The sequence below is a fragment of the Budorcas taxicolor genome, chromosome 22 (genome assembly GCF_023091745.1).
Source record: "Budorcas taxicolor isolate Tak-1 chromosome 22, Takin1.1, whole genome shotgun sequence".
NCBI classification, from domain to species: domain Eukaryota; kingdom Metazoa; phylum Chordata; class Mammalia; order Artiodactyla; family Bovidae; genus Budorcas; species Budorcas taxicolor.
Window position 1 is genome coordinate 51,036,552 of NC_068931.1, and position 122,038 is coordinate 51,158,589.

Genomic DNA, 122,038 nt, shown 5'->3' on the forward strand with positions numbered 1-122,038 from the left:
ATAAGAAAGAGGGAAGCCCAGCATGACTCCAGGGCTTTTGGTCTGAGCAACTTCAAGGATGGACGTGTCATCAACAGAGATAGGGAAGTGGCTGGGCTGAAGAGATCTGAGGGAGAAGACGTGTAGCAGGCTGCTGGTATCATCATCTGGAGTTCAGATGAGGAGTTGGAGATAAAGGGATAAATTTGGGAGTTGTCATCCTATATGATGATATCATATATCTTACAGGGTACTGCAAGTCAGGAGACCTGATTAGATCACCAGTGAAATGTGAGTAGATAAAGAAAACAGAAGAAATCCAAGGAATGGGCCCTGGGCCATTACGAGGTCTGGGAGAAGAGACAGAATCAACAAAAAAGAGAGAAGTCAGGGAATGAAGGATCTGATGAAGTGAAGAGGAGGAAAAGCAAGAGGGGGCAGTTTGGTTTTTTTTTTTAAAGAGTGAATCAAGTGGTTAGCTGTGTCAGCTGTTACAGACAGGTCAATTTAAGATGATAATTGAGAATAGGTCATTGGACTTAGGCAATGTGAAGTTCACTGTTGACCTCAATAAGAACAGTTTGGATAAAGTGATAAGGATAAAAGCATGAATGGAGGGAGTTTAAGAGAGTGTGGGAGACCCTCTCGGCTCAAGACATAAAATACACACATATGTAATCTCATGTGTGTTGATCTGATTCTATTACATATGTGTACAGTTGTAACATACACATTATATTTGGCATGCTTTTGATTTTTATATTAATTGTACTATATGGTATATGTTCTGTTGCCCTAGAGTAGGAGAAGAACAAGCGACAGCACAGGAAACTCTTAGGAGTTTTGTTGTATAGGAAGCAGAAAAATGGGAAGGTTATTGCTAGTGGAAGTGAATCAAATAGAAGATTTTATAGGACTGGAGAAATAAGAGCTGTTTATAAGCTTATGGGAATCAGCCAGTAGAGACGGAAACACTGATAAAAGAGGAGGGGGGACAACTGGTGGAGTCATGGTAATAATCTTGATTAAACAAGACAATATTGAGGTCTCCTGCCTTTAGACAGGGGACTAGCTTTAGTTCAGAGCATGGAAAATTCACCTATGTAATGGAAGGGAGGGTGGAGAAGAGGTTACAGAGGCTACCATGTGGTTTATGGGTAGATGAGATAGCGAGATTCTATGGAAGTTTTTGTCTCATGGGTTCTACATTCTCAGTGGAATAGGAAGCAAGGTCGTGAATCAGTGAGGATGGGAGAGAAGAGGGTACAGGTTGGAGGACAGAGGAGGTCTGACATCTAGAAGAACGGAGGAGGGAAGGAGGATTCCTGGGCAGCAAGCACCAAGGGCCCACGTGCAGTTCATGGTGATGAAATCAAAGTGAAGCCAGTTAGTGACTGTGTTCTTCTTCAGTCACACTCAGATGCACAGGGCCGACATGAAACAGATGGAAAGCGGGCTTGAATCAGGGCTATGGTTTTGCCCAGTAAGCACGATGAGGCGGGAGGAGGGGAGAGGGTTGAGTGCGTGTGCAAGAGAGTGACTGTGGGATGACTGGCCAGGAATTTAAGTTGGGTAAGGATGGGACTGGCTCAACTGGTAAAGAATCTGCCTGCAATGCGGGAGACCTGGGTTCGATCTCTGGGTTGGGAAGACCCCCTGGAGAAGGGAACGGCTACCCACTCCACTATTCTGGCCTGGAGAATTTCATGGACTGTATAGTCCATGGGGTCACAAAGAGTTGGTCATGACTGAGCGATTCACTTTTAAGGCTGGGAGAGAGTGGTAAGTGGGTTGCAGAACTGTTGGAGTTAGAGTACTACAGGGAAATATGGAAACAGGAGGCAGTGTTCAGAGTGAGGTGTTTGAAATTGTGATGATGAAGAAAGTTGCCAAGTTTGACGAGGCTCCCATGATTATGCCAAGGGAATGAGAGGCGCAGTGAGGGTAGGATAGATCCTCGGAGGAGAGGTCAAGGAACTGAGAGGTTAGGGAAGGCGGATGATCATCGGAGTATACATGCTATAGGATAACTGCCGGATATTAGGACTGAAATGGTGTTGGAGGGCCTGATGACAGCAAATGATGAGAAAATGAGGGGGAATGTGAGCAAGGATGAGGGACACTGGATGACAAGATTTAAAGCTGCAGGTGAATCAGGAGGAGAGAGGATGGGCTAGAAACACTGCACAGGTGCAAGCTGGACACTCACCTCACCTCCAAGCCCAGTCTAGGCGGCTCCCGGTTGAAAAAACAGGACCTACTACTCAGAGGGGAAGGGGAAACAGTGCCCCAGGGAAGTCAGGTTTCCCTTAAACCAGGACCTGAAAGGAATTCGAAGAAATTCTGGGGAGGTTGAGCTTATAGGAACCGTCCCTTGCATGAGTAAACAGAGACTCTAATGTGGCCCCGCAGGATCTGGCCTCCAGGAATACATGCCCCGTGTGGTCTCTTTCCCTTGGATGGGGGTGGGACTGATTTGCTTCCAATAGAGTACGGCAAAGGTGACAAGATGCATGTGTATAGATAACTACTAGAGATAGGAATGGAAGAAGTTAAGATTTAGCAATGTTACTCAATTCTCTAAGTTTTTCCAAGTATACTGCCCAAGAATCACATGGTGATCTGTTATCAAGACACGTAAAGTTTCCTTCAATTTTGTTGATAGCAAAGAACTGGAAGCCACCTGACTTGTACAACTTATAACCCACTTGTTCTGAGTCACTTTTCAGCAGGACACCAATTTCTGAACGTTCCTCTGAATTGTCCTAGAGGTTTTTTACATCTTGCATCTATGCGTCTGAGTAATGGGTGAGTTTTTACTTGGGTTTATATGGTGGGAGTTGAACAGTTTTGAAAGGGGATGCTGTGTCTGCAGGTGCTTTCTTAAGCTGAGCAATTAAAAAAAAAAAAAAAACAACTCTGGTCGCATGCAGGATCTTAGCTCCCTCACCAGGAATTGAACCTGTGTCCTAGAGGCTTAACCACTGGATGGCCAGGGAAGTCCCAAGCTGAGCAGTTTTAGATCATAGAACACATGCTGGTGAGGCATCTGGAAATGGACACCTTAAAGCTGGTCTTGGAAAATCTTCATAAAGCCCAGGGAACACCAGTTTGCACATGACAGTTTTAGAGGCTGTTGGGCAGAAAAGGAAAGAACACAGGATGGGGTTAGGACCCAGGGAGTAAAACCTAGTTGGGGGAGAAGACAGATTCTGAGCGACAAGACTTAAGAAGTGACTTTAGAACCTTCCCATAGTAATCTTGGTGGGACCCCCAACAGAAATATTTCCTGGTTGGTGAGAAAAAAAATATGTATATAGTATGTGTTTTCTGAAACTTTAAAAACATTGAGGAAATGCATTCATCTTGTAAATTTTTCAAATAACACAAAGTGAAAGAAAGTGAAAGTGAAGTCGCTCAGTCGTGTCTGACTCTTTGTGACCCCATGGACTGTAGCCCACCAAGCTCCTCCGTCCCAAGAATAGTGAAGTAGGTTACCATTGCCTTTTCCAGGGGATCTTCCCGACCCAGGGATCGAACCCAGGTCTCCCGCATTGCGGGCAGATGCTTTAACATCTGAGCCACAGGGAAGCCCAAATGACACAAATATAAGGTCAAAAGTGGAGTTTGCACCTTTCCTTTACCCAGCAGGTAACCTACTTAACAGGTGTGCTGTAGGACCCCGAAAGTCCCTTCCAACTCCGAGGTTCCGCCTAAACCTCTTCCAACAGGAACCATTCAGGAACTACAATACCTGTTCAGGCTCTCAAATCTGTGGTTCCATAGCTGTCCTGCTCAACCTAAGAAGGCATCTCGTGAGCTTAAACACCTCTGGATCCAGGGACCCAGGAATGGCGGAGAGGGAAGGTACGGTCACCCCAGTTTCTTTCCCAAATAACCCGCTACGGCTACGTTCTCCCCAAAGCAAGCTGTTAAAAAGTCTCTTTTTTTTTTTTTTGCGGCCACGCAGGTCCTCAAAAAACAAAAACAACAACAACAACAAAAAAAGAGGCCCGCCTGATCGTTGTTTATAAACTTACTAGACACCCACTAACACGCCGAGCTCTCTGGCGCTGTTTGGGTACTTTGTGGCAAAGGGACGCCCACGGAGCAGCCGCTCCCCGGATCTTTGGGGGCAGCGCACTCCGCCCGGGCCCGGGACCAGGCCGGGATTCGGAGCTCCCCGCCGCCGGCGCTGGCCCGCGGGCGCCTGCGCAGAGCGACCCTCCCGTCCCTCCGGCGGGGGCAGCGAGAGAAAGGAAAGCAGCGCGGGGAGGGGGGCAGGGTGGGGAGAAGAGGGCCAAACCCTGAAATTACCCGGATGTGGTCTCCGCGCGCGCATGCTCAGTGTCCTCCCGACAAGTTGGCAGCAACAACACGGCCCTGGTCGTCGTCGCCGCCGCCGCCGCTGCGGTAACGGAGCGGCTCGAGTGGCGGAGCCGGCGTTCGCAGCCGCCCGCTGTCCGCCGGAGGCCCCCTTCCCGCCCTCTCCTCGGCTCCGCGGCCGCCCAAGGGGGCAGGAGCGGGTGAGGGGAGCCGGGCGCCCCGCGAGAGGGGCAACCCCCCTGCCCCGGCCCTGCCGCGGGGCGGCCCGGGAGCTCGGAGGCGGCCCGGCCCGCGCGGGCAGCGGCGCGGCCCCGAGGAGCGGGCGGCCTGGCCCGGACGCCTCGGGGCGGGGGGCGAGGAGCGCGCCGACGCCCGCCGGGCGGAGGGACGAGCCGCGGCGGGAGAGCGGAAGCCCCTCGCCGTCGCCCGGGCCCAGGTAACGCGCCATGTCCCCCTCCCCTTCTCCCGTGCCCGGCCCGCGCGCCCCCGCCCGCGGCTTCCCCGCCCCGGGGCGGGCTCCGGGCGGCGGCGGGGAGCGCGCGCGGGAAGCCGGCGGGCCCGGCCCGGAGAACCGGCGCGGCCGCCTGACGGGCCGGGCCGGGCCGCGGCGCCTCGCGTCTCTCGGGCTCCGGAGTCGGTCCTGCGGCCCCGGGCTGCCCGCGGGGTCCGCGGCGGAACCGAGTGGAGCCCGCGCTGGGCGTGCTGCCGCGGCCGTCGCCACTCTTTGTTGTTCTGAGGTAGCTCCCCCGTCCCTCACGGCGGAGCGTGTCGGCCCCGGCGGGAGCGGGCTGCCTTCGGTCTGAATGAAAGTTGTGAATGGTCTCTCTTCATTTCTTTTCTCGAGCAGTTTTTTTTTTTTCCTCTTTGTCCCTTATTTTCTCTTCCTGGTTGTGTCACTCCAGTTCGTGTTTCTGGCTTTGGTTTGTTGACTTTACTTTTTTGAGTACCGTGGGTGACGGCGGTGTGCAGGAAACATCATTAACACCTAACTGACCAGGCCGCCTCCAGCCCCCCGCCCCGCACTCGTAATGAAAAATAAGAGTCAACTTATTTTATTGCTCCGACTGCAAGTACTGAGCGTGAAATCGGTGTCGGCTGTGCAGGGCGGTGGCTCCATCTCAAGCCCCAAACTGCTCTTGTAATTTCTCAAGCTGAATTTGAGATTTTCGAAGAAGTGGGTGTGTTTCGTTAACTTGAAAGATTTTTTTTTGGGGGGGGGAGTGCAATATAGAGAGGTTAAAAAAAAAACTCTACTGAAAATTAATGATTATTAATATTTCCCCCTTGAAAACCGTAGTAAAATTTTTGAAAATAAGTATATTTGCCTGTTTCCAAATAGTTTATTTTGAATTTAGTTTCTTGATGCCTTTAGTTTTGGGGCTGTAGTTTAAGGTGAAACTGCTAGTTTATTTAGAAATTGTAAATATAATGGGGAGTCATTTAAATTAGTCTGAATTGACTTTCTAAAAGCACATTGTCTTCGCTGATTTTAACAACCTTTGACTTTTGCAAGACTTAGCATCCTTTCAGTCTCAGGGTGTTTAAAAAGTAGGTTCAGTACTTTTTCTGGCAGTAACTATTTAGTCCTAATAGAAAATACAGAAATAAATACGTTTACGAACTTTACTAGGTTTAGTCCATTGCATTTCAGTAAATTTTTATTGCCGTTTTCATACGTTGTCTTTGCTATGTTGTACTTAGACCAAATTTATTTCAGCTTGGGGAGTGCTAGTGTGCAGCTTTTCTTTTTCTGCCAAAGGATTTATTTTCTCTTTTGGAAGGTTCAGATATGAGTAGTATTTGACATTTCAAGTTGTAAATGATTGATATCATTACCATCTTAAAGTATGATTTTTTAAATTAATGTTTCTTCCTTAATGTTACGATTTTACTTTCTTAAATGGGTTTGTTACAGTACAAATATAATACAGGTAGGCCAGGAGTTTAAAATTTGAAGTCTGTTTAGGTCTAAGGGTGGTGATGAATTATGTAGGTTTAAGTTGTTGGAGTTAAAACTAAAACTCTTTCTAGAGAAAATTGATACAAGATTTTTTGAGTCTGTTAATAGAAGTGGCTTTTTCTTTGCTTTCCAGGTTTTGGGGGGAACTTGCTTTAAAGAGGTATTGCATCTTAATTTTTTAATTAAGTGCCTATGTAGAAACTTCTTTGTTTAGTTAAGTTCCTCAGTTGTATATCTTAAGCTTAGAAAAAACTGCAAGTCGGTTTCAGATTTAATGAAAACCTGTGCTGAGAAAGTCACTGTGAAGTTTTTTGAAATAAGTTTTATATGCATCATTGACTGTTTTCGATGGCTTTGCTGTTCGAAGCAATTCTGCTTATACTGGGAAGCAGCAAGTCTTATAAAAACTGTGCTTCACTTTCTTAAGCTACATTTTAGTTGAACTGTTTCACCATTTGTGTGTGAATTTATTTTTCTGCATTCCCCTTCGGATCCTCCCCTCCACCCCGGACCCCCGCCCAAGTGTTGAACTAATTTATGCTGTCCAGTCACACTCCAGCTCTCTGGCTTGGAAGTCTTTTTTTTTTTTTTTCCTGATTGAGCTGGTGTTATAGTAACATCATTAGACACTATTCTAATTGAGCTGTGAATTGCTGAAGCCTCTACTAGGGCAATTAACCCTATAGGATCTGCCTCATTATATGTAAAATGCATATTTAGTCTCATCTAAAATTTTGTCCATTTTGGTGAGAACATACATTTTTCTTATGTGTAAACTTAGTTCTATTGTGTCCCCCTCTAGCTTATGCTTCTTTTTTTTTTTTTCCCAGTTTTTTTCATTCAGTGAACATGTTAGTCATTTCAGTGCTCTTTGTACATGTTTGGATTTCCTTTATTTTTGTACCCTACAAGATTATGTAGTTAGGCAGAAATTTTTGTTTTGTTTTAGTGATGATTAAAAGTGACTATTATGTGTAAAACTAATCTGATGGAAATGGTTTCAATTGATTTCATAGTTTTCTACACCAAAATTAAAGGAGTTAGATAAACCTAACCCAGAATTTAATACCATTTTGTTAAATTATTAAATTTTGAATTTTTTGCTCCACAGTTGATGAAGATTTAATTATTTTAAAAAGAGAAATTTAAAAAAATCAAAAAAGAGAAATTCAAGCGGTTGACAAATATGTCTGGATATTATTCATTTGAGCAACTTTCAGTACTGTTAGCATAGATAATATGCCAAAACATATGCTTAGTAATGAGTCATATTTAGAATTTTTGGATTTTTTTCCCCCTCATCCTAAAATGTGTAATTTTGGTGATAGGAAATGTGGCTAAATTCCAGCTTCTCAGGAACAAAGTATTTTAGGTTGTGTCACCTTGACACTATTACGTGGTGTACTTGGCATCCAGGAAAATTTGTTTTAACCATGAGAGTGGATAAAAACTAGGGTAGCACTTACCTATGTAGAACTGAGATGGTAGATCATTAGAATCTTGTAACTTAAGTTTTGATTATTTACTACTGCAAATTATGTAGGTCAGATAGCTACTACATACTGTAGAGTCTGTTTTTACATCTTAATTTAAAAGTGATAATTCTAAATACCTTTAAATTTAAAGTCTATACTTCATTATTTACATTTTAAATGAGAATTGTTTGCATTTTGGAAAACTTGTTACTGTGTGGGGGTCATCTTTTTGTTGTTGTTGTTGTTGTTTTTTACTCTCAAGGTTTAAGGCAGTGATTCTCAACCTTGGTTGTGTTTTGAAATCTCTTGGGGAGTTGCGCAAAATACTGATGGCTGGATCGCACTTCCAGAAATTGTGACTCAGTTGGCTTGGGGTGCAGCCAGATCAGAGTTCCAAAATGGTTGAGCTATAGGGTCCTCTGACTTCTTTTTTGAATTTTTTAACTGTTTCACTGTGTCACCTTTATATTCTTTAATACAGTGATATACACAATCACATGGTTCCTTGAAGGTATTGCCATATTTCTTTCGCTTCCAAGTCTGTCCCTCTGTCTCCTGTTTGAACCTTTCTTCATTTCACAGTTCATTTGAGTTGTCTGGTATCAAGTTTTAGGAAGCTGTATTTCCCCTGCTGAGAAGTTGGTTTATCATTTCTATCCTAAATAGGAAGTTGATATTTTAACATATTCTAAAATGCTTACTTGGGCTCCTTTTAAAGACTAATGACTTGGGTTAGGTGCTGAACTTTGCATCTAAACTCCCAGTGGGAATTTGGTCTTCATAGGGGGTTGATCTGTTTGGAAACCATCGCATTTTGTTGGCAACAATTAACTGGTCACTTCATTGGTTCCTGAGAATCGAGTTGCATTGAGTTAGATTTTACTGTCAGAGGTTAACTTACACACTATGAGACGTTTGTTCAACAAGCCCAACTTGTTCTTCTTTTAAAAATGAATTATTTAGTTTTGGCTGCGCTGGGTCTTTGTTGCAGGGCCCAGGCCTTCTCTGGTTGCAGTGCAAGGGCTTCTCGTGGCCGGGGCTCCTCTTGTGGCTGAGCTCAGGCTCTAGGCGTGGGCTTCGGTAGCAGTGGTGCCCATGTGGGATCTTCCTGCATCATGGGTCAAACCAGTGTTCCCTGCATTGCAAGGTGGATTCTTACTTAACCACTGGGCCATCAGGGAAGCCCCATTAGCAGTTCTTTAGAGATCATCCAGGAGAGCATGGTCAGTTTTCCATTTACATTACCTGAAGTAGTTCACAAGTGCTGGTTTACCAGTAGTTGCATCTGGACAAGCTATTTAAAAAAATAAAACAGAATATTCTTTGTCCCCTCTGTACGTCCCATCCCCCAAACACACCGATTCAGGATGAGAATGGAGTGGAGGAGGCATGGGAATCTGTACTGTTTAAAAAAATAATAATAAAAAGAACCTCTTGATTTTAAAGCATTTGGATATGTTAGTATGCTTATCTTTATTGCTTCATTTGTTTTGATGCAGTATAAGCTTTATTTTGCAGTCCTTGATGCACTGGAGTAATTTACTTAAAATTCGTCAAACCCCAATCTGTGTGTTTAGAATGCAAATCTTCTTAAAAAAAAAAAAAAAGGACTTTTAAAGGATGTTTTAAAAGGATGTTTAAAAAAAAAAAGGACTTCTACTGAATATTTGTCTTTGGTATGAGTAAGGTATAATATTTTTTAATCTTAATGTAGATGAATGTGTGTAATTCAGATCTTTTACATTTTTCAAAATGTATTTCTGAATGTAAGACTGGGTTAAGGTTATTTATCTGTGGTTTTCACTAGTGAATTCTGGAGCATTTGATATCAGTAGGTGGCCAGTCATTGTAATAATTGAATCATCTGCTGAGAGGACAACTGAAAGTAGTGCTTAATGTGATGAGATACAGAGGAATTACTGTTTAAAGTAACACTCCGTGCATCTGTGTCATACAGGTCTACCAAAACTAGTTGAAGGGAGAATTTTATGTGTACAGATGTTGAAATCAAGCAGCTGGCTAATAATAAAAACGGCACAATTTCTATGTAATTAGTCTTTTTAATAGTTTCATATATCTGTGACATTGCAGTTTGTTCCACTGTCTTTCTGGTAATTTGTAAAGTGAAGCATGTAGACTGGTACAGACTACATCAGTGCTTTGTGAAATTGATAGCACCTCAGACTCTTGGTGCTTTTAAAGTTAGGGCTCCACTCAGTATAGATTTAGTGGGGCTGGTGTGACCTGCGGGGGAATTCTGGTATAGCCCCTCTTTGAAAGAATAAGCTTGATGACTTGATAGTCTTCAATTATGAGGTTTTATGAAATGTATTTTTCAGTTTCCAGTTATTAAAATCCACCCTACTTTACAGTCTTTTAAAACAGTGTTTTCCAAAGTGTGATTGACAGACTCCTGGGGATCCCCATGTCCCTTCTAGGGGTTCATGAAGCCAGAATCATTCTTATAATAAAACAGACATTATGGGCACTGTTGCTGTGTTGGCATTTGCACTGAGGATGAGGAAGCAGTGGTGGGTAAACTGCTGGCACCTTAGTTTGAATCAAGGCAGTGGTACCAAACACATGTTAAGCATTTGAAAAAAAATGTGAATTTCACTGAAAAATTTCCTTGGTAAAGCAGTAAAATGTTTTAATCTTTAAAATCTCTACCCTGGAGTGCATGTCTTTTTAGTATGATTAAATAAATGTGTGGAGACTTCCCTGGTGGTCCAGTGGTTAAAAATTTGCCTTGAAGTGCAGGGGACATGGGTTCGATTCCCTGGACAGGAAACTAAGATCCAGCGTGCTGCGTGCTGTGCACAGAGCAAGTAAAACCCTCCTGCTGTGGCTGCTGAGCCCATGCGCCACGAGTCTGTTCACCTGCATGCCGCAACTAAGACCCAACACAGCCAAATAAGTGTTAAATAAGCTAATAAATAAATTGGGCTTCCCTGGTGGGTCAGTGATAAAGAATCCGCCTTCCAATGCAGGAGACCATAGAGTTCGATCCCTGGGTGGGAAAGATCCCCAGGAGAAGGAAATGGCAACCCACTCCAGTATTCTTACTGGAGAAATCCCACGGACACAGGAGCCTGGTGGGGCTACAGTCCATGGGGTCGCAAACAGTCAGACATAACTTAGCCACTAAATACCAACTATAAATAAATAAATATTTTAAAAATTGAGGTGTGCATAAAGTTTTTCTGCACATCTATGTACAAAGTTCATCTCTAGGAAAACCACTTGCCGCGTTTTAAATGGAACACCACTTTTATTTTTACTTAAAAGAATAATAAACTGTCATTACTTAGACTTGGATATTTGGCAGGCGTTTTCCTTGAAAGTGAGTGAAATGAACCTGCCATTCAAGGATAATAACTGGTTGCTACCAGTGATAAGAATCTAGTCTTTCAAGTGAAAATTAGATTTCTGGAAAACGTGTACCTGTCACCGTGGGCTTGCCAGCGTCCCCGTACTTAAAGATTTTTCTGATGGTGGTGATATTTAGGAATGTGATTTTAGAAAAATACATTCTATAAGAAATGTGTCAACCCTGGGAAGGTCTGTATAACTCATTGAACCAGTGTTTTTCTAGATGACCAATGCATGATGTTACAAATCATGTGTGCATAGGAGAGCCAATCAAAGTGTAATATGGACCAGTGGATTTTTGTGTAACAGAGCCAAGAAGTTCCATTGATAACAGTTTCAGATTCCACATTGCAACTAACTTTTAGGAATTGCCATTTGTTGCATTTTGCGTTGAATAAAAGATGAACAGCCATCATTATCTAAAAGGGCTATTAAAATATTCCTGTCTTTTCCAATTACTTATCTGTGTGAGGTGTTTTTTCTTCATAAACATTAAACATCACAGTGGATTGAATGCAGTAGCACTTATGAGAATCCAGCTGTCTTCTCTTAAGCTAGACATTAAAGAAATTTGCAAAAACAAAAATGATGTCATTCTGAATATTGACTTTTTTGTTTTAGAAAATACTTTTCATAAAATTTATATTAATATGTAATGGGTTTATTAAGTTAATTGGATAGAGTAAACATTTTTAATTTGTGATATGGTAAATATTAATAGATATAACTCACGTAAACAAAGGTTGTTTGGAATTCTCAATAATTAAGTATATAAGTAAGTGGACTGGAGACCAGTGTGGCAACTGCTATTTTAAAGTAACTCGTTATCTGTGTTACTGACAAAATTATTGTTTATTATTGTTGATATATGTGGTTTGTATTATATTACTCTTATCTCTGAGAATGTTATTAACTCAGCTTTAAAGAAAATTGAAGCATAGAGTTGATTTACAATATCGTGTTAGTTTCAAGTGTACAACGCAGTGATTCAGATACATATATGTTTTTTCAGGTCTTTTTCCCTTATAAATTATCATAAAATATTGAGTATAGTTTTCTGTGCTATACAGTAGGTCCTCAATTAAGTCAGTTTTTGTTCACTTAATTTGGGAAATACGTTGCAGTCAAGTGAAAAGGGAATTCATTGATTTGGTCTGGAATCAGAGCTGGGCTCAGAGTGCTGGATCTGGAGTCACAAGGAGCCAGCATCACGAGGATTCTGTCTTCTGGCTGTGCTTCCCTTTTTGTTAGTCTAAGTCTCAGGCAGGGTCCCAGGTGGTGCTAGTGGTAAGGAGTCCACCAGCCAGTGCAGGAGACATAAGAAACGTGGGTTTGATCCCTGGATTGAGAAGATCCCCTGGAGTAGGAAATGGAAACCCGCTCCAGTATTCTTGCCTGGAGAATCCCAAGGACAGAGGAGCCTGGTGGGTTACATTCTGTGTGGTTTCAAAGATTCAGACATGACTGCAGTGACGTAGCAGGCAGGCGGGCTCCAGACTGACTACTCCCAGTTTCAAGTTCAGGTCCAGCAAAGAAAGGCCTTTTTTTCTTTTTTCTGTCTGTGGTTCCAACACAAGTCCTAGGGCTGTCGTTAGCCTGACTTGGGTCCTCTCCCATTTTTGAAACAGCTGATATGCCATGGAGATGACTCTGGTTAGGCAGAAGTGGCATTATCCCACCTGCCCAGGTAGATTCTCCTTGGGAAATCAGAGTACTGTTAGAGAAGGGAAAATACATGCTGGCAGACAAAAAACATGTCAACTAGAGGAGTTTGTTGATTCTTCTTTTAGCGACCTTTAATATATTCAGTCAGAAAAATTAATTTTACAATAAGATTATTTATTAAATTATTTAGAAAATCGGTACACCAGTATGACATTTAAATCTAAGCCCAGAGAGTGAACAGCAAACATTTTAAAATTTGTCCCTTGTAGTTCATCTTAAAAGTTATCACAAAAAATGTTCTTTTTGTTTCTTTGTATTATTCTTATCTTAAATCTTTATAATTGAAAAATGTTAGTCACTCAGTTGTGTCCAACTCTTTGTGACCCACGGACTGTAGCCTGCCAGGTTCCTCTGTCCATGGGATTTTTCCAGGCAAGAATACTGGAATGGGTTCCCATGCCCTTTTCCAGGGGATCTTCCCAATGCAAGGATTGAACCTGGGTCTCCTGCATTGCAGGCAGATTCTTTACCTTCTGAGCCAGTTAGTACTGTGCATATAATTCCTTGTACTCTTGGAGGTTTTCCTCCTGCTGCCCTCATTTTGATGAGGCTCAGTCTAGGCTGTAACTTGTGCTTCAGGTAGCTTGTGTCTTCAGGTAATTGAATTAAGCTTGCCCCACCCCTGGTGCATGCCTGCTTAGAATTCTTTCTAATGATACTTCACCAGGCTAGGCTGTTTTTTTTTTTTTTCCCTTGTTAAACTTAAGCAGTTTCTCAAATATTCCCATACTTGATCCTTGACTAAGATATGTATAACTTCTGGAAAATATGCCTCTGTGTTTGTTTTACAAATGTAATCATCCAAAAGTAAACAGACATCTGAGAAATTTAAAAATGGCAGCATTCATTAATTACAGTTCATGAATCTCCATGAGAGCCTCTCCAGGCAGCACTCAGCCTGTTCAATTTTACTGAGTATTTTAATTATTGTGGCTTTATACTTCATGGAGTTGCTTTTAGGTCTATGGTCAACTTCAGGTGGCACCTTATGTTTAACAGCAAGGCTAGGGACAAAACACAAAATAGGTGGGTGTAAGAACAGACCTCTCCCATTTGCTGACTTCCTGCTTCCCATTAATTACCCCATTGCAGTGGGATTGTTGTTCTGTTACCGTCACTTTATCTAGTATCTCTGTGTTAGAGACTGTCACGTAGGCTTAACATCTTTAATGGGGTGTTAATACAGCATATTTAAAGCTGATTTTGTTACTTAACCACTTTTAAATCTTTTATTCTTTCTTCATCTTTCAGTAAACCTATCTAGGAAATGGGCCATCTTTTGACTGTTTCTTCTTTTCACTCCTTGTATGTAGTTGACTAAAAAAATTCTCTGCCTAAAAGTGTCCTGCCTAGAAGTGTCCTGTTCTGCCTAGAAGTTTCCTTCTGGTTTCCATTGCCCATGCCTCTAGTCTGGGCACACTCATCACTGTCTCCTAACTGGTGTTCTTTTCCTCTTTGCAGAGCTCTCTTCTTGCTGTCACAAGGTTTTCTTTCTAATGCAGATCCAGTGCTGTTTCTCCTCCCCCTACGCTTCTACCATAAACCTGCTCAAGGGGAAACATCTACACTCCTGTCCCTCTGCTTTTTCCTATGATTTTCCTTCAGCCTGGGAAATTCTTATTCACATGTGGTAGTACTATTCCGTCAATATTCTCATGGCTCTTCTGGTGCCTGGTAATATTGTACTTCTCTCTATCTCCCTCCCCAACCTTGAAATTAGCCTTGGTCCTGGGCTTGTCAGCTTCGGCACTATTGACATTTTGGGCTTGGTAAATTTCTGATATGGGGCACTGTACTGTGCATTGCACGATGTTTAGCAGTAGCCCCGGTCTTGACCCAGTAGATACCCAGTAGTATTCTGCCTTCCACCACCGCCACTGCCCCACCTCCCCCATTCCAGTTGTAGCAATCAAAAATGTCTCTAGACATTTCCAAATGTTCCTGGAAGGACAGAGTTGCTCTGGTTGAGAAGCACTGGCATGGCCATATGACTGGCTATCAAGTGTGAGCAGAAGTGATAGTCAGCCTTTAAAAGCCAGAGTATGAGTTATCCTGTCTTTCCTCCTGCTTTTTTAACTTACATGAAGAGTACATCATGAGAAACGCTGGGCTGGATGAAGTGCAAGCTGGAATCAAGATTGCTAGGAGAAATATCAATAACCTCAGGTATGCAGGTGACACCACCCTTATGGCAGAAAGTGAAGAAGAACTAAAGAACCTCTTGATAAAAGTGAAAGAGGTGAGTGAAAAAGTTGGCTTAAAGCTCAACATTCAGAAAACTAAGATTATGGTATCTGGTTCCATCATTTCATGGAAAATAGATGGGGAAACAGTGACTTTATGTTTTGGGGCTCCAAAAATCACTGCAGATGGTGACTGCAGCCTTGAAATTAAAAGATGCTTACTCCTTGGAAGAAAAGTTATAAACAACCTAGACAACATATTAAAAAGCAGAGACATTACTTTGCCAACAAAGGTCCATTTAGTCAAGGCTATGGTTTTTCCAGTAGTCATGTATAGATGTGAGAGTTGGACTATAAAGAAAGCTGAGCGCTGAAGAATTGATGCTTTTGAACTGTGGTGTTGAAGACTCTTGAGAGTCCCTTGGACTGCAAGGAGATCCAACCAGTCCATCCTAAAGGAAATCAGCCCTGAATATTCATTGGAAGGACTGATGCTGAAGCTGAAACTCCAATACTCTGGGCACCTGATGTGAAGAACCGACTCACTGGAAAAGACCCTGATGCTGGGAAAGATTGGAGGCGGGAGGAAAGGGGGACGACAGAGAATGAGATGGTTGGATGGCATCACCGACTCAATGGACATGAGTTTGGGTGAACTCCGGGAGTTGATGATGGACAGGGAGGCCTGGCATGCTGCAGTCCATGGGGTCGCAAAGAGTTAGACATGACTGAGCGACTGAACTGAACTGAGCTGACCTTTCCCCCTGTCATTTAAGAGCATATGTAGAAATGGAGCTTTCTTAGCCTAATCCGTGAGAGATGACAAGGAGCAGTGATGAACATTGCTATTCTGGACATATATTTGTGATTGACATTTAGTTTATGCAGAAAACAAAGCTTTGTTTTAAGCTGCTGATTTGAGGAAGTTGGTTGTCAGTGTGACATATACTGGTCTTGCCTGACTGATACATCATGCTAAGACTTAGCTAACTTGTGGATTTTCCATGCTTTCCTATTTCCAGATCACTTTAATTTCTACCTCTTTTAGGCATCTGTTACTTAGTATAATGATATGTTTGGATTCTCTGTCAGTCGTTCTCAGTGGAGTAAATAACTGAAACTCCCAACACTTCGGCCACCTGATGCAAAAACCTGACTCATTTTAAAAGACCCTGATGTTGAGAAAGATTGAGGGCAGGAGAAGGGGGTGACAGAAGATGACATGGTTGAATGGACATGAATTTGAGCAAACTCCAGGAGATGATGAAGGACAGGGAAGCCTGGCGTGCTGCCGTCCTTGGGGTCACAAAGAGTTGGACATGACTAAAGGACTGAACAACAGCAGCTGTTCTTTAAGAGATGTTGTGGAAGTTAGTGGGAGGAACTTTGGTGCATGGGGAATGAGCCTGACATCCTGCATGGGGGAGACTGTGAAGAATCTTTTGCTTTCCACAGTGCTTTCAAATGCCCGGAATATTCATGTAGAAGGAAAACAGTTAGTCTAGACCTTAGCTCCATCTAAATATATATATTCAGTTTTGGGGAATTAAGTTTCTTTGTTTGTTTTTGTTTACTGTTTATTGGAGTATAGTTGATTTACAGTGTCATGTTTCTGCTATAGAGCAAAGTGAATCAGTTATACATATATACACTCTCTTTTAGATTCTTTTCCCATATAGATCATTACAAAGTATTGAATAGAGTTCCCTGTGCTGAACAGTAAGTACTTATTATATATTTTATATAAAATAGTGTATACATGTCAGTCCTGTTAATTCAGTTTCTTAACTGAAGTTGTTTGGAACTTTATCAGCAGTTAACATTTTGGAAAATCCATGTCACCGACTACAATGCCATTGTGTCAGAACAACACACCTGTCTTGGAAGGTCTAAATTCATAGCTGTCATATTTAGGGTGATGTACCATATGTGTCCTAGCATCTAACCTCTTGATTATACTTTCTAATTTTGTTGATATGCTTGAGCATTTTTATTGAAATACATACTGCATTATATATTAATCTTTTCCCCCGTTTAGATTAGGGCATTGTTTATTTTAAAAATTGTAAGTAGGTTAGAACTTTGTTTCAGGATAGCTAATGAGGTGATATAAATTGTTACAGAAATGGGATGTTCTCAGTAGAGCACCGTTTTCTGACTACCTGTTACTTGTTTTTGTATCTCTAAGTGCTTTGTTCAGAGGGGATACAGTGTTTGTTGAATTGGCCAATTTATGGTCCCCAGGTTGCTTTGACGTATACACTGTTGCATTTGATTACCATAGCCAGTCTGTAAATTTGTCAAGGCAGATACTGTTTCCATTTTATAGACTAGAGAATTGAGAGAGATGTTAGTTTATAGTCCTGCTACTAGAACTTTGATTAAAATCTATGCATTTGTTTATGCCACTTAAATGCTGTTGTCTACTGTTGTTGAGGTCCTTTAATGGACCGGAACCTGTGGAAAGTGAACTCAGAGGGCCTCTGCGCTCCAAAGAAATAGCCTGAGAGAGAGAGAAAGAGAAAGAAAGACACGAGGACCAGAGCTCTGATGGAGCAAAGGTGTTTTAATCAACATAGTGTGGGCATATATACTGTCTTACAAGGTAGTTATTCTCAGCAAAGATAAAGATTAAAATTCCAGACTTACAAAACATAGGTGATCCATATTAAAGAGAGAGAGAGTTGTAAACAGTCACTTTTACCATATGGTTCACAGAGGAAAGAGGGTACTTATCACCATATAGAAACACTAATGAAGGAAATGCCTGGATCCTCAGTCCTGGGAGAGGCTTGCCTCTCCTCTTAATTCCTGAGTATTCAGGAATTTATAAGGAACAGAGAATTCCTGACAGATCCAAAACAGCATACAGGAAGCCTCCTGTTAAATGCTTCCTGACATACTGTCATTCCATATCACTCTTTAAAAGATTGTAATCTAGAACTGTTTAATTTAGGAGAACACCTGTATGGCCCTGCTGGTATTGTTTTTTTATACTAGGAGCTTTTACATTATGTTTCAGACACTTGTGGTCATAGGAATATTTCTACTAGTTTTCAGAGAAATGTGCAATTAAAATGTTTTCTGAGGTCTTGTTAGGGCCAAAAATAGCTTACATTTTAGAGGTGGTTACATCTGATAGTGAGATTGTGATGAAGTAGTTACACTCAGGTGCTTTGTTGTTGTTGTTCAGTGTATCTGACGCTGCTGCCCCATTGACTGGGTCACGCTAGGTTGATCACTTCTGTGTTGTTCACTATATCCCTGAATTTGCTCAAATTCATGCCCACTGAGTCAGTGATGCCATTCAACCATCTCATCCTCTGTTCCCTTCTCCTCCTGCCCTCAATCTTCCCAGCATCAGGGTCTTTCCCAGTGAGTCTGCTCTTCGCAACAGGTGGCCAGATTGTTAGTGCTTCAGCTTTAGCATCTGTCCTTCCAGTCACTATTCAGGGTTGATTTCCTTTAGGGCTCACTGGTGTGATCTCCTTGCAGTCCAAGGGACTCCCAAGTGTTTTCTCCAGCACCATAGTTCGAAACGCCAGTTCTAGGCACTCAGCCTTCTTTATGGTCTAGCTCTCTCATCTGTACATGACTGCTGGAGAAACCATGGCTTTGACTGTGCAGACCTTTCTTGGTAAAGTGATGTCTCTGCTTTTTAATCTGCTCTCTAGGTTTATCATAGCTTCCCCCTGCCCCGCCCCCCCGCCCAAGAAACAAGCATCTTTTAATTTCATGGCTGCAGTCACTGTCCACAGTGATTTTGGAGCCTGAGAAAATAAAATCTGTCACTGTTTCCACTTTCCCCCATTTATTTGCTATGAAGTGATGGGACCAGATGCTATGATCTTAGTTTTGAGTGTTGAATTTTAAGCCAGCTTTTTACTCCTCTTTCACTCTCATCAAGGGACTCTTTAGTTCCCCTTCCCTTCTTACCATTAGAGTGGTATCATCTGCATATCTGAAGTTATTGATATTTCTCCCGCCAGTCTTGATTCCAGCTTGTGCTTCATCCAGCCTGGCATTTTACATGATGTACTCTGCATATAAGTTAAATAAGCAGGGTGACATTGTATAGCCTTGATGTACTCCTTTCCCAATTTTGAACTGGTCTGTTGTTCCATGTCCAGTTCTTATTGTTGCTTCTTGAACTCCATTCAGGTTTCTCTGGAGACAGGTAAAGTGGTGTGTTATTCTCACCTCTTTAAGAATTTTTCTACAGTTTGTTGTGATCCACACAGTCAAAGACTTGAGCATAGTCAGTAAAGCAGTAGCAGATGTTTCTCTGGGATTCCCTTGTTCCTTCTGTGATCTGACAGATGTTAGCAATTTGATCTCTGGTTCCTCTGTGTTTTATAAATCTAGCTTGTGCATCTGTAAGTTCTTGGTTCATGAGCTGCTGAAGCCTAGCTTAAAGGATTTGGAGCATTACCTTCATAGCATGTGAAATGAGTGCAATTGTATGATAGTTAGAATGTTCTTTAGGATTGAAACGAACACGGACCTTTTCCAGTCCTGTGGCCAAGGCTGAGTTTTCCAAATTTGCTGACATGTTGAGTACAGCATTTTAGCAGCAGCATCTTTTAGGATTTGAAATAGCTCAGCTGCAATTTCATCACCTGCACTAGCTTTATTTGTAGTAATGCTTCCTAGGGCCCGCTTGACTTCACACTCCAGAATGTTTGACTCTAGGTGATTGACCACACCATCGTGGTTATCTGGGTCATTAAGATCATTTTTATATAGTTTTTCTGTGTATTCTTGCTACCTCTTCTTAATCTCTTCTGCTTCTGTTAGGTCTTTGCTGTTTCTGTCCTTTATTGTGCCCATCTTTGCGTGAAATGTTCCCTTGGTATCTCCAATTTTCTTGAGATCTCTTGTCTTTCTCATTCTGTTGTTTCCCTCTATTTCTTTGCATTGTTCACTTAAGACTTTCTGATCTTTCCTTGCTATTCTCTGAAACTCTGCAATCAGTTGGGTATATCTTTCTCTTTGTCCTCTACCTTTCACCTCTCTTCTTTTCTCAACTATTTGTAAAGCCTTGTCAGACAACCACTTTGCCTTCTTTCATTTCTTTTTCTTTGGGGTGGTTTTGGTCACCGCCTCCTGTTACAGTGTTACAAACCTCCACCCATAGTTTTTTAGGCACTCTGTCTACGGGATCTAATCCCTTGAATCTCTTGGTCAACCTCCACTGTAATCATCAGGGATTTGATTTAGATCATACCTGAATGGCCTAGTGGTTTTCTCCACTTTCTTCTGTTTAAGTCTGAATTTTGCAATAAGGAGCTCATGATCTGAGCCATAGTCAGCTCTAGGTCTTGTTTTTTTCTTACTGTGTAGAGCTTCTCCATCTTTGGCTGAAAAGAATATAATCAGTCTGATTTCAATATTGACCATCTGGTGATGTCCATGTGTAGAGTTTTCTCTTGTGTTGTTGGAAGAGTGTGTTTGCTATGACCAGTGTGTTCTCTTGGCAAAGCTCTGTTATCCTTTGCCCTGCTTCACTCTGTACTCCAAGGCCAAACTTGCCTGTTACTCCAGGTGTCTCTTGACTTCCTACTTTTGCATTCCAGTGATGAAATGGACAAGTGTTTTTTGGTGTTGGTTGTCGAATGTCTTGTAGGTCTTCATAGAACCTTTCGCCTTCAGATTCTTTGGCATAAGTGATGGAGGCATAGACTTGGATTATTGTGATGTTGAATGGTTTGCCTTGGAAATGAATTGAGATCATTCTGTTGTTTTTGAGATCTCACACAAGTACTGCATTTTGGACTCTTGTTGACTGTGAGGGCTATTCCATTTCTTCTAAGGGATTCTTGCCCACAGTAGTAAATATGATGGTCATCTGAATTTAATTCATCCTTAATTACATTATAAGCTGGAACAAGTCTTTTGGATCTAATGTCAGAATGAATTCAGTGACATAAGTGTTTGCATTCTTCCAAATTTGTTGCAAGGTAATGATACTGAATAAAAAAACTATAGTCAACTTGTAAGCATTTGCCTACTATATGAAAGGAACAGGGCATTGTACTAGGAATTTCTAAAATGAGAAGGTGCTGCCGTTTTCTAAACTTTGGCAACAGGGTGTGAAGCAAATACATAATCAAAAAACTACACTATAATGTGTTGAGTTGTAATTGGGGTGTGGTTTTGAGAGTGGTGTCAAGTAATATAATAGGCACACAGTAAACATCCCAGGGAAGTAGTTCTTCAGGATTGTGGTGAGAGGAGACAGTGTGTTAGGGGAAGCTCTTGGAGGCATTGAGACATTTACACTGCACTTTGAAAGGTGGCTAGGAATTTACCGAGTAGATAAAGTGGGACTGGATATGAGACTGTTAGGCAAAAGAAATAGCCTGGACATGAATCTTAAAACACAGGCAGAACTGCATTCGTTTAATAAGAAGAAGCACTTATATGTCCTATGGGCATATAATGATTAGTAAGACAAGTATTACTCCCTGTCCCTGAGAGCTTTCAGTCTAGAAATTAAAATTGTTATGCAGTTGGCTTTCTGAGTTTTCAAACTGATGATTCTCTTGGGACAGATTGGAGTGGAAGGTGTGTTTGGTTTGGCATTCATAGTAGTTTCTCTTTCTCATTCCTTCCTCCCCTTCCCTGCCAGTAAGTTGCCAGTACTTATTTTTGACATAAAAATGGGCTTTGAAAATGTGGCAACTCAAATGCTACTTCTGCTGGGAGTATCGGCTGCTCACTTTAGATGGACGTGCACGGGCTTGCCTTAGTACTTTTCTTTACACCTGCCACATTTTATTTATTTATATAATTTGCCCGACTCCTGTATGCCTTTGTGTTGTGAGTCCTGGATGGGTGGTTTACTGCTGTTCCTGCCCTACTAAATTTTCCTGGACAAATTTTAATAAGAAAAAATGCAGAAAAATGCATAATGTGTTGTAGGAAAATCTCTTTAAAACAATTAAATATTTTGGTATTCGGAAAGTTCTCCTTTTCACTCAGCATTACGTGCTAGACACCTTTATATAGATTTTTCCACTTTGAGCTCTGTATATGCTCCTTTTAATCCAGGTTCGGAGAGAGAGAGTTTAAGTAACTTAATTTGTCCCACTATTTAGTGTGAGACTTGGGATTCTAATCCATATTTCTTAACTTCAGAACCCACCGGGCAGGTAATCTCTGGTAATCTGAAAAGTACACCTTCAGCATGTATTTATTGAATGTGGGCAAGTGGCTCAGTATTCAAAGATACACGAAAAATGTGTTTCTGTCTGCCTGGGACAGGTGTTTATATAAAATAGATACCAATAGAAGGGAGCACGTGTTAAATATCAAGTAATATAAATTTAAAGGAAGCCCAGAACTACATCAGTGTCTGATAGAATAGGAATTGGTAGAAATGACCAGGGTAAAGAATCATGTAACTTTATGAGAGAATGTAGGGGAGGTCAGAGACAGGTAGGTCAGAGATGATTTACCAGGCTTTCCAGAGCTGGGTAATTGAGTGGTGTTCAAGCTGTACCTGGAGAAGGAAATGGCAGCCCACTCCCGTATTCTTGCCTGGACAATTGCATGGACAGAGGAACCTGGCAGGCTATACAGTCCAGGGGATCACAGAGTCGGCCACAACTGAGCACATCACGCTGTGCAAGTAAAGGTTGTCAGAAGAGGAATCGATTTTGGCAGACTGATGAGTTAGTTTTATTAATTTGGTAGTGGAGAATGAGTTTTAAGAATTCAAGTAAACAGCCAAAGAAAGTAAAAGTAAAACAAGCATGGGACACAGCAACGTCAGCAAATGCGTGATGGCCTCTGCTCCTGCTTCATCACCTTTGTTCTTAGGCTGATGGCCTTTTCTTAGTTCACATGAGATTTTGAGGTTAGATAAGTTAATTTGTGTTATAGATGTTGAATGGATTTTTAATGAATATTTCCTATATTTTAATTTCTTTTGAAAGGAATTTACCTTGTTGCCTTTATGGGTAAAATCTTCTGAGGAATTCAGTGGTGTCTCTTTTTTAATAATAACTTTATTGATGTGTTAATTCACATACTATAAAAGTCTCTCTGTTAAGGTGTATGATTTGATGGTTTTCCCTATAGTGACAGAGTTATGCAGCCATCACAAGTATCAATTTTAGAACATTTTCATTACCCCTGAAGGACTGGTGGCTCAGTGGTAAAGAATCTGCCTGCATTGTAGGAGACACCAGAGATGTGGGTTCGATCCCTGGGCTGGAAAGATCTCCTGGAGAAGGACATGGTTACTCACTCCAGTATTCTTGCTGGAGAATTCCATGGACAGAGGAGCCTGGCACTTTATATAGTTCATGGAGTTGAAAAGAGACAGGGCTTAGTAACTGATGCAAAGGAAACGCCATACCTATTAGCAATCATTCCTCACCCTCCCCCACCTAAACCTTTGGCAACCACTAATCCACTTTTTTTTTTTTTTTTGGTGCTTTGCCTGTTCTGGATGTTTCATATAAACGGGGCTATATAGCAAGTGGCCTTCCGTGACTTTCACTTAGCTTGTTTTCCAGGTTCATCCATGTTGCAGCATGTACCAGTACTTCATTCTTATTTATGACTAGATAATATTACGTTGTATATATTGATACATTCATCAGTTGATGGGAATTTGAGTTGTTTTGGCTATTAGGAATGATACTGCTGTGAACATTTATGTACATATTTTTGTGTGGGCATAGGTTTTTGGTAATTTTGGATGGAATTGCTGAGGGTATGATCGCTGGATTATATGGTAACTTTGTGTTTAACATTTTGAGGAATTGTCAGAGTCCTTTTCCAAGGTGGCTGTACCATTTTGCAATCCCACGTGCAGTGTATGAGGGTTCCATTTTCTCACGAATGCTTTTTGTCTGTTCTTTAGATTTATCCACCTGGTGAATGTTAAGTGGTATCTTTTTGTAGTTTTGATTTGCAGTTCAGTAATGATTAATGATTTTGAGTATCTTTCATGTCCTTATTGGCCATTCTTCTTTGGCGAAATGAGTATTAGAATCCTTTGCCCATTTAAAAATTATTCATCTTTTTATTGTTGTCGGTGATCTCTTATAACAAAGATGGCTATTGCTGATGGATAAACAGCATTTGGTGCCAGGTGATGGCGAATTTTTCATGTGTATTAGTGGTTGACTTTTAGCTTTAGTTACTTGTTAATCAAGAATATTTTAAAGTGCTGCTCTTCAGAAGTAATCCATTTTAAAGGTTCTGTTAAGATTTTACTTTAGGGTGACTAGTACAGTCAACAAGACTTGATTGAACATGCCTCTATAATAATAAGGTCTAACTTTAATATTTTGGGAATGTCAAAAACGGCAACATTTTAATTAAATCATTTAAAACTCTAAGCACCACATTTAATTATGTGCATCGAGTCTTTGACTTAACTGAAGCAATTCCATCTTTTCCAAGGTAATTGAATCTGCTTTATGAAATGTGTTCTGATATCTGTCTCTCTCTCTGTTTTTTTTAGATTATCCTGAATACTACATGTCTAAAAGTTTTTCTTGCAACGTTAACTGTTGTTTTTCGCTGCTTCCAAAAGATCAAAATTGCTCCGGAAATTGGAGACGTATTTGATTTAAAAGAAATAACTTTAACAAATGGACAATATGTCTATTACGAATACACCAACAAGTAATGATGCCTGTCTGAGCATTGTACATAGTTTGATGTGCCATAGACAAGGTGGAGAGAGTGAAACATTTGCCAAAAGAGCAATTGAAAGTTTGGTTAAAAAGCTGAAGGAGAAAAAAGATGAATTGGATTCTTTAATAACAGCTATAACTACAAATGGAGCTCACCCTAGCAAGTGTGTTACCATACAGAGAACATTGGACGGAAGGCTTCAGGTTAGTCTTGTTCCAGGGTTTCTTCTGTACTTTGTAATGGCAGGTTTTTACAAATCCTTGTTTCCTCTTAAGTTACTATGGAAATTTCATGCTTGCTCCATCTCTTTAGATACTGTAGTACATCCTATAGTACAGATATTATCAATACAGGATCCTGTACTGATACACTATATGGAAATAAATGGAAGGATGTATCTTCTTTCAATAGAGGTATAGCTTAAAAGTTTTTAAAAATGTTTTGACTAAAAAAAAATGTTCAGTATAGAAAATTTGGAAAATAAAAATCAGAAGAAAACCTACATCTTTAGCCCTTTGGTATTCATCCTTGTAGCCTTTTTTTCTTTTTTGGTATTATATGTACAACTCAGCTTGCTTTCTTTCCTTTTTTTTTTATAATTTAGAAATTTGGTATTGTATGTCTGGTACTTTTATGTGAAAAACAATCCAGAAGAATTCAACAATATTTCTAAAACTTACGGAGTTAACTTAAATTTACAAGTCTTTACCTTTTGTTTTCAGGGATCAAATTTTTCATGTAGAATTACATAATCTCATGTGTTTGATATTTTTAAAGAAACATATAGAAAACATAATGTTAGGTTTAAAATTTTTTATTTCTAGATTTTAGGTATTGTTTCTTCATTAAACGCATACTTTTTTTGTGTATTTTTAAAACCTGAGCCTAAGCCTTGAAATCATACTTAAGTTTACTACTTTGTGACCTTGTCCAATTAAGTTATTTTGAGCTTTAGTTTTCTTGTTTAAGAAATAGGAATTTTAATACTGACTTTGTAGGATTGCAAGGATTAAATGAGAATGTATCAAGTGCCTTGTATAATGTGTGATGCATAATTGATGCTCATTAAATGGTTATTTACTTTTCTTAGGTGGCTGGTCGGAAGGGATTTCCTCATGTGATCTATGCCCGTCTCTGGAGGTGGCCTGACCTTCACAAAAATGAACTAAAACATGTTAAATACTGTCAGTATGCATTTGACTTAAAATGTGATAGTGTCTGTGTGAATCCATATCACTATGAACGAGTTGTATCACCTGGAATTGGTAAGTAGACTTTACTTTTATGCTTAGAAGCATAAAGGGAAAAGATATCAATAGTGTTTTAATTTTTCTAAGTTAAATTGTAAATTTGGAGATAGCCCAGGATTTCAACTAATTTTAAAAATCAGACATTTTTAATGAAATATGTGTATTTAAATTTGAATTCTGAGAAAGCTTATATTTTGACTACTAAAACTAAGTGTACATACTTGGTATTTTTCCTGTGTAGAACACTGTTATTGAAAAATAAGATGGAAAGCACTTTTGCATTGTTAGATAGCATTTATACTACTATTCTTGAATTGAAATGGTTCATGGAAATTTTGAATCTCTGGCTTAAATTTATATTCTGTAATTTTAAATATGGTGGGAATTATTTTCATTATAATGATTAATATTTTATTTTTTTTCCCCTTTAAAAATTTAAGATCTCTCAGGATTAACACTGCAGAGTAATGGTAGGTAATCCCTTTCTTTTAACTTTCTCTCTTTTATCCCATGCCCTTTATTTTTTATTGACTTAGAACTAGTCTGTATGGGTGGGTGCTGGTAACATTTACAAGAAAAGTACTTACTGCTTTGAAAATGTACATTTTGCAGGGGTGGGGGGCATGCATCAGCATTTAAAACTGGATTTAGTAGGTTATTGACTTTGAATTTGAACTGCTATTTATGATTGCAAGTAGAATAAAAAATGTGATGGGGAACATAAAACATACACAGAAAGAGTAACTTTTGAATTGGTAAAAACTGGCTATTTTAGAAGTAAATCTCACAGAACCAGTTTCAGTAGTTATAAATAACCTGTTTGATAATTTAGAATCATGTGTAACATAGTTTAAAAACACCCAAATTCTCAATTTTCTTTATTTCAGCCGAACTTATTTTTATGATTGATAATTTTGTGAATGACTTAAAACTGTATACTATATTAATTTTTTTTCAGTCTCGTTATATTTTGAGTAAATAAAACAAGGCTACTTTAAAGTATATGGTAATCACAGATGTTCTAGGCCTATTTTTAAAGGGGGAAAGTTTTGAGATAGGAAAATGAAACAAACAGGAGTGTGTTTTTTATTTTTCATGTAGTATTTGAGAACAGAGATCTGTTAAAACTTTAGCTCTGTTTCTTGGAACATGTTAGTTAATGAGCTAAAATTTCTATAAGAACTAGTTACTTTGAACAGAAACTGATAAAAAGCCACTGTCACCTTGGAAGGCTTCCCTGATGGCTCAGATGGTAAAGAATCTGCCTGGAATGTGAGACCTGGGTTTGAACCCTGGGTCAGGAAGATCCTCTGGAGGAGGAAATGGCAAACCACTCCAGTGTTCTTGTCTGGAAAATGCCATGGACAGAGGAGCCTTTTGGGCTACAGTCTGGGGTCGCAAATAGTCAGACACCACTGAGCAACTAAACCAGTACTATCACCTTAGAAAGGTGTGCCGTTGTTCTGAAGGGGAATTAGTGGTTCAGCAGCACTTTTGCTACAGAATCCTAGAAATGTGTCAGAAGTATCATCTGACCTTGAAATTTGGGAAGAGCATGAAAGGCTACTTGTTTTTATTCTCCACTTCTCTTCCAGGTCAATAATAATAAAGGAAGACTAGTGTCTTTTGGTATTTGTTGAGGGTTAGTTGGTTTCTGAGAACAGTGGGTTAATAATGGAAGCTGTTGTGGTCTGAAAGGGTAGCTTTAAGATTAATTGGGTAAAGCCCAGCTTATTCATCACCCAGACATTGATATCATGTCACCTCTTTTTGAAAGTAAACACCCTTTTGATATTCACTATTCTCCATCTGCATTTTTGGAGAATGAAAGCTTTTAACTCAGTGGGTGTTAGTGGTGATAACTGTATTAGAATCCCCCTAGGGAGCGGTTGTGATGCGATCTAATTCTGAAGACTCATTACACTGCTTCCTGTCCTAAACTATTGCTGTTATGAGTGCTTGTCATTGATGGACTTGTGTGGGTTGATAGCCCCTTTTCAGTTGCTCTAGCCCTGTATTCAGCCTTATGGATCCCCCTAGTGGTGGCTGTTTATAAAAAAAAAGGCTGGCCTCAGTGGCTTCTTTCCTGAGAAAACGACAGGTGTTTCTCACAAGGTCCTTTCAGATTTGGACAAAGTATATAAGGCCAGGTAGCTAAAAGTTAAGCAAATGGGATAATTCCTTCACTTTTGAGTTGGGATCTTGGTGGTAATTATTTCCAGCCTGTCTCATCTCTTTTATGAAACTTTCCATGACCACATCCACTTGTGTATTGATTTTAACAAATATTTAATGAGCATGTATTGCCTGGTACTGTGTTAGGTTCCAGGGACGATAGAATAAATAAGGTATGGTTTTTTTCCACTCGAGGAAGCGCATACTCTAAGGGAGGAAAGAAAAGGTAAATAAGACAGTGGCAGTACCATCAGACAGGCTGTGCCCTGCTTGCTAGTAGTGTTAAAGAGCAGAGACCTAGGACGAGCTCAGTGTCTTCAGCTCTTCTGTCCACTGTGAGTTCTCTACTCATAGAGCATTTTACAATTTATATATGTGTATGACTGCTCTAAAAATATGGTTAAATCATCATAGCTAACACTTGCTAGGTACTTATTCTGTGTCAAAATGATCTACAAATATTGTGTCATCATTTTCATAATACTCCTACATGGTAGGTGGCATTATCCACATTTTATCAGATACAAAGAAACTGGTTCCTGGAGAGGTCAGGGGACTTGCCCAAGATTAAGGCAGCTGGAAGGGGCTCACTATTTAAACGTTTAAATACCTAAGTATCATAAAAGACTGTAAGCCCTGCTAAGGCAGTAAGCTTTCTTTTGTTTATTGATGTATCCCAAGTATTAGAACAGTATCTGGAACATAGGTGCTCAATAAATATTTTTTTCAATGAATTAATTTGTTGACTGCTAGTCCATAAAGAGAAATACTTAGTAGTTTGATGTCTGTTTCCTGGACTTTAAAAATATATACTATATGTTTTTTTAATTTTATTTTTTTGAATAGGCAATACATGGTCCATAAAATCAAAATACTATAAAAAGGTATACAGTGAAAAGAAGTGCTCCCACCCCTGTCCCCATTCCCCCCTACCTCAGGTAATCACTTTTATTAGTTTCTGGTGTTTCCTTCCAGGGTTTCTTTGCGCAAAAATACATGTATTATTTCCCTCCTTTCATACACAAACAGCATATTGTGCGCTGTTCTGGACCTTGCTTTTTCCCTTAGAGTATATGATTGTTTGAAATGTGAGTATGATTATAGTGTACAGCAGTGTTTTTTAACCAACTTTTTTGCTCTTGGAAAAAATGTATTACAGACATCTCTCCTTGTTGATACCCAGTTTTACCTAAGAAACTTGTTTTAAATTACTTGATTAAAGAGACACGTAGACTGGTAGAAGTCCTGAACTTACACTTGGGAAGGTTTAGTCAATGTGTTAGGCAAGAAAAAGTTATGAGATAACTTTTTAAAAGCAGAGTTCAATTATTTTACAGATCTTTTTTTTTTTGGCTGCGCTGTGTGGCTTGCAGGCTCTTAGTTCCTCAACCAGGAATTGAACCTGGGCTATGGCAGTGAGAGCACCTAGTCCCAACCAGTGGACCATCAGGGAATTCCCGTAATTCAAGTGTTATGTTCACGTGTTATGATTACACAGTGAGCCAAAATGTCAGTTGGAAAGCAGAAGCAATGAATATCAAGTTAACCAGCTGTATCTTCAAATTAGTAACTTTCTCCTTAGGTACTAGCAATACCAATATCTTGATGAAAAGATTCCAATCACTGTAAACAACAAAAGCCCTAAAGTTTCCAAAAATTAGAGATATTAGAATCTTATGGAGAAAACTATAGGATTTGTTGACAAGTGTAATTTTAAAAAAATTGAATAAATACAGTCATAGCCACATGGGTTTTCCTTTGCATTTTTATAATTTGGCCAACATTAGTGATGAATGGTTAGAGCCACTCTTTTTTTTTTCTTAAACTGACATACAATGATATGTTAAGCTCCTTTTGGTTGTCTTTTTGTTTCCATATAATTTTCTAAAGAGAAACCCTTTGGAGTGGAATTTATGGGTCTTAAAAATATCAATGTCTTCATTATGATACATGACAAAGTCCTTTTAAGAGATTATATGTCGACATCTGAACAATAGATTATTCTTACCTCTTTGAAATGTTCTAATTTAATAAAAATAGCCATGTAATGAATTAATATTTATGTGTAATAGATTTTTTCAAAGACTGACATAGAGAAAGATAAGGAGCATTACATGCTGATTCTTAATGGAAAAGAGAATGGCTTTTTGTGGACTGTTGACTGCTCTAAGAACAGAACCTAGTGTTGAGAGTTCAGTAGATAGTAAAATTCTAGGGTAGTGTTAGTTCAGGTGCAGTAAAGGATTGCTTGCTAAAGATAAAAAGCAAACCCCAAAACTGTTACCTAAAAGGAAGTGGGACCATTCTGGGCAGGGCCACTGATACTGTAAACTCGATTTCAATTTTCTTTTTTTCCTCACAGTGAAGCCGACTAACTATTCCTGGTTTGTTCAAGAAAAAGTTGTTGTATCAAGTAGGGTCAGTTTACAGGGTTACATTAAGGTGTAACCATGCAGGAGAAAGATGTTGTTTATTGAGTTTTTTCACACTACATATTTATCAAGCATCATTATTTGGATTGGGTTTCTAGAAGGAAATTTCAGTTTGACTTACCATTTGAGATTTTTCTGCTCATTCTAATTTTTTAGGGGACATTTAGTATGCTTCACTTTCAAAGAATACATTACTTAATAATGCTGGATCCTGGCATTAGATAGCTGTAAGATCCCACTCATATTTTTACACTGTGAAATTGGCAAAAAGAGGAAAAAACTTAGTCGATCTCCAATTTGGTCTTCTTAGTGAGGTAAACACTTTCTCTAGCCACTTGATTTTTGCCTATGTTATATATTTAAGGTGATTATTACCTTTAGATTATTAATTGGGAAGCTCAGAAATACCTTTTCAGCCGGAGGTGGTTGTAATTTAGTCGCCTTCAGATTTCAAGGAGTTAATCAGATTGATCTGATGCCACTATCTCTAAATAAATAGCTTTCGCTGATAAAGTAGAATGCTTTTAAAGTAGTATGAGAAAATTCTGAGTTACACTCTAGTTGACTTTAGGTGTTCTTATGTTACTTACAAGATTTTTTTTTCCTGGGAATAAAAGCTTATAAGATTTTAAAATGTGTTTGTTTTTCTGTGTAGCTCCACCAAGTATGTTGGTGAAGGATGAATATGTTCATGACTTTGAGGGACAGCCATCATTATCCACTGAAGGGCATTCAATTCAAACCATCCAGCATCCACCAAGTAATCGTGCATCGACGGAGACATACAGCACCCCAGCTCTCTTAGCTCCATCTGAGTCTAATGCTACCAGTACCACCAATTTTCCCAACATTCCTGTGGCTTCCACAAGTGAGTTGTAGAGTCAGATATAGTCAGCAAGATGAATTTTCCTAACAATTGAATATTTATAGGTAGTCACTTGGAGGGGACGTCTGAGTAAGTGAATATTAAAAGTACTGTGGTTATCTTTCATGGGTTAACAAGCATCAGATAGGTTTTTGAGTTGTCCTGGAAAAAAAAAATATTTGTAATTTTAAAAAGTTTAGATGTATCTTAATGTAACAGAACATAAACCGTCTTATGTTGATGTATAGTCCCTTGGAATTTAAGTAATGCTTTAAATTAGTGGTCTAATTTGTACTTTATTACATGCAGAAGAAGTCTTTGCTCTTTCACATAAATTTTAGAGAAATGTTTAAGTAGAGAACAAATAGTTTTGAACCAAGGTATTTATAGAAATCTGTATTAATGGAATTGCAAACTTTCCTCTAATCAGTGTTTTTATTTTGCTTTATCTGGCAGATTACTTTATAATCGTCATCTCAGTCTCCAGTTGTACAAGCTTATTAGAAAAAAGGACCTTGACAAATTTATTTGTAACATATGACCCTCAAGATAGATGTTAAGTGTTCTAGTCAGTTTTGAAATAAGACTAAATTATATGTATCTTTTTTTTTTCCCTAACAAGAAGTGTATTTTAAAAAGATTCTTGGGATCGTATGTACACCCGTGGTGGATTCATGTCAATGTATGGCAAAATCAATACAGTATTGTAAAGTAAAATAAAGTAAAAATAAAAATAAAAAAAAAGAAAAGAAAAGATTCTTTCTAGTTTAGAGGTACTGCCTTCTCTGCTGTGTCATGGAAGCAGAGGGCTGTTAGGTTCAGCTTTTCTTGGGGCCTGGTCAAGGCAATAATGACCTTATGTTGGACAGTGGAGTGGCCTTTTTTTTTTTTTTTTAAAAAAGAGGGTATAGTTGCTTTACGGTGCTGTGTCAGTTCCTGCTGTATAGCAGAGTGAGTCAGCCACACGTATGTCTGTCTTTTTTCTTGGATTTGCTTCCCATTGAAGTCACCATAGAGCACCGAGTAGAGGTCCCTGTGCTGCACAGTAGGTTCTCACTAGTTAGCAGCTTTATGCATTGCAGTACATGTATGTCAGTCCCGGTCTCCCAATGCGTCCCCACCCTGCATCGTTCCTTTTTTATTTTTAATTAATCACAGAACAGGGTCTTGGCACTTGTATTACTGTGTTACTTGTACGTCGGTGCTAAGGAGATTGTATCTCAGCCCACAACAGCAGTAAATTATTGATGCATCTGGACTGATACTTTGTATATTGATATCAAAGGAAGCATATTCTATTTATTTTAATATCAGATCAAGTTCAACATAGAAATTTGATCTTTGGAACAAATGGAGGATTTATTTCTACAGTTGAATTTCACATAAAGTACACCAAATTTCCCCTGCTTTATTTTACCTTTTCAAATAATATCCTTTGTATTTCCTACACAAGATGACAGTCTTCATACAGACAGCATATTCCAAATAGGTTGGACCATATAGGTTAAACACATACTTTAGAGCCTGAACCTTTAATCACTTGGTGCTTCTGTTATCTCTGTATTAACCAGTTTGGGAATATAGTTGATAAACGAGTGGGTAGGGAAGGAAAATAAAAGAAGGTACATTATAGCCACTTGAGCATAGATTAATGCCACTTACCTCTATTGATACTGTCTGAGGATTGAATTGGCATGCCTTTGTTGATGATTGCTCATGCAACTTCATTTTAACCATTAATGTTCCTGGGACCAAGTCCTAGTCAAGATCAGAAAAAGTGGTATGAATGAAATATGGGTAATTTTGTCTTGGTGTTTTTTGGATGTATTTTCACAATGAGTAGTAATTAACTGTAAGTTTTAGAATTTGTTGCAGAATGTTTCCTTAGATCTTAAAAGATATATTGATAAAATTAGAAAAAGGAAATGACTAAAATAGAGGAATTAAAAGACTTCATGAGTTGTTTAATTTCATTTTATGTTCTTGGTATTGTGTAATGAAAGTATTCAGTATAGAGAACTGTAGTGGGTGTTATGTTCAGTTGGAACCTGAATATCTACAGGGATTCTTTCTAAATTAAAATGGTTCAAATTCTCCTGCATAGTGACAATTTTTGTAAGATAGCTAAGAGTATATAACATGTACCGTTGTTAAAAACAAGAGCAAATATGCAATTAACCTTCAAAGATAACCTGTAAAAATTTGAGGGGGATGAGTAAGAAGGGAGGTTGCTGAAAATATCATCTTTAAAAATAAATAGTTTAGGGATTATTGAAATAGTCTCTTTAGCTTTTAATTATATAATCTTAGCCTTACAGAAATCTGATTTGTAGCAGGAAGAAAAGTTTGCTTTTTTCTTGATACTTTGAGCTGTTCGTGGCATATTTGGGCAATGGTGTCATTTACTCCCTTCTATCTGATTATACTCCTATATGGATGAGAAAAGATTAAGGTAATGCCAGTAACAATAATTATGGAATTTTAGTGCTTTCCAAGTGAGATGCACAGTTGACTTAATACTTGCTTAAAAAAATTTAGCCTTTTTCACACAAAAGATACAGCCTTAAAAATGTAAGCAATTTCATAGAATGGTTTTAAATAGAATAGTTCTCCTGTTTTATTACATACAGAGAGGGCAACTAATTTCTTGTAAATCCAGGAATATGATAGTGTTCTTAGAGGCAATTCTTGATATTTAAAAGTACATGAGAAAATATCACAATAGACTGATTTTTTTTTTTTTTTTTGGTTTGTTTTATTTATTAAAACTCGCAGATGCTGCGTTAACCGGACAGTGGAGCTTACCTTTTTTCCTCTTAACTTTCTCACCTTACCATTACATTCCATTTAAAATACTTGTCTGCTCTGCTTTTTTATTGAACTTTAGCATTCTGCTATTGCTAGTACCATTGCTGATAATAATGAGCTTTCCAATTTTCAACACTTCCTTGAGCCTGGACTTTTGGAATCCTAACAGAAAGATGCAAAAGCTAGATGGAGTGGCTGTGGGTGAGCTAATGTACTTCTGAAGAAGTTATTAAAATAGGCTAGACCTGTACTGGGGTTTTGCTGGCATTTGGAGAATATTTATGAAGAATGGGCCACTAAAATTAGCTAGATATTAGAATAATTTTGAACTTCTTCAAGTTAAGGTTTGCCTTTATAGATGACTGCAGGGTTTTTTATTTGATAGGCCATGGGTGACTTCACTCTTTGCTCATCTTTATAGTTGTGACTTTCAGGTATAAAATCCTTCATTTACTGTATAAAGCCATAGGATTGCATCTACAAATGTACCATATTAATGTCTTCTTGTTCCTCTAGGTCAGCCCGCCAGTATACTGGCAGGCAGCCATAGTGAAGGATTGTTGCAGATAGCTTCAGGGCCTCAGCCAGGACAGCAGCAGAATGGATTTACTGGTCAGCCAGCTACTTATCATCATAGTATGTACATGCTTTTTAAAATCTTTTAAGTAGTTGAGAAAAAATAGGCAGACTTTATAAAAGCAAATTAATCCATATGGGCCTTAATTTTTAGACAGCACTACCACCTGGACTGGAAGTAGGACTGCACCATACACACCTAATTTGCCTCACCACCAAAACGGCCATCTTCAGCACCACCCGCCTATGCCGCCCCATCCCGGACATTACTGTAAGCTCTTGTTTTTGTTGTAAGGGCCTTTTCTTTTTTGAAGTTTGTTTTCTTTCTGTTTTTTAAAAAAATGTTTTTACATCTTTTGTTCATCTTACAGTTTAGTTTCATTACATGATTAGTGCTTTTTAGTTTTTCATAGTTATGTTATCATACCTTTGTTTTCGAGGATTGATATTTACAAAACACTTTTATTTCTTCCTTGCCGATGTTTCATTAACACCACATTGATTGCCATTCATTTGTTTGTTTTGTATATGTTCTTAGATCTCATGTGTATCTGTATATCCATCCTAAGTGGACTGAAACTCCTTGAGAGTCACGATCTCAAGGTTTCTCTCACTGTAGAGTTCAGCATACCGTAGACATACAGATGTTGAATCTGTCATTATTCTGTGCAGGCTTGATGGGGTACCCTACTGATAACCAGCCGTAGCTTGTAGTTTCAGGCAGAATAGGAACATTGTTCATTTGGCTTAATAAAATCAAGAGTATAAATCTTTCATATATATTAAACCCTTTTCCTCCATTATAAGAGTAGTAGTACCAAAGGAAACTTGGAAAATAACACAGAGGAGTGAATAAGAAAATAAAAATTATCCAGAATTCTACTACCCAGAGATATCTACTCCTAATATTTTGTCACATTTTTCTTTCCAGTCATATAATTGGTATATGTGTTAATTTGGGGGGAGGAGGATATCAGACTGTGAATATGTTATTGTACTTTGCTTTTTTATAGTTATGTTACTATGTTTCCTTGCCTTATGAGAGTGTAACTTTTACTGGCTGCCTGGCAGCATAGTCGTTAAGGGTGCTGAGTGTGGATGCTTAACTACCTGTGTGACCATTGGCTAGTTATTTAACCTCCCTAAGCCTTAAGGGAATTAATAGTAGTGTATGTCTCAAGGGACGCTGTAAGAAGTAAATGTATTAATTCATGTGATTCGTTTAACACAATGTCGTAACACATAATGATCTCTCAGTTATTGCCAGTTTGTAAATATTCTTAATTTAATAAATCATAAACACTTATTTTAAAATGGATCTAACAGTTTGGATTATAATTATATCTTACAGTATGAAATATACTGTATTACATGTTACATGTTACATGAATAATTTACTTAATTTGCATTGAAGTTTGCATATATTTAAGCTATTTGTATGTATAGTTATTATAAATTAATAGTTGGCATATGGTATTAAAATGTTGGCTATTATGTCTATAAAAGCAATTCAAGAAAAAAGTGATTCAAGAGTATTTGCATACTACAATTTTAAAATAAACCAAGTTTTTAAGTTCTTAGACATTGTATAAACTTGATCTAAACAATTCCTAAGGTATAATAGTTATATTTAAAGGTTTATTAAAATTTTTGGCACTGGAAAACTTTTAATAAATAAAAATGGGATTTTTTTTTTTTTTTACTGTCTTTTCTTTAGGGCCACCAGTTCACAATGAGCTTGCATTCCAGCCTCCTATTTCTAATCATCCTGGTAAGTGTATTTCAAAATGAATTGCCTACAGTTAGTTTTTCTTTATGACAATGAGACATATGTGCACACAGATTTTAATATAACTGCAGAATAACTTTTCAAATAAGTACAATTTCGTTATGGCATTAGTTAATTAACAGTTTATGAATAATGGATATAATCACACATAAACTGTCCGTGTTTGATTTTTTTAAACTGTCTGAAAGAAATGACAAGATTCGTGTTTTTGGCTAAAATATAAAGTACCAAAATTCTGGTTTTAAGACAGACATTTGATACATAAATGTGCAGTGGAAGAAACCAAGTTTCAAAATAGAACAGCTGTAACACTGTAGCTTAAAAAGCCAGGGAGAATCTTAAGTAGATGAGGAACAGAAAAATAATTCACTGTATCTGTCTTAGGTAGGTTCAGGAATCTCTGGTTAACTGGAATTTAGAAACTATTTGCATTAAATTATGTTCAAAATAGTAGATTAAATAGCTCAATAGATTTCAACTTTGAACATAATAAAACAAAGTTTGGAAATAAAATATGAAGGCTTCTTAACAGAAACATAGGATTTTGATTTGTTTTTCTTCCTCCGTCCTATTGTATCTGTTTTTCTTTGCTTAGAAAGATGCAGATACATAATTTCAATTCATCACCTTAGTTTTTCCCCAGTTAGAAAAGTTTTGTTTAATTATGAAGAATTTCAACATATACAAAATACCAGTATAGAAAATTCTCATTCCTCAGTTTTAGCTGTTATTAACTTCTGGCCAGTCTTGTTTCTTTCATACTCTCACCTACTTTTCATACCCTTACCTGTTATTAGGGTAGAAATCCTATATAATCATTTGATACATAAATATTTCCATATTTATTTTCAGTGAAGATTTAAAAAAATATTATAGTGACCGTAAGATCAAATTAAAGGGTAACTCATAGTTCCTCAAATAGATCTACATTATTTTCTTAAATAGTGCTCAGTTATCTATTTTTTTGTTGGTTCTGACTTCTAGCTGTTAAAGCATTAAGGGTAGGCTCTTTATTCTTTAATTAGTCTCATATTTCAGTTTAGGAGATTTAAAGAATTTCTATGTCAAAAGGCCAAGTTGCTTTAGTGATCACATCAGAGTATGAGAACCATTTGTAGCTCACCAGTAGTAGATGTGATACTTTCATTAACTTTTACTGATTTTAGAGGCAAATGTTTGTTTTGATAAGGAGAAAAACATTGCTGCCGGGACAGAAGTATTTCTTAAACATGTATTTAACTAGTTGAGCAAACTCCAGGAGATGGTGGAGGACAGGGGAGCTTGGCGTGCTATAGTCCATGGGGTCACGAACAGTCAGACACGACTTGGTGACTGAACAACAGCAATGATTTAGTAGTTACATATATACATTTTTAACCATATATATTTACTGAATTATCCTTTTTAGTGGATTTCCGATCTTATTTGCACATTTTTGTGATTTTAAATGTTTGTTTTGTGAGTCAAGGGGTCTTGCCTTTCTATAAACATTTATAATTAAGAAATGTAATAAACAGAGAAGTACGTAAAACCAGTATAGATATAGTCTAATGAATAATGTGGAAGCCAGCACCTGTGTAACCAGCACCCAGACTGAAAATTAAAACATTGCAGCACTACCAGAAATCTCCCTACCCTACCCGTTGCCTCAGTCAAAGGCTTTTTCTCCCCTCCTTTGGAGGTAACTGTTGTCTTGCTTTTTATGGATTTGTATTTCATTTATGATGAATGCATCCCTAGACAATCCAGTTTAGTAGTTTGGTTTTACCGCTTTTTGAAATTACATAAATGGAATCATTGTATCAGAATCTTACTTTGTGTTAATAAATATATTGTGAGAAGCCAGGAAAATATAGAGGCTTAAGAATGAGAATTTTGCTGGTTTCAGGCAGCATCACTGAGAATCAGGCGTGGCCCCGGCAGCTTGGAGGGTCTCTGTTGTTCCTAGGGCTTGGTGATAGGCAGTCTAGGGAGGAAGGGTAATGAGGTCTCTGAACAGAACCAGCCTTGGAGGAGTGATGTGGGGCCGGGAACGGTGGCATGGAGGTAGTTATTTGGGTTCAATTTTGGATTCATCAGTTGCTTTGGGTTCTTGATGGATTTCCTTCATTTTTCTCATTGTAGAGCTGATGTTGAGACTTAACATCTGCTGGTGATTAGGGAATAGCATTCATTAGTTACTAGGATACACATCTGTAGTACCCTGCACTGGCATTAAAGCTTCTGTTTTATGAGTAGAATGGGAAATGACCAATTAGTATTGGTCTTTACCTTGGTGTAAAGGGTTTCAAACAGGACATCTGCTTGGTGAGTTACGTGCTTTGACTTTGATGGCTAAGTTGAAGAATATTTTTGGAAAAAGCTGATCTTTCATTTCTAATTTCTTTTGACTTATGCTCTTTTCCTTTTCTATGAAACTGAGATAATACTCATTAAATATTGATTGCAGATTAAAGTGAAGAGTTTTCCTCAGTGTCTTGAGGTGGTTTTGGTCATTGATACATGGATACAGAATTCACAGTTCAGATTCAGGTTGTATTCTAGTACTCTGGAACTACCGTTTGAGAGAGTGATTTTATGTGTTCATAAAAGATTCTCACAGGACATCTCATTCAGATCTAAACAACAAAAAGTAAAATTCATAATGAGCCACTTAGGTTCTTTAACCAAATGATTAACTTTCTCTTGAATAACTTTTGTTTAAGAAATTAAAGATAATGCCTTGGAGGCTTATAATTTCTATTATAATTGAACAACATTTTTTTGATAAAGCGGTGCTTTGTAATACATTTCCCCATTACAAAAAAATACTTAGCTGAGTCTTTAATATAGTGTTAAAGAAATTCATGTTGTTAAGTCAGTCTTTCCAAACCTTTCCCCTGGTCAGTGATGAGCAGCCCATAGACTTCATGAGACCAGTTCAACCTCACTAATTTAAGGAACAAGAAACTAAAAATAGCTACGTCAGCATACACTAACAGTCTCTCTCCCTTTCAGGTGAGTTGGGACATTAAGAATGCTCTCTTGGAGCTGAGTAAATTCTGTCTTGCTATTGCTGTTAGCTTTGAGAGGCTGCAGGCTCGTCACCTGTATGGCATTTGGTTCTTGGAGCAAAAGAGCACAGAGAGATCTAGAAAGGCTTAATGCGTGTTTCCTATTACCTTCTCCTGTTTTAAAAATAAGAATGTTCCCTCTGGTTGTATAGTAGGTTTAGAGTGGACCAGAAGATGTTTTCCTGTGGTAGTTTATACCCCCACACCGCCAGATTCTCTGGATTGCCTTTTAGGTTGCCTCTAGCACCCTCCCTCCTCACAGGTAACCCCTTTCCTCTTGCTTTCCTGGGCCTTAATAATCCTGTTAATTAGATGGTTGTTTTTATCCTTGGTCTGTGGTACAACTGATGTCAGTTTCATTTGATCCTCACAACTGCCAAAATGAAGCTTTATTGTATGGTGTCATTGTCGTATTGAGCTCAGTTGCTTCAGTTTTGTCCATCTTTTTGCGACCCCGTGGACCATAGCCCACCAGGCTCCTGGGATTCTACAGGCAAGAATACTGGAGTGGGTTGCCATGCCCTTCTCCAGGGGATCTTCCCAACCTAGGGATCAAACCCACGTCTCCTGCATTGGCAGGAAGGTTCTTTACCGCTGAGCCACTGGGAAATGTATGGTGTGAAATATTAAGCAAACAAAAATCCCTTTGGTGACTTGGAAATAATAAAGTAAGGTTTAAGTGTAGTTGCAGATGTTGTAATTTATGATGATGAAAGTATATTTTTCTTATTTAAACATGAAGAAAATACAACTCTCTTTTTCCCCCTCAGCTGGCTCTCATGGGAAAAATACTGCTTGCTATGGCACTTTACTTGAAATAGTGTATAGTGTTCTTTAGTATGAACTAGGAAATGCGTGTTCTTGGATCTCATTTTTTTAAGTATCATTGAAAACATTCATGACTTCAGGATATTACTTGTAACAAAATTTACTCTTCGAGCTGATTATTTAAAGATCTTTTTTAAGTGCTGTTACCGTTTTTTGCTGGCAAAACATTGGGTAATTTTTATGTTGTCTTAGACTACCTCTTTCGGAGAAGACAATGGCACCCCACTCCAGTACTGTTGCCTGGAAAATCCCATGGACAGAGGAGCCTGGTAGGCTGCAGTCCACGGGGTCGCTGAGGGTCAGACATGACTGAGCGACTTCACTTTGACTTTTCACTGTCATGCATTGGAAAAGGAAATGGCAACCCACTCCAGTGTTCTTGCCTGGAGAATCCCAGGGACGGGGGAGCCTGGTGGGCTGCCGTCTATGGGGTCGCACAGAGTCAGACATGACTGAAGCGACTTAGCAGCAGCAGCAGCAGCAGACTACCTCTTTAGTTTTAGCTTCAACCAGTGTATCTACCTGTTAATGTTTGATGAAGCTTCTTTGTCTATAGCATAATATAATGCCTTTAATAAATAGTTTTACTTATAAAGTAAATATTTACTATATAAATATTTATAAAGTTTCACTTTATAAATATTTCAAAACTAGCTTTTTAAGATAACACTTTAATATATTGCTAGTTTTCCTGTTGTTATAATAAAGACTGTTTGAAGGAGTGCTTGTGACTAGTCGGCTCTTCTGTTTGGCAGAACATTTGCATTACTCAGATCTTGAATCACCCAGTTTTCATGTGGTCTTTTTTATTAATACTTGATTGGGTAGTACTTTATTCCTTGACAGCATTTTGAAAAGCAGTTAGATACTTATAGACTTGATAAGAACTTTGTTTTTAATACATTTTAAGCATTTATCACATTTCATTTTAAGATCTTTTGGTAGGTTTAAAAATGCTTTTGTTTTTTTGTCATTCTGAGTATCTTTTCATATTGAAAGTTTTATTGCTTCATATTCTAGTTCAGCCAAAGTTCATAAATGGCACAGTAATATGCAGGTAAATAATTGGTTTATCATAGAAAACTTTAATCCTCTCGTTAGTGGCACCGGTCTTTTCCTGCCTTGTGTCAAGACTCCTATCTACTCTCTAGACTTTTGCATTTGCTTTCATCTTGAGATTTACATTTGCAGTCTCCGCATAGATACATGGTCTTTCAGGTCTGACTTCTTCAGGTAGGGTGTACCCCTAATGTCTAGTTTGAAGGACCTGCCCACTCTTCTGTCCCATACCCTTTTTAATTTTCTTCATAGTGTTTGTCATTACCTGAGTTAGCTTGCTAATTTATTCACTTATTTGTCTGCTGCACCTCCATGAAAATAGGACAGTAGCTACCAGTAGCTGCCTTGTTCACTGCTGTGTATGTAGTACCTACAGCAATTCCCATGTACCCCATAAATACTTGTTATTTCAAAAAGGAAAATCAAATAATTTCCATGTATGTGGGCTCTATGTAATAATTGTATTCTAACAAAAATTAGAAATAGTTGGTTAGCTATATTTACATACCAAACCAGATAGTGGCTTTCTTTCCCCCCAGTCATTTAAAATTATTTAAAATCACTTATTGTTGTTAAATGAATACACCACACACATTCTCAAAGGTAAAATTGTAGTAGTTACGAATGGACTTCACCAAAAATACAGATGGAACAAATGGCCTTTCATCCCAGAGACAGTTGAAAATTCCTGCCCTCAGAAGCTATGTAGTTGGAGTGTAATTAACTTTGACTCTCTAGCCTTGAATGTCTAACTTGGTTATGTCCTTTCTCTCATTTGCTGCTGCTGCTGCTAAGTCGCTTCAGTCGTGTCTGACTCTGTGCGACCCCATAGATGGCAGCCCACCAGGCTCCCCCATCCCTGGGATTCTCTAGGCAAGAATACTGGAGTGGGTTGCCATTTCCTTCTCCAATGCATGAAAGTGAAAAGTCAAAGTGAAGTCGCTCAGTCGTGTCCAACTCTTCGCGACCCCGTGGACTGCAGCCTACCAGGCTCCTCCGTCCATGGGATTTTCCAGGCAAGAGTACTGGAGTGGGGTGCCATTGGATCTATAAACATATACCATAGATTGATTTACTGAAGAACACTTCTCTGAAATATGTATTAGAATCTGTGTGTTGTTTGTTTTTTTTTTTTTAAAGTTCAGACTACATAGAAAATATTATGTGGAGTCAGATGAAACATCATGGTAAAGATTTTATGATTCTAATTGTTTCCATTCTTTAAATTCCCTGTTGATTGGGTACTTTGAAGTAAGAACACAATTCTGGATTTTAAAAATGGTATTTTTTTGAACTTTAAGAATGCTGGGTAATAAGCTGAAAAATAGAAGACCTGCCGTGCTTACTTTGTAATGCATTGTCAGTTCTTCTGGATGCTCTCCCCTTTCCCTTAGCCTTTAAGAAAAGCTTGGTCGTATGGAGTGAAAGTGAGAGCCTTGTACCTTTCTCACACGAGTGACTGTCTTCTCCCATTTGTCTCCTGTAGCTCCTGAGTATTGGTGTTCCATTGCTTACTTTGAGATGGATGTTCAAGTAGGAGAGACATTTAAGGTTCCTTCAAGCTGTCCTATTGTTACTGTCGACGGATATGTAGACCCTTCTGGAGGAGATCGCTTTTGCTTGGGTCAACTCTCCAATGTCCACAGGACAGAAGCCATTGAGAGAGCAAGGTATTGCAGTATAGTTAGTTCATTTTAAAAACTGAACTTCTATTTGAAGCTATATTTTTCAGTGTAGGTTATGTTTTTGAATATAAAGGAATAAAGATGATCTTAAACATTTAGAACTTGTAAGCATTTCATTTTAAGTGTAGATGTTTGTTATTTGATAAAATGCAGTCTCTTTTTAAAAGTTCATGAGGTTTCTATGTTTTGAATAGTAACTGGACCCTATGGAACCCAGTTTGAAAACTAGTTTTTGTTTCCTCTGATTGTATAGTATTTCTACAAATTTACCGAAAGGAAATAACATAAAATAAAGACATGTTTCTGCAAGTGTTATTTATAATGAAAGACTGATAAAAAAGGAAAAATGCTTAAGTAAATTTTAATAACCTTTGTTTTTATACAGTCATTAAAATATAAAAAGTTTATATAATCAAATGTAAATACTTATGAAATATTACAGGAAAACTTACACAATTTTACGTATTGTGTGATGTCAACTCTTTAAGGAAATATGTTTGTGTATAAACAGACAATCTTGACTCTATCACTATTGGTGTGCCTTTGGCAAATTATATACTCTCCAAGCCAGTCTGTCTAGTAGAATTTTCTGTGATGAAGGAAGTGGTTTACCTGTGTTGTCCAGTGTAGTAACTACTGGCCACACATAGCTATTGAGCATTTAAAATTTGGTTCATATGATTAACTGAATTGTAAAATTAATTTTAATTGAATGTGAAGGTTAAATGAGAATTTATATTAAATATTTCTTACACATAATAAGCATTATGTGAATGCTCATCATTATTACATGTGACTAGGATACTAAAAAAAAGAAACAGAAAAATGTTAACAGTGGCTATCTATCTTTTGGCTGTGGTTTATAACCAAAATACAATGTCCTTTATTTTAAAATTTTCAGTATTGGGTGTGCTGTATAGTCTGAACTAAAATTTATTTTTAAATACCTATCACTTTTTCTTCCGAAGGTTGCACATAGGCAAAGGTGTGCAGTTGGAATGTAAAGGTGAAGGTGATGTTTGGGTCAGGTGCCTTAGTGACCACGCAGTCTTTGTACAGAGCTACTACTTAGACAGAGAAGCTGGGCGTGCACCTGGAGATGCTGTTCATAAGATCTACCCAAGTGCATATATAAAGGTTAGTTGTAATTTTACCCAAACATTTTAGATATGGAAAGCTCTATTTGTTATTTAAGGAATTGAGATGGATGTGGGAGAAATGTAAAAATGTCTTATGTATTAAAGAAATTATGTTTGTATTAGCAAATTCGTTAAATGTTTTAGAGAAATACACAAGTTCTTGGAAATACTGAGTGAAACCTCCAAATTTGTGTTCCTTTGATGTTTAAAATATGTAAAAATCAGCCTCTGAAAGTTTGTCTTAGCCAATCTTCAGGATTTTATGGAAGAAAATTCTAAAAGTAGAAGCTTTTTGACTTAACTGAGAAATGAAAAATTCTTCAAAACTATGTTTTATAAAGGTTATTTTGTTCTTTGAATGAGTTTTATTTGCTATATCATTTTGCAAATTAAACCTGAGGTATTTTTCATTAATCCATGTTCAACCCATTTCAGTTTTAATTTATAACATACACTGTTTTTGAAAGAGAAAGATAGTTGTAATTAGATAGCCTGAATATATTTCTTTAAAGAAAACAAAAACATTTACTTTTCTTTTCAATAAAGAAAACTTTCTGCATTTATTTGACTGTGCTGGGTCTTTGTTGCTGCACGCTGCTTTCTCTCATTGTGGGGAGCGGGGCTGCTCTCCAGGTGCAGTGTGCAGGCTTCTCATCGTGGCGGCTTCTCTCGTTGCGGGGCGCAGGCCCTGACCGGGCGGGCCTCAGTTGTTAGAGCACACAGGCTCAGTAGGTCCGGCTCCCGGGCTCTGAGCACAGATTCAGTAGCTGTGGCACACAGGCTTTGTTGTCCCATGGCATGTGGGATCTTCCTGGACCAGGGATCCAACCAGTGTTCCCAGCATTACATGGTGGATTCTTAACCCCTGGACCACTAGGGAAGTCCTATATTTCTAACTTAGATTTTCCACGTTTTTTTAAAGTCCTAAGTGTCTTTAAGGTTAGTTAAAAAGCAGTTGTAAGTTAGTGGATTTAACTCTCATTACTTAGTTCTTAGGAAATTGCTTAGCACACAAATAGAATTATCTTTATTCGCATTTTCTAATTTTTCCTCAAGGAATTTTAGTTATTTGTGCTTCGTTATTATTTTTGAGTGGTGCTGGATTTCCCCGTATACTTTATAATCTGTTTAGTATTTGTTGGCAAGTTTGTCTCAAGAGGTTTTGTTTTTTCCTCCTTGTCATTGTTTCTCCCTGTAGGGCAGTTCTGCCTTAGTCTGGCACGCACTGAGATACACATCTCAGAACCAATTCTTATATTTACAAGGTAGAAGAATTTTGTTCCTTGAGAAAATTGAGTTAAAATCCCCAGGTATGCTCAGGGCCTAAATCCTGTTGCATAGATTTCTCTGATGTTTACCTGTGCCCTGGACAAGAATTTTGTTCCTAGATGCATTTCTGAATTAACTGTCAGACTGTTTTACTAGCACTTGATTCGTGGTCAGGTAACCAGTGCAGCCCTCTTAGAGCCTGCCTATTTTCTCTTTCCATGTCACTTCCTGTCCTGTACACCTTCTGTTTGGTGCTGGTATCTTAAGTACCTTCTGTCTTTAGACCCTGCTGTCCACTGGGGATTATGTTTATCCATAATCAGTTAATGGATCCACGGGTTGTTGCTATACTTTTTTTTGGCTAATATTATGAATGATGCAGCTGTGAATATTCATGTACAAGTTTTTAGGTAGATGTATGTTTCTATCTTCCTGAATGTATACCTAGGGGTGGAATTCCTGAATCAAAAGATAACTCCTATGTCTGTCTACTTGAGGGACTGCCAGACTCATTTTGTAAATGACGGTGCCCTTTTACCTTTCCACCAGCAATGTACATGGAGGGCTGCAGTTTCTCTATATATTCATCAACGCTTGTTATTATCTGTCTTTTTTATTTTAGCCGTCCTATTGGATGCAAAGTGGTATCTACCTCATTGTGGTTTTGATTTGCATTTCCCAAGCTGCTAATAACATTTGCACTTCTTTTTTGACCATTTGTGTATCTTCTTTGGAGAAGGTCTGTTCCCATCTTTTCCCATTTTTTAATTGGGTTTTTTAGTCTTTTTATTATTGTTGTGAGAGTTCTTTGCATATTCTGGGTATCAGTCCTGTATCAGATACTTGATTTGCAGATATTTTTTTCCATTCTTTGTCTCGTCTTTCACTCTTTTCGTAATGATTTGCAGCACAAAAGTTTTAAATTTTCTTGTAGTCTATTCTTCGGTTGCTTGTGTTTTTTGTGACATGTCTAAGAAACTGTTGTCTCATCCAAGGTTATGAAGGTTTACACCTGTGTTTGCTTCTGAGCATTTTATAGTTTTAGGTCTTGCATTGGGGTCTGTGATCCATTCTGAGTGCATTTTTGTGTGTGCCACTCTTGTTTTTCGTCATGAGAACCAGTTGTTTGAGTGACCATTTATTTAAAAGACTGTTTTTTTTTTTCCCCTTACTGAATTATCTTGACACTCTTGTTGAAAATTCAGTTGACCTTAAATGGTAAAGATTTATTTCTGGGTCATCAGTTTATTTCATTGATCTATATATCTGTCCTTGGGACAGCACTACCCTGTCTTGATTGCTGTAGCTTTTGTAGGGAGTTTTGAAATTGGCGAGTGAGTGTTAGCCCTCCAGCTTTGTTATTTTTCAGGATTCTTTTGGCTATTGCCAGCCCCTTGGATTTCCATGTGAATTTTATGATTGGTTTGGAAGATACTTATTTTTAATAGTTGTTTTTAGCCTTTTAATGTGTTTTGTACCTTTGTGTCCATCTTGACTAGAAGTCGCTAGATTATTTGTGCAATTAGAAGTCGATGGACAGAGGGCCACAGTGTTGAATATATACTTTGTGCCAGACAGTAATGATGAACTTATCAGATATGAGGTAGTATTTAAAACATTTAGGCTTTAAAAATGTAGTATCTTGTATAATGTAATTTCTAGGATTGTCAAATAATGTAATATCTCTATTCTGGTACAAATGGTGCTTGAAAAGTTCTCCTAATATAAGACTTGTCATCACTTGATAAACCAGTATATTGTGGATAGATTTTAATAGAAAACTCAGACTTTTGCCTTGAACAATAAATAAATTATCCTCTGGTACATTTTCTTGGAGTAAAAGAAATCCCAATTTTGTTTCATTAACTAAGATTTTAAAATAATTATTTTTAATTTACTGTTTATTAAGTATATTATTCTTTAGAAGAGTCTTATTAGCCAGAAGGAGATTCAAGTATATCCTAAATCTGGCCATTGGCATTTTCTTCACTTACTAATTTAGGGGGCACCAGTCACCTAAAGGATCTGTATTTTCGTATTTTAGATTGTCATGTTGACTTTTATTAGAGGTGATGTTACTGGGGTGAGTGCATATATATGAACCCGTGGAAAGAGTGCCTTTACATGGGGGAATCCAGCCCAGGCCCAATCACACACATATACATAAACATATTTTTTCTCTTTTCAGTTAAAATGAGGAAAACATAGGTTTGGAGAGCCGTTCTTTCATTTTATAAATGTAAGAAGCTAGGACTAAATTGCATTTGTTTTTTTCTTCTATGATACTGATTTTTTTTCCCTACTTCTCTCATGACATAGCAGTCACCTTACATTTATGAAAATTTGATGTAATGAAATGGCATTTTACAAGCTTTAAATGGAGCAGATGTTTGAATTCTTTTTAAGTGTCATTGCTCTTTTGCTTTGAAAAGTAAGATCTGTTCTGTTTGTGTTGCTTAAACACTGGACACTCAGGTTAAGAGCTTTATCGAGATACAGAGATAATTCATATACCATAGAATTCTCCCATTAGAAGTGTACAGTACAGTGATTTTTAGTATATTCACAGAGCTACAACCTTCACCACAGTCAGTTTTAGAACATTTTCATTTCCCTAGAAAGAAATCTTGCACCCCTTATGCGCTACCTCCCAACCTCCTGTACCCTCCAGCCCTAGCCAGCTACTAATCTACTTTTTCTCTCTATAGATTTGCCTACTCAGAACAGTTTTTGTAAATGGAATCATCCAGTTTGGTCTTCTGGGACTTCTTTCACTAAGTGTAATGTTTTCAAGCTTCATTCATGTAACATATATCTGTACTTCATTCTTTTTAGGGCTGAATAACATTCCAAACATTGCATTTTGTTTATTCGTTCATCAGTTGATGGACATCTGAGTTTTAGCTGTATTATGAATAATACCACTGTGAACATTCATGTACAGATTTTTGTGTGAATGTATATCTTCATTCCTCTTACAAATACCAAGGAGTGGAATTTCTGGATCATAAAGTAACTATGTGTAACTTTTTAAGAGACTACCAAACTGTTTTCCAAAGTGGCTGTACCATTTGATATTTCCAGCAGCAGTGTATGAAATTTCTGATTTCTTTACAGTTTCATGAATACTCATTATTATCTGTCTTTTCCTTGTTAGCCTTCCTAAGGGCATGTGATGTGGTATCTCATGTATGGTGGGTTTTGATTTGCATTCTCTGACGCTGAGTCAGGTTTGTTGTTGCACACATATGTAAGGGACAGGGGTCAGGCAGTGCTTCTAAATCACAACTGGACTAGGTTGAAGGTTATTATGATCCACTTAAATTTATTCCCAGTCACTAGATATCATGACTCTTACATCCCCAGGTCAGATAACTTAGCAGGTCTTTAGTGCAATCTTCTGTTCAGATGCCCAGTATACCATCAACACAGTGACCTGTTTCTCTTCTTGGATTACCGTTTCTTGGTGTTGATATAAGCAGTATAGTATAATTGAGCCTTTTGAAAAAAGAATGCCAAAATTTGACTCCTGGTTGAAAGAGAATATCCTGAAGGTGTTGACAGTGATCTTTATAAGACACTTTTGTTAAGTAATGGGTTTGTAATAAACTTAGATGAGAGTAAGGAAATATGTTTAAACAGATGAAATCGGAGGTAAATTGTTGATTAACCAGGGGTGGAGATCGGGAGTATCGTTTGGATCTGAGCCAAAAAGAATATTTAAAACCTTTGGTTACTTTGACTTGTCTTTATCAATAGCTCAGATTCTGAAAGGAAGACGTTTCCTTTTCAGTGAAAGCCTTAATTTTATCATCCAGTATAACAGATGAAACCTGTTATGGTATAGACAGTGCACAGTGAGGAGGCACCCCGGGTTTCAGTTTAGCAGTGTAGTGAACAGTTACGTCTTTTGGTGTGAGTGCTGTTAATTACAGAAATAACCCATGTGGAAAGGAGATTTGCTGAGGTGCTTAATGAATCATGTTTACTACATCTGTAGATAAGAGTCAGTGTTTTAAAGTTTCGTCTTTGTGGTTACCTGTGATATGTGCACCTGGTGTTAGCGTAGATCTAAAGACTGTCGTAATTATGATTGTTTGTAACATATTGTAAAGAACCCGTGTCTGAAGATCTCTTGGTTAATTTTTAATTACTCTTGGTGGAGGTGGGGGTATGTTGAGAACGTGTTTGAACCCAGGAAATTATAAGTAAGTTGTATTCCCTCCTCCCAGGGAGGGAATATATAAGATTATATATGGGCCATACTGGGTTAATGATGGTTAAAAAAATTTTTTTTCAGTGGTTGTACTTAACCTAAATGTAAAATGTAAAACTCCTAGAGGATAATATAGGAGAAAATGTACATGACCTGGGGTATGGCGATGACTTTTTAGACATAACATTAAAGGCAGAATCCATGAAAGAAACAGTTGATAGACTAGACTTCATTAAGATTTAAACTGTTTGCTCCATGAAAAATGGTGTCAAGAGAATGAGAAGATTAGCCACAGACTGGGAGAATATATTTGCAAAAGACACATCTGATAAAGGACGGTTATCAAAAATATAGAAAATACTCAGCAGTAAGAAAACAAACAACCTAATTAAAAAAGGGGCAAAAGACCCAAATCATTGCTTCAGGAAAGAGGATATAATGATAGCAAGTAAGCATATGAATAGATGTTCAGTTTCATATGCCATTAAGGAATTGTGAATTAAAACAGCACTGGGACACCACTGCATGCTTGAAGAATGGCCAAAGTCCAGAAAACTGACCCCACCAGCTAATTGACATTCTGAAAGAGGTAAAACAGTGAAGACAGTGAGAAGATGAGTTGTTTCCAGGCATAGAGAGGAGGGAAAAAATGGATGGATAGGCAGTGCTCAGAGCACTTTTAGGGGTGTGTGTGTGTGTGTGTGTGTGTGTGTGTGTGTGTGTGTGTGTGTGCACTTTGCAACCCCATGGACTCTAGCCCACCAGGTTCATGTGTGTGTGTGCGCGCGCGTGTGCGCGCGTGTGTGCGTGTACTTTGCAACCCCATGGACTCTAGCCCACCAGGTTCATGTGTGTGTGTGTGCGCGCGCGTGTGTGCGTGTGTGTGTGTGTACTTTGCAACCCCATGGACTCTAGCCCACCAGGTTCATCTGTCCATGGAATTCTCCAGGCAGGAATACTGGAGTGGGTTGCCATTCTCTTCACCGAGGGATCTTCCTGACCCAAGGTTCATACCTGAGTCTCCTGCATTGCAAGCAGCTTCTTTACCATCTGAGCCACCTGGGAAGCCCACATATCACTATACATTTGTCTAAACCCGTAGAATCATAAAACCAAGAGTGAGACCTAATGTAAACTGTGACTTTTGGTGATAATGTTGTGTCACTGTAGGCTCATTGGTAACAGTCGTGCCTCTGTGGTGTGGGATGTGGCAGTGGGAGAGGGTGTTACCTGCAGAGAAATAGAGAAAACCTAAAATTGCTCTAAAAGATAAAGTTTGTCAATTTCCTTCTTTTTAAAAAAAGTCATTGTGGAGCTAATTGGCTTTTCAGATATTTGCATCCCTATTTTGTGTGCTGTGCTGGGTAAGGCATTCTAAGAGGTTAGAGCACAGTGGAAAAGTTCAGACTCTAATGGACTCTTGAAAAAACAGCGGTTTTTGTTCTGGGTATTGTGGGATTTCTGATTTCCAGACCTTTGCCATGCTTCCTGTCCCTTTTAGGACTAGTAGCTTGGTTAGGTAATAAATACATCCATATTTGACAAACTTCGATCCAGAGACTGAGAGAGTCTAAGTTTTGTCCATCGTTGATGCTGGAAGATAGGCACTGAGTAGAAAAATAAGTAAGTAGGGATTTGGTTTGCTGTTTGGAGAGGATTCTTTTGTTTATTATTGTTGTATGCTCTTATGGTTCATGTAAAGACTGTGACTAAAGACAAACGGAATTTTTTCAGGAATCTGAAAATTACTGGCTTGGGTTTCAAACCTGTGCTTTATCTGATAAAGTTCTGTGTTACACATTCTTCGATTGCTTTTATTGTCAAAGATAATTATGCTCACTCATATTTGGGTTTTGTGCATGTTTGGATTGTTTTAAATTGTACTTTACTTTTGTTGAAGGAATATAGTCACATGGTTCAGAAATTAAAATGCTGTTTAAAATGTGCGTTGAGCAGTCTTGCTTCTACACTGTCCTTGTCTTCCTTTCCTACAACTAACTTCTCAAGGTGACCACTCTACTTGTGTCGCCTTCCAGTGCTTTAAAAAAACGCCAGCCCTTGGTATGGCTGGTAAAAAGCATTGAAATTACTTATAAGCTTCTTAACTCTTCTTGCAAGGTTGGTGGCTACCTGGGAGACCAAAAACAAAATAAAAAATAATAAATAACATTTACTGAGAGCTTACAATATACTATGCCAAGTTTACAATAATATGAAAAAGCATTGCATACTTAGCATTCCCATTTTATAGATAAGAAAGTTGAGGCTTAAGAAAGGTTAAGAAATTTAACCCATGTAAGTAGCAGATATCAATGATAGGATTCAGAGCTAAGCAATTTTTAAAAAATCATGAGCATTTTTAAAATTAATGAGAAACTAGTTAATGGAGTCCCATATATCCATCACTGAGATTCAGTAATTGTTAAGATTTTACATCTACATGATCAATTCTTACTCTTTTGTTTCTAAAGTATTTAAACAAGACCTAAATATCCTGTTAGATTGCTTCTGTGCATCTCTGAGATATGCCCTTGTTTTGTTACATAGTGACAATGCCTTTTATTCATTCCTCCAAATAGTTAGAATGATAAAGAAAAGAAGCTGACCATATGACCTAGGCTGTCAATTCAACCTACAGAAGACTCTTCATTTAGTTATGAAAGGGTGGGATGATTTCTTAACTTCGTTTTACATAGCGGTGTGGTTTTTCACAAAGGCAGGAATGGCTGACCCACACTGAACTCAGATAAAGGGTACAGAGGACTGTGGCAACCAGAACTGTCCAAATAGTGAGCTTTATTCAAGCCGGCTTTTCTAAGAACTTACCATCTACATAAAAAAATAAACAATTCTTTAATGCTGAGAGCTAAATCAAGCTGTGAGTTTTAAATAGGTTGTGCATTGGTTTTTGATATATGGACTGTTTCTGCTGGGCGCATGGCGTGAAACTTACACTTAGTGTTTGTTTCAAGGTCTTTGATCTGCGTCAGTGTCACCGCCAGATGCAGCAGCAGGCAGCCACGGCACAAGCTGCAGCGGCTGCCCAGGCGGCGGCCGTGGCGGGAAACATCCCGGGCCCAGGGTCAGTAGGTGGAATAGCCCCAGCCATCAGTAAGTATGCTTTTGACTTTTTTTGTCTTTCAAGTGTAGTAGTTGGTGCTTTATCTTGATTGACTCAGTTAATTAGTTAATTTAACCAGTAATAGAAAGTGAAGTTCTTTTTACTGGGATAATAACGTTTGTTGAATTTGTACAAAAATAAAAAATAAAAAAACCTGTTCGTCTGTAATAGTTGCCCTTCGTTTACAGCCCTGTATTCATTCTTTTTGTATCAAAAAAGGGACTGTGGGATGAAGACGACAGGGGGTTGTTATTGTTATATTGATCAGTCTCGCCTATTTTTGTTGATGCTTTTAATTCTTGCCTCACCAGCCAGGGTGGGTTGTAATCACCGATGTGCTTTGCTTTATTCTAGAAGGAAAGCATATTTCAGTTTCAGAATTAGGCGTCTCTCCAAGTTTTTTTTCTAAAGTGTACTAAGCATGGAGAGAAAACCAAGTGACAGTGGCGTTTGGATAACTTGTAGACTTTTTTTTAATTTTAGGGTAAAATTGAACTGTGTGCCAGGTTTCACACTGATGGGGAATTTTTTACTGCAGAGTTAAACTCCTGACTATAGACTTTTATGATGGAAACACGTGGCACCCATCTTCCACGTCTGAAGGCATAACTAGTGATTCATTCAACCCCTGTTCTTAACCTCTTCAGTGTGGTAAGCAAATCACACTGGCTAAGAAAACTGCAGTGGCCCTGCAGGTTTCTCTACAGTACATGCAAATTCCTCCCAGTAGTTTCATTGTAATATTCATGAATGCAGATTGACTATATGACTGTATGTTCTGACTGGAGAATTAGATGCAGAGTCTCCGTTGTGATTTATGCTCAGGAGTTTACAATTTCGAGGTAGATAAGGCATACTCATTTATAGAATTTGATTTTTTTTTTTTTAAATTTGGGCATCTAAACCATTAATTTGCTAGTTTTGATGTTACACATATGCTTTTACTGAAGAATCCAGAGCTGTTAATAAATTTTTCCTTTTCATCTACTGCCCCCGGCCCCCCCAATTGAGTAATTACATACTGTCTCTGTTACATTGTGAAACTGAGAGACAGACATCATCTAGCTCATCCAAGAAGTCTTAGTGGAACCAGGACTATATTCTGTCTCATTGTTAGTCATGTTTTACCCTGAACTAGACAGTTTAGACAGTAAAGTTCTTAGAACCAACGTGTAGACATGCACTGCCTCTTAAAAACAAGTTATTTCTTATCCCTTCACCTCCACTTCTAAAGAGAAAAAACAGATGGGGTGTTGGTGGATTGTGGTAATTTATAGTTAATGGTAGCTAGAAGACCCATGTGGAATATACATTGTCTTAACCAAAAGTTTTCAGTCCCTGTTGACAAAGTATAGATCTGTACTTACTTTTTGGCACTTTGGCAGAGAAGTCTTGTGTTGGGGAGAATGCAGTAAAGAAAGCTGGTCACCTTGTTAATGTAAGATTTAGGGGGGATGGGAAGGGGTCAGCCTATCCCGCTGACGTCTTCCAAATCTTTTCTGTTAGGTTTGTCAGCTGCTGCCGGAATCGGTGTGGATGACCTCCGTCGTTTATGCATACTCAGGATGAGTTTTGTGAAAGGCTGGGGACCTGATTACCCAAGACAGAGCATCAAGGAAACACCTTGTTGGATTGAGATTCACTTACACCGGGCCCTCCAGCTCCTCGATGAAGTCCTTCACACCATGCCTATTGCCGACCCACAGCCTTTAGACTGAGGTCTTTTAACTTAACGTTGGGGCCCTTACCATTATCAGGATGGTGGACTATAAGATGCAATCCTGTTTATAACCTGAAGATATATTTCACTTTTGTTCTGCTTTATCTTTTCATAAAGGGTTGGAAAATGTGTTTGCTGCCTTGCTCCTAGCAGACAGAAACTGGATTAAAACAATTTTCTTTTTCCTACTTAGAACTTTTCAGGCATGGCTCAGAGCTTGAAGATTGGGACAAATACATTCTTATTAAATCTTCACCAGTTATGTTTGAAGGAATCATTCCAATGCTGGAAAATTTAGCCCTTTGAAATGTTTTAGAGCCTTTTATATGCAGAACATCTATATGTGTGTTATTCTACAGAATAAATTTAATATTGCTGATTTTAAAGGCAGAGAAGTTCTCAAAGTTAATTCACCTATGTTACCTTGTGTGTGAGTTGTTACTGTTGAACATACTTTACTCCGAAATATTGTGCCATGTGGGTGAGTTAATTTTACCAAGAGCAACTTTACTCTGTGTTTAAAAAAGATAGTAGTGTATTATAACCTTTTATCCAAAATATTTTTTTTCAAGTTAAACTAGTGAAAATGATTTTAACTCAGATTGTCTTGCGACTCAATTTTTCTTTTGCCAAGGCAAAACACTAATCTGTGTATATTGAGAATTCCTTAAAATTACCAGACAAAGGAGTATCATTTAAAATTACATTTGTTATTTTTGTTGGATAACTATTTATCAATAAACATACTTTTGCCCTGTTAAACAGTAGACATATTCTGTATTTCTAGGCACAGGGTTGGTTACTAAGGAGCCTAGAAGAGGAATTTCTTTCCTTCCTTAACATAGGGAAAGATTTTATATTTTTTAAAACACTAAAAGCAGTGTCACTCCATCTAATATCTTACCATTCTGCACAAGTGGCAATGCTAAGCTAAATAATGAGTATTTTGGAAACTGCTAAATTCTGTGTTAAGTACTGTGCAGAATAATAGAAACATTACCATTCATTGATAGGTAGTTTGGATATTTTTGTACTTGATTTGATGTGTGATTTTTTTTTTTTTTCATATACTGTTTAAATCATGTATGTTATGACAGTGTTTAAAATTCAGTTTTTGTATCTTGGGGCAAGACTGCAAACTTTTTTATACCTTTTGGTTATTCTAAGCCCTTTGCCATCAATGATCATATCAATTTGGCAGTGACTTTGTATAGAAAGTTTAAGTAGAAAAGTTGCAAATGTATTGACTGTACCACAGACACAATATGTATGCTTTTTACTTAGCTAGTAGCATAAATAAAACTGAATCTCAACATGCAAAGTTGAATTCTAGGTTTGATTTTTAACTTTTTTTTTCTTTTCCACTTTTGAGTCCAACCTTAGTGGTGAGACACCTTCTAGTAAATGACAGGCAACAGCTAGTACTATTGGGCAGCTTTGGTTTTCTCCTCCCACTCTACTAGGACTCCCCATGGACATTACGTATCAAGTGTAGGGTTGGTTATTTTTTTCACTTTTATTTTACTGTAGCAAAGCTAGGCCTGATTGTAAGATAAATAGGTTGTCTACAGGATAAATAGTGTGAAATAAAATCAAAGATTATCTTTCAGGTGTTTTTGCTTTTTTCATGGAGGGCCTTTCTTAGTGTAATAAGATTATTTCAGGTGTGTTACAAGTTTGAGACATGAGAAATACTTACGCATGATAGTCATCCTTATGTCAGCTTAAAGCAACAAGTCTTCTACTTCCTTGCTTAGGTCTTCTTAATAAGACCATCCTAGAAACCACTGAGTTTGCTTATTTCTGTGATTTAAACATATCTTGATCCAAGCTACACGTCTTTTGTTTTTTAAAATAACATTTCTACCAACTCATTTATACTCTTGAGTTCTTATGAACACTTCTGTTAAAGACCTAGTTCTAACCTGTAAAAATGTGGTGATTTTACACTTTATTGGCAGATTTTCTAAAAAGGTATCTTCATTCTCTAGAATTTTTGACTTTAGGTCTGTTTCACTGTGAATGAAGAGTAGGAGCGAGTGGAGAGAGTTTTAGAGTAACAGACTTTAAAAACTGAGTTTATTTGATTAGAACTATAAGCATGCTATGATATAATACATTGCCTCCTTTTCTACTTTAAAGAAAGTGTGCGTGTTTAATCATCTGGGGGAAGTATTGTGGAAAATATTTGCTGAGTAGTCTGTCTTTGAGGCCAGGCCACCCACCTTGGTTGCTTTTTGCAAAGAGCCATAAAAATCCTACAAGTACATAGAAGTACTTCTAGTTATTAATTGCTTTATATTTGTGCCTAGGTCCAGTCACATGCTTTTAAGAAAACATTTAGTATATTATAATCAGTTATTTCTGAGGGTCTTAGTTGTTGAACAGTATTTACATTTCTTAGAGGTAGTCATCTTTGATGAGTAAGACTAAAAGAACCACTAGGTTTAAGATTTTATGGCTGTTTTAAGAGTAGAATAGTTTCCACATTTCTTGGAATCTGATTGTTATGAGGATAGGGTTCTGGGTGGGTTTTCTCTAGCTAGTTCATATCTCAAAAATGCTCAGAATGTTGAATTTCGGTGAGAACTGAGTGAGAGTTGAACCCAGTATGTACCTTTATAATCCAGTATGAAGTCCCTTCCACTTTTGTCTAGTGCCTTTCAGTGCATTATCAAAGGGAAATCCTTAAATCCAAAATGGTGTTGTTGCCTTTATTTTCCAGGGGGTAGGTTCTTTTGTGGGATATAGTCGTATCTCATTTTTTATAGTATACTACCCCTGTTATACAAAGATAATGATAGTAAATCACTGCCATATAACCTTGTTTTTCTAGAATCATGGTTCATTTGTATTGACCTAACCACTAAATAGGTTGCCTATCCCATTCCTCTTGTAAACATTGTAGGTTTACAGTATAGGTGACCTGGCTTAAGGAGAACCATACTCAGAATATCCAGATAAACTGAACACGTATTGTGTTGCATTTCAAAGTCAAAAATCCGCTTTCATGAGGAAGGGTGTAGTGTAAAGAAGGGGTATTTGTGATAGAACATTTGACAGCAGAATAAAATGTCCTGTCTTCCAGATGATAAATATCTTTATTTTAAAAGCTTAATTGCAGTTGTCTTCTTGACCATGCCCACCTAACGAAGGGAAATTTTGCATTTTTCCCGTGCTGCTCCTTAAGTATCTGTGGAGGTTAAAGAATGTATGGTGAAGTATTTCTATTCTTGATTTGGGGTTAACTAGTTAATAGTTACTAGCGATTATACAAAATCCGATTAGTTTTGAACCTTTTTGAGAGCCTTTTGGAAGGAACAGTGTTATTCTGAGTAAGGCAGAATCCTTTTTGTTGATGTTTCTAAAGGTTGTTCGCACCATCACTGAGTCATTTTACTGGCATTGTATTTAATGACAGCAGATTGGGAAAATGGAGTGTTTAAGTTACCGGGGTAAATGAGTATATGAAAGTAATTACCTGTAAAGTCAGTTAACAACTCCTGTGGATTGGGCTTGGCTAAGACTTGCAGATGGAAGAAATGCCTTTTTTCCTTCCTAAAGGCAGGACCCTTCTTGTTGCAGATAGCTATCTGTAAAATAATTGCCTAAACCCTCCTTTGCAAGATGATAGAAAATGGGATATGAGAACCTTGTGTGCAACCTTTCCATTTTTTTCCTCGGACAACCAGATAATTTCTTTTCTCCTAAGATATGTTAGGAAGGACATAAAAAAGCTAGTGACCTTATTCACAGCATCCTCAGCCCGGCCTCGTCCCTAAGCACTTGCCCCAGTGTTGCTGGAGCGTGGATCTTACTCTTCTGCTATCACCACAGAATGGAAATGTTTGCATAATCCAAATTTACCTTATTTAAGCAGTAAAACTTTTTCTGCTGTGCTCATTTTCTGGGGTGGAGTTATTTTGATACGTGTATCAGAGAACGTATTGGATACAGTGTTTCTCTTGTGCTTCCTGGCTTGTAGACTTGAGGGGCTGCTCAGAGGTATGGAACAGTTTTACCTTCACTAAATGGTCACAGGCTGCTGTGGCTTGGAATGTTTGGTTTTGTTATACACAGACCCCCTCCCACCCAGTTAATGACAGCAACCACTTCCTGTGTGTTGTCAGTATACCTCCCCTTTCTTCCTTCTCCCCTTTCTGATTGATTTTCCTGACTGCTCAGGCAAGAAAACCGGATAACCATACTTACTAGAACTTTCTTTAAAACACGGGCAAACTGGAACAGGACCCACGAAACTTTCCTGTAAAGTATTGAAAAGGACTTTGGGGCTTTGGCATTTGATATCAGTTTGACTACTGAGTGTGCTTCCTGATCCTTGCTGAGTTTCAGGTAGTTGAGAATAGAGAGAAGTGAATCATATTCATATTTTTTTCCCCCCTTGAAAGGTTTTGTTGCTTCCACTTGAGAGCTGCTCAAAACAAAAACTGGGGTTACAAGTGTTGGTTGGTTACAAAATGAGTATCAATAGTCAAAGGCAGCATCATTGCCTAGAGGACACCAGCAAAAAAAAGAAAAAAAAAAACAGCAAAAAATGAAAGCTTGGAAAATGAGAGGGTTATTTTTGTTTTGTTTTGGTGTCCCTTTTTGAGTCCTATCTTCTGGCCTTCCTCCTTGCAGATATTTTTGACCTTTAGGTGCCTTTATAAGAATTGAGGGTCTGATAACCTGCCCCAAGGAGTAGCTAAGGTGATTGCTGATGTTTTCAGGGATTTTAACATCAGCCTTGAATGAGTGAATGAATCTTTTTTCTTCCCCTTTCATCATTTTTTTTTTTTTTAATGTAGGAAGAACTAAGGAGAAAACTGGTAAAGACAATCATTTCTCTCTACTGATGTGGATAATTTTCAGTTTATCTCAGATGCTTTCTCAAATAGGTCTCAGAACCAGTGTTCTTGCTCAGCCTGAAACTGGTGGCTCTGGGCTGGGGCCAGAAGCTGCACCCTCTAGTTTGCGCTCTGCCACTGAAACTTGATGTACATGACCTTGGGCAAGTCATTTCCCTTCTTTGGGCCTCAGTTGCCTCATCTGTAAAATGAGGGAGTTGGACTAGATGAGTTCTTCCAGCTCTGAAGTTTAAGTGACCTTGCCTACCTTGCAGCAGTTTGGGAGTTCTTCCTTACTTTGGTCTGCTGTTTGAGGGGGCTTTTTACTTATTTCCATGTTATTCAAATGAGACTAGGCTTGATATTTTATTACTGTTCTGTGGACAAGAAGTTACATAATATGTCCTTAAGACTTAAATTTAACCAAAGGCCTAGTACCACCTTGGGGGCTGCAATAAATACTTTAAAAAAAAAAAGAGGGAGAAAAGCCTTCATTTTATTTTCCCATCATCTGTTTTCATGGTATATTAAGGCTTCTTTTGAGTCATGATATTTTTACCTTTTGGGTATGTGTGTGACACCATCATCTTAGGTGCTGTGTGCTGGTAAAATTTTTTAAAACTAAAATGAGTGGAAAACTTACTGTAAATGCCTAGTGATATTAGAGGTCATTGCTTTGGGTTTTTGGTTTCTTAACTCCTCTCAAAATAGGGAAATTCCCTTGAACTGTGTCAATTAAAATGGTTTATATGACTCAAGAAAACAATACCAGTGGATGATTATTCACTTTATTTTTGGCTCTTGTTAGGTCCATTTTGATCAGAAAACTTGGCTGGAGCATTCCTTTCAGAGTTCTCTTCCAGCCCATCCTTGGATTAGTATAATTAATGGACTTGGCTTTTTCAAGGATCAAGCCTTCTTTGGGGGTGGGTCAAGGGTAGGGGATTGGGGAGTCCTGGTAGAGGCCAGCTCAGTGGTAGCTGGAAAGGAAGGGATGAAACCAGCTGCTGTTGCTATGGCTGCTTGTCATTGATAGAAGGACTCAGGGCTTGGATTGGTTAAAAGGCTAAACACGGATTCAACAAACTTCTTCCAAGGATTGGATTCTGGCCAGTGCCTTGGACGTGTGATTTAAGGGAAAAGTGTGAAAGCTTGTAGATGATAAAAACCTGGTGGGCTGCAGAACCATTTGGAAGAGGTGACTAGGAGTTGGGGACAGATTTGGTGGCAGTATCTGCCAGCTCTGTCTCCTCTCCTGAAGTCAGTGGAGTCATGCCATAACTCAAGAGACGAGCCACACTTAGCTTCTGCTTTGGGGAAAACTGGTCAGCTACGGGCTCTGGTAGGTCCTTTGTGGCTTTCTGTATGCTTTTGCCTGGTTGAAGTCTGTGGCTAAAAAAACAGTTGAACCTTTCCTGAGAACTCTGTAACAAAGTATGTTTTTGATTAAAAGAGAAAGCCAATTAAATCATTATGTGCTCATTCTTTTTCTTAAGCTTGTGGGTGTTTTAGATCTAAAAATAATTCCTAATCACTGAGTGAATTCTCAGACTTGAGGATAACATTTTCCTTTAATGCTTTGTGACCATTGAAATGGAAACTGAAGCATTACAAATAAGACTGTGGGAGAAGAAGCCCCATTCTTATTTCTAAAAGGAGAGAGTGAAGTGGTGGTGGTGGAAGAGGTGGCTGCTGGGGAATTAGAACCAAGATGTTGAAAGTGAAAGTGAAAGTCGCTCCGCTGTGTCTGACTCTTTGTGACCCCATGGGCTATAGTCCATGGAATTCTCCAGCCCAGAATACTGGAGTGGGTAGCCTTTCCCTTCTCCAGGGGATCTTCCCAACTCACAGATCAAACCCAGGTCTCCTGCATCACAGGTGGATTTACCAGCTGAGCCGGTAAAGAAGGGAAGCCCAAGATGCTTAAAAGGAGAGACAGACATTGGGAGTCCTATCATTGCATATCTAAAGGCAAGGAAAGCTCATCCCTTCTAGGTGCCTCCTCTATGAAATGAAGGGTCCATGTGGGGCAGGGGGTGGTCAGGTAAGGTGATCCTTTGGCAATGACTTGTAAAAAAAAAAAGGTATGACCAAATCAGGATTTTCTTTCTGATCTTGCTGATGTAAGTTCTAGAGAGATTTATCAGGATGAGAGACTTGTCCTCACCTGACCTAAAGTTTACAGTATTTTAAGCCAGAACTTGAAGAGGGTTGTCAGTTGGCATTCTCTTGAGGGCAAGAAAAACATTTCTTTGTGGAACACTTCAGGAGAAAGGGCAGTTTTATGTATTCATCTCTTCCTGCCCTGTGCTCTTGACCCTTGACTCTGTGTGTTTTATTCCATCTCCTGCCTTACCACGGCTCCCCCAGAATGACAACCTGAAATGTCCCAGCTCCTCTCAAACCCTTCTCACTCCATCTTCTGTGATAAATTGTAGTGCTCTTTACCCCTCAGCCCTTTCTGTTCGAAATGAACAATTCTTTTTGTTCTGGCTCTGCTATGGGGATGGGATTTTGATGTAGTCCTTTGGGCCATTTGGGCCATTTTGGGCCATTGCTTGGGCTGAGACAGATGGACAGAATGGGTTCAGGGAATTTTCATCAGCAAATCTACCCTAAAAGAATGGCAGAGGAGTTTCTTTAAACAGGAAATTATAAAAGAAATTTAAAATATGGTAAGCAAAAAATAAATACAGTAAGGAAAAATGTGTAAATCTTGAGTTTTCTAAATTATGTTTGATAGTTGAAGCAAAATTGTACCACTATCTACTGCTAAGTCACTTCAGTTGTGTCCGACTCTGTGCGACCCCATAGATGGCAGCCCACCAGGCTCCCCCGTCCCTGGGATTCTCCAGGCAAGAACACTGGAGTGGGTTGCCATTTCCTTCTCCAATGCATGAAAGTGAAAGGTGAAAGTGAAGTCGCTCAGTCGTATCCGACTCTTAGGGACCCCATGGACTGCAGCCTTCCAGGCTCCTCCGTCCATGGGATTTTCCAGGCAAGAGTACTGGAGTGGGGTGCCATTGTCTTCTCCTACCACTACCTAAGGTGATTCTAAATGTATACAGAGTAAATACTTAAAATTGCTGAAAAAACAAAAAGATGAACTCAGAGTACTATAGATAAATCAAGATGGAACTCTATGTTCAAGTAACTCACAATGAGGCGGGTTGGGGGGGGGTGGTCAGGTGGAATGAAGCAAAAACAGAACAAAGAGAAATGTTTTTAAAAAAATCAGACTTAAGCTCTAACATATTAATAAATGGTCTAAATATACCAATTAAAAGGCAGATACTAGTAGCATGTATTAAGAAACATGACCAAACTCTGTACTATCTACAAGAAACTTCAAATATAATAATACCTGAAACAAAATCTGAAAGAAAGTTTATAGGAAAGTACATATTAGGTAAACAAAGAAAAGCAGGAATGGCTATGTTAATATCAGATAAAGGATATATCCGAGCAAAGAAAAATGCCAGTGATAGGGACATTATATAATGATAAAAAGTTTGGTTCATCAAGACAGTTAATCCTAAATGTGAGGAAAATATGAGAAGCAAATTTTAAAGAATTGAATGGAGAAATATAGCCACTACCATAGTTGGGGACTTCAACACAGCTTTTTAAACAGTTGATAGAACAACCAAACATAGAATCATCGAGGATATAGAAGAAGTGAACACCACCATCAACCAATACGATTTATAGAACAAGTCATCGAACAGCATCGTATCCAAATATACTATTTTGCTTTTTTAGTGCAAACAGAACATACACAAACCATATCCTGGATAGACTCAAAGCCCAACAAAGATTGGGCTTCTTCAACCACAAGGGAATCAAACTGGAAATCAGTAGTAGAAAGAGAACAGGAAAATCTCCAAGCACTTATAAACTAAACAAAATATTTCCAAACCATGGGATTAAGAGGCAATCCCAAGGGAAATTAAAAATAATGCACTGAACTGAACAAAACAGTGGTTGTCTCAGGTGGCCTTACAAAGAGCTGAGAAAAGAGAAGTGAAAGGCAAAGGAGAAAGGGAAAAATATACCCAACTGAGTGCAGAGTTCCAGAGAATAGCAAGGAGAAATAGGAAAGCCTTCTTAAGTGAACAATGCATAGAAATAGAGGGAAACAATAAAATGGGAAAGACTATAGATCGCTTCAAGAAAATTGGAGATACCAAGGAAACATTTCATGCAAAGATGAGCACAATAAAGGACAGAAACAGCAAAGACCTAACAGAAGCAGAAGAGATTACGAAGAGGTGGCAAGGATACACAGAACTGTACAAAAAAGATCTTAATGACTCAGGTAACCACAATGGTGTGGTCACTTACCTAGCGTGTCAGCCAGCCATGCTGGAGTGTGAAGTCAAGAGGGCCTTAGGCAGCATTATTATGAACAGAGTTAGTGGAGGTGATGAAATTCCAGCTGAGCTATTTCAAATCCAAAAGATGATACTATTAAAGTGCTGCTCTCAATATGCCAGCAAATTTGGAAAACTCAGCAGTGGTCACAGGACTGGAAAAGGTCAGTTTTCATGCCAATCCCAAAGAAAGGCAATGCCAAAGAATGCTCAAACTACCGTACAGTTGTGCTCATTTCACATGTCAAGAAGGTAATGCTCAAAATCCTTTAAGCTAGGCTTGAGAAATTCCAGCTGTCCAAGCTGGATTTAGAAAAGGCAGAATCCAGAGATCAAATCACCAACATCCACTGGATCATAAAGAAAGCAAGGGAATTCCAAAAAACCATCTACTCTACTTTGTTGACTATGTGAAAGTCTGACTGTGTGGATCACAACAAATTGTGGAAAATTCTTAAAGAGATGGGAATACCGGACCACCTTACTTGTCTCCTGAGAAACCTGTATGCAGGTCAAGAAATAACAGAACCAAACATGAAACAACAGACTGGTTCAAAATTGGGAAGGGAGTATGTAAAAGTTGTGCTGTCACCCTGCTTACTCACCTTCTGTGCAGAGTATATTATGCAAAATGCCAGGCTGGATGAATCACAAGCTGGAATCAAGATTGCTGGAAGAAATACCAACCTCAGGTATGCAGGTGATACCACTCTAATGGCAGAAAGCAAAGAGGAACTAAAGAACCTCTTGATGAGGGTGAAAGAGGAGAGTGAAAAAACTGGCTTAAAACTCAGCATTCAAAAAACTAAGATCATGGCATACGGTCCCATCACTTCATGGCAAATAGAAGGGGGAAAAGTAGAAGCAGTGACAGATTTTATTTTCTTCAGTTCCAAAATCACTGTGGATGGTGACTGCAGCCATGAAGTTAAAAGATGCTTGCTCTTTGGAAGAAAAGCTGTTACAAACCCAGACAACGCATTAAGAGACATCACTTTGCCAACAAAGGTCCGTCTAGTCAAAACCATGGTTTCTCCAGTGGCCATGTATGGATGTGAGAGTGGGACTATAAAGAAAGCTGAGTGCTGAAGAACTGATACTTTGAACTGTGATGTTGGAGAAGACCCTTGAGAGTCCTTTGGACAGCAAGGAGATGAAACCAGGCAATCCTAAAGGAAATCAGTCCTGAATATTCATTGGAAGGACTGATGCTGAAGCTCCAATACTTTGGCCACCTGATGCGAAGAACCGACTCATTGGAAAAGACCCTGATGTTGGTAAAGATTGAGGGCAGGAGGAGAAGGGGACGACAGAGGATGAGATGGTAGGATGGCATCACCAACTCAACGGACATGAGTTTGAGCAAACTCTGGGAGGTGGTGAAGGACAGGGAAGCCTGGTGTGCTGCAGTCCATGGGGTTGCAAAGAGTTGGACATGACTTAGTGACTCACCAGCAACACTGAACTGAATGAGAAATGAAACTAGAGTGTTTATATCTGTAGGATTCAGCTAAAGCAGTACTGAAGGGGAAATTTATAGCACTAAATGCAAACATTAGAGAAGAAGAGGAAAAAAAATCTCAATACTCTAAAGCTTCCACATCCAACACCTAGAAAAACTCAAAGTAAGCAGAGGAAGAAAATAAAGTTGGAGCAGGAATCAATAAAATGGAAACAAAACCAACAGAGAAAAATCAATGAAACAAAAGCTGATTCTTTGGAAAAGTCAGGAAAATCAACAAACCTCTAGCAAGACTGACAGAAAAAGAAAAGACGCAAATTACCAATATAGGGACTTGTTCAATCCTTCAGTCGTGTCTGACTCTTCACAACCCCAGGGACTGCAGCACGCCAGGCTTCCCTGTCCTTCATCTCCTGGGGTTTGCTCAAACTCATGTCCATTGAGTTGACGATGCCATCCAACCATCTCATCCTCTGTCTTCCTCTTCTGCCTTCAATCTTTCCCAGCATCAGGGTCTTTTCCAGTGAGTTGGCTCTTCATGTCAGGTGGCCAAAGTATTAGAGCCTCAGCATCAGTCCTTCCAATGAATATTCAGGTTGATTTCCTTTAGGATTGACTAGTTTGATCTCCTTGCTGTCCAAGGGAGTCTCAAGAGTCTTCTCCAACACTGCAGTTTGAAAGCTCTTTTTTAGGGAATAAAATGGGATATTATTGCAGCCACTATAGACATCAAAAGGATAGCAAGTGAATACTACAAACAACTTTACACTTGTAAGTTTGACAGCTTAGATGAAACTGACCAATTTGCTGAAGTCACAAATTATTAGAACTCACCCAATATGAGATAGGTTATTTGAAAGCTATTAAGGAAATAAGATTAATTTTAAAATCCCTGAAAAGAAATCTCTAATCCCCAGAGTTTCACTGAAGATTCTACTACAGAAGAATTAATACCAATTACACAATCTTATCCAGAAAATAGAAGAGAACACTTTCTAATTCATCTTATGAAGCAAGTATTACCCTGACACAAAACCAAAGACAATACCAAAAGAAAAAAAAAAATAGACCAATAATGACTGAGCAACTTCACTTTCACTTCTCACTTTCATGCATTGGAGAAGGAACTGGCAACCCACTCCAGTGTTCTTGCCTGGAGAATCCCAAGGATGGGGGAGCCTGATGAGCTGCCGTCCATGGGGTCGCACAGAGTCAGACATGACTGAAGCGACTTAGCAGCAGCAGCAGCAACCCTCATGAATAGATATGCAATAATCCTTAACAAAATATTAGCAAATAGAATTCAGAAATATACAAAAAATTATACATAACCAAGTAGAGTTTTTTCTAGGAATTCCAGACTGGTTCAATATTGGAAATTAGTCTAACTACCACATTATCAGACTAAAGAAGAAAAGAAATCTCATCATTCTAGCAACTGATGCAGACAAAGCATGTGACAAAATTCTACACCCATTCACAATAAACTCAGAAAATAAGCATGGAGGGGAAAGTCCTCAATGTAATAAAGCACATCTACAGAAAACCTACAGCTAGCAATATTTTAATGGTGAAAAAATGAATGCTTTCCATCTTAGATCAGGAACAAGTCAAGGGTGTGTACTCTCACTACTCTTATTCAACGTAGTGCTGAAAGTTTGTGCCAGTGTAATTAAGCAAGAAAAGGAGATAAAAGGCATACAGATTGGAAAAGTGAGTGTGAAAGACACTCAGTCGTGTCCGACTCTTGGTGACCCCATCGACTATACAGTCCATGAAATGCGGAGTGGGTAGCCTTTCCCTTCTCCAGGGGATCTTCCCAACCCAGGGATTGAACCTAGGTCTCCCACATTGCAGGCAGTTTCTTTACCACCTGAGCCACAAGAGAAGCTCAAGTATACTGGAGTGGGTAGCCTACTCCTTTTCCAGCAGATCTGCCCGACCCAGGAATTGAACGGGGGTCTCTGGCATTGCAGGCGGATTCTGTACCAACTGAGCTATCAGGGAAGCCCTACAGACTGGAAAGGAGGGAGCGAAACTGTCCCCATATGTAAATGACACGATTGTCTATGCAGAGATTCCCAGGGGATGCATTTAAAAACTCAGAACTAATAAGTGAGTCCAGTGAGGTCACTGAATATAAGACTTACAAAAGTCAACTGTAGTTTTATCATAAGCAATGAACATGTTGACACTGAATTTAAAATACGATACTATTTATAATCACTTGAAGAAGAAACAGATATAATCTAACAAAACATGTAAAGGACTTGTATGCTGAAAACGACAAATGCTGATGAAATCAATCGAAGAACATCTAAATATTAATAAATGGAAAAACATGCTGTGTGTTCATGGATTGGAATGCTGTACATAGTAAACATGTCAGTTCTCCCTAGACTGGTACAGATTTAATACACACCCTGTCAAAATCCAAGCAAGATTGTGTTTTGTATATATAGACAAGATTATTCTAAAATGTACATGGGAAGGCAAACAGAAGGTAAGACAGTTTTGACAAAGAAGTAGGAGGAGCTAGTTTACTCAAATCAAGATAATATAGGATATGTGTGTGTGTGTGTGTAGAGAGAGACACAGAGAGAAAGAGAGAGTGTGTGTGTATATAGAGAGAAACAGAGAGGGGAGAGAGAGAGAGAGAGGGCTTTCCTGGTGGCTCAGATGGTAAAGAATCTACCTGCAATACAGGAGCCCTAGGTTCATCTCTGGGTCGGGAAGATCCCCAGTAGAAGGAAATGGCCACCCACTCTAGTAGTGTAGCCTGAAGAATTCCATGGACAGAGGAGCCTGTCAGGCTACAGTCTACGGGGTCACAAAGAGTCGGACATGATTACTGTAATCGAGACTGTGGTATTGGAGGACAGACACACAAATCAATATGATGGATGGGGATTTCCAGGTGGCACTAGTGGTAAAGAACCTGCCTGTCAATGCAGGTGATGTAAGAGACGCGAGTTCGGTCCCTAGGTCGGAAAGATCCCTGAAGGAGGGCATGGCAACCCTCTGCAGGCAAGTGTTCTTGCCTGGAGAATCCCATGGACAGAGGAGCCTGGTGGGCTGCAGTCCACAGGTCACACAGAGTTGGACGTGACTGAAGTAACATAGTATGCATGCAGAGAACCCAGAAATAGACCCACAGAAATATGCACAACTGACTTGAAGGTGCAAAACCCGTTCAATGGAGAAAAGATAGTTTTTTCACCACGTGGTGATGGAGAAGTTTGGTACACACAGACAAAGAAATTTTGACCTAAGTTTTACCCTTTACACAAATTAAGATGAGTCATAGACTTACATGTGGAACCTTAAATTATAAAACTTCTAGGGAAATTTAGGATTTAAGATTAAGCAAGAAGTTCTTAAATCCTAAAGTTTGTTTTTTTTTTTTCCCTAAAAGAAGTTCTTAGACTTGACACCAAAATCAAGATCCATAAGTGGAAAATTTGATACATTTGATTCTGTCAAAATTAAAAAATATTTGCTGTGTGAAAGACCCTGTTAAGAGAATGAAATGACAATATCTAGAATAGATAAAGAAGTCTCAAAACAATAAAAAAACAAAACAAAACAAAAACAACCCACAAATAATCCCATTAGAAAATGGGCATAAGACAGGAAGAGACATTTCACTAAAGAATGCCACTAAAGGTAGTATTTAAGTATTAATACATGAAAACATATTCAGTGTCACTAGATCTAAATTAAAACCACAATGAGATATCATCATATACCTGTAATGGGTAAAATAAAAAAAAAACAGTGACATCATATGCTAAGGGAATGCAGAGAATGGCCATGCATACCTTGCTGGTGGGGATGTAAAATGTTACGGTTGGCTCTGAAAAACACTTGGGCAGTTTCTCAAACAAACAAAAAATATGCAATGATCACAGAGCTCACCAACTGCACTCCTGGGGATTTATCTCAGAGAACTGAAAACTTACGTTCACACACAAAACCTGTCATACCTGAATATTTATAGCAGCTTTATTTGTAATAGATGAAAACTGGAAACAACCCAGATGTCCTTCAACAGACGAATAGGTTAAATAAACTGGGATATAGCTATATCATGGAATACTGTGGATGCGTGCTAAGTCACTTCAGTTTATGTCCAGCCCTGTGCGACCTTATGGACTGAAGCCTGCTAGGCTCCTCTGTCCATGGGATTTTCTAGGTGTGAATACTGGAGTGTGTGGCTATGTCCTCCTCCAGGGGGTTTTTCCACCCCAGGGATCGAACCCACGTCTCTTATGTCTCCTGGAGTGGCAGGCAGATTCTTTACTGCTAGTGCCACCTGGGAAGCCCCAACTCAGCTATAAAAGGGAGCAAACAGTTAATACATGCACATCTGGCTGAATCTCCAGAGCATGCTGCTGAGTGAAAAAAGACAATTCCCCCAAATTACAAATATTCCAATTATAGAACATTCCTGAAATGACAAAATTACAGAAATGGAGAGCAGAGGAGTGGTTTCCAGAGGCCAAGGTGGGAGGTTAATGGGTAGTAAGTCGAAGGTAACAGGGATCCTTGTATTGATGGAAATGCGTACAGTGGACCTTGAACAACCCGGGGGTGAGGGGCGACGACCCTTGAGCAGTGGAAGATTTGGGTATCGCATTATAGTGCCCCTGGGTTCCACATCTGCGGGTTCAATCAACTGCATATAAGTGGACCAGCACAGGTCAACCTGTGTTGATCTACGGTCAGCTGTATTAATGTGGACAACTTGGTGTGGAATTGCTGTATCATTTAGCAAGATGTACTGTTGGGGAATCTCTCCAGCAGTCAAGAGCACCCTGTCCAGTGCCTGCAACTCGTGTGTGTCCCGAGAACACACACCTTAGAACTTTGCAGACATCCCATTCGCTATAGTGCGTGTGTGCTAAGTTGCTGCAGTCACGTCTGACTCTTTGCAGCCCGATGGACTGTCCCACGCTCCTCTGACCATGGGACTTGGCAGGCAAGAATACTGGAGTGGGTTGCCACTTCCTTCTCCCGGGGTTTGAAGCCACATCTCTTGCACTGGCGGGTGGATCCTCTACCACCAGCGCTGCGTGGGAAGCCCTATTTGCTAAAGTGCTTGCCTGTAAAACTTTTAACCAAATTAAACCCACTGAAAATGAATGACCATAATACACAAGACGTGTGGATTATAATGAGAAAATGAACACCCACAAACTCACTCCCCTCCTGCAGAACCAGCACACTTGTGGCAGGAACAACCTTTTACAAGTCTCATGTGCGTTTGAATGCCCAGGGCTGCTGGGACCTTGGGAGAAACCTTTCTTCATTGAGACAACCCCGCAGAACGGCTGTGGCACACAGCTGCCACCCTAGACAGCGCGGGTCACAGAAACGCGGGGTGAGGGGGGCCCAGACACCTGTGAGCACCGCTGTCCCCGCTGGGGTTCCGGAGGACACAGCTCAGGGAAGCCCACGAAGGCTGCGAGGGGCCCTTCAGTTCTCCCCTTTGCTAGAGGAGACTGTCGTCCTGCGAGCCTCGGTCTCTCCAGGTCCTCACAGCTTACGCTGGGTTCCGCACACGAAATGTGTGCTCAATCCGATGTGCCGATGGGAGGACTGGAAACCAGCAGCGTCCCTCTCTGCTCTGTGCCGCTTACATTGGAGGCTGATCTCTAGGAGCTAGGACTTGCTTCCGTTGGGCTGTTCTCCCCAAATGATGTCATCAGCGGGTTCTCCAGGACACCCCCAGAGCTACTCGGGAGTGAGCCCAGAGAAGCGCTGTTGAAGTCAACCCCAGCTCGTCACCGTCTGGCTCTGAAGAGAAAGGGGTGCTCTCATCCATCCCTCCAGACCGGAAATAATCCTGGGGAACAGAGCATTCCGGAACCCGCAGGTCTCACAGCCTCGAGGCCCTGGGGCAGGGCACCCCTCACTTCCCACATTACGGTGGCTCTTCCATGCCATCATCCATGCCCTTCCCAATCCCTGAGCAATCGCCCTGGCTCTGAGCTTCTAGCTTATTCTACTCAATTTAACTTTGTGTAATACTGTCTTTATTTTACTATCTTTGTTCCCTCTTGTTTCAGAAAGACTGTGTAAACGTTTAGAGTATGAATTTCTTAAGGACCTGGTTTATCTAGTAAGCAAAGAAACCAACTCTGGTTGAGTAGAAAATGAATGTATTAAAAGGATCTGGCTTAGTAAGTAGCATCCTAGCTAGAGAAGGCTTCCCTGGTGGCTCAGGTCCATAAAGAATCTGCCTGCAATGCAGGAGACCTGGATGCCTGGGTTGGGAAGATCCCCTGGAGCACGGAATGGCAACCCCTTCCAGGATTCTTGCCAGGGAAGTCCCATGGGCAGAGGAACCTGGTGGGCTACAGTCCATGGGGTTGCAGAGTTGGACACGACAGAAGGGACTTAGCTAGAGCAGGAGATGCAAGCTTGGAGCCCACAGAGCCAGGCACTGGCCGCGTCACGTGGTGGAACCGGTCTGCTGGGTCCTGAAAGGGCAGTGAGCTTTGCCTGCACTGTGCACACTGGCCCCTAATGTTGTCGCTGCTCCTGGAGCAATCTGCCCCTGCCGTAGCCAGCATGGATCGTGCACCATTCCCACGTCTACTGTGGGTGGCCCACCAAGTCTGCATCGAGATCACATGATTGGAGAGCCTAGATCACTGTGTCCACGTCTTGGCTGCAGGAGAAGCTGGGAGGGCAAGTATTTGTCAGGTTCTGATTCGATAGTGGGAGGTGTGTCTGCCTGGCAGGTGGGAGTTCTCCAAGACTAGATAGAGCGCTTAGAGGCTAAGACAGGGCCCCTACCTTGCACTGCTTTGAGTGCCTAGAATGGTACCTGTCATATGTAGTCAGTAGCTTGTTCCCAACTTGTGATCAGGGCAGGACTCAACTCAACCCTTGCCCAGGAATGAGTCACAAAGTAACAGAGGGTGCGCAGCGTTTGTCACTGTTTGTGGTTTTCGACTTAATTGAACCAGCCCACCTGGAGGCACTTAAGAGTGTCAGAAGCCTAATATTTTGGCATAATGTCAAGATTGTCTTAGTTTTTCACTATTACACATCAGCTGCTATGAACATTGATGTACAAGTTTTTGAATGGATATCCATTTTTATTTCTCTTGAGTGAACACCTCAGAGTGAAACTGATTGCTTGCATATAACATAATTTTTTTTGTTGCCTTTTTGTACCCTAAAAAAGAAAAACAAACAAACCAAAAAACACCAGAAAACCCTGATGGGAAAAGCCAACTTATTGGAAAAAACCCTAATGTAGGGAAAGATCGAAGGCAAAGGAGAAGAGGGCGGCAGAGGATGAGATGGTTGCATGGCATCACCGACTCGGTGGAAATGAATTTGAGCAAGCTCCAGGAGATGGTGGAGGACAGGGAAGCCTGGCGTGCTGCAGTCCACGGAGATGCAGAGAGTCGGACACGACTTAGAGACTGAACCACCACCACAACAATATACATAGTTTTGGAAAGTACCAAACTCTTTTTTCAAAGTGATTGCATCATTTTACTTTCCTACCAGAAAAGTATGAACATTCCAGTTGCTTCACATCCTCACCCACGTTTGGTATCGTGAGTCTTTTTCATTTTACCCATGCTAGTGGGTATGGTAGGAGAAGGCAATGGCACACCCCACTCCAGTACTCTTGCCTGGAAAATCCCATGGACAGAGGAGCCTGGTAGGCTGCAGTGCATGGGGTCAACAAGAGTCGGACATGACTGAGCGACTTCACTTTCACTTTTCACTTTCCTGCATTGGAGAAGGAAATGGCAACCCACTCCAGTGTTCTTGCCTGGAGAATCCCAGGGACGGGGGAGCCTGGTGGGCTGCCGTCTCTGGGGTCGCACAGAGTCGGACACGAGTAAAGTGACTTAGCAGTGAGTATGGTGGTATCTCATTGTGGTTTCAGTTTGCATTTCTCTGATGACTAATGATGAGCATCTTTTCATGTGCTTATTGGCCATTTATATATATATATATATATACACACACACACACATACATACACATATATTGGGTTTTTTTTTTCGAGTCTGTTTAAATATTCAGATTGTTTGCCCTCGGACTGAACTATAAGATTTTAAAATACATTTTATAGAAAGATCTAGATCCGATATATATATGGTGACTATTTTCTCTCAACCTTCTTGTGTTCTTTTTTTCCAAAGAGAATGTATTTTTTAAAATGAGTTTATCTGTTTATTTCTGTTTGGCTGTTCCGGGTCTTTGTTGCTGTATCGGGCTTTTTCTCTAGTTGCGGCAAGCAGGGCTTACTCTCTTCTCTAGTTGCTATCTCGGGTTTCTCGTGATGGCTTTTCTTGTTGCAGAGCATGGGTTCTAGGGCACACGGGCTTCAGTAGTTCTGGCTCAGGATCCAGAGCACGGGCTCAATAGTTGTGGCGCACGGGGTTTGTTGATCCACGGCACGTGGGATCTTCCGGGATCAGGGACTGATCTGGGGTCTCCTGCACTGGCAGGTGTATCCTTTACCCCTGAGCCACCAGGGAAGCCCACCAGGCCCTTACTAGTATCTTTCAAAGAGCATTTTAAAATCCTGATTAAGTCAAATGTATCGAGTTTTTCATTTATTATTTATGCTCTTTGCGTCCTAAGAATTCTTTGCCTACCTTATCATGAAGATTTTCTCCTGCATTTTCTTACAGAAGTTTCATAGTTGCAGTTTTTACATTAAGGTGTAGGATCCATTTCAAATTGATTTTTATGTGTGCTGTGAGGTAAGGGTCAAGGTTTTTTCCTATAAGAATATCCAATTGTCCAAGCACCATTTATTGAAAAGTCTTTCTGTTCCACCCATTAAATTATTTTGACGTCTTTGTAAAAAATTAATTGACTTTTACGATAGAGAAACCTGACAAACTTTACTTCAGGCGTATGATCAAAGTTCACATAAATATTGATAAAATAATGTACCCTTGATATAATGTGATGAAAATGGGACTTTACACCTTTGATCTTCCCAGTCTCATTAAGAGAAAAACATAAAAAATCTCAATGGGACATTCTACAAAATACCAGTACTCTGCAAAACTGTGAAGGTCACCAAAACCAAGAAAAGTCTGTAAAAAGTCACAGCCAAGAGGAGCCTAAGGATACATCACAAATAAATGGAATGTGGGATCCTGGGTGGGCGCCTGGGTGTGCTCCTGGGACAGAAAAGGGACATTGGGTAAAAACCAAGGAGATTTGAATAGGACTTCCCTGATGGCTCAACTGGTGAAGAATCCGCCTGCAATGCAGGAGACCTGGGTTCGATCCCTGGGTTGGGAAGATCCCCTGGAGAAGGGAAGGGCTACCCACTCCAGTATTCTGGCCTGGAGAATTCCAGGGACTGTATAGTCCATGGGGTTGCAAACAGTGGGACACGACTGAGTGATTTCACTTTCCCTGGTAGCCCAGTGGTTGGCAGTCCACCTTGCAATGCAGGGGACTCCGGTTCAGTCCCTGGTCCCGGAAGATCCCACATGCCTTGGAGCAACTGAGCCCGTGGGCCACAACTACCCAACGTGCCCTAGAGTTTGTGCCCCGCAACAAGAGAAGCCACTGCAACAAGGAGCCTGTGCACTGCAACCAGACTAGCCCCCGCTCACCACAACTAGAGCAAGCCCATGTGAGCAACGAAGGCCCAGCACAGCCCAAATAAAGAATTTAAAAAAGGAAATCTGAATAAAGTATGGGCTTTAGTTAATAATAACATATCAATATCATTAATTACAATGAATGTACCATTCTAATATAAGATGCTAATAATAAAGGAGAGGGGGACGACAGAGGGTGGGATGGTTGGATGGCATCACTGACGTGATGGACGTGAGTTTGAGCAAGCTCCAGGAGTTGGTGATGGACAGGGAGGCCTGGCGTGGTGTAGTCCATGGGGTCGCAGAGTCAGGCACGACTGAGCGACTGAACTGAACTGAATAACAAAGCAAACTGGGGTGGAGTACATGGGAGCTCTTTGAACTAACTTCACAAACCTTTCATAAATCTAAACAAAAATTTTACCACATGCTTTCTTTTCACATTATAATTTTTCTTTTACATTTATTGGAAGAATCTTAGACTTATTTACACAAGGGTTTTTTTTTTTTGGTATTATATTTCATGTTAACACCTGAAATACATATTTTACATGAAATACATATTTTAAATATAAATAAGTTGGTTCAGGTGTCTGCTAAAATTTCTGAATGTTCGGAACCTGACTCTTTGGAATCTCTTCTGACCCGAATGGCCCATGACTATCAATACATATACTGTGTCCTCTAAACACCATCAGGGGTCTTGGATGCAGCATTTCTTAAAAGACCACCTCACTACTGTCTCAGGGAGTTTCTTCTAAGTTGTTGACACCCATTCTGCAGATTTTGAAGCTGTCACTTTCTTAATCTTATGAGATGTTTAACAAAGTTTTCAGACAACAGACACGTTCTTGTTTCTTCACCCAACAGTCCTTTAATGATTTAACTGAAAGAGAGCTCACGTATACTCAGGCAGTATAGGCACCGGGCCAGTAGCTCTATACATGCCGTTGATTGTAACGTGACTTCTCATTTTCAGAGGTGTTGAAAGGTGATAAAATGGGGGTCTCAGAAACAATAGAAAATATATGTCGGGATTCTGAAAGTTCCTGTTTTCATCTACTGATATATACACATCTTTTTATGTTAGTCTGTATAGACCTGCCTTATTTTAACATAATAACTGCAGTATTCCACCATGTGGATGTCCCACAATTTATCTAACCACTGTTCTATTATTGGATATTTGACTTTTCTGGATATTACGAAAATAGTACAATAAATATCGTTCACAGGCCTTTTAAAATATTTCTCTAGGATAGACATTTAGAGTAGAATTGTCGGATTAAAGAATTTGCCAATTTAAGTTTTTAAATTGTCCCCTAGAAGGCCTTATCATTTTGTAGTCCCAACAAATGAGCATTAGCGTATCTGTATTCCCTCACCCTTGCTCGCTTTGGATATTATCGACTTAGAAATCATGCCAGTCACACTGGGTCAAGAGTGATGTCTTACTGTTATTTAAGTTTGGCTCTTCCTGATAACTAGTAAGTTTAGAAGCTTTTCATGTGTTTTTTGACTGACTTACTTCCTTGGTGAACTGTAATTTTTAAAGTTTATCAGTGTAAGCTTTTATATATTCTGGACCTAGATATTTATCCTTTGTTGCCTGCATGCTCAGTCACTCAGTCGTGTCCAGCTCTTCGCGACCTCATGGAGAGTAGCCCACCAGGCTCCTCTGTCCGTGTGACTGTCCAGGCGAGAATACTGGAGCAGGTCGCCATTTCCTCCTCTAGGAGATCTTCCCAACCCAGGGATCGGACCTCTGTCTCCTGCATCTCCTGCACTGGCTGGCAGATTCTTTACCACAGAGCCAGCTGGGAAGCCCTACTGTGTCTGTTACGTATGTATAAACGGTTTCTTTCAGCCTGATTCTTGCTTTTAGTTGGGTTATCGGTCCCAGTGTCTACATGAAGGTTTGAATTGATGTAGTTAAATTTTTCAGATATTTCCTTTACAGCTTCTGTGTTTTATGTTTTGCGTAGGAAAGCCTTCCTTACTCAAAGATTATAAAGATATTCTTCTACAGTTTTGTAACACTGTAGTATTTTACAGATTGTATGGTTGTTAAATTCTTTATTTTAGTCATTTAATCCAGTTTTAATTTATACGTGATCTATGGTTGAAGGATCTAACTTAATTTTTCCAAATGGATACCTTAGTGGTCCAACACCATTAATTAAACATTATTTATTCACTAACTTGGTTCAATGGATACATCAGTGATCCAACACCATTAATTAAATATTATTTATTTGCTAATTTAGTTCAGTGGATACATCAGTGGTCCAACACCATTAATTAAACATTATTTATTCACTAATTTAGTTCTTAATATGCCTCTTTTATCACGAACAAAAGATTTCATATTTAGTTCTGGGTCCATCGTATTGCATGATTGGATTAATCTACCCCTATCCTCGAGCCCACTGCCAGGCAATTTTGATTCTTCTGGCTTTAAAATATACTTTAAATACCTCATAGGGCAAATGTCTCCTGATTGCTTTCCTTTTTTTAAGTTATGAGGAGAGAGTGCCTCCAGCCACTAGAGCTCCCTTCCTGCAGCGGAGTTGAGAAGCTCTGCTCTGGGAGGGGCCCAGGGGTCGGATCAGTTTTCCACTGCCGTGTGACAGATGACCTCAAACAGAACAGAGGACATGGCACCTTTTATTGGCTCATGGTTCCCACTGGTCCAGCACATTTTAGCTGGCCCTCTGCTCAGGGTCTCGAGGCTGAGACCAGGGCCTCACCAGCTGCATCCACATCTGCATCCACATCTGCAGGCTCCACGAGAGAATGAGCAGCTTCCAAAGAACTAACTCCCTTGTGGCTGTAGGACTGAGGTTCCCCCGTCCTGCTAGCGGTCGATGTGGACGGCTCTCGGCCCCCAGAGGCTGCTCTCAGCTCACTGCCACGGGGCCCCTCTGGTCTCGAGTCAAATCCCTCTCACACTTTGAGAGCTCTCGGACTTCCTGTTGTGTGACCGGCTGAGGAAGACTCTGCGTTTAAAGGGCTCATGTGATGAGGGCTGCCCCCACCCAGATAACTTCCCTATTTTAAGGGCAACTGTGCCATAGACCACAGCCTCATCACAGGAGTGAAAGCGGCACGTCACAGCCCTGGAGACATTTCAGTGCAGGAATTTCCTGGGGGGCAGGAAATCTTGGGGGCCATTTTAGAACTCTGCTTACCACACCACCTAAAGTGAAAGCCACTCAGTCATGTCCAACTCTTTGCAACCCCATGGACTATATAGTCCATGGAATTCTCCAGGCTGAAATACTGGAGTGGGTAGCCTTTCTCCCCTCCAGGGGATCTTCCCAACCCGGGGATCAAACCTATGTCTCCCACATTGCAGGCAGGTTCTTTACCAGCTGAGCCACAAGGGAAGCCATAAAAGGGGAACACAAAAGAGAGACCTTTTATATTGGGTAGGAGGTTATATTTGAGCACTGGTCTGTGCTGGACACAGGTGTGTGTGTGTGTAAAGGACCTCCAGAGAAGTCCAGGTATAGGTTCTACAAGGATCTCATGGTCTGATAGAATCTTAGCAGCTAAAAGAAACTTGGGGCACATGACCCAGGGAAGTCTACTCTTTTCCAAGTAAAACAACAACTTCAGTTATTCCTTGTATGAAATGGTCTCTAGACACCTCTCCATGACTGCTTAGTAGGAGTAGGGGGAGTGAAGGGAAGACATAAATTTGCTTCAAAGCAGTGCCTTAACTGAAGGCCAGCCAGGGCCTCCAGCCCTCTGAGGAGGAGCTGGAAGGTCAAGAAAGCTTCCTGGAGGAGGTAGCCTTTGAACTTGGCCTTTAAGGCTAGGGGGAAGGGGACCTCCCTGATGGTCCCCTGGCTAAGACTTTGTTTTCCAATGCAGGGTGCCCTGGTTCAATCCCTGGTCAGGGAACTAGATCCCACCTGCCACAACTGAAAAAAGATTCTGCATGCTGCAATGAAGACCTGGTGCAGCCAAATAAATAAATAAGAATACATGTTAAATAAAAGAGAGACCAGGGGAACGTCAACAGAAAAGCTGGATATGGGAAGGGGATTCTGGGAAGGACGGCAAGACATGGATGTGGAAGCCCGAGAGGCATTTCTGGGAAGGGCGAGCAGCCATGCGCAGGGAGCTCCATCAAAGGGGAGCTGGGGCTGGACTGCGCTGAGCCTCAAGGACCAGCAGAGGCCTCCGGACTTCAGTGAGCGCCCGAGGTCAGCCTGACATATTTTGACATCAGAATGCTTCTTGCCACGGCCGGGGAGAGAGAGGCTATATTCTAAGTTAATATTCCATTTTAACACCTAATGTGAAAGGGAAACAGGCATTTAAGCCTGGAGTAAACAGTCACTGTGCTGTGTGCTTAGTCGCTCAGTCCTGTCTGAGTCTTTGTGACCCCCTGGACTGTAGCCCACCAGGCTCCTCTGTCCATGGGATTCTCCAGGCAAGAACACTGGAGTGGGTTGCCATGCCCTCCTCCAAAGGGTCTTCCCATCCCAGGGATCGAATGTCTCCCATGTTGCAGGCGGATTCTTTACCATCTGAGCCACCAGGGAAGCCCCAACACAGTCACACTTGACCACAAAAGCATCACAGGTGGACTAATAAAAAAGGGAAAGGAATCATGGGTGAAGCAAGTACCTCTCTGCAGTGAGCAGGGCAGCACCACCTCACGAGCACTGTGGCCTTTTACTGGCTGCGGCAAGCCAAACCCCAAGAGCTTTAGTTTTCCTGGAAAATCAGACCACAAGAAAATTGCCCTTAACACTTGTTTGGGGTTGCATTGTGTCTTCCGTAAAGGTATGCTGAAGTCCTAATCCCTTTACCTGTAGATGTGACCAAATTTGGAAATGGGGCGTTTGAGGTGGGGTGGGGGATGGTGCTCTGCAGAGACCAGCCAAGGGTCGCCCCGACCGTCCCTCCACCACCAGAAGCTGGAAGAGATGGGGAAGGACCCTCCTCCTTGGGAGGTGGGAGCATGGCTGTGCCCATACCTTGATTTTAAACTTCCAGCCCCCAGAGCCGTGAGAGAAGTTTCTGCTGTTTTAAGCCACTTGGTTTGCGGCACTTTGTTACAGCAGGTCCAGGAAATTAAGACAACATTCATTTCTTGATTCTTGAAACAGGTAACAAGTGTCCACTCATGGGGCCTGTGCTGGGGGGCCTCACAGCTCTCTGATGGGCGAGATGGGGGCAGCACAGGAGGAGTGGATTCTCCAGGGAGGAGTCGGCTGGAGGCCAGTCCAGGACAGGTAGCAGTGTTCCTAGGGGGGGTCCTCTGAGAACCGGGGACTCAGTCTGGAGGACAAAGGCTGAGAGGCAAACTGAACGAGAGCACATCTGCTCATCTTCCAGTTCAGGGTTAGGGCAGGGGGCAGGCGGGCTGCTGACTGCTGCCTGGGGTCCTGGAGGCGCCTTTCCTTGGTACACGGAGGACCCGCAAAGAGGAGCACTCAGACAGGTGTGGAGGAAGTGCCAATCTCCCGCCAAGGGTGAGAACACTCCGGCAGCAGTACCCGGTACTCGGTACTCACTGCACTCGTGGCTGGCGGACACCTGCAGGCCGGGAGGTGGTGCTTCGAGGGTCTTTGGCATCATAAGACCAGCGGTTACTCATCATTGCGCCTTTGGCAACTTCTCTAACTTAAGCTTCAGTCTCTTTATCGGTAAAGCACTGACAAGCATAGTGAGAGTCTTAGGTTTGATGTGAGGATACATTGAGAAAACGTATGTGAAGTACTAACAGAGCGCCCGCTGCCAGGAAAGTGTTGCTGGAGCTTAGCCATCACCATCGGAGAAGGCAATGGCACCTCACTCCCGTACTCTTGCCTGGAAAATCCCATGGATTGAGGAGCCTGGAAGGCTGCAGTCCATGGGGTCGCTAAGTCGGACATGACTGAGCAACTTCACTTTTCACTTTTCACTTTCATTCATTGGAGAAGGAAATGGCAACCCACTCCAGTGCTCTTGCCTGGAGAATCCCAGGACGGGGGAGCCTGGTGGGCTGCCGTCTATGGGGTCGCACAGAGTCGGACACGACTGAAGTGACTTAGCAGCAGCAGCTGCAGCAGCAGCCGCCATCACCATCACCATCGCCATCATCAGAGACTTGACGCAAAACCTGTGTCTGGGGGCTGCCCCTCACCATTGAAATGCGCGGCTCTATCACCGTGCCCGCGGGACATGGGCTGTTGGGGGTCGTCATTCGGCCCCGGGGGGCTCCTGTCCTCCCCCGCGCATGCCCTGCCATTTCGGGGGGTGTCCCTGCTCCGGCCTCAGCTGGGTTCACAGTCTCGGGAGGCAGAATTTCGGGTTCGCAGAAGCCAGGCGACGACGTGGGGCCGAGGACACTGCGGTCCCCCCAAGGCTCTCCATCAGTCCCGCGCCGCGTGCCCAGAACGGCCACCAGGAGCCGCGCGCACCAGGAGGCCGGCAGGTGGCCGGGGACAGGCGTGCAGGGGGAGGACAGGCGTCCCGGTGCGGTGAGTCCTGGCCCGCGGGCCGTCCGGACCGGGCCCGGGAGGGGCGCGCGTCTGCGGAGAAGGCGGGGCCGAGGCGGGGCCGAGGCGGCCGGAGCCGCGGGAGCCCGGGGCCCGGGGCCGGGAGGCCGCCTCCCTCGGTCACCACCAGGGGCCGCCATCGCCCCGCGCAGCGCTCCGCGCGGGGCCCGCTCCTCCCGGCTCCTCCCGGGCGGAACGCGGGGTCCCGGTCCCGAGCCGCTCGCCCGGTACGCGAGCCCGACGGCGTAGCCGGGAACCGGACTAACGCAGGCGCGCCCGCCCCTCGGTTTCGGGTATTAGGAATCTTTAATTCGATGGCGCAGGGACTCCGGGAGCCAGCGTGGGAGCCAGCGTGGGATGGCTCTCGTTTTCCTCCGCCGGAGCCTCCGTCTTGCTGGGCTTGCTTGGACCAGGCCCTGGTTCGCTGGGAAGCTGCGGTCTGAGCGCGCAGGGCACGGGCCACCTTGGAGGTCGGAGCCCCTTCCCTTTCCGGGTCCCTTCCCGAATGGAGCCCACCCCCCACCCTCCCCCATGGTGATGGCTTGCTGGACTCTCGGACATCGGAGGGAAAGTTGGTACTCATCGGCACCCCCCAAAACGCTCCAGTTACTGAAAGGTTAGGGATTCCCACCCCCAACCCGGCCCCAAGCCCAGGGAGCCAAAGAGGAAATTCTAGGGCCAGGCCCCAGAGGCACGAACATAACAACAGTAATAATAGTAATAGCTGATGACACTGAGTCAGCACTTACTATGTGCCAGGCAAAGTTCTGAGCTCCTTACCTGCAGTTACTCCTTTCATCCTGACAAGCATTTTCCGAGGGAAAGTGAGGAAAGGGAGGCCCAGAATCTTCAATCTCTCTGGGTCTCAGTTTCCTGAAACTTCAACACTTGTGAAAGAAAAGTGGCTCACCAGGTTAGTCATCAATTATTTTTACTGAAATAGCAGCCAATTCATGGTAAGAGAAGGGGTGAGACCAGGAGAATGTGTTTTCTGAATGTGCCGCTGGGGCACAACGGGGCTAGAAAAATTGCTGAAGGACCTGGAGGAGAAACTGCATGGAAATGAGCCACCCCTAATTTTTCTCTGAAGGCGACCCCTTGGTGGAAAAGGCGGGCAAGGGCGCCACCTTGACAAGGTTCCTTGGAGGTCGGCCCTAGAAGGGATGTTGATGGAAGTAACCAGTTTTGCCCCGAGAGTGAGAGCCTCCCGGTGTGGGCAGGCTGACATGAAGCTGGAGGGGACGGTCACTGAGTCACCGTGCTGACCGATCGCCCATTGAGAGGGAGCAGCTACGGACAACCAGCTCAGGGCTGAACGGAGGACTGTGCCCCTTATTTGTGGCGTGTGAACCATGTGGCAGAGGCCGTGTCCCTGCAGAGGTGGAACTGGAGGGGCTGGTAAGCAGCGGCTTGAAGCTCCACGGCCATCCCAGAGCTGCTAACGCTGTCAGAAGCTCCAGCCCTAGAGGTGGCACAAGGCTGGGTCCCAATTTCGCCCCCCTTTGAACCTAGAAATTCTTCCCGGCGCTGAGACAAGGCTTGCCTCCCAGAAACTGCCTCGCAGACCCAGAGCCCTGCTTCCCCAGAGAGGGCATCTAATGCCCCAGGAGGGATGAGCTCATCAGATGCCTTCTAGGGTGCAGCTGGGGGGACCCCTGGGACAGCGGAGAGGGGTGCTGGACCTGTTTCAGAGCTGCCTCTGTAGTTAGGGCTCAAACCCTCCCCCGCTCCTGCCTTGGGTGTGGCCGTGGGAGCACTGGTACAGGAGTCCTCACACCCCCATCAAAGAGCTGTTGGGTCCACTTGTTGAAAAAGATTGAGGGCAGAAGGAGAAGAGGGTGTCAGAGGGTGAGATGGCTGGATGGCATCACAGATGCAATGGACATGAACTTGGGCAAACTTCGGGAGATGGTGAGGGACAGGGAGGGCTGGCATGCTGCAGGCCATGGGGTCGCAAAGAGTTGGACACAACTGGACGACTAAACAGCAACGACTTGCCCTTGAGACTGACGTACCCCCGTGGTAGGATGAAGGGACATTCAAGGCTGTTGTTACAGAAGAGCCGGCCCCCTGATATGATTGCCAGCTCCAGGGCACAGGGGTTCCATCTCACGCTGCTGCCCTAGTGGTTGGGGAATCTCTACTCAGACCACCTGGTATGGTTCTCACCCACCACCTGTTGGCTTCAGCTTCTGCCCAGACAGAGAAGCTGCCTTGTTTGGGGCCGGTTCCCACCCTCGAAACTAGTCATCAACCGTGCAGTGTCCAGCACTGGGTGGTATTTGAAAATGTTTATTTAGTAACCTAGTTGAAAGAGCGTGAGCTTTGAAGTCAGATGTGATTGTAAATCTCACTGTTTATCAGCTAGAATATCAGAGCAAGTTTCCTCATCTATAAATAGTGGCGGTGGTGATGGGGAGGGAATGAAAACTGTCTAATGGAACGCTGAGAAGATGAAATGAACACCCGTGGTGGGATTTTGCAAACAGGAGACGGGGGCAATCCAGGTGTCTGAGTCTTCAGGGGCGGTGTCTCCCACAGGATTTCGGATTCTGCCCCCTAACAGCCCCCTCCCCTGCAGGGCTTTTGGTCTTGGAAACACTCTGGGATGCCCCATTGCCGCAGGCCTCCGCCTGACCTGGTTCTAGAACAAAGGCCCTCAGCTGTATGGGATTTACACAGGGGGCCACGTGGGAGGCAATTTAGAGAGAAAAGAATATTTTAAAGTAATGGCAGCTCACATAGTTGATGGAAATCTAAAAAAAGTCAGACAGTTAAGTCTGGGGAGGAAAAGACTAGGCGGAACTGAAGAAAGAGACTGAGAGATCAAGTCAGACACAGGAGAATTTCCTGTGAATCGAAGCATCAGAGGAGGGGGTCAAGGCGCTCAGCAGTGGTCATCAGCAAGAGCTCTGCAGCCAGACTGCTTGGATCTCATCCCAGCTTTTTTTTTTTTTTTTAATATGTATTTTGATGTGGACCATTTTTTTAAGGTCAAGTCTTTTAACCACGGACCACCAGTGCTTGCGTGCTAAGTCACTTCCATCCTGTCTGACTCTGCGACCCTATGGACTGTAACCCCTACCAAGTTACAGTCAAGAATACTAGAGTGGGTTGCTGTGCCCGCCGCCAGGGGATTTTCCCCATGCGGGGATAGAACCTGCATCTCTTATGTCTCCAGCATTGGCAGGTGGGTTCTTTAACACTAGTGCCACCTGGAAGCCCTGGACCGCCAGGGAAGTCCCTAAATTTTATGTATATTTTGCCACTATTTTAGTTTTTTTTAAAGCTCCTCTGTCCATGGGATTTCCCAGGCAAGAATACTGAAGTGAGTCGCCATTTCCTCCTCCAGAACATCTTCCAGGTATTGAACCCTTGTCTCCTGAGTCTCTTGCATTGCAGGCCGATTCTTTACCTCTTGAGCCATCAGGGAAACCCAGGTCTCATCCCAGCTCTTGAACTTACAAGCTTGGCCTTCGAGCATCTGTACCTCAGTTTCTTCATCTGTAGAGTGGGGATGGTCATACCCCTGGGAGAGCTGTCACAAAGATGAAATGAATTCATGTGTGTGAATCACCGAGCAGTGCCCGACTTGTGCTGAGGGCTCTGTGAGAGCTAGCTAGTGTTATTTTTCCTTTGGAATGAAAACTTAGAGAATTAGGGAACGTGAACAGAGCAGCCACAGAGACTTCGAGCCTAACCATCTCTTCTACAGGTGAGCAATCTGAGCCCAGAGAGCTGCTCTCCCCATGGCCCCTGTGTGGATGCTCCAGCCTCATGCCCACCACCAGCTCCTTCAGCTGAACCGCTAGGTTTGCCTCCAAGCACTCTGGGGGACTGGGTCTTGCTGAAACACAGCACCTGGGCAGGGTCACTGTGGCCTGGTGTGAATCAGTCCTGGTGCTTATGATGGACACCCTGTCCGTGGGATTCTCCAGGCAAGGATACTGGAGTGGGTTGCCATTTCACCCTCCAGGGGGTCTTCCTGATTCGTCTTCAAATCCAAGAGTCTCCTAGATCTCCTGCACTGGCAGGCGGGCTCTTTACCACCAGTGCCAGCTGGGAAGACTTGGGATGGACAATCCAACTCAAAATAGGTTAAGGAAAAAAAGAAAAAGAGATGATTGCTCCTGTGCCAAGGAGTCTGAGGTGCCTTTCAGGCACAGGTGGGTCCAGGTGTGAAGAGATCCCATCGGGCTGCTGTCTCTCCTTTGTGTTTCTGTAGGGGGCTTCCTCCTCAGGTGGGCTCTCCGTGTGGGAGGTATTGAGCGAGTCATTTCCTAGGCAGGTTGATAAGAAGTCTAGGGGTCCCCAAGGAGAGAGGGGTCTGGAATTCTCAAGGAGGAAGAAAGGACAAACCTTTTTTCCTTCTCTACATTCCTTAGGATTATATAACAACAATGTATTCTGCCTGAGGACAGTCTCTGGATTAAACTTTCTGGCTAATTCTGTAAATTATGGGAGTAGACCTGCTCTTGAAGGATTATATAACAATAATGTATTCTGCCTGAGGACAGTCTCTGGATTAAACCTTCTGGCTAATTCTGTTATCTTAAAATGTAAATTATGGAAGTAGGTCTGGTGAAGTTTTTACAACCTCCAGACATTCTTTGGACTCATTGGAGAGTATATAAACTCATTGCTAACACTAAGAAGCGGGTACTCTTTCTACCTCCTTCTGATGCCTATGTCAGAAGATTTCTCTATCTCCTTTCTACTTTAATAAACCTTTATTACACAAAAGCTCTGAGCGATCAAGCCTCGTCTCTGGCCCCGGATTGAATTCTTCTCCTCCGGGGGCCAAGAATCCCGGAGTCGTGATTCAACAACAACCTTTCAGTATGCGGGACCACCTCCGACTGTAAGCTCACATTGTCCTTGTGCTTAAAAGGTAGGCTTTGTTTTTTTGCTTTCTGACTTACTTCACTCTGTATGACAGACTCTAGGTCCATTCATGTCTATTAACACATATATGTGGAATCTAGAAGAATGGTGCAGATATATAGGATTTATTATTAGATGTGGGGAGGCAACAGATCCCGACACAATCACTGTTGAAAAGATACTTTGTTTCTCACAGCTCCCCAGAGGAGCTTACTGCACCATAACAGGACCTCATGGGGAAGAATCATGGTGGGTCAGGAGGACACCTTTGCAGTGTCTTCCCTGTTTGTAGCCGGAAAACAAACATTAGAACAAGAGCCTATATTCTGGTGTTTGTGGGAAGGAATGGATGACCGGGGTGAGCAGGCTAAGCAAGGACTGACTCGTTTGAATAACTTCAGAGGGGCTGCCCCTGGATGTCTGACACCTCTCCTTGGGGTGATTAGAAGAGGGACAGTAAGGCCCCCGAGTGTAAGAGCCGGTGAAGGAGGTGGGGGTGGGGTGGGCTCTGGTTAATTTGCATATGAAAGGCACACTGGTTTACCATCTCTTGGAACTGGCTAGCCCTGGGAGAGGCAGTAATGTCAGGGTCAGCAAGGCCCCAGATGTCAAAGCATCAGAAATATGAAAAGTTAAGGAAAAAAAAACTCTAATGAGTACAGCTGACGGCTAGCCGCCCCACAAAGGACTTGCTTCTCTCAACATCACCGACTGACATCTGAGAGGGTTTCTGATTGGCCCACTCTTTTGATGCGCTTAGACCCACAGCATGGGAATGACACGGAAAACCTGGGTTTCTCATCCTTTGTTGTTGGGAATACAAAATAGTACAGAAGCTCTGAAAATGGTTTGGCAGTGTCTCAAAAAACTAAGCACTTAAGTTTCCCAGATTGGTTCAATGGTAAAGAATCCACCTGCCAATGCAGGAGATGTAAGAACCACGGGTTCAATCCCTGGTTTAGGAAGATCCCCTGGAGAAGGAAATGGCAACCCATTCTAGAATTCTTGCCTGGAGAATCCCATGGACAGAAGAGCCTGGCAGGCTCCATGGGGTCACAAAGAGCTGGACACGACTGAGCACGCATGTAAGCAAGCACTTAGCCTATGACCCAGCAAAGGGACGTTTATCCTAGAGAAATGAAGGTGTATGCCCACACACAAACCTATACGTGAATATTCACAGCAGTTTATTTGGAATAGTCCCCAGAAGCCAGTCTCAAATATACACTGTTCAATTTATACAACATTCTTGGATGAGAAAATTAGGGAGATAGAGAAGAGATTGCTGGTTGCCTGGGGTTGGGGATGAAGGTGGGTGAGAGTGGTATCATGAGGGAAACCTCTGTGATGCTGCAGCGGTTATCTTGATGGGGTAGTGGTGATGGGAACCTGTCCACATGGGGAATGGAATCGCACAACACACGTCTCAATGTCAATTTCCTGGCACTGATGTATTTGATCTTCTGTAGCTATGTATTTGATCTACTATAGCTATAGCACAGACTTTATTTTCTTGGGCTCCAAAATCACTGCAGATGGTGACTCCAGCCATGAAATTTAAAGACATTTGTTCATTGGAAGAAAGGCTATAACCAACCCAGACAACATATTAAAAAGCAGAGACATTACCTTTGCCGACAAATGTCCATCTAATCAAAGCTATGACTTTTCCAGTGGTCATGTATGGATGTGAGAGTTGGACTATAAAGAAAGCTGAGCGCCGAAGAATTGATGCTTTTGAACTGTGGTGTTGGAGAAGACTCTTGAGAGTCCCTTGGACTGTAAGGAGATCCAACCAGTCCATCCTAAAGGAGATCAGTCCTGAATATTCATTGGAAGGACTGATGCTGAAGCTGAAACTCCAGTACTTTGGCCACCTGATGTGAAGAACTGACTCCTTGGAAAAGACCTTGGTGCTGGGAAAGATTGAAGGCAGGAGGAGCAAGGAATGACAGAGGATGAGATGGTTGGATGGCATCACTGAATCGATGGACATGAATTTGAGCAAGCTCGCAAGCTCTGGGAGTTGGTGATGGACAGGGAAGCCTGGCGTGCTGCGGTCCGTGGGGTTGCAAAGAGTCGGATACAACCGAGCGACTGAACTGAAGTGAACTGACTGATAGCTAGCTATGGATATGTATAGGGCTTCCCAGGTGGCGCTCGTGGTAAAGAACCCGCCTGCCAATGCAGGAGGCATAAGAGATGCAGGTTCGATCCCTGGGTTGGGGAGATCCACTGGAGAAGGAAATGGCGACCCACTCCAGTAGTCTTGCCTGGAGAATCCCATGGACAGTGGAGCCTGGTGGGCTATGGTCCATAGGGTAGCAAAGAGTCAGAAAGGACTGAAGTGACTTAGCACATAGTTACGTAAGACATCACCACTGGGGGGGAACTGGGTGACGTGTACCTGGGACCTCTCTGTCTTATTTTTCCAGCGAGTCTGGAAAAATTTTTCCTGTGAGTCTGTAATTATTTCAAAATAAAGAGTAAGCAGATTTTAAAGAGCTCTTAGCTTTGAGAGGACAAAAACAGTCTTTGTGGGGCCTCTGGTGTTAAGTCAGTGAACATTCATTGTTGCCTTGAAGGGGAGGCATGGGTCCTGGCTGTGTTTTCCTGCCTGTGTCCTGGGAGAAGAAAATCTCCGTTTTGCTCTCCCATCAACATTACATGCTTTAGTCATTTCTGACTCTTTGGGACCACGTGGACTATAGCCCACCAGACTCCTCTGTCCGTGGGATTCTGCAGGCAAGAATATTGGAGAAGGTTGCCATGCCCTCCTCCAGGGGCTCCTCCTGACTCGGGGATTGAACCTACGTCTTTTATGTCTCCTGCACTGGCAGATGGGTTCTTCACCACTAGCTCCATTAGCTGCAGCCATAACTGTGCCGGGTGATGAGCTTCAGAGCTAATCAACCTGGTGACCTTTAGAAATAGAGAAATAGACACCGTGGGTCTTTAGAAGCAAGAATGGTGATGGAATTTTCTTTTCTTTTTTAAATAAAAATAATTTTTTTTTGCCACATCACTAGGTGTGTGGGCTCTTAGTTCCCCAACCAGGGATCAAACCCAAGCCCCTTTCAGTGGAAGCCTAAGTCTTAACCACTGAACTGCCAGGGAAGTCCCAAGGTGATGGAATTTTCCGTGTCCAACCCAAATGAATCCTACCTGGCAACCTGGAAAACACTGATAATGGACAGTGAGATACTTAGGAGGCAAATTTCTGAGTCTTGTGGTTGTGTCTTTATGTAAATCATAAAAGCATGTGGATAACAGCAGGAAGGAGACAGGCACAGATGAAGCATCTGTGCTTTGACGGCAGTAGAATTAAGGGCAGGTGTCCTTCATCTGCTTTTTAAACTCCGAAGGTGTTTGTGGTGGTATTCATTTTAAATTTCATTTTATTTTCTAAACATACAATTTGAGATATATTCCTTGCACCTTGCCCCCCAGTAGCCACTTTCCTTTGCTCCTAGTGTCTCCTTCGGAGAAGGCGATGGCACCCACTCCAGTGTTCTTGCCTGGAGAGTCCCATGGACGGGGGAGCCTGGTGGGCTGCAGTCCATGGGGTCGCACAGAGTCGGACATGCCTGAGCGACTTAGCAGCAGCAGCAGCAGTGTCTCTTTGCATGTTTTCCTGGGGTCAATCCAAGCAAGCCTGAGGAAGATTCTTATTTTTCTTTTCCGCTTAACAATCTTTCTGAATCCCTGCATGATACGTTTTTTCAAAACAAACAAACAAGGGGAACAACAAAACAAGCATAGAAGGGTCAATGCTGTGACTGCCAACACGACCAGCAGACTTGGATCGGGCCCTTCGGGGCTGCCTGATTGGCAGAGTCCAGGCCATCTGCCTCCACTCCCCATCTTTCTCCCCCTCCTTTCCTAGGGAAACGAAGGACTCCCATTCTCTGCCATTTACCTGGAGGTGTTGGGCCCCAGTCCATGGAGCTGGGCAGGTATCTGTGGCCATGTTGGTTCGTGAGGTTTGGGGAGAGATGTGATTGGGTTTCTGCCAGCTGCCGGGGCCTCTCTCTGCTGTGCCATCGTCATTACTGTCTTGCCCGCATCCCCCCAGATTCTGAACCACAAGAGCGGCCTTAATTACAACTAGCGCCCTCTTCCCCGCCCCTGCAACTTCTCCTCTCCTACTGAGGCAGCCTGCCCCCTCCTGCCTGTGCCCATGGTAAACAAATGATCCCAATCCATCAGTCTCCTGGGACAGGTAAGGGCTTCCAAGCCCTTTGGTGGGGAAGCTGAGAGGCACCCCTGGCCACCCCGTTCCAGTCAGGGTGCCGACCCCACCAGCGCAGGCCTTGTTTGAATCTAGGTTCTGAGCCCTGGGGGAGTCTGGGTGTGGCTGGCCCCACACCCTGAGAGGCAGGTGTCGGCTCCAGGACGCCGACGGCAGGATGCCATCAGGGACGGAGGGAGGGCAGCCTGATACCAGGAACGATGTTAGTCGCTCAATCGTGTCCGGCTCTTTGCGATCCCACGGATTGTAGCCCTCCAGGCTCCTCTGTCTATGGGGATTCTCCAGGCAAGAATACTGCTGCCCAAATGCAGCAGAAATGCCAGCAGGGACAGCCTCTCTGTTGTTTCCTGACCTCAGTACCGCTGTGTCTTTCTCTTTCCTGTGCCAGGATCTGGCTCTGGGGAGGAGCCTTGGGGAGGCTGACTGTACAGAATTTGCCCCTAGAGGTACATTATCTGTCCTCAGCACAGGAGGCACCTGCAGCCCGGGGTTGACAGACCTGGATAACTTGGCCTCGGAATGCTGGCGAGCTGGAAAGAAGCCCCTCCAGGGCTGGGCTCTGCAGCCAGCTCCTTGTATTCAGTTGATGGTTCCTCTGTTTCCTCCTGGAAAGTGGGTGAAACAGCCGCCTTCTCTTTTGTCCTGGGGCACAGCAGAAGTAGATCAGATCAGAAGACAAACTCATGTATTCCCACTAAGGAGGGAGGTGATGCAAATGGGGGCAACAGCCCTTAAAAAAAGATATTTTCCCCTCTGAAACATGATGCCCTCTTGATCTGGCTTTTATTTCTTCCTCTGTGGCTCAGATGGTAAAGAATCCACCTGCAAAGTAGGAGACCTGGGTTCGATCCCTGGGTCAGGGGAGATTTCCTGGAGGAAGGCATGGCAGTCCACTCCGGTATTCTTGTCTGGAGAATCCTATGGACAGAGGAGACTGGAGGTCTATAGTCCATGAGGTCACAAAGAGTCGGACGTGACTGAGTGGCTAAGCACAGCGCTTTCGTCTTGTGTGCGTGCCGTCATTTCAGTCGTGTGAGGCTCTGTGTGACCCCATGGACGGGAGTCCATCAGGCTCCTCTGTCCATGGAATTCTCCAGGCAAGAGTACTGGCATGGGTTGCTATTCCCTTCTCCAGGGAATCTTCCCAACCCAGGGATCGAACCCTCAGTTCTTAGGTCTCCGGCACTGGCAGGTGGGTCCTTTACCACCAGTGCCACTGGGAAGCCCCACTTGCCTCTTACCTCTGCCCTAAGGAAAGTGGAGGTCACAGTGATTATAGCTGGGCCTCTGGGGGGCATGAAGACCATGGGGGACGGAGCATGTGACCCCACACCCAAGGGGGCTGTGGCTTTGGGGCTTGCAGGCGGCTGCTAAGCAGGACCACAAGCCCAGTGTCGCCAGATCTAAGTTTTTAGGTGATGTTGGAACCCACATTTCTGTTGATGTTTCCTAAAGTTGGAACATTGGCAGATGATTTAAAAAATAGTCAAACATCGCAGGCCAATCAAAACAGGTCAGAGGGCCAGATTTAGGCCTCAGGCCGCCAGTTCATCGACTTCAGACCCAGACCTCTTCAGGCTCTGTGCGTCTGAGGGCAGGAACCCAGCCTTCTCCCCCGGGCAGTGGGCAAAGGTCCGAGGCCTAGTGCTCCCCACTCTGAGCTATGAGACACCGAAATACTGCATTTTATTTATCTATTACTATTTAAAAATTTTATTTACTTTTGTTGAAGTACAGCTGCTGGTGTACATTATATAAGCTGCTGCTACTGCTGCTAAGTCGCTTCAGTCGTGTCTGACTCTGTGCGACCCCATAGACGGTAGCCCACCAGGCTCCCCCGTCCCTGGGATTCTCCAGGCGAGAGCACTGGAGTGGGTTGCCATTCCCTTCTCCAATTCATGAAAGTGAAAAGTGAAAGGGAAGTCATTCAGTCGTGTCCGACTCTTCGCTACCCCATGGACTGCAGCCCACCAGGCTCCTCCGTCCATGGGATTTTCCAGGCAAGAGTACTGGAGTGGGGTGCCATCGCCTTCTCCGATTATATAAGCTACAGGTGTACAATACAGTAAGGTCTTCACAGTGATTCCCACTTTTTAAAGGCTATGCTCCATTTATAGTTATTATGAAGTATTGGCAATATTCCCCATGTTGTGCAGTACATCCCTGCAGCTTATGTTACACCGGACGGTTTGTGCTACTCAATCCCTGACCACTGCATTGCCCCTCCCCACTCCCATCTCCCTACAGGTAACCATGAGTTCTCCGTATCTGTGAGTTTGCCTTTTTTTTTTTGGTTATATTCGTTATATTCCCAATTTATTGTATTTTTAGATTCCACATATAAATGATATCACCCAGGGTTTGTGTTTCTCAGTCTGACTTATGAAATACTCCTTTCTGAGGCGTGTGTGCTAAGTCACTTCGGTTGTGTCCAACTCTTTGCGACCCCGTAGGCTATAGCCCTCTGGGCTCCTCTGTCCGTGGGATTTTTCAGGCGAGAATACTGGAGTGGGTTGCCATCACCTTCTCCAGGGGATCTTCCCGACCCAGGGATCGAGCCCGAGTCTCCTGTGTCCCCTGTGTGGCAGGCAGACTCTTCCCCGCTGAGCCATCGGGGAAAGCCCTTTGAGGCACACGTGTTTAAAGGATTTTCTGGAAGGCTGGTGCCTGTCTTTCCCACGGTTTCCCAGGAGCTGCTTGAAATGGCGGATGTTCTCTGTAGTGACACTTGGTGACCTCGAGCCAGGCTTGTCACTTCCCTCTAGGCCCCAGTCTCACCATCTGTAAAATGAAGGACAGACCATCACCTAGAGACTTATCCAGATCAAATCTCTGTTCGCTTTAGGACCATTTTTTTTTGGTGGGGCCAGGGAGGAGAAGGAGTTTTCTTTCGTAACATGAAATTAAAATGCAACAAATCTCACTCATAGTTTTAGCCGAGTCCTTGAGGCTGCTATGTCCAACAGAAATATAAGGTGAACCATGGATGTAATTTAACATTTTCTAATAGCATCACTGACTCAATGGACTTGAATCTGAGTAAACTCCTGGAGTTGGTAATGGACAGGAAAGCCTGGCATGCTGTAGCCCATGGGGTCACAAAGAGTCAGACATGACTGAGCGACTGAACTGAACTGAATAACCACATTAAAAAATGAAAAGAAAGAGTTGAAATCAATTTCAATAATACATTTTACTTAATGCAGTATAAAAACATCAGTTCAACATGTAATTAATATAGAAAATAAGATATTTTTGTCATTTTACATTGTTAACGAGATAGTTTACATTATTTTTCATACCGAGTCATGGAGAGCCAGTACGTGTTTCATGCTTAGAGCACGTCTCATGTGCCCGGTAGCCACACGTGACCAGTGGCTGCCATACTGGACAGTGAGGCTTTGAGGCAGGACATGCTAACTATTCATCCCCCATTCCCAAGTGAGATGGCAGGTCATCTAAGGGAGGGGGAAAACAGTGCGTACCCTCCCCTCCTCTGACGAGATTTTTCCTTCCCAATGAAAAACCGTCTTCACGGTGCCAGGCAGACACACCATGTTCAGTCTACCCAGCATGCACTGCTCTGCAACCCAGGCAGGGGTCTATTTCCACCATCAGTTCTGGGAAGGCAAGCCCTGCAGAGGAGAGCTGGCGTGTCCTCTTCAGTGTGTTTAGCCTACCACCACCTCTAGCCTTGAGAGCCACTGGGAACCTCTCCCCCAGCCCTTACCCCATCAGTGTGAACCCTGAAGGAGCCAGAGACAGCTCTGAGTGGGAGGAGAAGAAACTTGAGATGGGGAAGAGAGAAGACCCCCACCGCACCTCCTTCCCAAAAGCAGTCTCCCAGCCAGCAGCAACCCTGGATGGGAGTTCAGTTCAGTTCAATTCAGTCGCTCAGTTGTGTCTGACTCTTTGTGACCCCACGGACAGCAGCACACCAGGCTTCCCTGTCCATCACCAACTCCCAGAGCTTGCTCAAACTCATGTCCATTGAGTCGGTGATGCCATCCAACCATCTCATACTCTGTCATCCCCTTCTCCTCCTGCCTTCAATCTTTCCCAGCATCAGGGTCTTTTCCAAGGAGTCAATTCTTTGCATCAGATGGCCAAAGTATTAGAGTTTCAGGGTCAACATCAGTCTTTCCAATGAATATTCAGGTCTGATTTTCCCTTAGGATAGACTGGATAGGAGAGTGAGCGTGAAATTGAAATGGAGTTTTGAAGTCCTTGATTGTTCCACTGCATGGTGTACTGTTTCCTGAATTAAGGCTTCTTTTGTTTCTGAAAGTAATCAGAGGATTTTCTTTAAATATTTCAGCAAAGACAAAATGTGTGTGTTGGCAGTGGGAGGGGTGGGGAGGGGAAATGGGAATTGATAAAGCAAGGAGGACTGTTGATAATTGTTGAAGCAGGGTGATTGGATATATGGGGATTCATAATACCATTTTCCTTAGATTTGGAGGTGTGTGAAAATTTCCAAAATACAATTTTTTAAAAAAGTATGTATTTATTTGGTTGTATTGGGTCTTAGTTGCGGTAACAAGGGATCCTTTCATTGTGACTCACAGACTCTGGACTTGCTGCACATCATTGCCCTGAAGCATGTGGGATCTTAGTTCCCTGAGCAGCGATTGAACCCGAGTCCCCTGCCTTGCAAGGCAGATTCTCAACCGCTGGGCCACCAGGGGAGTCCCTCCATAATATAAATTTTTAGAGGTGATCAGAGGACTTTTTGAAATTGGGAATGAACAGGATAGGCACAGAATCTACTGGAGACTCACTTATGGGGTTGGATCAGAGCACGTTTCAATGGGTGAAAAATGTGAGCCAGAATTGTAAAATAATAAAATTGTTTCTTGGGCACATCTCATGGGGTCCTCTTGTCCAGTGGGCTGGTGGAATTTATAGGTCCTCGCCCTCCAACCATCCCCACTCCTGAGGCTCTGGCTTCTGGCTGACTCCCTGAGTGCTCACTCCAGCAGGCCTGGGCTCCCCAATTTTTTGGATGGTTTTGTGACACAGTAGTTCCTGTGGCAGACACTCAGATGGATGTTCCTGAAGTGCAGAGGCCCTTAGGTCGTGGAAGGACAACCTCTGTGAAGATATTGAGCACAGCAGGGACCATTAGTCACCAGGGAGCATTTGACATTTTGAAATGAACTCACGCTCTCCCATAAATAAGCTCAAACACCAAATCATGCCTGGAACAGGGAGGTGGTGGCTAGAGGTCAGCTGAAGTGCTCTGGGACACTTGATAAAATGTGTAAATGTGTGTAAAGTGAGCAGCCTAATGTAAAAAGTCCCCCCATTTGGAGTACCTGTCCCTGAAACCCACAGCCCGGGCCTCTGTGGACTTCTCTGCCTCTCTGAGAAAGAAGCCTTTTACTTAGTGTTTGACTTTTGTTCCTGAATGTTATAACTAATACTTTGTGAAAACATCCTGAGTGTTAGGCCTTGTCCAGTGCTTTGTGTGAATTATTTCATCTGCAGAGAAACACTGTGAGGAGGGGATTATCATTTCCCTGCTTCCCAGGGGGCACTAGTGGTAAAGAACCCACCTGGCAATGCAGGAGATGTGAAAACCTCATGTTCGATCCCTGGGTCGGGAAGATCCCCTGGAGGAGGGCATGGCAACCCACTCCAGGATTCTTGCCTGGAGAATCACATGGACAGAGGAGCTGGGCTGGCTACAGTCCCTGGGGTCAGAAAGAGTCAGACACGACTGAAGTGACTTTGCATGCACGCACGCTGCGTAGATGACAAATAGCGCCCAGAGGTTTCTGGTGAGTGACTTGTCCCAGGACAAAAAGGAAGTGAGTTGTGACCACACAGCCCAGCAACCACTGCGGAAGCCCGCCTTCCAGGGAGCGTCAGGAAACCAGGCTCATTACACAGACAAACCAAAAAGTGCCAGATGCGTGGGAAGACTCTGGGGTGAGGCTCCCAGCTGAGGTTGTGGAAGAGTTTAGCTGCAGGGCGTTTCTTACGGGACACTCCAATACATGTCCAGCGACGTGTGACCCCTGCCAATCAGGGGTTCTTGGGTGGCCTGGGAGAAGAACTGATTAAGGATTAATTAATTGCTTTTTTAAATTGGTTATTTATTTGTGGCTGTGCCGAATCTTTGCTGCTGCGTGTACCCTTCTCTATAGTGAAGCAGGTAGGAGTGTGGCAGCGGCTTCTCTTGCTGTGGAGCCTGGACCCCGGGGAGCTCCAGCTCAGTAGTTTTTGCGCGTGGGCTTAGTTGCCCCAAAGCATGTGGGATTTTTGGCAGGTGGATTTTTTAACCACTGGGCCTCCAGGGAAGCCCTGAGTAAGAATGACTTGTGATGAGGTCAGATCTTTCAAAGTGGGAGAGGATGTTTTTCCGTGTAAGCCTTCTCTCCTCCCGGCCCAGGTGGCCACACCCTTCGTTGGCTCAGCAAGCCTTTCCTTCGGTGGCCCTGCACAGTCCATCAGAGGCACGAGCTTTGTTGTTCAGTCACTAAGTTGCGTCTGACTCTTTGCGACCCCATGGACTGCAGCACACCAGGCTTCCGTGTCTTTGACTATCTCCCAGAGTTTGCTCAAACTCATGTCCACTGAGTCGGTGATGCCATCCAGCCATCTCATCCTCTTGTCATCCCCTTCTCCTTTCGCCTTCAATTTTCCCAGCATCAGGGCCTTTTCCAGTGAATCACTCATCACATCAGGTGGCAAAGTACTGGAGCTCCAACTTCAGCCTCAGTCCTTCCAATAAATATTCAAGATTGATTTCCTTTCGGATTGACTGGTTTGATCTCCTTGCTGTTCAAGAAATTCTCAAGAGTCATCTCCAGCACACCACAGTTAAAAAGCATCACATCTTTAGCAATCAGCTTTCTTTATGGACCAACTCTCACATCCGTACATAACTCCTGGAAAAACCGTAGCTTTGACTATAGGGACCTTTGTTGCCAAAGTGATGCTGTCTAGGTTTGTCATCGCTTTTCTTCCAAGGGGCACGTGGCTTTTAATTTCATGGCCTCAGTCACCGTCCTCAGTGATTGTGGAGCCCAATAACATGAAGTCTGACATGTGAACTAAGAATGTCTAACACTTCTTGAGTTTACAAAATGCTTTCTAACACCTTCTTGCCTCTCTCTCCATGATACAGCCTTTCAGACCCTCTAGAGAGATTAGGAAGCAGAAGCCTGTGGTGGCCAGAGCTCCTGCCTGGCAACATAGCCAGGACTCAAACCGCAAATTCAAAATCAAACTTTTCAGTTTAAAAAAGAAAAAGGAATGGAAAAGGAGATGCCAGACTGCTGGGATTGTGTACAACCACCCCGTGTGTCTTCACGGTTTCTGGTCAAGCACACCTCTTCCCTCGCTCCTCCCAGGCCTTCTTGCTGATGAGTACACAAAACTCTTTATCGTCAGTCACTTTGGAAAATGAGGGCAGCGTGAGAGCTGGATTCATCAGACTGTGCAAGCATCCATCTGGAAGCAGGCTTCCAGGTCCAGATTTCAGTAAAGGCAGACAAGGCCTGGCTGGATGATAATTTAGAGCTAATTAAACTGGAATTTTCTTGGAATACTTAGATCCATCACAGGAACACAGAATTCATTGCGGCCTCCTTCTTTAGAGGCCGAGGAAGATCAAAGTGGGGAGGTGGGTGGAATGGGGAGGTGGGTAGAGTGGGGAGGGCTTGTGACTTGCCAGCCACAAGATTATCTTGGCTCCCAGTGGGGGCCAGGGGCAAAGAGAAGCCCCCTTTTGAGAGGCAGGAAGCCCTGTCTGCTGCTTTCTGGGTTCTTGAAGCTTTTGGTTCTTTAACCTTTCTTCTCCTCCTCTGCTGGGTCTCCATGGCCTCTGCCCCTCTCCTGCCCGCTGCCAGCCTGCTTGGAAACTTGGCAGTCCTCTCTCAGGGGCCTGCTTTCCTGTTCACCAGGACCTTCAATGCAAACCTCCAAGTCTTGCTTTGCCAACCTGCTGATGAGGATGCAGAAAACAGGAACGCACTTCTCCAAGGTCACGCAGAGCAGGATGTGAACCTGCATTGTCTGAGTCCAGAGTCTTTCCTCTCCAGTCGCCCACCCTCTCTCATTCTACTGCCAGTAGTGTCTGTTTAAGATTCACCTGTCAGTGAGCAATTGTTAGATCTTTATTCACAAACGTAATCCCCAGCTGAACTCGGAGCCCTTTGAATCAGCTCAACGTATTATAAAACAAACAAACTAATAAACAGAGCCCCCCAAACCAGAAAGTATATCTTGTCCCTGGGTAGGACCCTTTCCTTAAACCTCCTAATTCCTGCTATTCCCTTGCACCCACCCCTCCCCTAACAGGGTGGGGTCTGGGCTAAGGTTTCCGTTTCCAAAAACGCCTTCTCACTGGTGCCTCATGTGGACTTGCTCATCAAGAGCTCCCCACATCTTGGGGCTGCATTTGTCTATATAAATTAGTGCTACTCAGAGGATAAAATCTAGTTGATGTGTTTCATCTATTAATTATCCTGGATGCTCAGAATTCTACTTGGCTCCTGAGTCTTTGTAGTGTCTTTTCCATCCCGTATGATAAGATAGCATCACTGACTGAATAGACATGAATTAGAGCAAACTCTGGGAGATAGTGGAGGACAGAGGAGCCTGGTGTGTTACCGTCTATGGGGTCGCAAACAGTTGGACACAACTTAGCAACTGAACAACGACAAATAGTTAATACATATTAAACCCCTTTTATTTTCTCCTTTTTACTTTTAAAGTCCAATATTTTACTAGAACATGTCTTGGTATTGGTTATTTGGGGTCACTTAAGTGGTTATCCTTTTAATTCCTTTCAGAATTCTCCAAAACTTTTGGGAGAAATATGTTACCATCTCCTAACTGTAGTTACAATTTTGGATTTGCCTTTTTTTTTTTAAACTTGTCAAATTTCCTTTTTACATTTTGAGGCTATTTTATTATATACATACAAATTTAGATTTGTTACTTATAGATCTTTCTGGTGAGTCAACATTTTTATTATTATGAAACACTGGGTCACTCGATTTTAAATCTGTTTTTTCTGATATTAATATGGGTACTCTGACTTTCTTTAGATTTTTTTGATTGCTTCATTTTTTATAGTACTCTCACTTTCAACCTTTCTATATCTTTTATTTTAGGTGTGCTTATTAGCAGCTTCTATCTGGGTTTTGTTTTTATCAAGTCAGACTACCTTTTAATTGGAGCATTTAGTCTGTTTCCATTTAATATAATTACTAATTCACTTGGGCTTATATGTTATTATTTGCTCTTGCTTTGTCTCAATTAGTCTCTATGTTTCCTTTTACTTTCTTGCCTTCTTTAGTTTTTTATAAATTATTTTTTTTTTTTGTTCCTTTTTTAGTTTGGTAGTTACAGTTCTTGAAAAAAATACCTGGTTTTTAGTGGTCAAACTTAGAGATTACAATACTTTTTTTGCATTATCAAATTCTAAAAGAAATGAGTACTTTTACCTTTTTTAGACAACATGAATACCTTAGAAAAACCTTAATTCCAGTTAGTCCATTTCTGCTATACACTATTTTTATGGATCCCTGCCCTACAGTTTGTTCTGTGCTGTGCAAGTCGCTTCAGTCGTGTCCCACTCTGTGTGACCCCATGGACTGCAGCCCACCACATTCCTCTGTCCATGGGATTCTCCAGGCAAGAATCCTCCTCCAGGGGATCCCCCCAGCACAGGGACGGAACCTGGCTCTCCTGCACTCCCAGGAGTTTCTTTATTGTCTGAGCCACCAGGGTGGCCTGCCCAGCAGCCTGTAAGTTTTGAAAAGCTTTGTTCAGTCTCTCATCTGCTCTGTGGATCAGCTGATGCACCCAGGCTCTGAATGCCTCTCACCCAGGGAGTTTCTGGTCTCCATGAGCTCTTGGCCCAGTAATTTTTCACTCTCATGTTAGCGCTCTGATGCCTTCATTGATTTTTATATCTAATCCTGCTTTTCTAGTTGTCCTTGATGAAACAACGGGTCTGATTTACTTGTTTTGTCAATAATGGCTGTGGAGGTGGTGCTGTTAACTATACTGTACTCAAAGAAGACCCACTGGGCAAGTATGAGGGCAGGCATTGCCTATAGAGAGGCGGGCATGGCAGCCCACCCCAGGACTCTCGCCTGGGTGAACCCACGGACAGAGGAGCCTGGCAGGGCTAGTCCACGGAGTCACAAAGAGTCGGACACGACTGATTGACTAAGCACGCAGCACACTGCCTACAGGGCAGCTTTAAACACCTGTGGTGCCGGGAACGGTGACGCACAGACCCAGCAGGGGACGCTGTTCCGGGGCGGGGGTGTGTCTGCCGGTCCTAGGAGCTGCACGTAATGCTTATCTCCCTGAATAAACACAATCCAAAAGGGCACCTGAGGTGGCAGGCGCAGTCCTGAGCATGTTTGGGCTCAGAGCCCAGGGCCTGGTGCCACGGGGGCCTCCCTGGCCTCTACAGGTCGATACAAAAATAGACTCTTTGTTCCACTTTCACAAAGATGGAAACAGCAAGTGCTCAGTGCATGTTCAAAGACCTGGGCCAAGGGTGAGAGTCAGGCTGTCCTTGCCGGGGCTGAGGCAAGGTGAGGGACAGGCCATTCCTGGAGCTCTGGCATCATCTTCTCAGGACTGAATGAAGTTGGGGGCTCTGCAGGACTCTTGCTGGCAAGGGCACAGCTCGGGTCTGATTCCACACCTCACACAAAGCCATTTCCTGGTGGTGTGAACTGAATCTGTGCATGCTAAGCCACTTCAATCGTGTCCAAATCTTTGCGACCCTATGGACTGAAGCCCGCCAGGCTCCACTGTTGTGGGATTTCCCAGGCAAGAATACTGAAGCGGGTTGCCATGCCCTCCTCCAGGGCATCTTCCCAACCCAGGGATTGAAGCTGTGTCTCCTGCCTTGCCAGGTGGGTTCTTTACTACTAGCACCATCTGGGAAGCCCACAAACTGAATGGTGTCCCCCCAAAGTTTGTATGTTGAAGTCTGAACTCCAATACCTGAGAATTCGATTATATTTGGAGATAAGGTGCAATTAAGTGAACGGGGTCGGATGGGTGGTCCCTCATCCAGTAGGACTGGGGTCCATATAAGAAGGGGGAGAGACAGCAGAGATGCACAGAGGACAGGCGGCCTGAGGACCTGCAAGCCGAGGGGAGGGGCCTCAGACCCAGACGTGCCCACGCCTCGATCTTGGACTTCCAGCCCCCCAGGACTGGGAGCAAATTCCTACCAAGCCTCCAGGCTGTGGGTCTTTGATATGGTGGCCTTAGCCAACAAATACACTTGGGGTCACAGCCTCTCTCTGATGGGAAGGTGATGCTGAGAACCTCTGTTCTCCTGGGAAACACCCCCACCCCTACCTGGTCCTGGGGTCTTCGGCTTCCTTCCCTCTACTTGTGTCTGGGTTTGTTTGCCAAGGCTTCTTTCATCTTCCTTTACCAACCACCCGCTTCCCAGTGAGGAGACTCTAGCAAGTTCTTGTCTCAGGGGCCAAGAGCCCCGATCGCTGGAGTTTCCGACCCCAGGGGACCTCGGAGCTGAGATCCTGGCTGTGCGGGGAGCACCAGCAGGACTGCTGGCTGGACGCCCTCGGGGTCACCACACCGCAGTGGCAGTGACGCAGCTGCCTCATGGCTCCTTCGTTAGCACCCCCTGCATGGCTGCATTTCTTGTTTTGCTCTTGCGAACACCAGGACTCTTGGGAGGACTGAGAACGACCTGAGCCAAGCTGTGGCCCTGGCTCTCCTGGCCCTGACAACCGGACCTGACTCGGTAACCCTCGGCCCAGCAGCGGAGGAGGCGGAGGGAGCCCTTGAGGTTTCAGTTCCCAGGGCGGAGGCAAAGCGGTGGCTTCACCCCTGGGTGGTGACCTCACCTGCCTGCAACTGCTCTCCAGAGACCTGTGAGTGTGCAAATTGCATCGCACGTGCTTCGTTTGGTAACAACACACACAAAAAATTCACTTTTTACTCATTAACCACAAAGTGCTAGAAACTAAGATTTCAGGCCCGAGTAAGGATGATGGCAATAAACAGCTCCTGCTTGATCTGCGCTCCCAAGAAATGCACAGGTGGTCACACACCTCCTGCAGGCTCATTCTCTTAGTCGGTCCTAAACCCTAAGAGACTGTTCTGGAACTCTCCCAGCATAAACCCTTGCTTTAGGTAATTCTGGATGTCTGATTCGAACGCCAAAGTGGTGATTTTAAATTCTGAGTCAGGTACAAACTTCTTTCAAAGAAATGAAACCAAAAGTCTTATGCTCCCCCAGGGCTGATTTAAATGATTTTGCTTATAATATTACTTAAATAAGTCTGGACACAGAATTATTTAAACTCTCTATGCTTAATAGCTCTTACGTGACTTTCAAACCCAAGCCAGCATGCAAGTGAAATACAGAAAGTCCCTATGAGGCTGCTGCGGAAATTCCTCTTAGCTCACTCTTTTTTTGGAAGTCTTTATTGAGTTTGTAACAGTATTACTTCTGTTTTAAGTTTTGGTTTTTTGGGCCTTGGGATCTTAGCTTCGACCAGGGATCGAACCTGTACCCCTTGCATTGGAAGATGAGGTCTTCACCGCACACCTTTCCCTTGGGTAGGATGCCATGATGTTCATGAGGAAAAGCCTCTCTGTTCTTTTTAGAAATAGTAATTGGTCCTGAAGTCTCCAGAAATATTTAGCCATGAGATCATCTTTCATGTGAATGTGACATGGAACGTGTTGACATTAATTTTTAAGATTTTCATCCAGATGAAAGTCAAAATTCTCATATTGGGGGTCATGGAAACCCCTGAATGGGGCGGGTGCTTCTCGGATCGTTTGCAGACCCCAGTTTGAAAACTCCTGGATTTGAGGATCTGGCTGTCATGTGAGAAGCTCTCTTGCTACTGTCCCCAGCTACTCTCAAGTCCTGTGGGACCCAGCTTCCCCCTAAGGTGCAGGCCCGGCTTGTTTTTGTTTTGCCTTCCGTGGCTGGAGCCAGATAGCTTACACATCTGAAATTCAACCAAAACGCAAATGGCTCTTAACCACTTCGGTCAGACTGGCTCCCGCTGCGCTCCGCTGGGCCCCCAGCAGTCCCTGGAGTGTCCTCAGGTCTCTGGGAGGGTCTTTCGCCACACGACTGACCCTGCCAGGGGGTGGGTGGTTGAAGGTGGGGGGGCCAGCTGCTCACTGTGCCTCCCCCAGGGGGAAAAAATAGCACTTCGGTCCCTGAAAAAAAAAAAACAAAACAAAACCGAGCGACTCACACAGACCGGAATAGCAACTGGAGATGGATTTAAAAACAGAAACACCTGCCTCCGAATTGTGACAGGAAATGAGATTTCAGAAATGCCACAGCGGGGCTGTGGAGGGCGGGGGCAGTGGCCCCTCCCTTGTGTCTCCCCTGCTTTGGGCGGCCGTCCCCCGGGGAAAGCGGTGCCCACCAGGCTGGCCAGCAGTGGATCCAGCCAGGCTGGTCCTGGGGAGACTCCCGGCTCCAGGAGGGTAACAGGGTTCTGGAGGGAAGGGGGCGTGTGGCCCTGAGACCACCTGACCAACCTGCCCTTGGGGGCCTGGGCAGCTCCTAGCAGGCTCTCTTGACAGATGATGCCTCATTAGGGGCATCCACAGGCTTTGGGGGGAAGTGGAGTGTGCTATATTAAGTCTGGGGTCTCCAAAGTGGGGTACATACTCTCCAGAGGGCGTGGAAGATGATTTATGGGGTGGAGGAAAGAAAAGAACTGTCCCTCTTATTTGGACTAATGGTTTACTTCAAAAGTGAAAGAGAAAGTTTGAGACCAGGGTCTAGACCCTCGGGCCCCATGCTGAGCCTCAGTTCCTTGATCTGTGAAATGGGGTGATGAGGGTGCATAGTGCAGATGGCCACGGGGATGAAGCAAATGTGTGTGAAGTGCTGGGTCTTTCGACTGCTCCCTTGACTCCTTATTATGTGCTGATCCAAAATAAGTAAATTAAAAAAAATTCCTGTGGGTCATTCCACTGAGAGCTAATCATGGAGAATCTTATCCTGGCATTCCTGGGGTATCTGAAGGTAAGAGGTATTAACTCATTCACTCCTCCACGCACAAATCAATATTGAGCGCTGGTTGCATGTCAGGCAACAAAATAGTAAACAGATAAGAAGAAAATGCAATGAAAGGGATATATGGCAGACAGGTCTTGGGGCTCCCATGGGCCTCCCTGGAGACCGTGGTGCTGGGTGGGGTGGGGGAGTCGAGGCAGGCAGCGGGCCCTCTAGGTGCATGGAAGCCCCCAGGCCACAGAAGAACCACAGAAAGGCCCAAGTGAGAGGCAGGTCGAGGCTGGAGGCTGTACCCAAGGAGGCTGGAATGGCACCTCCTTGCTCTGGGTCAGGGTGAGGCTGCCGGTCTGCATGCAGCCCTCGTCAAGTCATCCTGGAAACTGGGTCAGGGCTTTGGATTCAGACCTGGATGCAAACCATGCGCCCCTGCTCTGCCTGGGGAAAGTCAGTTTAGTGCTCTGGGCCTCAGCTTTTCCATCTGTAAAATGGTGGTAATTACATCTCGTTGTTCATTCCACTTAGGAGAACCAGGTGGGATTGTAAGAGGAAGCACTTGCAGGACAATGGCATCTCATAGTTCATGTCTACCAGGGGGCAGGACAGAGTGTCAGCCCACAGCAGTGATCTCCGATGGACTTTTGTATTTTTTTTTTTTTAATCAGTAACAAAAGCCCTCAAATGTAACAGTACCATGGAGCAATCTGACCTTTCAGCCTACTCGTGGTGGGGCATGGAGCCTACATGTGGATGTGGGGAGAGGGAAAAACCCCCAAATATCTGTGCAGCTGTGCGCCAGAGACAGGAACAGCCAGCTCCCCCTCGGTGGCCAGCCAACCTCGGCATCAAAACCACCGCTCTCATCAGCTCCCCGCAGCTTCAGCTGTGATCAAGACGCAGGGCTTGCTCAGACAGGCCGGTGGGCAGCCGCCTCCTTCTAGATGGGCCCAGGGGGCTGCACCAGGGCAGACAGCAGATGGCAGCGGCCTGTCCACACCAGCCCCTTCCTTGCCTGAGGCACTCAGGGGCCTCCTGCTCACTACCCGCCCCCCTACCCCTCAATCCTTTCTGCAGAACCTTGACCCACAAAGCACAGCCCTGACCGGGGGACACCTTAGAGCAAAGGTCTGGCTCTATTTTTTGCATGCTTGTGAGCTAAGAATGGTTTTCACACTTTTAAACAGTGTAAAATGCTTCTCAAAAGAAGAATAATGTTCTCTGACATGTGATAATCATATGAAATTCAAACATCAGTGTCCATAAATAGTAATTTGTTCATTTCTTCTGCAGTCGGCAGCTGCTTTCCGTGCTGCTGTGGCAGAGTGGAATAGTTGTGACCAAGACTGTGTGGCCTGCAAAACCTAAAATATTTATACTCTGGCCCTTTCACAGAAAGTGTTTGATGATACCTGAGACCCCTTCCTTCCAGGAGCATTTGCACTTTAATTCACACTCATGCCTTAAGCAAAAGAAATGAAGCTCTAATGATGGAATTCAGGCATCTCTCTCTGACAGGTGGCTTCCTGTGACTGAACTTTCCAGGGGAGGGTGTGTCAGGGGGATTAGAGCCAGGTGCAAAGAGTCAGACATGACTGAGACCAACACTTCCACAAAGGCAGAGGCAGCAGGGTGTCAGACAGCAGACTGGAACTTCTAATTCCAGCTTCAACTAACTCCTTAATTATGTGATTTTGAGCAAAAAGGCTTTTCACGTTCTGGAGCTTTTCTCATCCATCCAAGATCTGCCCTCTCCACCTCACGCAGGAAGGTAATAGCTGTGAAATGTTTTGAGAGCGTCACTCAAATACAAAGATTGGCCAATTCCAGTGCATCCTGAGAAGGTATGTTGCTTCCCTCCAAGGCAAGGGGAGTGGAGGCGTGTGCAGGTGTTGTTGTTAAGCTTCTAAGTCATGTCCGATTCTTTTGCCACCCCTTGAGTTACAGCCCACCAAGCTCCTCCATCCATATTTCCCAGACAAAAATACTGAAGCGGGTTGCCATCTCCTCCTCCAGGGGCCTCTTCCTGACCCAGGGATTGAACCTGCGTCTCCTGCATTGCCGGCAGGTTGTGTGCAGTGTAGCCACCCTATTCTCATCCTGGATCGAGACCCTTGGTTTGATGACAAGACTGTTGAAGATCCTTGGCATTTGTACAGCTGGCCTTGTAGCCATTCCTGGAAGGTCCTCAACTGGTGTGTTTGCCATTTTGCAGGGGCACAGATCTGAGTTACTCACTTGCTATGGAGTGACTCTAGTAGATGGTCCGGCGACCTAGTCCAGGAGGCCTCACTATTCTCTTGTTTTAACAGACAGAGTAACTAATAAAGTGATTAAAAACTGCTCTTTGTAAATAAGTGTTCTGTATTCATGACACTGGCCCTCTCAAAAGTCTCAGGAGAGATTATTCATGGGAACATGTGTCTCCAGTAAACTGCAGCCAGGAGACTGGCCTGTGACAGCCATCACTAGAAGCTGTCCAACACAGCCTTGAAGAACAGCCCCAGGAAGAGGCTTCCTTTCATGCCTGTCACAGTTTCTGGTTCCCAGAAACAGCTGGTTCCAATGGCACCCGATGACCACACGTCACCTGAGGGGCGCTGAGGCCAGGAGTGGGTGACAGCCACATTTTCCTTGGACACCAAAGAGGGTTGCAGTCTGACTTGCAACCACACGCTGCAATGACCCCAGAACCTGTAGCAGCATCTGCACTGGCTTATTTCCATTCTACCCGGTGAACATGTGTGCTCTTAACAACGCAGGCCACGCCCGAGTCTGTGCCAGAGGCAGTTGCAACAAATTGCATCACCTGGAGTTTTTTGGTTTGTGATGGCTCTCACAGGCCAGCCTCCTGGCTGCAGTTTACTGGACCCGTTGGCGAGTTGTGTGCTATTTTGAAGCCTTCCTACTCCTTTTTCCATTGTGCCAAGAGTGCACCAAGCTGCCTGGAAGGAAGGGATTCAATCAGCATCAGAAGAATGCACTGAAGTCCTGTTTCCTGAATTCTACGGGAGACCTGAGTGGGAGGGGAAGACCCAGCTAGTAGGACGTGGTTTGCTTTCTGTGACTTTCCACCAGGCCAAAGGCCGGGCCCAGCTGACACATGTTAGTGGGAGGGCCATGGGCACAGGGAGGGGGTGGAGGCATTCTTCCTGAGGACTCATCCTGCCCAGAGTTTTCAGCTGCCACCTGCATAGCCCCATCTGTCTGCCTGGCCTCGTCCAATGGGCCCCAGGAACATGGCTGCAGGTGGGACCTGTCATCCCCTCCCCTTACCAGAACCCCTCAGCCCGGGTCAGAAACCTGATCGAACCGAGCTGCCCTCTTTATCTGACCCTCCATCAAGATCCCTGGTGGCTCAGATGGTAAAGAATCTGCCTGCAATAGAGGAGACCCAGATTCGATCCCTGGGTGGGGAAGATCCCCTGGAGAAGGAAATGGCAACCCACTCCAGTATTTTTGCCCAGAGAATCCCATGGACGGAGGAGCCTGGCGGGCTACGGTCCATAGTTTTGCAAAGAGTCAGACAGGGCTGAAGTGACTAACACTTGCACTTTCTTTTTTAAAAAATTAATTTATTAGTTTGAAGGTGAAGGTGAAGTTGCTCAGTTGTGTCCGACTCTTTGCGACCCCATGGACTGCAGTCTACCAGGCTCCTCCGTCCATGGGATTTTCCAGGCAAGAGTACTGGAGTGGGGTGCCATTTCCTTCTCCAGGATATCTTCCCGATCCAGGGATTGAACCCTGGTCTCCTGCATTGTAGGCAGATGCTTTACCATCTGAGCCACCAGGGAAGTCTAATTTATTAGTTTAATTGGAGGCTGATTACTTTACAATGTCGTGGTGGTTTTTGCCCATTGACATGAATCAGCCACGGGTGCACACGTGTCCCCATCCTGAACTTCCCCCACCTCCCTCCCCACCCCATCTCTCAGGGTTGTCCCAGTGCCCCAGCTTTGAGTGCCCTGTTTTATGCATCGAACTTGGACTGGTCATCTATTTCACATATGGTAATATACATGTTTCAATGCTATTCTCTCAAATCATCCCACTCTTGCCTTCTCCCACAGAGTCCAAAAGTCTGTTCTTTACATCTGTGTCTCTTGCTGTCTCACATATAGGTCATCGTTACCATCTTTCTAAATTCCGTACATATGTATTAATATACTGTATTGGTGTTTTTCTTTCTGATTTACTTCACTCTGTATAATAGGCTCCAGTTTCATCCACCTCATTAGAACTGATTTAAATGCATTCTTTTTAATGGCTGATTAATACTCCATTGTGTATATGTACCACAGCTTTCTTTTTTTTTTTTTAATTTTTATTTTTACTTTATTTTACTTTACAATACTGTATTGGTTTTGCCATACATTGACATGAATCCACCACGGGTGTACATGCGTTCCCAAACATGAACCCCCCTCCCCCTCCCTCCCCCCAACATCCCTCTGGGTCATCCCCGTGCACCAGCCCCAAGCATGCTGTATCCTGCATCGGACATAGACTGGTGATTCGATTCTTACACGATAGTATACATGTTTCAATGCCATTCTCCCAAATCATCCCACCCTCGCCCTCTCCCACAGAGTCCAAAAGTCTGTTCTAAACATCTGTGTCTCTTTTGCTGTCTTGCATACAGGGTTATCATTACCATTCTAAATTCCATATATATGTGTTAGTATACTGTATTGGTGTTTTTCTTTCTGGCTTACTTCACTCTGTATAATTGGCTCCAGTTTCATCCATCTCATCAGAACTGATTCAAATGTATTCTTTTTAATGGTTGAGTAATACTCCATTGTGTATATGTACCGCAGCTTTCTTATCCATTCATCTGCCGATGGACATCTAGGTTGCTTCCATGTCCTGGCTGTTGTAAACAGTGCTGTGATGAACATTGGGGTACACGTTAACAGTTGCACTTTCTTTCCATCAAGTAACTGGACTGTGGCGCTGAAGGTCAGCTTTTTCTCTGAAGTCTCTGCCTGGGGAGTCTCAGAATGGATACATTTTTCCTCTCCTCATGGCCTCCCCCTTTTGTGAAATGGCCTGTGAGTCCAGCTCCGCACTCACACAGGGCTTGGGCTGGCCGAGCTCCCTGTGTGCTGACAGCTTCATGTGCCCAGCCCTCTCACCACTTCACTTTCAGGGTAGAGGTCCCCGCCCAGCCTGCCTCCCAGCTCTGAACAGTGCTGCTAGGCAGGACAGGGGGTCCCCTCCGGGCCCTAGTAGGCCTCCAGGATGTCAAAAAGCACAGGGTCTCTCTTGGGGCTGGTGGGAGAGCCGTGGTATAGGATGGAGTCTGCCCTGAGCCTCCATTTCCTTCTCCAGGGGCTCTTCCCCACCCAGGGATCGAACCTGGGTCTCCTCTAGTGCTTGAGCCTGCCCAGGGAGCCAGCCCAACCCAGCAAGTGACAGAACGTCCTGTCCCGTGTGACCTGCCCCATCCCTGCAGGGCTCGGTGACGTGGAGTGACAGATGTCCGGATGTCCAGGAGAGTCTATTGCTATGAACACTGGAGAACAGGCAGGTATTCTTTTTAATGAAGAAAACATTTCCCACCCAGGGGCTCTGTTTTACCATAATTAATATAAGCTGTGAATCCAGGGAGTGTGTAGACGCTGCAAACGTCCCGAGGAGAGGAAGGCTCTGGGTTGGCATCACGCGAGGTTGTTCTAATCAAATGGGCAGCCTGGTCTCGGCTTCCCCAAGCTTTTCTTCTGGCCTCGGAGCCTCCAGCTCTCCAGTTCTGGAAGCTTCGCTGAGTCTCATTTCCTTCTCCTCTGCAGAACCTGCCTCTGGGACTGGCAGAAGGGTCAGAGATAATATATAAGGAACTCGTTCTGGAATGAATGGAAAGTGAGGCATTGAATGAGGCGCCAGAAGCCCCGCGTGTGCGGACTATGGGGCAGGAAGCCTCTCTCCCTGGCTTGGGGCTCAGTGTCCCTGGCTGTAGGGTCAGGGTTTTCCCCATCTGTGTCATCTTTCTCGGTCAAAACATATTGTTTGTCACTCAAGCAGAACTTCTTGTTCCTCTTTGACCTGTGCAGCCTCGGAAGCCCTCAAGAATCAAGAACCTGGCCCTGGGGAAGTCCAGCCACTGGTTCAAATGAGGAAAGGGGTTCCCAGAGGCCCAAGGAAGGGGGCCAACAGTCATTCATTTATCTCATGATGCAACTTCTCACACGGTAAGAGTGTGAAGGGATCGTAAAGACCTGGATCCCACCTGCCTCAGATGAAGGTATGTGATATGCGATAAAACAGCTTCCAGGCTCATCGATTTTACTCTTGGAAGTGTATGTGAGAAGTTTAGTAATTTAAAATATTTTAATATTAAATATCTGGAGGAGGAAATGGCATCCCACTCCTGTATTCTTGCTTGGAAAATCCCGTGGTCAGAGGAGCCTGGTGGGGCTACAGTCCATGGGGTCGCAAAGAGTCGGACATGACTGAGATACTGGGCCTCAGTTATCAAATAAATATGTTTGTAAAATGCAGGTTGTTCACGGATCAAGAGTAAACACAAAGCTTCAGGGAGGTTTCGGACTTGCGGTTTAGCAAGGCTGGCATGGGAGGGTATGTGTAACACCCCCACCCCCGGGGAACACCCCCACTCCATCGCCTCCACGCAGCCTCACCTGGCCCACCCCATAGCCACTGAATCGGGACCTTAAGGGGGAGTTGTGTCTAAAAGGGCTTCCAGGTGGCTCTAACGTTCAGATAGAATTAGCAATGCCGGCTCAAGGGTGTTTGGTCTTCGATGGAAAGGTCTAGAAGGTACTCCCTCAGTGGTGGCTTCTGGTCTCTTTGCAGATGAGCTAGTGGTTTCTTCAAGATCTCAGTGATACACTGATAAGTTTATTGGGAAGCTTTGCCAGATCAAAGCGGTGTGAACATCACACCCTTGAGGGTGAGGATGTCCTGAGGGGTCAGCTCCAGATGGCCTCGAGGCTGCACAGTGTGCCCGAGATGCTGGGTACAGGTCTGCTGAAGAGGACCCAGGTCTCACGCCTGGGTGGCTTTTTCCATCTTTTGATAATGGGGAGCAAGTGATCTAAGGATACCTCTCAAAACCCTGGTAAAGAAAGGTAAGACGGCATCCCCCGAAGTACCCCCCTACCTCCCCCACTGAGGCCTGGAAGTGATGCTTCCTCATGGGACCAGGGGCAGATGGAAAAACCACATAAAAAGGAGATTTCCTAGAGAGGTGCAGGTCTTAAGTTTTCAAAAAAAATTCTTGGCACCCATAACATGGATTCTTAGGCAGGCAGCGTAGCTCTTCATTGTTTGTTCCACAAAGAACATAGTGTCTTTCATCAGATTTCTGAGGCAGTTTTCTGACGAAGCTGCCAGGTTGATGGACAGTGTGTGCTTGGTGGTGAGGGCCGTCCAGGGCCAACCCGGTTAGCTCTCAAGCCAGCCCTTGGGGAACAGTCGTCTGCGGCCTGGCTGCAGAGAGGCCTCCAGAGGACTGGGAAAGGGTGAGACAGCCCTGTAAGAAGGGGGCCTGAGGCTGAGGAAGGCTGGCTGACTGTGGTGTCTCAATTAGAATGTCAGCAAGGGCGCAGAACAAAGAGGGGTGAAGACCGCGGGCGTCAGAGTCCCACCAACCTGGGCCAAATGCCGGTTCTGGCCCTCGCTGTGTGACCTTGGCAAGTACATCCATCTGAGGTGGTCTTCTCTGTAAGGGGGCGTGGTTTCTTCCCCGACAGAGTATAAGGATTAAATGTGACTGTGTATAAAATGGGGCTTCCCTGATGGCTCGGACAGTAAAGAATCTGCCTGCAGTGTGGGAGATCTGGGTTCAATCCCTGGGTTGGAAAGATCCCCTGGAGGAGGGCATGGCTACCCACTCTAGTATTCTGGCCTGGGACGTTTGGTAGCACACTTACCTTATGGAACTCAATGGGTATTTTAGCCATTTAAAAATGTTTTTTTGTCACTTGCCCATAGAATGTCATGCTCAAGTTGACTGGCTAAATGAGGGCTTGGTTGGATGTTTATTTAATAAACTCAAATATTTTCCTAAAATAGTGGTTCTCACTTTGCTGTACACCCGAACCTAACTCAGTGTTGTAAATCAGCTACAATCCAATAGAATGAAATTAGATATATATATATATAAAAGCAGTGGTTCTCAATCAGGGGCAATTTTGCACCCCAGAGTACCACTGGCAATGTGTGACTGCATTTTGGATTGTCCCAACTGTGTGTGTGTGTGTGTGTGTGTGTGTGTGTGTGTGTGTACAGCTGACATGTGACTGGCGGAGGGCAGGGCTGCTACTCAACACTGCATGGGACAGCACCCCCACCCCCACCCCTGGTCCCAGGTGCCCAGCCCCAAACATCAATAGTGCTGAGGCTGAAAGCCCCTGACGTGAAGGGTGAAGCTGAGGCTAGCCCACTCAGATGACGGGAGTGGGAAGCAAATGGGACCCCCAAGTCTTGGATCTGGCAGCAAATGAAATCTCTTGAACACATCCCTGAAAATGGAACCCTCTTCTCAATTAGGACACTTTTAGTGGTTAGCACTCATGGGGTTAAGTCAGAGAAACTGGATTCAGAATTAAAACTCAGTGGACTGAGTCAAATAGGTTTTTGGGAAGCTGAAAATTGTGAAAAAGCAGTAAAAATTAGAGGGTCAGAAAGGGAAAGCAACTGGGGGTTGAAATGTGGTCCAGGAAAAAAAAAGGCATCTCACAGTAGTAAAATAGATGAGACCTCTCTCCCATTTTTAAAAATTTTCTTTCTAGGACAAAACAAATTACATCCTAAGAGAATGTAAGTAAAGGAAAGTTTCTATGATTCTGGAAAGACTAATTCCTCAGAAGGTCTGATTGGGCCAGTATCTGCTCATGGCCATGGTCTTAAAGAAGAAGTTAAAAACCTAAAGTGAAAATCCTGGTTTGACTACAGTTTCAGCCAATTTTGACATTCCATTTGCTTGTCAGAGCACTTTAGTGCCCAGCCTGAGTCCACAGATCAGTTTTGAAAGACAACATGGCGGGCTTCCCTGGTGGCTCACTGGTGAAGAATCCCCAGCGTAGGAGACACGGGTTCGATCCCTGGTCCGGGAAGGTCCCACATGCTGCGGAGCAACTAAGCCTGTGTTCCGGAGCCCAGGAACTACTGAATCCACGTGCCGCGCTGACTGAAGCCCATGCAGCCCAGAGCCCATGTTCTAAAGTGAAGCCACTGCAATGAGCAGCTCTCACACAACTAGAGAGTAGACCCCGCCTGCTGGTAAGAGGAAAGTCCAGGTAGCAACAAAGACCCAGCACAGCCAAAATATCCACAAAAAAATTAAAAAATTGTGGAGCCTTAATCCAGTCCAAGTCCTTCATGCTCATGATAGTTTGAGAATATTTACAAATGAACCCAATTACATTAAGAAGTACTGCTAAAATTTTTTTGTTGGCATGCCTAGGAATTAGAGGACCATTGTGTTCTGTGAAAAATGCTCAGGCTGCAGTTGTAAGAAACTCATGAGACATTTCCCACGAAATCTTCCTGAAAATGCTTTTAGATCAGGGGTTTTTATCTTTAAGTCAGTTACTTGGATTCTTTTTTTTTTTTTAATTGTTTTTTTTTATATAGTTTTTTATTTTTTTAATTTTAAAATCTTTAATTCTTACATGTGTTCCCAAACATGAACCCCCCTCCCACCTCCCTCCCCATAACATCTCTGTGGGTCATTCCCATGCACCAGCCCCAAGCATGCTGTATCCTGCGTCAGACATAGACTGGCGAGTTACTTAGATTCTTAAGCTTCAGCTTTTTTTCTCCTCTGCAAAATGGAGATACTAGTTCTACCCTTAGGGCTGTGGTCAAGATTAACTAAGATTATGCACCTGAGTTCACTCTGTACTAACTGGGTCACTCAATTAAAGGTTGAACTTTCAAATCCGAAGGTTCTTTACTTTTACTTCACGTTGCTCTCAGCAGCATCTCAACATTTTCTTTCAGGGTCATGCTGGGTGTTACAAAGAGCCAAAAGAACAGGAAGGATACTGCCAAGGAGGGAACATGATTTCACAGTGTCTCTGGGTCTTGGTTTCTTACTTGAATTTCATGTAGGTAAATCATTTCCATTTTACGGAAATAAGGAAAATGAGATTCAAAGTACATAATCTGTCAAGCATAGCAGTAGATGCCCTTTATCGAAGCCAGATAATAAGAGAACTGGAATTGAAATAGAGCCCAAAGCTGGAAAGTAGGCTGTGTAGGCCCAGTCCAGGAGCAATTCCCCACAGACCAGGAAAACATGGGAAATGACTGAAAATCAGCCATCATCAGTCAAAAATCACCTCTAAAAGGGGGCACACCCAATTCCCTTCAGTCCTTTAACTTGGATTTAAAGGCCTCTGAGAGAAACTCACAGTTCAGTTGATTCCATGTTTTACCCGGAAGGTTTACCTGTGTGTGTGTGCGTGCGCTCAGTCATGTCCAACTCTTGTGACTCCAAGGTCTATAGCCCACCAGGGTCCTCTGTTCATGGGATTTTTTTTCCAGGCAAGAATACTGGAGCGAGTTGCTATTTCCTCCTCCACAGGATCTTCCCGGCCCTGGGATCGAAAGCGCATTTCCCAGGTCTCCGGGACTGGCAGGCGGACTCTTCGCTACTGAGCCGCTGGGCAGGGTTTACCTACAGGTGCCCAAACGGCAGGTGGAGTGGAAAGGATCGCAGAAGGATGCTGTTTCCTGGGGGAAGGTTAAAAAAGGGAGGCGCGAGGGCTGACGGGAGGTGACTGAAAAGGTTGCGGAAAATTGAATAGAACCTTCAGAAAGACTTGCCTACTGGTAAAGAGAGTGAAAGTAAAGGAAACATTTCTGTCATCCTTGACCACAAATAGAATCTTTGAGTGAGGGCATATTTTCCCCGAAGTCCTAGGCATCACTTGCTTGGGAAGAGAAAAATATGATTCTGACTCAAGAGTGCTCACCACAGTCACATGAAAATAAGATCTCACTGGTTTTCATGCGGCTCAAGAAAAGCCACAGGGAACAGGCCAGGAAAATTAGACATGTTTGGAGTTTGTTCTTTTCACTTCCAGTGAGATGGTGGCTCTCTGAGAACTTTCATCAGTGTCCTGAAAAGACAAACTTGGGAAGGTATGTTTGGCTTCAAGATAACTGCAGCTACCAGAATTAAAAAGAAATATTCTCAGCCATGCCATTGGGTGACAATATGCAGTTTCCAAGTTCACATTCAGCAATGTATAGAATAACAAAGGAAAGTTGCTTTTTAATCCATATACAACCAAAAACCCATTCACAGTCCATTCTTGGTTTTTATCAATATAAGGGAAAAAAGAGTCCTTAACTGAGGTGTTAAGTGTGCTAAGTCGCAGTCATGTCTGACTCTTGGGGACCACTCCATGGGCTGAGCCCACCAGCTTCCTCTGTCTGTGGGACTTTTCAGGCAAGAATACTGGAGCGGGGGGCCGGGGTTTGCTGTTTTCTCCTTCAGGGGATCATCCCATTGAACCCGTGTCTCTTATGTCTTCTTCATTGGGTGACGGGTTCTTTACCACTAGCAAGAAAGTAGTTTTAAGAGCCGCTTTAAAGGAAAACCCACCTAATTATTTTCACACACAAAATTTTTAAAATTTACAGTAAGGTCTTATAATAGACTCCACCAATGTGGAAGAAATTAAACAGTCCATCTCTCCAGTTTTTCTCTGTGATCTTGCTTTCAGAAAATCTTACTCTACGAAGAGTTCCAATAACAATTTCTTAAGAGTAGTAGGTTTGGCTCTTTCTTACTAGTTTTATTACCCATATTTAAAAAATTGTCACCCAATAGTGATCCTCAGAGGCTTTATATCCAGGTAATTTACAAATATTTAACATCAGTGAAGTCCATAAGCTATCAAGTATTCCCTCAACCTCTGCGGAAATCTTAGCTCTCAGTTTTAGATTTATCTTTAAAGTAACAATTTCCATACGTTAGCATTTTCCATCTACCACTCAAGTAGACTCGAAACCTCTACCCCACTCAGCTCTCTTGTTAAAATGCCTTTGGTAATTCCCTCAAAATTACAGTAACAGATCCTGTAAAAAATTTCCACTGTAATGTCATGGAATAGATATGAATCTCGGTGTTTTAAAATAGAGAAATACCTATAATTTATTTTCATTTTAAATAATTATTATATTCATATAGTTCCAGGATCACATTAAAAAAAAAACAACCCTCATATTTTCATTTTGAATAGAGGCTATTGTTGACTTCTCCAAGAACATTCCGTGGTTGCTTTAGCATAGCAGCACATATACCAAGAAGAATATTCCACTTTAACAGAACTCATCTGTCTCGGCATAGGTCATCTCTGTATTTTGAGGTTTTGTGCATCCTTGATGGTGATTTTTCCCATCTTGGTGCTCAAAATTAATACATGCAATAAACTATGCATGACGCTGCGAGATGCTTTAGGTAAATATTGGAATGTTGCTGGTAGGCACGGAACAAAGATTTATATAATCTTGGCCTTTGTTGTCTGTTTTTTTAGTTTATTGAAATACTGAAGTACACTGATTTACAGTATTGCTACTGTCTCTTCTTAAACGAGCAAGATTAAGCCACTTCTTTTCAGTTTTTCACTGCTGTGTTTTCAGCTGAGTGTCATAGCTCTTAAGATTTTCATACTTAATAAGGTATTTTTGCATACGCTCTTGCCAAATTGATTTATAATTTTAATCACAAAGACAGCAAGGACTCCCTTAGGTGTCAGGTGACAAACATCTCCGTTTCCCATGAATCCTCTAAAAACACCTCGAGGGCCTAAAAATGTAGTTCCTCTGAAACTGTTTTTCTCGTTTGCCTTCCAATCTTCTGATCACTGAGCTCTGTTTACTGTTAAATATACCTAGCCAAGAGATATGGAAGGACTCTTGCACTAGTGTGCAAATGCTTCTTATAATCCAGATAAAATATTAATATGGAAACAGCATAGAAAATCCCCAAATGGCAAGAGAATGTAACGTTTATAACTTTCAATTATCTCATGTGGTCAGCTGAAGACACGTACTGGGAATAATTACTCTGTGAGACTCAAGTAGGAAGGCCGGCAGTTTAAAGAGAACAATTCATAATTTTATTAAATGGAATCTCCTTATTAGATTTCTCAATGTCCTTTCCTATTTCATCAATGCTCCACTCCCTATAGTTCCTTACTAATAATAGAAAATGGTTAAGGTATGGAATAGCCATAAAACAGTATTACTGCAACCACTAGACTATGCTATGAAAGTATACTGACATTGGAAAAGAGGCTCACAAGATACAGGCATACCTTGTTTTATTGCGTCTCGCTCTTCTGCACCTTTTGAAAATAAACTCAGGGTTGGTAACAATCCTGGGTTAAGCCTGTCAGCACCATTTTTCCAACAGCAGCTGCTCACCTTGCGTGTCGCATTTTGGTAGTTCTTGTAGTACTTGTGTTTCATTATTTTATCCCTTATGATGATCTGCCAACCTTGATGTTGCTACTCTAATTGTTTTGGGGTGCCATGGCCTGTAGCTATAAAAGATGGCAAACTTAACTCATGAATGTGTTCTGACTGCTCCACCAATAAGAATGCTTCTATCTCGCCCACTCTTTGGGCCTCCCTATTCCTGGAGACATAATTTTGGAATTGCACCAATTAGTAACACTACAGTGGCCTCTTAAGTGTTCAAGTGAAAGGAAGTCACTTGAACTTTAAATAAAAAGCCAGAAATGATGTAGTGCGGAAGGCATGTCAAGAGCAGAGACAGGCTGAAAGCTGGCTCTCTTGTGCTAGCTAGTCAAGTTGTGATTCCGAGGGAAAAGTTCTTGAAGGAAAACCAACCAGTCACATTTCTTTAAGTCAAAAAGCCTAATCCAGAGCAAGGCCCTAACTTTCTTCAATTCTCTGAGGGTTAAGAAAGTTACAGAAAAAAACTCTGAAGCTAGCAAAGGTAGGCTCATGGGGTTTAAGGGAAGAATCTGTCTCCATAACATGAAAGTGCAAGGTGAAATCAGCAAGTGCTGATGTAGAAGCTAAATAGCAAATTTACCCAGAAAATCTAGCTAAGGTAACCAACGTGGGTGGCTATACTAAACAGACTTTCAACGTAAACAGCCCTATACTGGAAGAAGATGTCATCTAGGACTTTCCTAGCTTAAGAGAAGTCAATGCCTGGTCTCAAAAATTTTCAAAAGACAAGCTGACTCTCTCAGATGCTAATGTAGTTGGTGACTTTTAAGTTGAAGCCAACACTCATTTACCCTTCCAAAAATCGTAGGGTCCTTAAGAATCATCTACATCTACTCTGCCTGTGCTCTCTAATGGTAGCACATCTATTTACAGCATGATTTACTGAATATTTTAAGCCCACCACTGAGACTGGCAGCTAGGGGAAAAAAAAAGGATTCCTTTCAAAATATTACTGCTCATGAAAATGCATCTGGTCAACCAAGAACTCTGATGGAAGCTGTACAATGAGACAAACACAACATTCACTCTGCAGACCACGCGTCAAGGAGTTTCAAGTCCAATTTTTCTGACAAACGTATTAGGACTATAGCTGCCATGGATAGTGTGTTCTCTGATGGATCTGGGCAAAGTCGACTGAAAACCTAGAAAGAGTTCTTGATGCCATCAAAAACATTCGTGACTCATGGGAACAGGTCACACACCAACATTAAGAAATTGGAAGCAGTTGAATCCAACCCTCATAGATGATGTTGAGGGGTTCAAGATTTTAGTGACAGAACTAACTGCAGATGTGGTGGAAACAGCAAGATGGGTAAAATTAGAAGTTAAGCCTCGAGATGTGACTCAGTTGCTGAAACCTCATGATAAAGACTTTAGTGGAGGAGGTGCTTATGGATGAGCAAATAAAAGGTCTCTTCAGATGGAACCTACTTCTGGTGAAGATAATGTTAAGGCTGGTGAAATGACGACAAAGGATTAAGAAGAGGGCATAAATTTAGTTGATAGGGCAGCATGGGATTTGAGAAGATTGACTCCAAATTTTAAGGGAGTTCTACTGTGGGTAAAATGCTACTAAACAGCCTTACATGCTACAGAGAAATCTTTTGTGAAAGGAAGAGTTAACTGATGTGGCAAACTCTATTGTTTTAAGAAAATGACACAACCTTCGGCAACCACCACCTTGGTCAGCAGCTATTAACATGGAGGCAAGACTTTCCAGGAAAGAGAGAATGACCCACTGAAGGCTCAGGTACTGGTTAGCATTTTTTAGCAATGAAGTATTTTAAAATTAAGGTATGTACACTGTTCCTTTGACACAATAGCAACTGCACACTGAACAGACTATAGTCCAGTATAAATAACTTTTATATGTGGTGGCCTTGAACTGAACTCATGGTGTATCAGAGCTATGCCTGTATTATAAATATCACTATCCTGCATTATTTGTAGTTTTGGAACGAGAAAGGGAGAATATTTGAGGGGAGGCTGGTAGCAGATTGAGAATGTGTCTGATTTTATGCTAACACATCCACTGATAAGAAAAACTTGAAGTGCAATAACATTCCTGTTCCTATTTTCTAAACCTAACTCTTCTAGCCTTTCTCACTCTTGCTAAAAACCTATTTGCAAGTGGACACTTTGATAAATTCCTTTATAGAAAGAGTCACATATCATTATAACTAAGCTGTTATCTGATCCTCACATTTGCAGCTTCGCATCTAGCCTCTAAGGCCGTGTAAACAAATAATGTCAAGTTTTCAACAGGTCTGTCTAATCCTTGATTATCCACACTGCAGATTATCCAGTATGGTGCAACAATTCTCTGCTAACACTGGTCCACGGGGTTCATGGAGCCCCTCTCCTGGTACTTCCTTAAACAAGAAAATGGATGTAGGCATATGAGGGAAGGCAGGTTCAGACGGAGACCTTGGAAAAGTGTTTATCAATTTTGCTGATATTAATTTCAGACAAAGTTTTGGCTTCCTCTGGCAAGGAAAGCCTTGGAGATTATTTTCAAGGTCCTCTGAAAGATCTTGACCTTCTACTATGTGCCAGTTAAAATTCATATTCACCTCTCAGTCTATGCTGGAATTGTAAAACTACAACATAGTCAAATAATTTGACTTTCATACTTCTCGAGGCTAATCCTAAAATGAGCGAAATAATTCCACAGGGCAATGATCCTGCCCATCACCAAATCTATACATTCCAGAGTTATCTAGCACAGCCTGAGAATTTGTTCAAAACTTATGATGGAAAGATTTCCTATGGCTGTGTAATACCTCTAAGTACTAAGGACAGAATTTTGGTATCAGTAAAACAATCCAGAAGTGTCTTTATTCTTGCTTTTTACCAAAAAGCAACAATTTATTCTAGTCAGCAAAGTCATTTTCATTAATGGAGCAATATATATATATTTTTAATCAACCACAAAGTCTTTCAGAAGGTACTTCAGAATTAAAAGTTAAAAACTCACACCTTCATACTAGAAAAAATTAGTTTTATAGTTTTGGTGATAAAAGGACAATCTGTAACAAAGGATAAAAACTAAGTCTAAGCTGAGTTCAGGACGTTAGTTAATATTAATATGTATAAATCACTATTTTATTCATATTAGATTAACAGTGATTATGTGGTCAACTATATAAACATGCAACTATATAATCTAAAACTGGCCAAATCTCTAGATTTATTATAATGTGACACTTATTCAAAGAAAGAAGCTACAACACATTCCACACCTAGAACATGGATCACTGGCTAGGGAGAGGGGAAACTCTTGTTAAAGGACGTTTTCAATTCTGGCAAGTAGCAGTCTTCCAGTGTAAACTAATGAATACATGAAAAACACCAAGGAGAATACATTCAAGTTAATGGAAACAAGTCTTTATTAAGTAACTTTTAATATCAGAAAAATAAAACTCTTATAATTCTCTTTACAGCAAATATATAATATCAGTGCTTTGGCCATCTTAAGTTAAAGGCCCTTTATCATAAAATATATGGTTTTAAACTTTACTCAAATTGAATTTATAATCCCTATGACTTCCCTACATATACATAACAAAAGAGTGTAGTAAAATTAGCAAATACTAAACTATATTGATAATTTATCATTCTTAGTTTGTGGTTTTTAGAAACAGTACACGCACCTAATATATGTCGATTCCTTGGCTTATTAGTTGCAGTGTACAATGCAACAAAATACAAAATACATGCTTGGTGAACATTCGTTTGTATCTACAAGACGGCAGCTAAAGATTAGGTTTCAATACTGACATTTAACTATTCTACAAGCAATTAGCATTACATCATAATATGCCATCAAGGCAATTTTTTATACTGAAAAAATCAAAATAAAAACCGTTATTTGTAAACTTTTATACGAAATGTAACTCTTCAAGTGGAAATAAAAAATAAAATTTGTCTATTTACTATTCAATACACATAGGATTTCAATTTTTGTTATACTGAGAAAAA

The 122,038-nt window shown here is 42.4% G+C and overlaps 1 protein-coding gene across 1 annotated transcript; it reads left to right on the forward strand.

Moving 5' to 3' along the window:
* The first annotated feature begins 4,689 nt into the window (after nucleotides 1-4,689).
* Nucleotides 4,690-56,514, forward strand: SMAD4 (SMAD family member 4). Its single transcript, XM_052660261.1, has 12 exons — nucleotides 4,690-4,741; nucleotides 24,502-24,880; nucleotides 25,768-25,942; nucleotides 26,368-26,397; nucleotides 31,190-31,402; nucleotides 34,724-34,843; nucleotides 34,938-35,054; nucleotides 36,501-36,554; nucleotides 42,999-43,182; nucleotides 44,166-44,334; nucleotides 52,794-52,932; nucleotides 54,449-56,514. The coding sequence occupies exons 2-12, from the start codon at nucleotides 24,632-24,634 to the stop codon at nucleotides 54,658-54,660; spliced, it is 1,662 nt and encodes a 553-aa protein (XP_052516221.1). The 5' UTR covers nucleotides 4,690-4,741; nucleotides 24,502-24,631; the 3' UTR covers nucleotides 54,661-56,514.
* The last annotated feature ends 65,524 nt before the right edge of the window (nucleotides 56,515-122,038 follow it).

Coding starts and splice junctions, on each gene's coding strand:
- SMAD4 (XM_052660261.1), top strand. CDS start 24,632: ATGGACAATATGTCTATTACGAATACACCAACAAGTAATGATGCCTGT. Junction 34,844..34,937: donor GCCAGCTACTTATCATCATA/GTATGTACATGC, acceptor CTTAATTTTTAG/ACAGCACTACCACCTGGACT. Junction 36,555..42,998: donor TCCTATTTCTAATCATCCTG/GTAAGTGTATTT, acceptor TGTCTCCTGTAG/CTCCTGAGTATTGGTGTTCC.